The sequence below is a fragment of the Eucyclogobius newberryi genome, unplaced genomic scaffold (genome assembly GCF_026437365.1).
Source record: "Eucyclogobius newberryi isolate DKJ021-1_F unplaced genomic scaffold, fEucNew1.0.hap1 SCAF_68, whole genome shotgun sequence".
In the NCBI taxonomy this organism is placed as follows: Eukaryota; Metazoa; Chordata; class Actinopteri; order Gobiiformes; family Gobiidae; genus Eucyclogobius; species Eucyclogobius newberryi.
This window is the reverse complement of record NW_027316367.1, coordinates 181673-287444: the sequence shown is the minus strand read 5'-3', so window position 1 is coordinate 287444 and position 105772 is coordinate 181673. Positions and strand designations below refer to the sequence as shown.

General features: G+C 45.5%; 28 non-coding genes across 28 annotated transcripts; all 28 read left to right on the top strand.

The window, feature by feature from the left end:
• The first annotated feature begins 29691 nt into the window (after window positions 1-29691).
• trnam-cau (transfer RNA methionine (anticodon CAU)) lies at window positions 29692-29764 on the top strand. Its single transcript has one exon. It is a non-coding gene; the product is annotated as a tRNA-Met (tRNA).
• Window positions 29765-31415: 1651 nt separating this feature from the next.
• trnam-cau (transfer RNA methionine (anticodon CAU)) lies at window positions 31416-31488 on the top strand. Its single transcript has one exon. It is a non-coding gene; the product is annotated as a tRNA-Met (tRNA).
• A 3376-nt stretch (window positions 31489-34864) lies between these two features.
• Window positions 34865-34937, top strand: trnam-cau (transfer RNA methionine (anticodon CAU)). The gene has a single exon. It is a non-coding gene; the product is annotated as a tRNA-Met (tRNA).
• Window positions 34938-36590: 1653 nt separating this feature from the next.
• Window positions 36591-36663, top strand: trnam-cau (transfer RNA methionine (anticodon CAU)). Its single transcript has one exon. It is a non-coding gene; the product is annotated as a tRNA-Met (tRNA).
• Window positions 36664-38317: 1654 nt separating this feature from the next.
• On the top strand, window positions 38318-38390 carry trnam-cau (transfer RNA methionine (anticodon CAU)). Its single transcript has one exon. It is a non-coding gene; the product is annotated as a tRNA-Met (tRNA).
• A 1652-nt stretch (window positions 38391-40042) lies between these two features.
• On the top strand, window positions 40043-40115 carry trnam-cau (transfer RNA methionine (anticodon CAU)). The gene has a single exon. It is a non-coding gene; the product is annotated as a tRNA-Met (tRNA).
• A 1652-nt stretch (window positions 40116-41767) lies between these two features.
• Window positions 41768-41840, top strand: trnam-cau (transfer RNA methionine (anticodon CAU)). The gene has a single exon. It is a non-coding gene; the product is annotated as a tRNA-Met (tRNA).
• A 1653-nt stretch (window positions 41841-43493) lies between these two features.
• Window positions 43494-43566, top strand: trnam-cau (transfer RNA methionine (anticodon CAU)). The gene has a single exon. It is a non-coding gene; the product is annotated as a tRNA-Met (tRNA).
• A 1653-nt stretch (window positions 43567-45219) lies between these two features.
• trnam-cau (transfer RNA methionine (anticodon CAU)) lies at window positions 45220-45292 on the top strand. Its single transcript has one exon. It is a non-coding gene; the product is annotated as a tRNA-Met (tRNA).
• Window positions 45293-46944: 1652 nt separating this feature from the next.
• trnam-cau (transfer RNA methionine (anticodon CAU)) lies at window positions 46945-47017 on the top strand. Its single transcript has one exon. It is a non-coding gene; the product is annotated as a tRNA-Met (tRNA).
• A 1652-nt stretch (window positions 47018-48669) lies between these two features.
• On the top strand, window positions 48670-48742 carry trnam-cau (transfer RNA methionine (anticodon CAU)). The gene has a single exon. It is a non-coding gene; the product is annotated as a tRNA-Met (tRNA).
• A 1653-nt stretch (window positions 48743-50395) lies between these two features.
• trnam-cau (transfer RNA methionine (anticodon CAU)) lies at window positions 50396-50468 on the top strand. The gene has a single exon. It is a non-coding gene; the product is annotated as a tRNA-Met (tRNA).
• Window positions 50469-52120: 1652 nt separating this feature from the next.
• Window positions 52121-52194, top strand: trnam-cau (transfer RNA methionine (anticodon CAU)). Its single transcript has one exon. It is a non-coding gene; the product is annotated as a tRNA-Met (tRNA).
• A 1652-nt stretch (window positions 52195-53846) lies between these two features.
• trnam-cau (transfer RNA methionine (anticodon CAU)) lies at window positions 53847-53919 on the top strand. The gene has a single exon. It is a non-coding gene; the product is annotated as a tRNA-Met (tRNA).
• A 1652-nt stretch (window positions 53920-55571) lies between these two features.
• On the top strand, window positions 55572-55644 carry trnam-cau (transfer RNA methionine (anticodon CAU)). Its single transcript has one exon. It is a non-coding gene; the product is annotated as a tRNA-Met (tRNA).
• A 1651-nt stretch (window positions 55645-57295) lies between these two features.
• trnam-cau (transfer RNA methionine (anticodon CAU)) lies at window positions 57296-57368 on the top strand. Its single transcript has one exon. It is a non-coding gene; the product is annotated as a tRNA-Met (tRNA).
• Window positions 57369-59020: 1652 nt separating this feature from the next.
• Window positions 59021-59093, top strand: trnam-cau (transfer RNA methionine (anticodon CAU)). Its single transcript has one exon. It is a non-coding gene; the product is annotated as a tRNA-Met (tRNA).
• A 3375-nt stretch (window positions 59094-62468) lies between these two features.
• trnam-cau (transfer RNA methionine (anticodon CAU)) lies at window positions 62469-62541 on the top strand. Its single transcript has one exon. It is a non-coding gene; the product is annotated as a tRNA-Met (tRNA).
• Window positions 62542-67643: 5102 nt separating this feature from the next.
• Window positions 67644-67716, top strand: trnai-aau (transfer RNA isoleucine (anticodon AAU)). Its single transcript has one exon. It is a non-coding gene; the product is annotated as a tRNA-Ile (tRNA).
• Window positions 67717-69170: 1454 nt separating this feature from the next.
• Window positions 69171-69243, top strand: trnam-cau (transfer RNA methionine (anticodon CAU)). Its single transcript has one exon. It is a non-coding gene; the product is annotated as a tRNA-Met (tRNA).
• A 4901-nt stretch (window positions 69244-74144) lies between these two features.
• Window positions 74145-74217, top strand: trnam-cau (transfer RNA methionine (anticodon CAU)). The gene has a single exon. It is a non-coding gene; the product is annotated as a tRNA-Met (tRNA).
• Window positions 74218-75671: 1454 nt separating this feature from the next.
• Window positions 75672-75744, top strand: trnam-cau (transfer RNA methionine (anticodon CAU)). Its single transcript has one exon. It is a non-coding gene; the product is annotated as a tRNA-Met (tRNA).
• A 1454-nt stretch (window positions 75745-77198) lies between these two features.
• trnam-cau (transfer RNA methionine (anticodon CAU)) lies at window positions 77199-77271 on the top strand. The gene has a single exon. It is a non-coding gene; the product is annotated as a tRNA-Met (tRNA).
• Window positions 77272-78922: 1651 nt separating this feature from the next.
• trnam-cau (transfer RNA methionine (anticodon CAU)) lies at window positions 78923-78995 on the top strand. The gene has a single exon. It is a non-coding gene; the product is annotated as a tRNA-Met (tRNA).
• A 1458-nt stretch (window positions 78996-80453) lies between these two features.
• On the top strand, window positions 80454-80526 carry trnam-cau (transfer RNA methionine (anticodon CAU)). Its single transcript has one exon. It is a non-coding gene; the product is annotated as a tRNA-Met (tRNA).
• A 2838-nt stretch (window positions 80527-83364) lies between these two features.
• On the top strand, window positions 83365-83437 carry trnam-cau (transfer RNA methionine (anticodon CAU)). The gene has a single exon. It is a non-coding gene; the product is annotated as a tRNA-Met (tRNA).
• Window positions 83438-87683: 4246 nt separating this feature from the next.
• On the top strand, window positions 87684-87756 carry trnam-cau (transfer RNA methionine (anticodon CAU)). Its single transcript has one exon. It is a non-coding gene; the product is annotated as a tRNA-Met (tRNA).
• Window positions 87757-94914: 7158 nt separating this feature from the next.
• On the top strand, window positions 94915-94987 carry trnam-cau (transfer RNA methionine (anticodon CAU)). The gene has a single exon. It is a non-coding gene; the product is annotated as a tRNA-Met (tRNA).
• The last annotated feature ends 10785 nt before the right edge of the window (window positions 94988-105772 follow it).

Sequence of the window (105772 nt, the reverse complement as noted above, 5' to 3'; positions counted from 1 at the left end):
ATCATAGTATAGCACCATATGCCCCTGAGGGACTTAGAGTAAAAACCGAAATAGTACACTATACCTGAAAAGACTCTGTCATTTTTCGGCAATAGTACACTATACCAGAGCGACTCTGTCGTTTTTCGGCAATAGTACACTATATACCGTTGGACTTAGTCGTTTTTTGGGCTCGTGGGAATAAGCGTTCAGCTCAAAATTCCCGGGCTAAATCACGCTGCTCCCGAGAAATTCTTACGCTGCTCTCACGCGGAATGTGCAAAATGGTAATGCTGGGAGGGAGGGGCGGGCGGTTTTTGAGAATGACGTTTTTCGCAATCGAAACAGGTACATTTCCTGGTTGTGCGGATACCGGGCAAGGAGCTCGTTTGACGGGCACACGAGAACCGCGATCGATGGGCCCCGTTCTGGTTTTATCCAGCTTCCAAGGCTCCTTCACAGCCGTAATGTCAAGTCATGGTTCGGAGGTGCGGAGGTGAGCGTCGGATCACGGAGCCTCTGAATGGAGCCCCGCGCTCCGCGCTCCACCGGGCTCTAAGCGCCGCTCAGACCCGGCATGAGAGGGTCTATTTTCGGCTTGATTTTACCAGACTCCCGGGCACTTCCAGAAGCTTCCTGTTTGCTCTGATTGCTCGGGGCAGAGCACGGTGTCACGCTGACCACGGGCTGTACGCGGAGGTGAGAGCTGGTTGTAAGGCGGATCACGGAGCCTCTGAATGTAGCCCCGCGCTCCGCGCTCCTCCGGGCTCTAAGTGCCGCTCAGACCCGGCATGAGAGGGTCTATTTTCGGCTTGATTTTACCAGACTCCCGGGCACTTCCAGAAGCTTCCTGTTTGCTCTGATTGCTCGGGGCAGAGCACGGTGTCACGCTGACCACGGGCTGTACGCGGAGGTGACCCGCTCCGTGATCTTAGCGCCGCCCAGACCCAGGGCCATCCACCCCGCATACGGCCAGACTTTGCCCGGCCAGGGAGCACCTTCTGCGGGTCGGAGGCTCCGGGTCGGAGCCCCTGGAGCCTGGAGCCCTCACCGGGCCCCGAACTCGGCTGCCGGAGGCAGTGCAGTGCCTCATGGATAAAAGGCACCCAGCCGTCCAACTCGCGTGAGGCGGAGCAGGGATCATCCGTGAATCAACCATGAAAATGGTACAAATCATGGTTCTATGTATACCAGACAAGGAGCTTGGTCTATTGGCACTCAAGACCCGCCATCGTAGGGCCCCGTTCTGGTTTTATCCAGCTTCGAAGGCTCCTGCGCACTGCGGGTTTGTTTACATTTTGCGGCTGTGGTTTGCTCCGGCTAACCTCACGCCGGACACGTTGGAAGCGAGGCCGAGACAGAGGTCCCACCAGGCGCGGGGCTTCAGTCTGACTGGCTTCCCCCGCGCCTGGCCCCTTGTCTCCGGAGATGGGACCGTCACTCACACCCGCACTGAAGGACGCGCGGCTTGAAGGATGATGGCTGCGCTTAGCCCCTGTGCCAGGGGCTCTGAGCCAGTCCCCTTCAGCCTCAACGCGTCCGGTGGGAACACAGTCCGGGTCCATTGTCACTCACCCCTGCGCAGAAGGACGCGCGGCTTGGAGGATGATGGCTGCGCTTAGCTCCTGGCACAGGGGCTCTGCACCAGTCCCCTTCAGCCTCAACGCGTCCGGTGGAACAACAGTCCAGGCCCTCTGTCACTCACCCCCGCACTGAAGGACGCGCGGCTTGAAGGATGATGGCTGTGCTTAGCCCCTGTGCCAGGGGCTCTGAGCCAGTCCCCTTCAGCCTCAACGCGTCCGGTGGGAACACAGTCCGGGTCCACTGTCACTCACCCCTGCGCAGAAGGACGCGCGACTTGGAGGATGATGGCTGCGCTTAGCCCCTGGCACAGGGGCTCTGCACCAGTCCCCTTCAGCCTCAACGCGTCCGGTGGAACAACAGTCCAGGCCCACTGTCACTCACCCCCGCACTGAAGGACGCGCGGCTTGGAGGATGATGGCTGCGCTTAGCCCCTGTGCCAGGGGCTCTGAGCCAGTCCCCTTCAGCCTCAACGCGTCCGGTGGGAACACAGTCCGGGTCCATTGTCACTCACCCCTGCGCAGAAGGACGCGCGGCTTGGAGGATGATGGCTGCGCTTAGCTCCTGGCACAGGGGCTCTGCACCAGTCCCCTTCAGCCTCAACGCGTCCGGTGGAACAACAGTCCAGGCCCTCTGTCACTCACCCCCGCACTGAAGGACGCGCGGCTTGAAGGATGATGGCTGTGCTTAGCCCCTGTGCCAGGGGCTCTGAGCCAGTCCCCTTCAGCCTCAACGCGTCCGGTGGGAACACAGTCCGGGTCCACTGTCACTCACCCCTGCGCAGAAGGACGCGCGACTTGGAGGATGATGGCTGCGCTTAGCCCCTGGCACAGGGGCTCTGCACCAGTCCCCTTCAGCCTCAACGCGTCCGGTGGAACAACAGTCCAGGCCCACTGTCACTCACCCCCGCACTGAAGGACGCGCGGCTTGGAGGATGATGGCTGCGCTTAGCCCCTGTGCCAGGGGCTCTGAGCCAGTCCCCTTCAGCCTCAACGCGTCCGGTGGGAACACAGTCCGGGTCCATTGTCACTCACCCCTGCGCAGAAGGACGCGCGGCTTGGAGGATGATGGCTGCGCTTAGCTCCTGGCACAGGGGCTCTGCACCAGTCCCCTTCAGCCTCAACGCGTCCGGTGGAACAACAGTCCAGGCCCTCTGTCACTCACCCCCGCACTGAAGGACGCGCGGCTTGAAGGATGATGGCTGTGCTTAGCCCCTGTGCCAGGGGCTCTGAGCCAGTCCCCTTCAGCCTCAACGCGTCCGGTGGGAACACAGTCCGGGTCCACTGTCACTCACCCCTGCGCAGAAGGACGCGCGACTTGGAGGATGATGGCTGCGCTTAGCCCCTGGCACAGGGGCTCTGCACCAGTCCCCTTCAGCCTCAACGCGTCCGGTGGAACAACAGTCCAGGCCCACTGTCACTCACCCCCGCACTGAAGGACGCGCGGCTTGGAGGATGATGGCTGCGCTTAGCCCCTGTGCCAGGGGCTCTGAGCCAGTCCCCTTCAGCCTCAACGCGTCCGGTGGGAACACAGTCCGGGTCCATTGTCACTCACCCCTGCGCAGAAGGACGCGCGGCTTGGAGGATGATGGCTGCGCTTAGCCCCTGGCACAGGGGCTCTGCACCAGTCCCCTTCAGCCTCAACGCGTCCGGTGGAACAACAGTCCAGGCCCTCTGTCACTCACCCCCGCACTGAAGGACGCGCGGCTTGAAGGATGATGGCTGTGCTTAGCCCCTGTGCCAGGGGCTCTGAGCCAGTCCCCTTCAGCCTCAACGCGTCCGGTGGGAACACAGTCCGGGTCCACTGTCACTCACCCCTGCGCAGAAGGACGCGCGGCTTGGAGGATGATGGCTGCGCTTAGCCCCTGGCACAGGGGCTCTGCACCAGTCCCCTTCAGCCTCAACGCGTCCGGTGGAACAACAGTCCAGGCCCACTGTCACTCACCCCCGCACTGAAGGACGCGCGGCTTGGAGGATGATGGCTGCGCTTAGCCCCTGTTACAGGGGCTCTGCGCCAGTCTCCTTCAGCCTCAACGCGTCCGACGGAACCACAGTCCGAGCCCATTGTCACTCACCCCCGCGCAGCAGGAGGCGCGGCTTGAAGGATGATGGCTGCGCTTAGCCCCTGGGCCCAAGGGCTCTGCGCCAGTCCCCTTCAGCCTCAACGTGTCCGATGGCTCTGCGCGGGGCGGGGGGCAGGGCCGGCGCATATTTTTGGTCCGACTCCGGTCCCTTCCTCGTCTCTGAGTTTGTCAAATGCAGCGCCTGTCCAGGGCTCACTTTGCTATCAACTGGCTGGTCACCGCCATCGTAGGGCCCCGTTCTGGTTTCATCCAGCTTCGAAGGCTCCTGCGCACTGCGGGGTTGTTGGCATTTGTGGTCCTGATTTGCGCTGGCTCACCCTTACGCTGGACACAGCGCCAGATGATATATTTGGTCCGACTCCGGTCCCTTCCTCGTCTCTGAGTTTGTCAAATGCAGCGCCTGTCCGGGGCTCACTTTGCTATCAACTGGCTGGTCACCGCCATCGTAGGGCCCCGTTCTGGTTTCATCCAGCTTCGAAGGCTCCTGCGCACTGCGGGGTTGTTGGCATTTGTGGTCCTGATTTGCGCTGGCTCACCCTTACGCTGGACACAGCGCCAGATGATATATTTGGTCCGACTCCGGTCCCTTCCTCGTCTCTGAGTTTGTCAAATGCAGCTCCTGTCCAGGGCTCACTTTGCTATCAACTGGCTGGTCACCGCCATCGTAGGGCCCCGTTCTGGTTTCATCCAGCTTCGAAGGCTCCTGCGCACTGCGGGGTTGTTGGCATTTGTGGTCCTGATTTGCGCTGGCTCACCCTTACGCTGGACACAGCGCCAGATGATATATTTGGTCCGACTCCGGTCCCTTCCTCGTCTCTGAGTTTGTCAAATGCAGCGCCTGTCCAGGGCTCACTTTGCTATCAACTGGCTGGTCACCGCCATCGTAGGGCCCCGTTCTGGTTTCATCCAGCTTCGAAGGCTCCTGCGCACTGCGGGGTTGTTGGCATTTGTGGTCCTGATTTGCGCTGGCTCACCCTCACGCTGGACACAGCGCCAGATGATATATTTGGTCCGACTCCGGTCCCTTCCTCGTCTCTGAGTTTGTCAAATGCAGCTCCTGTCCAGGGCTCACTTTGCTATCAACTGGCTGGTCACCGCCATCGTAGGGCCCCGTTCTGGTTTCATCCAGCTTCGAAGGCTCCTGCGCACTGCGGGGTTGTTGGCATTTGTGGTCCTGATTTGCGCTGGCTCACCCTTACGCTGGACACAGCGCCAGATGATATATTTGGTCCGACTCCGGTCCCTTCCTCGTCTCTGAGTTTGTCAAATGCAGCGCCTGTCCAGGGCTCACTTTGCTATCAACTGGCTGGTCACCGCCATCGTAGGGCCCCGTTCTGGTTTCATCCAGCTTCGAAGGCTCCTGCGCACTGCGGGGTTGTTGGCATTTGTGGTCCTGATTTGCGCTGGCTCACCCTCACGCTGGACACAGCGCCAGATGATATATTTGGTCCGACTCCGGTCCCTTCCTCGTCTCTGAGTTTGTCAAATGCAGCTCCTGTCCAGGGCTCACTTTGCTATCAACTGGCTGGTCACCGCCATCGTAGGGCCCCGTTCTGGTTTCATCCAGCTTCGAAGGCTCCTGCGCACTGCGGGGTTGTTGGCATTTGTGGTCCAGAGCCCCGGCTCTAAATTAAACCTGTTACCCTAGTAGGCCGGCCTCCGGGTCCCCCTCTCTTCTTCGGTTATGGAGTACATTGGGCGCGGGGGCAGCCAGTGGAGGGCAAGGGTCCTGCCTCCAAGTGTGGTGTAGGGGACAGGGGAGCCAGGGCCTTGGGGTCCTGGTGCTTTTTATCTTTTAAAGTGGCTCAGAGTACCAAGGGCACGGACTTCCAGGGGGCTGCACCAAGGGTGTGTAGCTCGTGTTGGGGTGCTTAAGTGTGGGTACCCGGGGACGAAAGGTGGGCCGGGGCCGGCGCGAGCCTCTGTGGTGAGTGCTGGGCCGTTCCCTTGGTACTCCAGTCGGAGTACCAAGGGCACGGACTTCCATGGTATAGTACCAAGGGCACGGACCTCCAGGGGGCTGAAACAAGGGTGTGTAGCCCGTGTGGGGGTGCTTAAGTGTGGGTCCCCGGGTTCGAAGGGAGGGCCTGGTCCCCGGTGGTCATCCCCGGAGTCCCAGAGCCTGCAACCCGGGGAAGAGTGGCCCGTCCCCAGACTGAGTTTGGGGGAATGCGGGGTGGCTCTGGAGGGGCTCCAGGGGTTCCAGGGGGTGCTCGGCGGAGGCCATGCCCAGCCAGAGTGGCCCTTCCCCGGGCAGAATCTGGGGAGAGTGGGGGGTGGCTCTGGAGGTGCTCCGGGGACTCCAGGGGTTCCAGGGGGTGCTCAGTGGGGGCAATGCCCAGCCAGAGTTGCCCTTCCCCGGGGTGGGTCTGGAGGAGTGGGGGGTGGCTCTGGAGGGGCTCCAGGGGTTCCAGGGGGTGCTCGGCGGAGGCCATGCCCAGCCAGAGTGGCCCTTCCCCGGGCATAGTCTGGGGAGAGTGGGGGGTGGCTCTGGAGGTGCTCCGGGGGCTCCAGGGGGTGCTCAGTGGAGGCCATGCCCAGCCAGAGTGTCCCTTCCCCGTGCAGAGTCTGGAGGAGTGGGGGGTGGCTCTGGAGGTGCTCCTGGGGCTCCAGGGGTTCCAGGGGGTGCTCGGTGGAGGCCATGCCCAGCCAGAGTGGCCCTTCCCCGGGCATAGTCTGGGGAGAGTGGGGGGTGGCTCTGGAGGTGCTCCGGGGGCTCCAGGGGGTGCTCAGTGGAGGCCATGCCCAGCCAGAGTGGCCCTTCCCCGGGCAGAGTCTGGAGGAGTGGGGGGTGGCTCTGGAGGTGCTCCGGGGGCTCCAGGGGGTGCTCGGCGGAGGCCATGCCCAGCCAGAGTGGCCCTTCCCCGGGCATAGTCTGGGGAGAGTGGGGGGTGGCTCTGGAGGTGCTCCGGGGGCTCCAGGGGGTGCTCAGTGGAGGCCATGCCCAGCCAGAGTGTCCCTTCCCCGGGCAGAGTCTGGAGGAGTGGGGGGTGGCTCTGGAGGTGCTCCGGGGGCTCCAGGGGTTCCAGGGGGTGCTCAGCGGAGGCCATGCCCAGCCAGAGTGGCCCTTCCCCGGGGTGAGTCTGGGGAGAGTGGGGGGTGGCTCTGGAGGTGCTCCGGGGGCTCCAGGGGGTGCTCAGCGGAGGCCATGCCCAGCCAGAGTGGCCCTTCCCCGGGCATAGTCTGGGGAGAGTGGGGGGTGGCTCTGGAGGTGCTCTGGGGGCTCCAGAGGGTGCTCAGTGGAGGCCATGCCCAGCCAGAGTGTCCCTTCCCCGGGCAGAGTCTGGAGGAGTGGGGGGTGGCTCTGGAGGTGCTCCGGGGGCTCCAGGGGTTCCAGGGGTTGCTCAGCGGAGGCCATGCCCAGCCAGAGTTGCCCTTCCCCGGGGTGAGTCTGGAGGAGTGGGGGGTGGCTCTGGAGGGGCTCCAGGGGTTCCAGGGGGGTGCTCGGCGGAGGCCATGCCCAGCCAGAGTGTCCCTTCCCCGGGCAGAGTCTGGAGGAGTGGGGGGTGGCTCTGGAGGTGCTCCGGGGGCTCCAGGGGTTCCAGGGGGTGCTCAGCGGAGGCCATGCCCAGCCAGAGTGGCCCTTCCCCGGGGTGAGTCTGGGGAGAGTGGGGGGTGGCTCTGGAGGTGCTCCGGGGGCTCCAGGGGGTGCTCAGCGGAGGCCATGCCCAGCCAGAGTGGCCCTTCCCCGGGCATAGTCTGGGGAGAGTGGGGGGTGGCTCTGGAGGTGCTCTGGGGGCTCCAGAGGGTGCTCAGTGGAGGCCATGCCCAGCCAGAGTGTCCCTTCCCCGGGCAGAGTCTGGAGGAGTGGGGGGTGGCTCTGGAGGTGCTCCGGGGGCTCCAGGGGGTGCTCGGCGGAGGCCATGCCCAGCCAGAGTGGCCCTTCCCCGGGCATAGTCTGGGGAGAGTGGGGGGTGGCTCTGGAGGTGCTCCGGGGGCTCCAGGGGGTGCTCAGTGGAGGCCATGCCCAGCCAGAGTGTCCCTTCCCCGGGCATAGTCTGGGGAGAGTGGGGGGTGGCTCTGGAGGTGCTCCGGGGGCTTCAGGGGGTGCTCAGTGGAGGCCATGCCCAGCCAGAGTGTCCCTTCCCCGGGCAGAGTCTGGAGGAGTGGGGGGTGGCTCTGGAGGTGCTCCGGGGGCTCCAGGGGGTGCTCGGCGGAGGCCATGCCCAGCCAGAGTGGCCCTTCCCCGGGCAGAGTCTGGAGGAGTGGGGGGTGGCTCTGGAGGTGCTCCGGGGGCTCCAGGGGTTCCAGGGGGTGCTCAGTGGGGGCCATGCCCAGCCAGAGTGGCCCTTCCCCGGGCAAAGTCTGGTCGTGTGCGGGGTGGATGATCCCTGCTCCGCCTCACGCGAGTTCGAGACCGGCTGGGTGCCCTTTTATCCATGAGGCACTGCACTGCCTCCGGCAGCCGAGTTCGGGGCCCGGTGAGGGCTCCAGGCTCCAGGGGCTCCGACCCGGAGCCTCCGACCCGCAGAAGGTGCTCCCTGGCCGGGCAAAGTCTGGCCGTGTGCGGGGTGGATGATCCCTGCTCCGCCTCACGCGAGTTCGAGACCGGCTGGGTGCCCTTTTATCCATGAGGCACTGCACTTCCTCCGGCAGCCGAGTTCGGGGCCCGGTGAGGGCTCCAGGCTCCAGGGGCTCCGACCCGGAGCCTCCGACCCGCAGAAGGTGCTCCCTGGCCGGGCAAAGTCTGGCCGTGTGCGGGGTGGATGATCCCTGCTCCGCCTCACGCGAGTTCGAGACCGGCTGGGTGCCCTTTTATCCATGAGGCACTGCACTGCCTCCGGCAGCCGAGTTCGGGGCCCGGTGAGGGCTCCAGGCTCCAGGGGCTCCGACCCGGAGCCTCCGACCCGCAGAAGGTGCTCCCTGGCCGGGCAAAGTCTGGCCGTGTGCGGGGTGGATGATCCCTGCTCCGCCTCACGCGAGTTCGAGACCGGCTGGGTGCCCTTTTATCCATGAGGCACTGCACTGCCTCCGGCAGCCGAGTTCGGGGCCCGGTGAGGGCTCCAGGCTCCAGGGGCTCCGACCCGGAGCCTCTGACCCGCAGAAGGTGCTCCCTGGCCGGGCAAAGTCTGGCCGTGTGCGGGGTGGATGATCCCTGCTCCGCCTCACGCGAGTTCGAGACCGGCTGGGTGCCCTTTTATCCATGAGGCACTGCACTGCCTCCGGCAGCCGAGTTCGGGGCCCGGTGAGGGCTCCAGGCTCCAGGGGCTCCGACCCGGAGCCTCCGACCCGCAGAAGGTGCTCCCTGGCCGGGCAAAGTCTGGCCGTGTGCGGGGTGGATGATCCCTGCTCCGCCTCACGCGAGTTCGAGACCGGCTGGGTGCCCTTTTATCCAAGAATCAACTGGAGTGTGGAGCTTCTACGGGCCTCCAGGGGCACTGCCGACCCAGAGCTGTGCCCCGGCTTCAGTTCTCTGTATCTCAGGAAGTTTTTTATTTATACATTTATTTCATCCATAATCTCTGGCGCCTAAAGGGTTATAATGTGAAAAAACACCAAAATGAGCAAAATGAAATAATCCCCCATCATCAGTGCACTGTTTGCCCCCAGAAAAGCACTCCCCTGGGGCCTGGAGGTGATCTGACCATCAGAGTATAGCACCATATGCCCCTGAGGGACTTAGAGTAAAAACCGAAATAGTACACTATACCTGAAAAGACTCTGTCATTTTTCGGCAATAGTACACTATACCCGAGCGACTCTGTCGTTTTTCCGGGCCGTAGTATGAAGTTGTGAGCAAATGGGGTGAAAATGGGTTAAAATGTGAAAAAACACCAAAATGAGCAAAATGAAATAATCCCCCATCATCAGTGCACTGTTTGCCCCCAGAAAAGCACTCCCCTGGGGCCTGGAGGTGATCTGACCATCATAGTATAGCACCATATGCCCCTGAGGGACTTAGAGTAAAAACCGAAATAGTACACTATACCTGAAAAGACTCTGTCATTTTTCGGCAATAGTACACTATACCAGAGCGACTCTGTCGTTTTTCGGCAATAGTACACTATATACCGTTGGACTTAGTCGTTTTTTGGGCTCGTGGGAATAAGCGTTCAGCTCAAAATTCCCGGGCTAAATCACGCTGCTCCCGAGAAATTCTTACGCTGCTCTCACGCGGAATGTGCAAAATGGTAATGCTGGGAGGGAGGGGCGGGCGGTTTTTGAGAATGACGTTTTTCGCAATCGAAACAGGTACATTTCCTGGTTGTGCGGATACCGGGCAAGGAGCTCGTTTGACGGGCACACGAGAACCGCGATCGATGGGCCCCGTTCTGGTTTTATCCAGCTTCCAAGGCTCCTTCACAGCCGTAATGTCAAGTCATGGTTCGGAGGTGCGGAGGTGAGCGTCGGATCACGGAGCCTCTGAATGGAGCCCCGCGCTCCGCGCTCCACCGGGCTCTAAGCGCCGCTCAGACCCGGCATGAGAGGGTCTATTTTCGGCTTGATTTTACCAGACTCCCGGGCACTTCCAGAAGCTTCCTGTTTGCTCTGATTGCTCGGGGCAGAGCACGGTGTCACGCTGACCACGGGCTGTACGCGGAGGTGAGAGCTGGTTGTAAGGCGGATCACGGAGCCTCTGAATGTAGCCCCGCGCTCCGCGCTCCTCCGGGCTCTAAGTGCCGCTCAGACCCGGCATGAGAGGGTCTATTTTCGGCTTGATTTTACCAGACTCCCGGGCACTTCCAGAAGCTTCCTGTTTGCTCTGATTGCTCGGGGCAGAGCACGGTGTCACGCTGACCACGGGCTGTACGCGGAGGTGACCCGCTCCGTGATCTTAGCGCCGCCCAGACCCAGGGCCATCCACCCCGCATACGGCCAGACTTTGCCCGGCCAGGGAGCACCTTCTGCGGGTCGGAGGCTCCGGGTCGGAGCCCCTGGAGCCTGGAGCCCTCACCGGGCCCCGAACTCGGCTGCCGGAGGCAGTGCAGTGCCTCATGGATAAAAGGCACCCAGCCGTCCAACTCGCGTGAGGCGGAGCAGGGATCATCCGTGAATCAACCATGAAAATGGTACAAATCATGGTTCTATGTATACCAGACAAGGAGCTTGGTCTATTGGCACTCAAGACCCGCCATCGTAGGGCCCCGTTCTGGTTTTATCCAGCTTCGAAGGCTCCTGCGCACTGCGGGTTTGTTTACATTTTGCGGCTGTGGTTTGCTCCGGCTAACCTCACGCCGGACACGTTGGAAGCGAGGCCGAGACAGAGGTCCCACCAGGCGCGGGGCTTCAGTCTGACTGGCTTCCCCCGCGCCTGGCCCCTTGTCTCCGGAGATGGGACCGTCACTCACACCCGCACTGAAGGACGCGCGGCTTGAAGGATGATGGCTGCGCTTAGCCCCTGTGCCAGGGGCTCTGAGCCAGTCCCCTTCAGCCTCAACGCGTCCGGTGGGAACACAGTCCGGGTCCATTGTCACTCACCCCTGCGCAGAAGGACGCGCGGCTTGGAGGATGATGGCTGCGCTTAGCTCCTGGCACAGGGGCTCTGCACCAGTCCCCTTCAGCCTCAACGCGTCCGGTGGAACAACAGTCCAGGCCCTCAGTCACTCACCCCCGCACTGAAGGACGCGCGGCTTGAAGGATGATGGCTGTGCTTAGCCCCTGTGCCAGGGGCTCTGAGCCAGTCCCCTTCAGCCTCAACGCGTCCGGTGGGAACACAGTCCGGGTCCACTGTCACTCACCCCTGCGCAGAAGGACGCGCGACTTGGAGGATGATGGCTGCGCTTAGCCCCCTGCACAGGGGCTCTGCACCAGTCCCCTTCAGCCTCAACGCGTCCGGTGGAACAACAGTCCAGGCCCACTGTCACTCACCCCCGCACTGAAGGACGCGCGGCTTGGAGGATGATGGCTGCGCTTAGCCCCTGTGCCAGGGGCTCTGAGCCAGTCCCCTTCAGCCTCAACGCGTCCGGTGGGAACACAGTCCGGGTCCATTGTCACTCACCCCTGCGCAGAAGGACGCGCGGCTTGGAGGATGATGGCTGCGCTTAGCTCCTGGCACAGGGGCTCTGCACCAGTCCCCTTCAGCCTCAACGCGTCCGGTGGAACAACAGTCCAGGCCCTCTGTCACTCACCCCCGCACTGAAGGACGCGCGGCTTGAAGGATGATGGCTGTGCTTAGCCCCTGTGCCAGGGGCTCTGAGCCAGTCCCCTTCAGCCTCAACGCGTCCGGTGGGAACACAGTCCGGGTCCACTGTCACTCACCCCTGCGCAGAAGGACGCGCGACTTGGAGGATGATGGCTGCGCTTAGCCCCTGGCACAGGGGCTCTGCATCAGTCCCCTTCAGCCTCAACGCGTCCGGTGGAACAACAGTCCAGGCCCTCTGTCACTCACCCCCGCACTGAAGGACGCGCGGCTTGAAGGATGATGGCTGTGCTTAGCCCCTGTGCCAGGGGCTCTGAGCCAGTCCCCTTCAGCCTCAACGCGTCCGGTGGGAACACAGTCCGGGTCCACTGTCACTCACCCCTGCGCAGAAGGACGCGCGGCTTGGAGGATGATGGCTGCGCTTAGCCCCTGGCACAGGGGCTCTGCACCAGTCCCCTTCAGCCTCAACGCGTCCGGTGGAACAACAGTCCAGGCCCACTGTCACTCACCCCCGCACTGAAGGACGCGCGGCTTGGAGGATGATGGCTGCGCTTAGCCCCTGTTACAGGGGCTCTGCGCCAGTCTCCTTCAGCCTCAACGCGTCCGACGGAACCACAGTCCGAGCCCATTGTCACTCACCCCCGCGCAGCAGGAGGCGCGGCTTGAAGGATGATGGCTGCGCTTAGCCCCTGGGCCCAAGGGCTCTGCGCCAGTCCCCTTCAGCCTCAACGTGTCCGATGGCTCTGCGCGGGGCGGGGGGCAGGGCCGGCGCATATTTTTGGTCCGACTCCGGTCCCTTCCTCGTCTCTGAGTTTGTCAAATGCAGCGCCTGTCCAGGGCTCACTTTGCTATCAACTGGCTGGTCACCGCCATCGTAGGGCCCCGTTCTGGTTTCATCCAGCTTCGAAGGCTCCTGCGCACTGCGGGGTTGTTGGCATTTGTGGTCCTGATTTGCGCTGGCTCACCCTTACGCTGGACACAGCGCCAGATGATATATTTGGTCCGACTCCGGTCCCTTCCTCGTCTCTGAGTTTGTCAAATGCAGCGCCTGTCCAGGGCTCACTTTGCTTTCAACTGGCTGGTCACAGCCATCGTAGGGCCCCGTTCTGGTTTCATCCAGCTTCGAAGGCTCCTGCGCACTGCGGGGTTGTTGGCATTTGTGGTCCTGATTTGCGCTGGCTCACCCTTACGCTGGACACAGCGCCAGATGATATATTTGGTCCGACTCCGGTCCCTTCCTCGTCTCTGAGTTTGTCAAATGCAGCTCCTGTCCAGGGCTCACTTTGCTATCAACTGGCTGGTCACCGCCATCGTAGGGCCCCGTTCTGGTTTCATCCAGCTTCGAAGGCTCCTGCGCACTGCGGGGTTGTTGGCATTTGTGGTCCTGATTTGCGCTGGCTCACCCTTACGCTGGACACAGCGCCAGATGATATATTTGGTCCGACTCCGGTCCCTTCCTCGTCTCTGAGTTTGTCAAATGCAGCGCCTGTCCAGGGCTCACTTTGCTATCAACTGGCTGGTCACCGCCATCGTAGGGCCCCGTTCTGGTTTCATCCAGCTTCGAAGGCTCCTGCGCACTGCGGGGTTGTTTGCATTTGTGGTCCTGATTTGCGCTGGCTCACCCTCACGCTGGACACAGCGCCAGATGATATATTTGGTCCGACTCCGGTCCCTTCCTCGTCTGTGAGTTTGTCAAATGCAGCTCCTGTCCAGGGCTCACTTTGCTATCAACTGGCTGGTCACCGCCATCGTAGGGCCCCGTTCTGGTTTCATCCAGCTTCGAAGGCTCCTGCGCACTGCGGGGTTGTTGGCATTTGTGGTCCTCATTTGCGCTGGCTCACCCTCACGCTGGACACAGCGCCAGATGATATATTTGGTCCGACTCCGGTCCCTTCCTCGTCTCTGAGTTTGTCAAATGCAGCTCCTGTCCAGGGCTCACTTTGCTATCAACTGGCTGGTCACCGCCATCGTAGGGCCCCGTTCTGGTTTCATCCAGCTTCGAAGGCTCCTGCGCACTGCGGGGTTGTTGGCATTTGTGGTCCAGAGCCCCGGCTCTAAATTAAACCTGTTACCCTAGTAGGCCGGCCTCCGGGTCCCCCTCTCTTCTTCGGTTATGGAGTACATTGGGCGCGGGGGCAGCCAGTGGAGGGCAAGGGCCCTGCCTCCAAGTGTGGTGTAGGGGACAGGGGAGCCAGGGCCTTGGGGTCCTGGTGCTTTTTATCTTTTAAAGTGGCTCAGAGTACCAAGGGCACGGACTTCCAGGGGGCTGCACCAAGGGTGTGTAGCTCGTGTTGGGGTGCTTAAGTGTGGGTACCCGGGGACGAAAGGTGGGCCGGGGCCGGCGCGAGCCTCTGTGGTGAGTGCTGGGCCGTTCCCTTGGTACTCCAGTCGGAGTACCAAGGGCACGGACTTCCATGGTATAGTACCAAGGGCACGGACCTCCAGGGGGCTGAAACAAGGGTGTGTAGCCCGTGTGGGGGTGCTTAAGTGTGGGTCCCCGGGTTCGAAGGGAGGGCCTGGTCCCCGGTGGTCATCCCCGGAGTCCCAGAGCCTGCAACCCGGGGAAGAGTGGCCCGTCCCCAGACTGAGTTTGGGGGAATGCGGGGTGGCTCTGGAGGGGCTCCAGGGGTTCCAGGGGGTGCTCGGCGGAGGCCATGCCCAGCCAGAGTGGCCCTTCCCCGGGCAGAATCTGGGGAGAGTGGGGGGTGGCTCTGGAGGTGCTCCGGGGGCTCCAGGGGTTCCAGGGGGTGCTCAGTGGGGGCCATGCCCAGCCAGAGTTGCCCTTCCCCGGGGTGAGTCTGGAGGAGTGGGGGGTGGCTCTGGAGGGGCTCCAGGGGTTCCAGGGGGTGCTCGGCGGAGGCCATGCCCAGCCAGAGTGGCCCTTCCCCGGGCATAGTCTGGGGAGAGTGGGGGGTGGCTCTGGAGGTGCTCCGGGGGCTCCAGGGGGTGCTCAGTGGAGGCCATGCCCAGCCAGAGTGTCCCTTCCCCGGGCAGAGTCTGGAGGAGTGGGGGGTGGCTCTGGAGGTGCTCCGGGGGCTCCAGGGGTTCCAGGGGGTGCTCAGCGGAGGCCATGCCCAGCCAGAGTGGCCCTTCCCCGGGGTGAGTCTGGGGAGAGTGGGGGGTGGCTCTGGAGGTGCTCCGGGGGCTCCAGGGGGTGCTCAGCGGAGGCCATGCCCAGCCAGAGTGGCCCTTCCCCGGGCATAGTCTGGGGAGAGTGGGGGGTGGCTCTGGAGGTGCTCTGGGGGCTCCAGAGGGTGCTCAGTGGAGGCCATGCCCAGCCAGAGTGTCCCTTCCCCGGGCAGAGTCTGGAGGAGTGGGGGGTGGCTCTGGAGGTGCTCCGGGGGCTCCAGGGGTTCCAGGGGGTGCTCAGCGGAGGCCATGCCCAGCCAGAGTTGCCCTTCCCCGGGGTGAGTCTGGAGGAGTGGGGGGTGGCTCTGGAGGGGCTCCAGGGGTTCCAGGGGGGTGCTCGGCGGAGGCCATGCCCAGCCAGAGTGTCCCTTCCCCGGGCAGAGTCTGGAGGAGTGGGGGGTGGCTCTGGAGGTGCTCCGGGGGCTCCAGGGGTTCCAGGGGGTGCTCAGCGGAGGCCATGCCCAGCCAGAGTGGCCCTTCCCCGGGGTGAGTCTGGGGAGAGTGGGGGGTGGCTCTGGAGGTGCTCCGGGGGCTCCAGGGGGTGCTCAGCGGAGGCCATGCCCAGCCAGAGTGGCCCTTCCCCGGGCATAGTCTGGGGAGAGTGGGGGGTGGCTCTGGAGGTGCTCTGGGGGCTCCAGAGGGTGCTCAGTGGAGGCCATGCCCAGCCAGAGTGTCCCTTCCCCGGGCAGAGTCTGGAGGAGTGGGGGGTGGCTCTGGAGGTGCTCCGGGGGCTCCAGGGGGTGCTCGGCGGAGGCCATGCCCAGCCAGAGTGGCCCTTCCCCGGGCATAGTCTGGGGAGAGTGGGGGGTGGCTCTGGAGGTGCTCCGGGGGCTCCAGGGGGTGCTCAGTGGAGGCCATGCCCAGCCAGAGTGTCCCTTCCCCGGGCATAGTCTGGGGAGAGTGGGGGGTGGCTCTGGAGGTGCTCCGGGGGCTTCAGGGGGTGCTCAGTGGAGGCCATGCCCAGCCAGAGTGTCCCTTCCCCGGGCAGAGTCTGGAGGAGTGGGGGGTGGCTCTGGAGGTGCTCCGGGGGCTCCAGGGGGTGCTCGGCGGAGGCCATGCCCAGCCAGAGTGGCCCTTCCCCGGGCAGAGTCTGGAGGAGTGGGGGGTGGCTCTGGAGGTGCTCCGGGAGCTCCAGGGGTTCCAGGGGGTGCTCAGTGGGGGCCATGCCCAGCCAGAGTGGCCCTTCCCCGGGCAAAGTCTGGTCGTGTGCGGGATGGATGATCCCTGCTCCGCCTCACGCGAGTTCGAGACCGGTTGGGTGCCCTTTTATCCATGAGGCACTGCACTGCCTCCGGCAGCCGAGTTCGGGGCCCGGTGAGGGCTCCAGGCTCCAGGGGCTCCGACCCGGAGCCTCCGACCCGCAGAAGGTGCTCCCTGGCCGGGCAAAGTCTGGCCGTGTGCGGGGTGGATGATCCCTGCTCCGCCTCACGCGAGTTCGAGACCGGCTGGGTGCCCTTTTATCCATGAGGCACTGCACTTCCTCCGGCAGCCGAGTTCGGGGCCCGGTGAGGGCTCCAGGCTCCAGGGGCTCCGACCCGGAGCCTCCGACCCGCAGAAGGTGCTCCCTGGCCGGGCAAAGTCTGGCCGTGTGCGGGGTGGATGATCCCTGCTCCGCCTCACGCGAGTTCGAGACCGGCTGGGTGCCCTTTTATCCATGAGGCACTGCACTGCCTCCGGCAGCCGAGTTCGGGGCCCGGTGAGGGCTCCAGGCTCCAGGGGCTCCGACCCGGAGCCTCCGACCCGCAGAAGGTGCTCCCTGGCCGGGCAAAGTCTGGCCGTGTGCGGGGTGGATGATCCCTGCTCCGCCTCACGCGAGTTCGAGACCGGCTGGGTGCCCTTTTATCCATGAGGCACTGCACTGCCTCCGGCAGCCGAGTTCGGGGCCCGGTGAGGGCTCCAGGCTCCAGGGGCTCCGACCCGGAGCCTCTGACCCGCAGAAGGTGCTCCCTGGCCGGGCAAAGTCTGGCCGTGTGCGGGGTGGATGATCCCTGCTCCGCCTCACGCGAGTTCGAGACCGGCTGGGTGCCCTTTTATCCATGAGGCACTGCACTGCCTCCGGCAGCCGAGTTCGGGGCCCGGTGAGGGCTCCAGGCTCCAGGGGCTCCGACCCGGAGCCTCCGACCCGCAGAAGGTGCTCCCTGGCCGGGCAAAGTCTGGCCGTGTGCGGGGTGGATGATCCCTGCTCCGCCTCACGCGAGTTCGAGACCGGCTGGGTGCCCTTTTATCCAAGAATCAACTGGAGTGTGGAGCTTCTACGGGCCTCCAGGGGCACTGCCGACCCAGAGCTGTGCCCCGGCTTCAGTTCTCTGTATCTCAGGAAGTTTTTTATTTATACATTTATTTCATCCATAATCTCTGGCGCCTAAAGGGTTATCAGTCCTTGGGGCTTGGGGCTAGGCTTGGCGTTTGTCAAATATTTATTTATTTTTGTCCACCTTTATTTACAAAAAATACAGAAGATGGCAGCAGATGATAAGGTATTGAAACCAAAAACTCTGTATTCTAACCCTTTAAGCGCCAAAGTCGCAGAAATGCAACTTTACCGTACAAGGAAATTAATGAAATAATAGTAGAAAATGAATCACTTCAGTCATTGGTCGGTTCGGTGCAACTTCCCTTTATTAGCCAGGTATGATCCAGGGCAGATCCGGTAAGGAAAAAAATGGCTGGAGGAAGTACACGTGGCATGCAATTTACAGCAGATTCTGACTCTGAAGGGTATTATCTCCCCGAGAGTGACGATGGATTTCCAAGTGGAGATGAAGGGACTTCGAAACAACGGACAGGTGCAAAGGACAGACGGAGGCGAGGAACCAGTGGAACCAGTGGCTGCAGTAAAACTTGCCCGGTGGATGAGAGCTGGGACATGCTGAGAGAGGTCGAGGTATTTGAGGCATGGATCAAACCTTTTGAAGACCCAGTTGGCTACACAGGAGAGATGGATCTGACGGATGCTAATCCATTTGATATTCTGTCACTCTTTCTGACCGATCAGTTTTGGACTTTCATTACTGATGAGACAAATAGATATGCACATCAGTGTATGGCACCTATGATTCTGAAGCCACATTCAAGATTTCTTGAGTGGTATGATGTATCAGTCACCGAAATGAAAGCTTTCTTCGCTTTGCATCTCTCCATGGGCCTTGTTGAGAAACCTGAAATCGAGGATTACTGGGGAACATTTTGGCTTACACAAACGCCTGGATTTGGAAATGTAATGTCAAGAAACAGATTTGAAATCATTCTTTCGTTCTTTCATTTTGTCAACAATAATGATTATGTGAGAACAGGCGAGCCCGGGCACGATAAACTGTTCAAAGTCCGCCCAATAATAGATTTGATTATTCCCAAATTTGCAGCAGTTTACAGTCCAATCAAGGAGCTTTCTTTAGATGAAATGACAATAGCTTTCAAGGGGAGATCTTCACTAAAATGTTACTCTCCGAATAAACCTGAAAAATATGGCTATAGAGTGTATGCCCTGAGTGAAAGCTGTTCAGGGTATGTTTTGCGCTGGTCAATGCACACTGGACAGTACAAAAATAATGCAAGCAACATCAGTGCAACACACGCAGTTGTCCGTGAGTTGGTTTCTCCCTTTACGGGCAAAGGACACGAGATTTACATGGACAGTTACTATACCTCGCCTGTAATTGCAAATGAATTAGCAGATTTGGAAACTGGACTGTGTGGGACGGTAAGGATTACCAGGTTGGGGATGCCAAAATGCCTTGGTAAAAGTGTCTTACAGCTGAAAAAAGGAGATGACCCAGTTTTTTGCAGAAAGGGAAAACTCCTGGCTTGTGCTTGGCACGATACTAAACGTCTCACCATGTTGTCCACAGTCCATGGAAATGATTGTGTTCAGAGGAGGATCCGATCCAAGACAGATGACACTGGCTTCCGTGACATCAAAAGACCTGTATGTGTCGACCAGTACAACGCCTACATGGGTGGAGTGGACACTGCTGACCAGAGGATGAAGACATACCTCTTTCCACACAGGTCCCGGAAATGGTATCATCGCATATTCAATGCCATTATAAGCATAAGTATTGTCAACTCACACATCATATACACCAAATCCACTCCAGGCCCACACAAACCTTTAAAGGTTTACATTCAGAAGATTATTGATGCATTACTGGCTGATCACTCCAAAAAACAAGAAAGGCGCTCAAGACCGGAGGGTGAAATGCCACAGAGACTCACAGAGCGTCATTGGCTTTGTCAAGCAGAGGGACGTCCAGACTGCGCCGTGTGCTCTGACCGCTCTCGTACCAAAGGCAGGCGGCAAACAAAGTACAGGTGCCGTCAGTGTGGCGTTGGCCTCTGTGCGGTTCCATGCAACGAGAGATACCATACGCTAAAAAACTTTAAATGCTGTCATTTGGATATGTAAAAGTGCAGGGTACCTTGACCCTGGATGGACATCTTTTCTGTGATGGCTCTCTCCTTTCTTCACTGCTTTCTCCACAACCTGCCTGGCACCAATGATGGATGTATAAGTTGGAAAAATAAAAAAAATGAAAAAAATACATAATAAATACCGTGTTTGTCATCATTTGGTCAGAACTTGTAATCAGGGCCCGAGTTTGAAGATGTGAGCAAAAGGGGTGAAAATGGGTTAAAATGTGAAAAAACACCAAAATGAGCAAAATGAAATAATCCCCCATCATCAGTGCACAGTTTGCCCCCAGAAAAGCACTCCCCTGGGGCCTGGAGGTGATCTGACCACCAGAATATAGTACCATATACCCCTGCTGGTCTTAGAAAAAAAAACGAGCTTCCAGCCAATAGTACACTATACCCGAGGGACTCTGTCGTTTTTCGGCAATAGTACACTATACCCGAGGGACTCTGTTGTTTTTCGGCAATAGTACACTATACCCGAGGGACTCTGTCGTTTTTCGGCAATAGTACACTATACCCGAGGGACTCTGTCGTTTTTCGGCAATAGTACACTATACCCGAGGGACTCTGTCGTTTTTCGGCAATAGTACACTATACCCGAGGGACTCTGTCGTTTTTCGGCAATAGTACACTATACCCGAGGGACTCTGTCGTTTTTCGGCAATAGTACACTATACCCGAGGGACTCTGTCGTTTTTCCGGGCCGTAGTATGAAGTTGTGAGCAAAAGGGGTGAAAATGGGTTAAAATGTGAAAAAACACCAAAATGAGCAAAATTAAATAATCCCCCATCATCAGTGCACTGTTTGCCCCCAGAAAAGCACTCCAATGGGGCCTGGAGGTGATCTGACCATCAGAGTATAGCACCATATGCCCCTGAGGGACTTAGAGTAAAAACCGAAATAGTACACTATGCCTGAAAAGACTCTGTCGTTTTTCTGCAATAGAACACTATACCCGAGGGACTCTGTCGTTTTTCCGGGCCGTAGTATGAAGTTGTGAGCAAAAGGGGTGAAAATGGGTTAAAATGTGAAAAAACACCAAAATGAGCAAAATGAAATAATCCCCCATCATCAGTGCACTGTTTGCCCCCAGAAAAGCACTCCCCTGGGGCCTGGAGGTGATCTGACCACCAGAATATAGTACCATATACCCCTGCTGGTCTTAGAAAAAAAAACGAGCTTCCAGCCAATAGTACACTATACCCGAGGGACTCTGTCGTTTTTCGGCAATAGTACACTATACCCGAGGGACTCTGTCGTTTTTCGGCAATAGTACACTATACCCGAGGGACTCTGTCGTTTTTCGGCAATAGTACACTATACCCGAGGAACTCTGTCGTTTTTCGGCAATAGTACACTATACCCGAGGGACTCTGTCGTTTTTCGGCAATAGTACACTATACCCGAGGGACTCTGTCGTTTTTCGGCAATAGTACACTATACCCGAGGGACTCTGTCGTTTTTCCGGGCCGTAGTATGAAGTTGTGAGCAAAAGGGGTGAAAATGGGTTAAAATGTGAAAAAACACCAAAATGAGCAAAATTAAATAATCCCCCATCATCAGTGCACTGTTTGCCCCCAGAAAAGCACTCCAATGGGGCCTGGAGGTGATCTGACCATCAGAGTATAGCACCATATGCCCCTGAGGGACTTAGAGTAAAAACCGAAATAGTACACTATGCCTGAAAAGACTCTGTCGTTTTTCTGCAATAGAACACTATACCCGAGGGACTCTGTCGTTTTTCCGGGCCGTAGTATGAAGTTGTGAGCAAAAGGGGTGAAAATGGGTTAGAATGTGAAAAAACACCAAAATGAGCAAAATGAAATAATCCCCCATCATCAGTGCACTGTTTGCCCCCAGAAAAGCACTCCCCTGGGGCCTGGAGGTGATCTGACCATCAGAGTATAGCACCATATGCCCCTGAGGGACTTAGAGTAAAAACCGAAATAGTACACTATACCTGAAAAGACTCTGTCATTTTTCGGCAATAGTACACTATACCAGAGCGACTCTGTCGTTTTTCGGCAATAGTACACTATATACCGTTGGACTTAGTCGTTTTTTGGGCTCGTGGGAATAAGCGTTCAGCTCAAAATTCCCGGGCTAAATCACGCTGCTCCCGAGAAATTCTTACGCTGCTCTCACGCGGAATGTGCAAAATGGTAATGCTGGGAGGGAGGGGCGGGCGGTTTTTGAGAATGACGTTTTTCGCAATCGAAACAGGTACATTTCCTGGTTGTGCGGATACCGGGCAAGGAGCTCGTTTGACGGGCACACGAGAACCGCGATCGATGGGCCCCGTTCTGGTTTTATCCAGCTTCCAAGGCTCCTTCACAGCCGTAATGTCAAGTCATGGTTCGGAGGTGCGGAGGTGAGCGTCGGATCACGGAGCCTCTGAATGGAGCCCCGCGCTCCGCGCTCCACCGGGCTCTAAGCGCCGCTCAGACCCGGCATGAGAGGGTCTATTTTCGGCTTGATTTTACCAGACTCCCGGGCACTTCCAGAAGCTTCCTGTTTGCTCTGATTGCTCGGGGCAGAGCACGGTGTCACGCTGACCACGGGCTGTACGCGGAGGTGAGAGCTGGTTGTAAGGCGGATCACGGAGCCTCTGAATGTAGCCCCGCGCTCCGCGCTCCTCCGGGCTCTAAGTGCCGCTCAGACCCGGCATGAGAGGGTCTATTTTCGGCTTGATTTTACCAGACTCCCGGGCACTTCCAGAAGCTTCCTGTTTGCTCTGATTGCTCGGGGCAGAGCACGGTGTCACGCTGACCACGGGCTGTACGCGGAGGTGACCCGCTCCGTGATCTTAGCGCCGCCCAGACCCAGGGCCATCCACCCCGCATACGGCCAGACTTTGCCCGGCCAGGGAGCACCTTCTGCGGGTCGGAGGCTCCGGGTCGGAGCCCCTGGAGCCTGGAGCCCTCACCGGGCCCCGAACTCGGCTGCCGGAGGCAGTGCAGTGCCTCATGGATAAAAGGCACCCAGCCGTCCAACTCGCGTGAGGCGGAGCAGGGATCATCCGTGAATCAACCATGAAAATTGTACAAATCATGGTTCTATGTATACCAGACAAGGAGCTTGGTCTATTGGCACTCAAGACCCGCCATCGTAGGGCCCCGTTCTGGTTTTATCCAGCTTCGAAGGCTCCTGCGCACTGCGGGTTTGTTTACATTTTGCGGCTGTGGTTTGCTCCGGCTAACCTCACGCCGGACACGTTGGAAGCGAGGCCGAGACAGAGGTCCCACCAGGCGCGGGGCTTCAGTCTGACTGGCTTCCCCCGCGCCTGGCCCCTTGTCTCCGGAGATGGGACCGTCACTCACACCCGCACTGAAGGACGCGCGGCTTGAAGGATGATGGCTGCGCTTAGCCCCTGTGCCAGGGGCTCTGAGCCAGTCCCCTTCAGCCTCAACGCGTCCGGTGGGAACACAGTCCGGGTCCATTGTCACTCACCCCTGTGCAGAAGGACGCGCGGCTTGGAGGATGATGGCTGCGCTTAGCTCCTGGCACAGGGGCTCTGCACCAGTCCCCTTCAGCCTCAACGCGTCCGGTGGAACAACAGTCCAGGCCCTCTGTCACTCACCCCCGCACTGAAGGACGCGCGGCTTGAAGGATGATGGCTGTGCTTAGCCCCTGTGCCAGGGGCTCTGAGCCAGTCCCCTTCAGCCTCAACGCGTCCGGTGGGAACACAGTCCGGGTCCACTGTCACTCACCCCTGCGCAGAAGGACGCGCGACTTGGAGGATGATGGCTGCGCTTAGCCCCTGGCACAGGGGCTCTGCACCAGTCCCCTTCAGCCTCAACGCGTCCGGTGGAACAACAGTCCAGGCCCACTGTCACTCACCCCCGCACTGAAGGACGCGCGGCTTGGAGGATGATGGCTGCGCTTAGCCCCTGTGCCAGGGGCTCTGAGCCAGTCCCCTTCAGCCTCAACGCGTCCGGTGGGAACACAGTCCGGGTCCATTGTCACTCACCCCTGCGCAGAAGGACGCGCGGCTTGGAGGATGATGGCTGCGCTTAGCTCCTGGCACAGGGGCTCTGCACCAGTCCCCTTCAGCCTCAACGCGTCCGGTGGAACAACAGTCCAGGCCCTCTGTCACTCACCCCCGCACTGAAGGACGCGCGGCTTGAAGGATGATGGCTGTGCTTAGCCCCTGTGCCAGGGGCTCTGAGCCAGTCCCCTTCAGCCTCAACGCGTCCGGTGGGAACACAGTCCGGGTCCACTGTCACTCACCCCTGCGCAGAAGGACGCGCGACTTGGAGGATGATGGCTGCGCTTAGCCCCTGGCACAGGGGCTCTGCACCAGTCCCCTTCAGCCTCAACGCGTCCGGTGGAACAACAGTCCAGGCCCACTGTCACTCACCCCCGCACTGAAGGACGCGCGGCTTGGAGGATGATGGCTGCGCTTAGCCCCTGTGCCAGGGGCTCTGAGCCAGTCCCCTTCAGCCTCAACGCGTCCGGTGGGAACACAGTCCGGGTCCATTGTCACTCACCCCTGCGCAGAAGGACGCGCGGCTTGGAGGATGATGGCTGCGCTTAGCTCCTGGCACAGGGGCTCTGCACCAGTCCCCTTCAGCCTCAACGCGTCCGGTGGAACAACAGTCCAGGCCCTCTGTCACTCACCCCCGCACTGAAGGACGCGCGGCTTGAAGGATGATGGCTGTGCTTAGCCCCTGTGCCAGGGGCTCTGAGCCAGTCCCCTTCAGCCTCAACGCGTCCGGTGGGAACACAGTCCGGGTCCACTGTCACTCACCCCTGCGCAGAAGGACGCGCGACTTGGAGGATGATGGCTGCGCTTAGCCCCTGGCACAGGGGCTCTGCACCAGTCCCCTTCAGCCTCAACGCGTCCGGTGGAACAACAGTCCAGGCCCACTGTCACTCACCCCCGCACTGAAGGACGCGCGGCTTGGAGGATGATGGCTGCGCTTAGCCCCTGTGCCAGGGGCTCTGAGCCAGTCCCCTTCAGCCTCAACGCGTCCGGTGGGAACACAGTCCGGGTCCATTGTCACTCACCCCTGCGCAGAAGGACGCGCGGCTTGGAGGATGATGGCTGCGCTTAGCCCCTGGCACAGGGGCTCTGCACCAGTCCCCTTCAGCCTCAACGCGTCCGGTGGAACAACAGTCCAGGCCCTCTGTCACTCACCCCCGCACTGAAGGACGCGCGGCTTGAAGGATGATGGCTGTGCTTAGCCCCTGTGCCAGGGGCTCTGAGCCAGTCCCCTTCAGCCTCAACGCGTCCGGTGGGAACACAGTCCGGGTCCACTGTCACTCACCCCTGCGCAGAAGGACGCGCGGCTTGGAGGATGATGGCTGCGCTTAGCCCCTGGCACAGGGGCTCTGCACCAGTCCCCTTCAGCCTCAACGCGTCCGGTGGAACAACAGTCCAGGCCCACTGTCACTCACCCCCGCACTGAAGGACGCGCGGCTTGGAGGATGATGGCTGCGCTTAGCCCCTGTTACAGGGGCTCTGCGCCAGTCTCCTTCAGCCTCAACGCGTCCGACGGAACCACAGTCCGAGCCCATTGTCACTCACCCCCGCGCAGCAGGAGGCGCGGCTTGAAGGATGATGGCTGCGCTTAGCCCCTGGGCCCAAGGGCTCTGCGCCAGTCCCCTTCAGCCTCAACGTGTCCGATGGCTCTGCGCGGGGCGGGGGGCAGGGCCGGCGCATATTTTTGGTCCGACTCCGGTCCCTTCCTCGTCTCTGAGTTTGTCAAATGCAGCGCCTGTCCAGGGCTCACTTTGCTATCAACTGGCTGGTCACCGCCATCGTAGGGCCCCGTTCTGGTTTCATCCAGCTTCGAAGGCTCCTGCGCACTGCGGGGTTGTTGGCATTTGTGGTCCTGATTTGCGCTGGCTCACCCTTACGCTGGACACAGCGCCAGATGATATATTTGGTCCGACTCCGGTCCCTTCCTCGTCTCTGAGTTTGTCAAATGCAGCGCCTGTCCAGGGCTCACTTTGCTATCAACTGGCTGGTCACCGCCATCGTAGGGCCCCGTTCTGGTTTCATCCAGCTTCGAAGGCTCCTGCGCACTGCGGGGTTGTTGGCATTTGTGGTCCTGATTTGCGCTGGCTCACCCTTACGCTGGACACAGCGCCAGATGATATATTTGGTCCGACTCCGGTCCCTTCCTCGTCTCTGAGTTTGTCAAATGCAGCTCCTGTCCAGGGCTCACTTTGCTATCAACTGGCTGGTCACCGCCATCGTAGGGCCCCGTTCTGGTTTCATCCAGCTTCGAAGGCTCCTGCGCACTGCGGGGTTGTTGGCATTTGTGGTCCTGATTTGCGCTGGCTCACCCTTACGCTGGACACAGCGCCAGATGATATATTTGGTCCGACTCCGGTCCCTTCCTCGTCTCTGAGTTTGTCAAATGCAGCGCCTGTCCAGGGCTCACTTTGCTATCAACTGGCTGGTCACCGCCATCGTAGGGCCCCGTTCTGGTTTCATCCAGCTTCGAAGGCTCCTGCGCACTGCGGGGTTGTTGGCATTTGTGGTCCTGATTTGCGCTGGCTCACCCTCACGCTGGACACAGCGCCAGATGATATATTTGGTCCGACTCCGGTCCCTTCCTCGTCTCTGAGTTTGTCAAATGCAGCTCCTGTCCAGGGCTCACTTTGCTATCAACTGGCTGGTCACCGCCATCGTAGGGCCCCGTTCTGGTTTCATCCAGCTTCGAAGGCTCCTGCGCACTGCGGGGTTGTTGGCATTTGTGGTCCTGATTTGCGCTGGCTCACCCTTACGCTGGACACAGCGCCAGATGATATATTTGGTCCGACTCCGGTCCCTTCCTCGTCTCTGAGTTTGTCAAATGCAGCGCCTGTCCAGGGCTCACTTTGCTATCAACTGGCTGGTCACCGCCATCGTAGGGCCCCGTTCTGGTTTCATCCAGCTTCGAAGGCTCCTGCGCACTGCGGGGTTGTTGGCATTTGTGGTCCTGATTTGCGCTGGCTCACCCTCACGCTGGACACAGCGCCAGATGATATATTTGGTCCGACTCCGGTCCCTTCCTCGTCTCTGAGTTTGTCAAATGCAGCTCCTGTCCAGGGCTCACTTTGCTATCAACTGGCTGGTCACCGCCATCGTAGGGCCCCGTTCTGGTTTCATCCAGCTTCGAAGGCTCCTGCGCACTGCGGGGTTGTTGGCATTTGTGGTCCAGAGCCCCGGCTCTAAATTAAACCTGTTACCCTAGTAGGCCGGCCTCCGGGTCCCCCTCTCTTCTTCGGTTATGGAGTACATTGGGCGCGGGGGCAGCCAGTGGAGGGCAAGGGCCCTGCCTCCAAGTGTGGTGTAGGGGACAGGGGAGCCAGGGCCTTGGGGTCCTGGTGCTTTTTATCTTTTAAAGTGGCTCAGAGTACCAAGGGCACGGACTTCCAGGGGGCTGCACCAAGGGTGTGTAGCTCGTGTTGGGGTGCTTAAGTGTGGGTACCCGGGGACGAAAGGTGGGCCGGGGCCGGCGCGAGCCTCTGTGGTGAGTGCTGGGCCGTTCCCTTGGTACTCCAGTCGGAGTACCAAGGGCACGGATTTCCAGGGGGTGCTCGGCGGAGGCCATGCCCAGCCAGAGTGGCCCTTCCCCGGGCAGAGTCTGGAGGAGTGGGGGGTGGCTCTGGAGGTGCTCCGGGGGCTCCAGGGGTTCCAGGGGGTGCTCAGTGGGGGCCATGCCCAGCCAGAGTGGCCCTTCCCCGGGCAAAGTCTGGTCGTGTGCGGGGTGGATGATCCCTGCTCCGCCTCACGCGAGTTCGAGACCGGCTGGGTGCCCTTTTATCCATGAGGCACTGCACTGCCTCCGGCAGCCGAGTTCGGGGCCCGGTGAGGGCTCCAGGCTCCAGGGGCTCCGACCCGGAGCCTCCGACCCGCAGAAGGTGCTCCCTGGCCGGGCAAAGTCTGGCCGTGTGCGGGGTGGATGATCCCTGCTCCGCCTCACGCGAGTTCGAGACCGGCTGGGTGCCCTTTTATCCATGAGGCACTGCACTTCCTCCGGCAGCCGAGTTCGGGGCCCGGTGAGGGCTCCAGGCTCCAGGGGCTCCGACCCGGAGCCTCCGACCCGCAGAAGGTGCTCCCTGGCCGGGCAAAGTCTGGCCGTGTGCGGGGTGGATGATCCCTGCTCCGCCTCACGCGAGTTCGAGACCAGCTGGGTGCCCTTTTATCCATGAGGCACTGCACTGCCTCCGGCAGCCGAGTTCGGGGCCCGGTGAGGGCTCCAGGCTCCAGGGGCTCCGACCCGGAGCCTCCGACCCGCAGAAGGTGCTCCCTGGCCGGGCAAAGTCTGGCCGTGTGCGGGGTGGATGATCCCTGCTCCGCCTCACGCGAGTTCGAGACCGGCTGGGTGCCCTTTTATCCATGAGGCACTGCACTGCCTCCGGCAGCCGAGTTCGGGGCCCGGTGAGGGCTCCAGGCTCCAGGGGCTCCGACCCGGAGCCTCTGACCCGCAGAAGGTGCTCCCTGGCCGGGCAAAGTCTGGCCGTGTGCGGGGTGGATGATCCCTGCTCCGCCTCACGCGAGTTCGAGACCGGCTGGGTGCCCTTTTATCCATGAGGCACTGCACTGCCTCCGGCAGCCGAGTTCGGGGCCCGGTGAGGGCTCCAGGCTCCAGGGGCTCCGACCCGGAGCCTCCGACCCGCAGAAGGTGCTCCCTGGCCGGGCAAAGTCTGGCCGTGTGCGGGGTGGATGATCCCTGCTCCGCCTCACGCGAGTTCGAGACCGGCTGGGTGCCCTTTTATCCAAGAATCAACTGGAGTGTGGAGCTTCTACGGGCCTCCAGGGGCACTGCCGACCCAGAGCTGTGCCCCGGCTTCAGTTCTCTGTATCTCAGGAAGTTTTTTATTTATACATTTATTTCATCCATAATCTCTGGCGCCTAAAGGGTTATACCCAGAAAAAAACTCCTGGCATATTCCTGCTTTAAAGCCGACAACTTTTTTATCTCACAAATATACAGACAAGGATCGTTTAGTTCAGGGGTACTTGCTCTAAGCAATGTTTGAAATTACAGTGAAAAATTACCTCTACGGAAACACAGGACGGAGAAAAGAGAGACGCCTATTCAAATAAAACTTGTCACAAGCTAACTTGTCACAAGCGAACTTGTCACAAGCTAACTTTGTATATGGTCTTGATTTAACTCAAAACCTCTTTAAACAAGTCGTAAACATGTGTCCAGAGTTTGTAGGGTTGAAATTGTGGGTAATGTCTGTACCATAATTGTTTGGTGTACTTTTTAATAGTAGAAAAAACAAAACAAGAGGAAGGAGGAAAAAGCATCTGGAAAGCCCTCTCAGTCAGTGGTTACCCTGCTTGGGCTCTTAGCAAAGTGAAGAGGACAAAAAAGTAGCAAAAAAGGAACCAAAGGAAACAGAACCAAGAAGAAGTGTTGTCTCTAACACTTATGTCTTGGGACTGTCTGGAAAACTGCAAAGAATCTTTAGACAACACGAACTTCCCGTCTTTTTTAAAGCAGACAACACTTTAAGACAAAAACTGGTCCACCCTAAGGACAAGATGCCGACACAAAAACAGAACAATCTAGTGTTTTCCATCCAATGCAGTGAAGAACGTTGTAAAGAGTGGTATATAGGTGAGACAAAACAGCCACTGCACAAGAGGCTTTATCAGCACAGAAAGCACGCAAATTCAGTACCACAGAGTGCTGTGCATCTTCATCTTAAAGCCACAAACCACTCTTTTAAGGACAGTGAGGAGAGAATTCTAAGCAGGGAGAAGAGATGGTTTGAAAGAGGAGATAAGGAAGCCATCTTTGTTAAAATGTGAAGCCCTCTTTTGATTGAAATGGAGCTTTAAGATACTTTAAGATCTTTAAGATTGCTTGTATGATTGGTCATGTATGATGGCGTTTTGAAGCCATGGGGCGGGGGAAGCCCTGGCCATTCCGATGCGAATCAGGGATGAGGGAGCGACAGTCAGTTTAAAGTAGGATTTTGATAGCCAATTACAGGGCTGTTAAGATACAAGGAAGAGCAGTTTCAAGTGAAACTGCAAACACCCTTTATCAGGAGGTTCCGCCCGGTGGGATTACTCAGAAAGGAATAGATGTTCCCAGACTCGATCCGCATATTGAGAATGACTCTTGGATGAGAGTGGAACGTCTTGTTTTTCTAAAAAACAGTGTCCAAATGACAACAAGTGAGTATTTTTTTTACAATTTTACAATAGATTTAAAATCCACAGGTGAAAGTAAAAAGACAACAACTCAGGTGTCACTGGTAGGATTACTCAGAAAGGAATAGATGTTCCCAGACTCGATCCCTATATTGAGAATGACTCTTGGATGAGAGTGGAACGTCTTGTTTTTCTAAAAAACAGTGTCCAAATGACAACAAATGAATATTTTTTTTTACAATTTTACAATAGATCTCAAATCCACAGGTTAAAGTAAAATCACAACAACTCAGGTGTCAATGCTGCTTGTGGCCTCGTTAGTGCAGTAGGCAGCGCGTCAGTCTCATAATCTGAAGGTCGTGAGTTCAGTCCTCACACGGGGCATTGTTTCTAGACACCAGTTTTCTCGTTTACCATGAAACGCCGAAAAAAGAAGCTTTAAAAACACAAACAGCTTTCACGCATCGACACATTTAAACCCAGAAAAAAACTCCTGGCATATTCCTGCTTTAAAGCCGACAACTTTTTTATCTCACAACTATACAGACAAGGATCGTTTAGTTCAGGGGTACTTGCTCTAAGCAATGTTTGAAATTACAGTGAAAAATTACCTCTACGGAAACACAGGACGGAGAAAAGAGAGACGCATGTTCAAATAAAACTTGTCACAAGCTAACTTGTCACAAGCGAACTTGTCACAAGCTAACTTTGTATATGGTCTTGATTTAACTCAAAACCTCTTTAAACAAGTCGTAAACATGTGTCCAGAGTTTGTAGGGTTGAAATTGTGGGTAATGTCTGTACCATAATTGTTTGGTGTACTTTTTAATAGTAGAAAAAACAAAACAAGAGGAAGGAGGAAAAAGCATCTGGAAAGCCCTCTCAGTCAGTGGTTACCCTGCTTGGGCTCTTAGCAAAGTGAAGAGGACAAAAAAGTAGCTAAAAAGGGACCAAAGGAAACAGAACCAAGAAGAAGTGTTGTCTCTAACACTTATGTCTTGGGACTGTCTGGAAAACTGCAAAGAATCTTTAGACAACACGAACTTCCCGTCTTTTTTAAAGCAGACAACACTTTAAGACAAAAACTGGTCCACCCTAAGGACAAGATGCCGACACAAAAACAGAACAATCTAGTGTTTTCCATCCAATGCAGTGAAGAACGTTGTAAAGAGTGGTATATAGGTGAGACAAAACAGCCACTGCACAAGAGGCTTTATCAGCACAGAAAGCACGCAAATTCAGTACCACAGAGTGCTGTGCATCTTCATCTTAAAGCCACAAACCACTCTTTTAAGGACAGTGAGGAGAGAATTCTAAGCAGGGAGAAGAGATGGTTTGAAAGAGGAGATAAGGAAGCCATCTTTGTTAAAATGTGAAGCCCTCTTTTGATTGAAATGGAGCTTTAAGATACTTTAAGATCTTTAAGATTGCTTGTATGATTGGTCGTGTATGATGGCGTTTTGAAGCCATGGGGCGGGGGAAGCCCTGGCCATTCCGATGCGAATCAGGGATGAGGGAGCGACAGTCAGTTTAAAGTAGGATTTTGATAGCCAATTACAGGGCTGTTAAGATACAAGGAAGAGCAGTTTCAAGTGAAACTGCAAACACCCTTTATCAGGAGGTTCCGCCCGGTGGGATTACTCAGAAAGGAATAGATGTTCCCAGACTCGATCCGCATATTGAGAATGACTCTTGGATGAGAGTGGAACGTCTTGTTTTTCTAAAAAACAGTGTCCAAATGACAACAAGTGAGTATTTTTTTTTACAATTTTACAATAGATTTAAAATCCACAGGTGAAAGTAAAAAGACAACAACTCAGGTGTCACTGGTAGGATTACTCAGAAAGGAATAGATGTTCCCAGACTCGATCCCTATATTGAGAATGACTCTTGGATGAGAGTGGAACGTCTTGTTTTTCTAAAAAACAGTGTCCAAATGACAACAAATGATTTTTTTTTTTACAATTTTACAATAGATCTCAAATCCACAGGTTAAAGTAAAATCACAACAACTCAGGTGTCAATGGTGCTTTTGGCCTCGTTAGCGCAGTAGGCAGCGCGTCAGTCTCATAATCTGAAGGCTGTGAGTTCAATTCTCACACGGGGCATTGTTACTGGACACCAGTTTTCTTGTTTACCATGAAATGCCGAAAAAAGAAGCTTTAAAAACACAAACAGCTTTCACGCATCGACACATTTAAACCCAGAAAAAAACTCCTGGCATATTCCTGCTTTAAAGCCGACAACTTTTTTATCTCACAAATATACAGACAAGGATCGTTTAGTTCAGGGGTACTTGCTCTAAGCAATGTTTGAAATTACAGTGAAAAATTACCTCTACGGAAACACAGGACGGAGAAAAGAGAGACGCCTATTCAAATAAAACTTGTCACAAGCTAACTTGTCACAAGCGAACTTGTCACAAGCTAACTTTGTATATGGTCTTGATTTAACTCAAAACCTCTTTAAACAAGTCGTAAACATGTGTCCAGAGTTTGTAGGGTTGAAATTGTGGGTAATGTCTGTACCATAATTGTTTGGTGTACTTTTTAATAGTAGAAAAAACAAAACAAGAGGAAGGAGGAAAAAGCATCTGGAAAGCCCTCTCAGTCAGTGGTTACCCTGCTTGGGCTCTTAGCAAAGTGAAGAGGACAAAAAAGTAGCAAAAAAGGAACCAAAGGAAACAGAACCAAGAAGAAGTGTTGTCTCTAACACTTATGTCTTGGGACTGTCTGGAAAACTGCAAAGAATCTTTAGACAACACGAACTTCCCGTCTTTTTTAAAGCAGACAACACTTTAAGACAAAAACTGGTCCACCCTAAGGACAAGATGCCGACAAAAAAAAAGAACAATCTAGTGTTTTCCATCCAATGCAGTGAAGAACGTTGTAAAGAGTGGTATATAGGTGAGACAAAACAGCCACTGCACAAGAGGCTTTATCAGCACAGAAAGCACGCAAATTCAGTACCACAGAGTGCTGTGCATCTTCATCTTAAAGCCACAAACCACTCTTTTAAGGACAGTGAGGAGAGAATTCTAAGCAGGGAGAAGAGATGGTTTGAAAGAGGAGATAAGGAAGCCATCTTTGTTAAAATGTGAAGCCCTCTTTTGATTGAAATGGAGCTTTAAGATACTTTAAGATCTTTAAGATTGCTTGTATGATTGGTCATGTATGATGGCGTTTTGAAGCCATGGGGCGGGGGAAGCCCTGGCCATTCCGATGCGAATCAGGGATGAGGGAGCGACAGTCAGTTTAAAGTAGGATTTTGATAGCCAATTACAGGGCTGTTAAGATACAAGGAAGAGCAGTTTCAAGTGAAACTGCAAACACCCTTTATCAGGAGGTTCCGCCCGGTGGGATTACTCAGAAAGGAATAGATGTTCCCAGACTCGATCCGCATATTGAGAATGACTCTTGGATGAGAGTGGAACGTCTTGTTTTTCTAAAAAACAGTGTCCAAATGACAACGAGTGAGTATTTTTTTTTACAATTTTACAATAGATTTAAAATCCACAGGTGAAAGTAAAAAGACAACAACTCAGGTGTCACTGGTAGGATTACTCAGAAAGGAATAGATGTTCCCAGACTCGATCCCTATATTGAGAATGACTCTTGGATGAGAGTGGAACGTCTTGTTTTTCTAAAAAACAGTGTCCAAATGACAACAAATGAATATTTTTTTTTACAATTTTACAATAGATCTCAAATCCACAGGTTAAAGTAAAATCACAACAACTCAGGTGTCAATGCTGCTTGTGGCCTCGTTAGTGCAGTAGGCGGCGCGTCAGTCTCATAATCTGAAGGTCGTGAGTTCAGTCCTCACACGGGGCATTGTTTCTAGACACCAGTTTTCTCGTTTACCATGAAACGCCGAAAAAAGAAGCTTTAAAAACACAAACAGCTTTCACGCATCGACACATTTAAACCCAGAAAAAAACTCCTGGCATATTCCTGCTTTAAAGCCGACAACTTTTTTATCTCACAACTATACAGACAAGGATCGTTTAGTTCAGGGGTACTTGCTCTAAGCAATGTTCAAATTACAGTGAAAAATTACCTCTACGGAAACACAGGACGGAGAAAAGAGAGACGCATGTTCAAATAAAACTTGTCACAAGCGAACTTGTCACAAGCGAACTTGTCACAAGCTAACTTTGTATATGGTCTTGATTTAACTCAAAACCTCTTTAAACAAGTCGTAAACATGTGTCCAGAGTTTGTAGGGTTTAAATTGTGGGTAATGTCTGTACCATAATTGTTTGGTGTACTTTTTAATAGTAGAAAAAACAAAACAAGAGGAAGGAGGAAAAAGCATCTGGAAAGCCCTCTCAGTCAGTGGTTACCCTGCTTGGGCTCTTAGCAAAGTGAAGAGGACAAAAAAGTAGCAAAAAAGGAACCAAAGGAAACAGAACCAAGAAGAAGTGTTGTCTCTAACACTTATGTCTTGGGACTGTCTGGAAAACTGCAAAGAATCTTTAGACAACCTGAACTTCCCGTCTTTTTTAAAGCAGACAACACTTTAAGACAAAAACTGGTCCACCCTAAGGACAAGATGCCGACACAAAAACAGAACAATCTAGTGTTTTCCATCCAATGCAGTGAAGAACGTTATAAAGAGTGGTATATAGGTGAGACAAAACAGCCACTGCACAAGAGGCTTTATCAGCACAGAAAGCACGCAAATTCAGTACCACAGAGTGCTGTGCATCTTCATCTTAAAGCCACAAACCACTCTTTTAAGGACAGTGAGGAGAGAATTCTAAGCAGGGAGAAGAGATGGTTTGAAAGAGGAGATAAGGAAGCCATCTTTGTTAAAATGTGAAGCCCTCTTTTGATTGAAATGGAGCTTTAAGATACTTTAAGATCTTTAAGATTGCTTGTATGATTGGTCGTGTATGATGGCGTTTTGAAGCCATGGGGCGGGGGAAGCCCTGGCCATTCTGATAAGAATCAGGGATGAGGGAGCGACAGTCAGTTTAAAGTAGGATTTTGATAGCCAATTACAGGGCTGTTAAGATACAGGGAAGAGCAGTTTCAAGTGAAACTGCAAACACCCTTTATCAGGAGGTTCCGCCCGGTGGGATTACTCAGAAAGGAATAGATGTTCCCAGACTCGATCCGCATATTGAGAATGACTCTTGGATGAGAGTGGAACGTCTTGTTTTTCTAAAAAACAGTGTCCAAATGACAACAAGTGAGTATTTTTTTTTACAATTTTACAATAGATTTAAAATCCACAGGTGAAAGTAAAAAGACAACAACTCAGGTGTCACTGGTAGGATTACTCAGAAAGGAATAGATGTTCCCAGACTCGATCCCTATATTGAGAATGACTCTTGGATGAGAGTGGAACGTCTTGTTTTTCTAAAAAACAGTGTCCAAATGACAACAAATTAATTTTTTTTTTTACAATTTTACAATAGATCTCAAATCCACAGGTTAAAGTAAAATCACCCTAACTCAGGTGTCAATGGTGCTTGTGGCCTCATTAGCGCAGTAGGCAGCGCGTCAGTCTCATAATCTGAAGGTCGTGAGTTCAATTCTCACACGGGGCATTATTTCTAGACACCAGTTTTCTCGTTTACCATGAAATGCCGAAAAAAGAAGCTTTAAAAACACAAACAGCTTTCACGCATCGACACATTTAAACCCAGAAAAAAACTCCTGGCATATTCCTGCTTTAAAGCCGACAACTTTTTTATCTCACAAATATACAGACAAGGATCGTTTAGTTCAGGGGTACTTGCTCTAAGCAATGTTTGAAATTACAGTGAAAAATTACCTCTACGGAAACACAGGACGGAGAAAAGAGAGACGCATGTTCAAATAAAACTTGTCACAAGCTAACTTGTCACAAGCGAACTTGTCACAAGCTAACTTTGTATATGGTCTTGATTTAACTCAAAACCTCTTTAAACAAGTCATAAACATGTGTCCAGAGTTTGTAGGGTTGAAATTGTGGGTAATGTCTGTACCATAATTGTTTGGTGTACTTTTTAATAGTAGAAAAAACAAAACAAGAGGAAGGGGGAGAAAGCATCTGGAAAGCCCTCTCAGTCAGTGGTTACCCTGCTTGGGCTCTTAGCAAAGTAAAGAGGACAAAAAAGTAGCAAAAAAGGGACCAAAGGAAACAGAACCAAGAAGAAGTGTTGTCTCTAACACTTATGTCTTGGGACTGTCTGGAAAACTGCAAAGAATCTTTAGACAACACGAACTTCCCGTCTTTTTTAAAGCAGACAACACTTTAAGACAAAAACTGGTCCACCCTAAGGACAAGATGCCGACACAAAAACAGAACAATCTAGTGTTTTCTATCCAATGCAGTGAAGAACGTTGTAAAGAGTGGTATATAGGTGAGACAAAACAGCCACTGCACAAGAGGCTTTATCAGCACAGAAAGCACGCAAATCCAGTACCACAGAGTGCTGTGCATCTTCATCTTAAAGCCACAAACCACTCTTTTAAGGACAGTGAGGAGAGAATTCTAAGCAGGGAGAAGAGATGGTTTGAAAGAGGAGATAAGGAAGCCATCTTTGTTAAAATGTGAAGCCCTCTTTTGATTGAAATGGAGCTTTAAGATACTTTAAGATCTTTAAGATTGCTTGTATGATTGGTCATGTATGATGGCGTTTTGAAGCCATGGGGCGGGGGAAGCCCTGGCCATTCTGATGCGAATCAGGGATGAGGGAGCGACAGTCAGTTTAAAGTAGGATTTTGATAGCCAATTACAGGGCTGTTAAGATACAAGGAAGAGCAGTTTCAAGTGAAACTGCAAACACCCTTTATCAGGAGGTTCCGCCCGGTGGGATTACTCAGAAAGGAATAGATGTTCCCAGACTCCATCCGCATATTGAGAATGACTCTTGGATGAGAGTGGAACGTCTTGTTTTTCTAAAAAACAGTGTCCAAATGACAACAAGTGAGTATTTTTTTTTTACAATTTTACAATAGATTTAAAATCCACAGGTGAAAGTAAAAAGACAACAACTCAGGTGTCACTGGTAGGATTACTCAGAAAGGAATAGATGTTCCCAGACTCGACCCCTATATTGAGAATGACTCTTGGATGAGAGTGGAACGTCTTGTTTTTCTAAAAAACAGTGTCCAAATGACAACAAATTAATTTGTTTTTTTACAATTTTACAATAGATCTCAAATCCACAGGTTAAAGTAAAATCACAATAACTCAGGTGTCAATGGTGCTTGTGGCCTCGTTAGCGCAGTAGGCAGCGCGTCAGTCTCATAATCTGAAGGTCGTGAGTTCAATTCTCACACGGGGCATTGTTTCTAGACACCAGTTTTCTCGTTTACAATGAAATGCCGAAAAAAGAAGCTTTAAAAACACAAACAGCTTTCACGCATCGACACATTTAAACCCAGAAAAAAACTCCTGGCATATTCCTGCTTTAAAGCCGACAACTTTTTTATCTCACAAATATACAGACAAGGATCGTTTAGTTCAGGGGTACTTGCTCTAAGCAATGTTTGAAATTACAGTGAAAAATTACCTCTACGGAAACACAGGACGGAGAAAAGAGAGACGCATGTTCAAATAAAACTTGTCACAAGCTAACTTGTCACAAGCGAACTTGTCACAAGCTAACTTTGTATATGGTCTTGATTTAACTCAAAACCTCTTTAAACAAGTCATAAACATGTGTCCAGAGTTTGTAGGGTTGAAATTGTGGGTAATGTCTGTACCATAATTGTTTGGTGTACTTTTTAATAGTAGAAAAAACAAAACAAGAGGAAGGGGGAGAAAGCATCTGGAAAGCCCTCTCAGTCAGTGGTTACCCTGCTTGGGCTCTTAGCAAAGTAAAGAGGACAAAAAAGTAGCAAAAAAGGGACCAAAGGAAACAGAACCAAGAAGAAGTGTTGTCTCTAACACTTATGTCTTGGGACTGTCTGGAAAACTGCAAAGAATCTTTAGACAACACGAACTTCCCGTCTTTTTTAAAGCAGACAACACTTTAAGACAAAAACTGGTCCACCCTAAGGACAAGATGCCGACACAAAAACAGAACAATCTAGTGTTTTCTATCCAATGCAGTGAAGAACGTTGTAAAGAGTGGTATATAGGTGAGACAAAACAGCCACTGCACAAGAGGCTTTATCAGCACAGAAAGCACGCAAATCCAGTACCACAGAGTGCTGTGCATCTTCATCTTAAAGCCACAAACCACTCTTTTAAGGACAGTGAGGAGAGAATTCTAAGCAGGGAGAAGAGATGGTTTGAAAGAGGAGATAAGGAAGCCATCTTTGTTAAAATGTGAAGCCCTCTTTTGATTGAAATGGAGCTTTAAGATACTTTAAGATCTTTAAGATTGCTTGTATGATTGGTCATGTATGATGGCGTTTTGAAGCCATGGGGCGGGGGAAGCCCTGGCCATTCTGATGCGAATCAGGGATGAGGGAGCGACAGTCAGTTTAAAGTAGGATTTTGATAGCCAATTACAGGGCTGTTAAGATACAAGGAAGAGCAGTTTCAAGTGAAACTGCAAACACCCTTTATCAGGAGGTTCCGCCCGGTGGGATTACTCAGAAAGGAATAGATGTTCCCAGACTCCATCCGCATATTGAGAATGACTCTTGGATGAGAGTGGAACGTCTTGTTTTTCTAAAAAACAGTGTCCAAATGACAACAAGTGAGTATTTTTTTTTTACAATTTTACAATAGATTTAAAATCCACAGGTGAAAGTAAAAAGACAACAACTCAGGTGTCACTGGTAGGATTACTCAGAAAGGAATAGATGTTCCCAGACTCGACCCCTATATTGAGAATGACTCTTGGATGAGAGTGGAACGTCTTGTTTTTCTAAAAAACAGTGTCCAAATGACAACAAATTAATTTTCTTTTTTTACAATTTTACAATAGATCTCAAATCCACAGGTTAAAGTAAAATCACAATAACTCAGGTGTCAATGTTGCTTGTGGCCTCGTTAGCGCAGTAGGCAGCGCGTCAGTCCCATAATCTGAAGGTCGTGAGTTCAATGCTCACACGGGGCATTGTTACTTGACACCAGTTTTCTCGTTTACCATGAAATGCTGAAAAAAGAAGCTTTAAAAACACAAACAGCTTTCACGCATCGACACATTTAAACCCAGAAAAAAACTCCTGGCATATTCCTGCTTTAAAGCCGACAACTTTTTTATCTCACAAATATACAGACAAGGATCGTTTAGTTCAGGGGTACTTGCTCTAAGCAATGTTTGAAATTACAATGAAAAATTACCTCTACGGAAACACAGGACGGAGAAAAGAGAGACGCATGTTCAAATAAAACTTGTCACAAGCTAACTTGTCACAAGCGAACTTGTCACAAGCTAACTTTGTATATGGTCTTGATTTAACTCAAAACCTCTTTAAACAAGTCGTAAACATGTGTCCAGAGTTTGTAGGGTTGAAATTGTGGGTAATGTCTGTACCATAATTGTTTGGTGTACTTTTTAATAGTAGAAAAAACAAAACAAGAGGAAGGAGGAGAAAGCATCTGGAAAGCCCTCTCAGTCAGTGGTTACCCTGCTTGGGCTCTTAGCAAAGTGAAGAGGACAAAAAAGTAGCAAAAAAGGGACCAAAGGAAACAGAACCAAGAAGAAGTGTTGTCTCTAACACTTATGTCTTGGGACTGTCTGGAAAACTGCAAAGAATCTTTAGACAACACGAACTTCCCGTCTTTTTTAAAGCAGACAACACTTTAAGACAAAAACTGGTCCACCCTAAGGACAAGATGCCGACACAAAAACAGAACAATCTAGTGTTTTCTATCCAATGCAGTGAAGAACGTTGTAAAGAGTGGTATATAGGTGAGACAAAACAGCCACTGCACAAGAGGCTTTATCAGCACAGACAGCACGCATATTCAGTACCACAGAGTGCTGTGCATCTTCATCTTAAAGCCACAAACCACTCTTTTAAGGACAGTGAGGAGAGAATTCTAAGCAGGGAGAAGAGATGGTTTGAAAGAGGAGATAAGGAAGCCATCTTTGTTAAAATGTGAAGCCCTCTTTTGATTGAAATGGAGCTTTAAGATACTTTAAGATCTTTAAGATTGCTTGTATGATTGGTCATGTATGATGGCGTTTTGAAGCCATGGGGCGGGGGAAGCCCTGGCCATTCCGATGCGAATCAGGGATGAGGGAGCGACAGTCAGTTTAAAGTAGGATTTTGATAGCCAATTACAGGGCTGTTAAGATACAAGGAAGAGCAGTTTTAAGTGAAACTGCAAACACCCTTTATCAGGAGGTTCCGCCCGGTGGGATTACTCAGAAAGGAATAGATGTTCCCAGACTCCATCCGCATATTGAGAATGACTCTTGGATGAGAGTGGAACGTCTTGTTTTTCTAAAAAACAGTGTCCAAATGACAACAAGTGAGTATTTTTTTTTACAATTTTACAATAGATTTAAAATCCACAGGTGAAAGTAAAAAGACAACAATTCAGGTGTCACTGGTAGGATTACTCAGAAAGGAATAGATGTTCCCAGACTCGATCCCTATATTGAGAATGACTCTTGGATGAGAGTGGAACGTCTTGTTTTTCTAAAAAACAGTGTCCAAATGACAACAAATGAATATTTTTTTTTACAATTTTACAATAGATCTCAAATCCACAGGTTAAAGTAAAATCACAACAACTCAGGTGTCAAACCTGCTTGTGGCCTCGTTAGCGCAGTAGGCAGCGCGTCAGTCTCATAATCTGAAGGTCGTGAGTTCAGTCCTCACACGGGGCATTGTTTCTGGACACCAGTTTTCTCGTTTACCATGAAACGCCGAAAAAAGAAGCTTTAAAAACACAAACAGCTTTCACGCATCGACACATTTAAACCCAGAAAAAAACTCCTGGCATATTCCTGCTTTAAAGCCGACAACTTTTTTATCTCACAAATATACAGACAAGGATCGTTTAGTTCAGGGGTACTTGCTCTAAGCAATGTTTGAAATTACAGTGAAAAATTACCTCTACGGAAACACAGGACGGAGAAAAGAGAGACGCATGTTCAAATAAAACTTGTCACAAGCTAACTTGTCACAAGCGAACTTGTCACAAGCTAACTTTGTATATGGTCTTGATTTAACTCAAAACCTCTTTAAACAAGTCGTAAACATGTGTCCAGAGTTTGTAGGGTTGAAATTGTGGGTAATGTCTGTACCATAATTGTTTGGTGTACTTTTTAATAGTAGAAAAAACAAAACAAGAGGAAGGAGGAAAAAGCATCTGGAAAGCCCTCTCAGTCAGTGGTTACCCTGCTTGGGCTCTTAGCAAAGTGAAGAGGACAAAAAAGTAGCTAAAAAGGGACCAAAGGAAACAGAACCAAGAAGAAGTGTTGTCTCTAACACTTATGTCTTGGGACTGTCTGGAAAACTGCAAAGAATCTTTAGACAACACGAACTTCCCGTCTTTTTTAAAGCAGACAACACTTTAAGACAAAAACTGGTCCACCCTAAGGACAAGATGCCGACACAAAAACAGAACAATCTAGTGTTTTCTATACAATGCAGTGAAGAACGTTGTAAAGAGTGGTATATAGGTGAGACAAAACAGCCACTGCACAAGAGGCTTTATCAGCACAGACAGCACGCATATTCAGTACCACAGAGTGCTGTGCATCTTCATCTTAAAGCCACAAACCACTCTTTTAAGGACAGTGAGGAGAGAATTCTAAGCAGGGAGAAGAGATGGTTTGAAAGAGGAGATAAGGAAGCCATCTTTGTTAAAATGTGAAGCCCTCTTTTGATTGAAATGGAGCTTTAAGATACTTTAAGATCTTTAAGATTGCTTGTATGATTGGTCATGTATGATGGCGTTTTGAAGCCATGGGGCGGGGGAAGCCCTGGCCATTCCGATGCGAATCAGGGATGAGGGAGCGACAGTCAGTTTAAAGTAGGATTTTGATAGCCAATTACAGGGCTGTTAAGATACAAGGAAGAGCAGTTTTAAGTGAAACTGCAAACACCCTTTATCAGGAGGTTCCGCCCGGTGGGATTACTCAGAAAGGAATAGATGTTCCCAGACTCCATCCGCATATTGAGAATGACTCTTGGATGAGAGTGGAACGTCTTGTTTTTCTAAAAAACAGTGTCCAAATGACAACAAGTGAGTATTTTTTTTTACAATTTTACAATAGATTTAAAATCCACAGGTGAAAGTAAAAAGACAACAATTCAGGTGTCACTGGTAGGATTACTCAGAAAGGAATAGATGTTCCCAGACTCGATCCCTATATTGAGAATGACTCTTGGATGAGAGTGGAACGTCTTGTTTTTCTAAAAAACAGTGTCCAAATGACAACAAATGAATATTTTTTTTCACAATTTTACAATAGATCTCAAATCCACAGGTTAAAGTAAAATCACAACAACTCAGGTGTCAAAGCTGCTTGTGGCCTCGTTAGCGCAGTAGGCAGCGCGTCAGTCTCATAATCTGAAGGTCGTGAGTTCAGTCCTCACACGGGGCATTGTTTCTAGACACCAGTTTTCTCGTTTACCATGAAACGCCGAAAAAAGAAGCTTTAAAAACACAAACAGCTTTCACGCATCGACACATTTAAACCCAGAAAAAAACTCCTGGCATATTCCTGCTTTAAAGCCGACAACTTTTTTATCTCACAAATATACAGACAAGGATCGTTTAGTTCAGGGGTACTTGCTCTAAGCAATGTTTGAAATTACAGTGAAAAATTACCTCTACGGAAACACAGGACGGAGAAAAGAGAGACGCATGTTCAAATAAAACTTGTCACAAGCTAACTTGTCACAAGCGAACTTGTCACAAGCTAACTTTGTATATGGTCTTGATTTAACTCAAAACCTCTTTAAACAAGTCGTAAACATGTGTCCAGAGTTTGTAGGGTTGAAATTGTGGGTAATGTCTGTACCATAATTGTTTGGTGTAATTTTTAATAGTAGAAAAAACAAAACAAGAGGAAGGAGGAAAAAGCATCTGGAAAGCCCTCTCAGTCAGTGGTTACCCTGCTTGGGCTCTTAGCAAAGTGAAGAGGACAAAAAAGTAGCTAAAAAGGGACCAAAGGAAACAGAACCAAGAAGAAGTGTTGTCTCTAACACTTATGTCTTGGGACTGTCTGGAAAACTGCAAAGAATCTTTAGACAACACGAACTTCCCGTCTTTTTTAAAGCAGACAACACTTTAAGACAAAAACTGGTCCACCCTAAGGACAAGATGCCGACACAAAAACAGAACAATCTAGTGTTTTCTATCCAATGCAGTGAAGAACGTTGTAAAGAGTGGTATATAGGTGAGACAAAACAGCCACTGCACAAGAGGCTTTATCAGCACAGAAAGCACGCAAATCCAGTACCACAGAGTGCTGTGCATCTTCATCTTAAAGCCACAAACCACTCTTTTAAGGACAGTGAGGAGAGAATTCTAAGCAGGGAGAAGAGATGGTTTGAAAGAGGAGATAAGGAAGCCATCTTTGTTAAAATGTGAAGCCCTCTTTTGATTGAAATGGAGCTTTAAGATACTTTAAGATCTTTAAGATTGCTTGTATGATTGGTCATGTATGATGGCGTTTTGAAGCCATGGGGCGGGGGAAGCCCTGGCCATTCTGATGCGAATCAGGGATGAGGGAGCGACAGTCAGTTTAAAGTAGGATTTTGATAGCCAATTACAGGGCTGTTAAGATACAAGGAAGAGCAGTTTCAAGTGAAACTGCAAACACCCTTTATCAGGAGGTTCCACCCGGTGGGATTACTCAGAAAGGAATAGATGTTCCCAGACTCCATCCGCATATTGAGAATGACTCTTGGATGAGAGTGGAACGTCTTGTTTTTCTAAAAAACAGTGTCCAAATGACAACAAGTGAGTATTTTTTTTTTACAATTTTACAATAGATTTAAAATCCACAGGTGAAAGTAAAAAGACAACAACTCAGGTGTCACTGGTAGGATTACTCAGAAAGGAATAGATGTTCCCAGACTCAATCCCTATATTGAGAGTGACTCTTGGATGAGAGTGGAACGTCTTGTTTTTCTAAAAAACAGTGTCCAAATGACAACAAATGAATATTTTTTTTTACAATTTTACAATAGATCTCAAATCCACAGGTTAAAGTAAAATCACAATAACTCAGGTGTCAATGCTGCTTGTGGCCTCGTTAGCGCAGTAGGCAGCGCGTCAGTCTCATAATCTGAAGGTCGTGAGTTCAATGCTCACACGGGGCATTGTTACTTGACACCAGTTTTCTCGTTTACCATGAAATGCCGAAAAAAGAAGCTTTAAAAACACAAACAGCTTTCACGCATCGACACATTTAAACCCAGAAAAAAACTCCTGGCATATTCCTGCTTTAAAGCCGACAACTTTTTTATCTCACAAATATACAGACAAGGATCGTTTAGTTCAGGGGTACTTGCTCTAAGCAATGTTTGAAATTACAGTGAAAAATTACCTCTACGGAAACACAGGACGGAGAAAAGAGAGACACATGTTCAAATAAAACTTGTCACAAGCTAACTTGTCACAAGCGAACTTGTCACAAGCTAACTTTGTATATGGTCTTGATTTAACTCAAAACCTCTTTAAACAAGTCGTAAACATGTGTCCAGAGTTTGTAGGGTTGAAATTGTGGGTAATGTCTGTACCATAATTGTTTGGTGTACTTTTTAATAGTAGAAAAAACAAAACAAGAGGAAGGAGGAGAAAGCATCTGGAAAGCCCTCTCAGTCAGTGGTTACCCTGCTTGGGCTCTTAGCAAAGTGAAGAGGACAAAAAAGTAGCAAAAAAGGGACCAAAGGAAACAGAACCAAGAATAAGTGTTGTCTCTAACACTTATGTCTTGGGACTGTCTGGAAAACTGCAAAGAATCTTTAGACAACACGAACTTCCCGTCTTTTTTAAAGCAGACAACACTTTAAGACAAAAACTGGTCCACCCTAAGGACAAGATGCCGACACAAAAACAGAACAATCTAGTGTTTTCTATCCAATGCAGTGAAGAACGTTGTAAAGAGTGGTATATAGGTGAGACAAAACAGCCACTGCACAAGAGGCTTTATCAGCACAGAAAGCACGCATATTCAGTACCACAGAGTGCTGTGCATCTTCATCTTAAAGCCACAAACCACTCTTTTAAGGACAGTGAGGAGAGAATTCTAAGCAGGGAGAAGAGATGGTTTGAAAGAGGAGATAAGGAAGCCATCTTTGTTAAAATGTGAAGCCCTCTTTTGATTGAAATGGAGCTTTAAGATACTTTAAGATCTTTAAGATTGCTTGTATGATTGGTCATGTATGATGGCGTTTTGAAGCCATGGGGCGGGGGAAGCCCTGGCCATTCCGATGCGAATCAGGGATGAGGGAGCGACAGTCAGTTTAAAGTAGGATTTTGATAGCCAATTACAGGGCTGTTAAGATACAAGGAAGAGCAGTTTCAAGTGAAACTGCAAACACCCTTTATCAGGAGGTTCCACCCGGTGGGATTACTCAGAAAGGAATAGATGTTCCCAGACTCCATCCGCATATTGAGAATGACTCTTGGATGAGAGTGGAACGTCTTGTTTTTCTAAAAAACAGTGTCCAAATGACAACAAGTGAGTATTTTTTTTTTACAATTTTACAATAGATTTAAAATCCACAGGTGAAAGTAAAAAGACAACAACTCAGGTGTCACTGGTAGGATTACTCAGAAAGGAATAGATGTTCCCAGACTCGATCCCTATATTGAGAATGACTCTTGGATGAGAGTGGAACGTCTTGTTTTTCTAAAAAACAGTGTCCAAATGACAACAAATGAATATTTTTTTTTACAATTTTACAATAGATCTCAAATCCACAGGTTAAAGTAAAATCACAATAACTCAGGTGTCAATGCTGCTTGTGGCCTCGTTAGCGCAGTAGGCAGCGCGTCAGTCTCATAATCTGAAGGTCGTGAGTTCAATGCTCACACGGGGCATTGTTACTTGACACCAGTTTTCTCGTTTACCATGAAATGCCGAAAAAAGAAGCTTTAAAAACACAAACAGCTTTCACGCATCGACACATTTAAACCCAGAAAAAAACTCCTGGCATATTCCTGCTTTAAAGCCGACAACTTTTTTATCTCACAAATATACAGACAAGGATCGTTTAGTTCAGGGGTACTTGCTCTAAGCAATGTTTGAAATTACAGTGAAAAATTACCTCTACGGAAACACAGGACGGAGAAAAGAGAGACGCATGTTCAAATAAAACTTGTCACAAGCTAACTTGTCACAAGCGAACTTGTCACAAGCTAACTTTGTATATGGTCTTGATTTAACTCAAAACCTCTTTAAACAAGTCGTAAACATGTGTCCAGAGTTTGTAGGGTTGAAATTGTGGGTAATGTCTGTACCATAATTGTTTGGTGTACTTTTTAATAGTAGAAAAAACAAAACAAGAGGAAGGAGGAGAAAGCATCTGGAAAGCCCTCTCAGTCAGTGGTTACCCTGCTTGGGCTCTTAGCAAAGTGAAGAGGACAAAAAAGTAGCAAAAAAGGGACCAAAGGAAACAGAACCAAGAAGAAGTGTTGTCTCTAACACTTATGTCTTGGGACTGTCTGGAAAACTGCAAAGAATCTTTAGACAACACGAACTTCCCGTCTTTTTTAAAGCAGACAACACTTTAAGACAAAAACTGGTCCACCCTAAGGACAAGATGCCGACACAAAAACAGAACAATCTAGTGTTTTCTATCCAATGCAGTGAAGAACGTTGTAAAGAGTGGTATATAGGTGAGACAAAACAGCCACTGCACAAGAGGCTTTATCAGCACAGACAGCACGCATATTCAGTACCACAGAGTGCTGTGCATCTTCATCTTAAAGCCACAAACCACTCTTTTAAGGACAGTGAGGAGAGAATTCTAAGCAGGGAGAAGAGATGGTTTGAAAGAGGAGATAAGGAAGCCATCTTTGTTAAAATGTGAAGCCCTCTTTTGATTGAAATGGAGCTTTAAGATACTTTAAGATCTTTAAGATTGCTTGTATGATTGGTCATGTATGATGGCGTTTTGAAGCCATGGGGCGGGGGAAGCCCTGGCCATTCCGATGCGAATCAGGGATGAGGGAGCGACAGTCAGTTTAAAGTAGGATTTTGATAGCCAATTACAGGGCTGTTAAGATACAAGGAAGAGCAGTTTTAAGTGAAACTGCAAACACCCTTTATCAGGAGGTTCCGCCCGGTGGGATTACTCAGAAAGGAATAGATGTTCCCAGACTCCATCCGCATATTGAGAATGACTCTTGGATGAGAGTGGAACGTCTTGTTTTTCTAAAAAACAGTGTCCAAATGACAACAAGTGAGTATTTTTTTTTACAATTTTACAATAGATTTAAAATCCACAGGTGAAAGTAAAAAGACAACAATTCAGGTGTCACTGGTAGGATTACTCAGAAAGGAATAGATGTTCCCAGACTCGATCCCTATATTGAGAATGACTCTTGGATGAGAGTGGAACGTCTTGTTTTTCTAAAAAACAGTGTCCAAATGACAACAAATGAATATTTTTTTTTACAATTTTACAATAGATCTCAAATCCACAGGTTAAAGTAAAATCACAACAACTCAGGTGTCAAACCTGCTTGTGGCCTCGTTAGCGCAGTAGGCAGCGCGTCAGTCTCATAATCTGAAGGTCGTGAGTTCAGTCCTCACACGGGGCATTGTTTCTAGATACCAGTTTTCTCGTTTACCATGAAACGCCGAAAAAAGAAGCTTTAAAAACACAAACAGCTTTCACGCATCGACACATTTAAACCCAGAAAAAAACTCCTGGCATATTCCTGCTTTAAAGCCGACAACTTTTTTATCTCACAAATATACAGACAAGGATCGTTTAGTTCAGGGGTACTTGCTCTAAGCAATGTTTGAAATTACAGTGAAAAATTACCTCTACGGAAACACAGGACGGAGAAAAGAGAGACGCATGTTCAAATAAAACTTGTCACAAGCTAACTTGTCACAAGCGAACTTGTCACAAGCTAACTTTGTATATGGTCTTGATTTAACTCAAAACCTCTTTAAACAAGTCGTAAACATGTGTCCAGAGTTTGTAGGGTTGAAATTGTGGGTAATGTCTGTACCATAATTGTTTGGTGTACTTTTTAATAGTAGAAAAAACAAAACAAGAGGAAGGAGGAAAAAGCATCTGGAAAGCCCTCTCAGTCAGTGGTTACCCTGCTTGGGCTCTTAGCAAAGTGAAGAGGACAAAAAAGTAGCTAAAAAGGGACCAAAGGAAACAGAACCAAGAAGAAGTGTTGTCTCTAACACTTATGTCTTGGGACTGTCTGGAAAACTGCAAAGAATCTTTAGACAACACGAACTTCCCGTCTTTTTTAAAGCAGACAACACTTTAAGACAAAAACTGGTCCACCCTAAGGACAAGATGCCGACACAAAAACAGAACAATCTAGTGTTTTCTATACAATGCAGTGAAGAACGTTGTAAAGAGTGGTATATAGGTGAGACAAAACAGCCACTGCACAAGAGGCTTTATCAGCACAGACAGCACGCATATTCAGTACCACAGAGTGCTGTGCATCTTCATCTTAAAGCCACAAACCACTCTTTTAAGGACAGTGAGGAGAGAATTCTAAGCAGGGAGAAGAGATGGTTTGAAAGAGGAGATAAGGAAGCCATCTTTGTTAAAATGTGAAGCCCTCTTTTGATTGAAATGGAGCTTTAAGATACTTTAAGATCTTTAAGATTGCTTGTATGATTGGTCATGTATGATGGCGTTTTGAAGCCATGGGGCGGGGGAAGCCCTGGCCATTCCGATGCGAATCAGGGATGAGGGAGCGACAGTCAGTTTAAAGTAGGATTTTGATAGCCAATTACAGGGCTGTTAAGATACAAGGAAGAGCAGTTTTAAGTGAAACTGCAAACACCCTTTATCAGGAGGTTCCGCCCGGTGGGATTACTCAGAAAGGAATAGATGTTCCCAGACTCCATCCGCATATTGAGAATGACTCTTGGATGAGAGTGGAACGTCTTGTTTTTCTAAAAAACAGTGTCCAAATGACAACAAGTGAGTATTTTTTTTTACAATTTTACAATAGATTTAAAATCCACAGGTGAAAGTAAAAAGACAACAATTCAGGTGTCACTGGTAGGATTACTCAGAAAGGAATAGATGTTCCCAGACTCGATCCCTATATTGAGAATGACTCTTGGATGAGAGTGGAACGTCTTGTTTTTCTAAAAAACAGTGTCCAAATGACAACAAATGAATATTTTTTTTCACAATTTTACAATAGATCTCAAATCCACAGGTTAAAGTAAAATCACAACAACTCAGGTGTCAAAGCTGCTTGTGGCCTCGTTAGCGCAGTAGGCAGCGCGTCAGTCTCATAATCTGAAGGTCGTGAGTTCAGTCCTCACACGGGGCATTGTTTCTAGACACCAGTTTTCTCGTTTACCATGAAACGCCGAAAAAAGAAGCTTTAAAAACACAAACAGCTTTCACGCATCGACACATTTAAACCCAGAAAAAAACTCCTGGCATATTCCTGCTTTAAAGCCGACAACTTTTTTATCTCACAAATATACAGACAAGGATCGTTTAGTTCAGGGGTACTTGCTCTAAGCAATGTTTGAAATTACAGTGAAAAATTACCTCTACGGAAACACAGGACGGAGAAAAGAGAGACGCATGTTCAAATAAAACTTGTCACAAGCTAACTTGTCACAAGCGAACTTGTCACAAGCTAACTTTGTATATGGTCTTGATTTAACTCAAAACCTCTTTAAACAAGTCGTAAACATGTGTCCAGAGTTTGTAGGGTTGAAATTGTGGGTAATGTCTGTACCATAATTGTTTGGTGTAATTTTTAATAGTAGAAAAAACAAAACAAGAGGAAGGAGGAAAAAGCATCTGGAAAGCCCTCTCAGTCAGTGGTTACCCTGCTTGGGCTCTTAGCAAAGTGAAGAGGACAAAAAAGTAGCTAAAAAGGGACCAAAGGAAACAGAACCAAGAAGAAGTGTTGTCTCTAACACTTATGTCTTGGGACTGTCTGGAAAACTGCAAAGAATCTTTAGACAACACGAACTTCCCGTCTTTTTTAAAGCAGACAACACTTTAAGACAAAAACTGGTCCACCCTAAGGACAAGATGCCGACACAAAAACAGAACAATCTAGTGTTTTCTATCCAATGCAGTGAAGAACGTTGTAAAGAGTGGTATATAGGTGAGACAAAACAGCCACTGCACAAGAGGCTTTATCAGCACAGAAAGCACGCAAATCCAGTACCACAGAGTGCTGTGCATCTTCATCTTAAAGCCACAAACCACTCTTTTAAGGACAGTGAGGAGAGAATTCTAAGCAGGGAGAAGAGATGGTTTGAAAGAGGAGATAAGGAAGCCATCTTTGTTAAAATGTGAAGCCCTCTTTTGATTGAAATGGAGCTTTAAGATACTTTAAGATCTTTAAGATTGCTTGTATGATTGGTCATGTATGATGGCGTTTTGAAGCCATGGGGCGGGGGAAGCCCTGGCCATTCTGATGCGAATCAGGGATGAGGGAGCGACAGTCAGTTTAAAGTAGGATTTTGATAGCCAATTACAGGGCTGTTAAGATACAAGGAAGAGCAGTTTCAAGTGAAACTGCAAACACCCTTTATCAGGAGGTTCCACCCGGTGGGATTACTCAGAAAGGAATAGATGTTCCCAGACTCCATCCGCATATTGAGAATGACTCTTGGATGAGAGTGGAACGTCTTGTTTTTCTAAAAAACAGTGTCCAAATGACAACAAGTGAGTATTTTTTTTTTACAATTTTACAATAGATTTAAAATCCACAGGTGAAAGTAAAAAGACAACAACTCAGGTGTCACTGGTAGGATTACTCAGAAAGGAATAGATGTTCCCAGACTCGATCCCTATATTGAGAATGACTCTTGGATGAGAGTGGAACGTCTTGTTTTTCTAAAAAACAGTGTCCAAATGACAACAAATGAATATTTTTTTTTACAATTTTACAATAGATCTCAAATCCACAGGTTAAAGTAAAATCACAATAACTCAGGTGTCAATGCTGCTTGTGGCCTCGTTAGCGCAGTAGGCAGCGCGTCAGTCTCATAATCTGAAGGTCGTGAGTTCAATGCTCACACGGGGCATTGTTACTTGACACCAGTTTTCTCGTTTACCATGAAATGCCGAAAAAAGAAGCTTTAAAAACACAAACAGCTTTCACGCATCGACACATTTAAACCCAGAAAAAAACTCCTGGCATATTCCTGCTTTAAAGCCGACAACTTTTTTATCTCACAAATATACAGACAAGGATCGTTTAGTTCAGGGGTACTTGCTCTAAGCAATGTTTGAAATTACAGTGAAAAATTACCTCTACGGAAACACAGGACGGAGAAAAGAGAGACACATGTTCAAATAAAACTTGTCACAAGCTAACTTGTCACAAGCGAACTTGTCACAAGCTAACTTTGTATATGGTCTTGATTTAACTCAAAACCTCTTTAAACAAGTCGTAAACATGTGTCCAGAGTTTGTAGGGTTGAAATTGTGGGTAATGTCTGTACCATAATTGTTTGGTGTACTTTTTAATAGTAGAAAAAACAAAACAAGAGGAAGGAGGAGAAAGCATCTGGAAAGCCCTCTCAGTCAGTGGTTACCCTGCTTGGGCTCTTAGCAAAGTGAAGAGGACAAAAAAGTAGCAAAAAAGGGACCAAAGGAAACAGAACCAAGAATAAGTGTTGTCTCTAACACTTATGTCTTGGGACTGTCTGGAAAACTGCAAAGAATCTTTAGACAACACGAACTTCCCGTCTTTTTTAAAGCAGACAACACTTTAAGACAAAAACTGGTCCACCCTAAGGACAAGATGCCGACACAAAAACAGAACAATCTAGTGTTTTCTATCCAATGCAGTGAAGAACGTTGTAAAGAGTGGTATATAGGTGAGACAAAACAGCCACTGCACAAGAGGCTTTATCAGCACAGAAAGCACGCATATTCAGTACCACAGAGTGCTGTGCATCTTCATCTTAAAGCCACAAACCACTCTTTTAAGGACAGTGAGGAGAGAATTCTAAGCAGGGAGAAGAGATGGTTTGAAAGAGGAGATAAGGAAGCCATCTTTGTTAAAATGTGAAGCCCTCTTTTGATTGAAATGGAGCTTTAAGATACTTTAAGATCTTTAAGATTGCTTGTATGATTGGTCATGTATGATGGCGTTTTGAAGCCATGGGGCGGGGGAAGCCCTGGCCATTCCGATGCGAATCAGGGATGAGGGAGCGACAGTCAGTTTAAAGTAGGATTTTGATAGCCAATTACAGGGCTGTTAAGATACAAGGAAGAGCAGTTTCAAGTGAAACTGCAAACACCCTTTATCAGGAGGTTCCACCCGGTGGGATTACTCAGAAAGGAATAGATGTTCCCAGACTCCATCCGCATATTGAGAATGACTCTTGGATGAGAGTGGAACGTCTTGTTTTTCTAAAAAACAGTGTCCAAATGACAACAAGTGAGTATTTTTTTTTTACAATTTTACAATAGATTTAAAATCCACAGGTGAAAGTAAAAAGACAACAACTCAGGTGTCACTGGTAGGATTACTCAGAAAGGAATAGATGTTCCCAGACTCGATCCCTATATTGAGAATGACTCTTGGATGAGAGTGGAACGTCTTGTTTTTCTAAAAAACAGTGTCCAAATGACAACAAATGAATATTTTTTTTTACAATTTTACAATAGATCTCAAATCCACAGGTTAAAGTAAAATCACAATAACTCAGGTGTCAATGCTGCTTGTGGCCTCGTTAGCGCAGTAGGCAGCGCGTCAGTCTCATAATCTGAAGGTCGTGAGTTCAATGCTCACACGGGTCATTGTTACTTGACACCAGTTTTCTCGTTTACCATGAAATGCCGAAAAAAGAAGCTTTAAAAACACAAACAGCTTTCACGCATCGACACATTTAAACCCAGAAAAAAACTCCTGGCATATTCCTGCTTTAAAGCCGACAACTTTTTTATCTCACAAATATACAGACAAGGATCGTTTAGTTCAGGGGTACTTGCTCTAAGCAATGTTTGAAATTACAGTGAAAAATTACCTCTACGGAAACACAGGACGGAGAAAAGAGAGACGCATGTTCAAATAAAACTTGTCACAAGCTAACTTGTCACAAGCGAACTTGTCACAAGCTAACTTTGTATATGGTCTTGATTTAACTCAAAACCTCTTTAAACAAGTCGTAAACATGTGTCCAGAGTTTGTAGGGTTGAAATTGTGGGTAATGTCTGTACCATAATTGTTTGGTGTACTTTTTAATAGTAGAAAAAACAAAACAAGAGGAAGGAGGAGAAAGCATCTGGAAAGCCCTCTCAGTCAGTGGTTACCCTGCTTGGGCTCTTAGCAAAGTGAAGAGGACAAAAAAGTAGCAAAAAAGGGACCAAAGGAAACAGAACCAAGAAGAAGTGTTGTCTCTAACACTTATGTCTTGGGACTGTCTGGAAAACTGCAAAGAATCTTTAGACAACACGAACTTCCCGTCTTTTTTAAAGCAGACAACACTTTAAGACAAAAACTGGTCCACCCTAAGGACAAGATGCCGACACAAAAACAGAACAATCTAGTGTTTTCTATCCAATGCAGTGAAGAACGTTGTAAAGAGTGGTATATAGGTGAGACAAAACAGCCACTGCACAAGAGGCTTTATCAGCACAGAAAGCACGCATATTCAGTACCACAGAGTGCTGTGCATCTTCATCTTAAAGCCACAAACCACTCTTTTAAGGACAGTGAGGAGAGAATTCTAAGCAGGGAGAAGAGATGGTTTGAAAGAGGAGATAAGGAAGCCATCTTTGTTAAAATGTGAAGCCCTCTTTTGATTGAAATGGAGCTTTAAGATACTTTAAGATCTTTAAGATTGCTTGTATGATTGGTCATGTATGATGGCGTTTTGAAGCCATGGGGCGGGGGAAGCCCTGGCCATTCCGATGCGAATCAGGGATGAGGGAGCGACAGTCAGTTTAAAGTAGGATTTTGATAGCCAATTACAGGGCTGTTAAGATACAAGGAAGAGCAGTTTCAAGTGAAACTGCAAACACCCTTTATCAGGAGGTTCCGCCCGGTGGGATTACTCAGAAAGGAATAGATGTTCCCAGACTCGATCCGCATATTGAGAATGACTCTTGGATGAGAGTGGAACGTCTTGTTTTTCTAAAAAACAGTGTCCAAATGACAACAAGTGAGTATTTTTTTTTACAATTTTACAATAGATTTAAAATCCACAGGTGAAAGTAAAAAGACAACAATTCAGGTGTCACTGGTAGGATTACTCAGAAAGGAATAGATGTTCCCAGACTCGATCCCTATATTGAGAATGACTCTTGGATGAGAGTGGAACGTCTTGTTTTTCTAAAAAACAGTGTCCAAATGACAACAAATGAATATTTTTTTTTACAATTTTACAATAGATCTCAAATCCACAGGTTAAAGTAAAATCACAACAACTCAGGTGTCAATGCTGCTTGTGGCCTCGTTAGCGCAGTAGGCAGCGCGTCAGTCTCATAATCTGAAGGTCGTGAGTTCAGTCCTCACACGGGGCATTGTTTCTAGACACCAGTTTTCTCGTTTACCATGTAACGCCGAAAAAAGAAGCTTTAAAAACACAAACAGCTTTCGCGCATCGACACATTTAAACCCAGAAAAAAACTCCTGGCATATTCCTGCTTTAAAGCCGACAACTTTTTTATCTCACAAATATACAGACAAGGATCGTTTAGTTCAGGGGTACTTGCTCTAAGCAATGTTTGAAATTACAGTGAAAAATTACCTCTACGGAAACACAGGACGGAGAAAAGAGAGACGCATGTTCAAATAAAACTTGTCACAAGCTAACTTGTCACAAGCGAACTTGTCACAAGCTAACTTTGTATATGGTCTTGATTTAACTCAAAACCTCTTTAAACAAGTCGTAAACATGTGTCCAGAGTTTGTAGGGTTGAAATTGTGGGTAATGTCTGTACCATAATTGTTTGGTGTACTTTTTAATAGTAGAAAAAACAAAACAAGAGGAAGGAGGAAAAAGCATCTGGAAAGCCCTCTCAGTCAGTGGTTACCCTGCTTGGGCTCTTAGCAAAGTGAAGAGGACAAAAAAGTAGCTAAAAAGGGACCAAAGGAAACAGAACCAAGAAGAAGTGTTGTCTCTAACACTTATGTCTTGGGACTGTCTGGAAAACTGCAAAGAATCTTTAGACAACACGAACTTCCCGTCTTTTTTAAAGCAGACAACACTTTAAGACAAAAACTGGTCCACCCTAAGGACAAGATGCCGACACAAAAACAGAACAATCTAGTGTTTTCCATCCAATGCAGTGAAGAACGTTGTAAAGAGTGGTATATAGGTGAGACAAAACAGCCACTGCACAAGAGGCTTTATCAGCACAGAAAGCACGCAAATTCAGTACCACAGAGTGCTGTGCATCTTCATCTTAAAGCCACAAACCACTCTTTTAAGGACAGTGAGGAGAGAATTCTAAGCAGGGAGAAGAGATGGTTTGAAAGAGGAGATAAGGAAGCCATCTTTGTTAAAATGTGAAGCCCTCTTTTGATTGAAATGGAGCTTTAAGATACTTTAAGATCTTTAAGATTGCTTGTATGATTGGTCGTGTATGATGGCGTTTTGAAGCCATGGGGCGGGGGAAGCCCTGGCCATTCCAATGCGAATCAGGGATGAGGGAGCGACAGTCAGTTTAAAGTAGGATTTTGATAGCCAATTACAGGGCTGTTAAGATACAAGGAAGAGCAGTTTCAAGTGAAACTGCAAACACCCTTTATCAGGAGGTTCCGCCCGGTGGGATTACTCAGATTGGAATAGATGTTCCCAGACTCGATCCGCATATTGAGAATGACTCTTGGATGAGAGTGGAACGTCTTGTTTTTCTAAAAAACAGTGTCCAAATGACAACAAGTGAGTATTTTTTTTTACAATTTTACAATAGATTTAAAATCCACAGGTGAAAGTAAAAAGACAACAACTCAGGTGTCACTGGTAGGATTACTCAGAAAGGAATAGATGTTCCCAGACTCGATCCCTATATTGAGAATGACTCTTGGATGAGAGTGGAACGTCTTGTTTTTCTAAAAAACAGTGTCCAAATGACAACAAATGAATATTTTTTTTTACAATTTTACAATAGATCTCAAATCCACAGGTTAAAGTAAAATCACAACAACTCAGGTGTCGATGCTGCTTGTGGCCTCGGTAGCGCAGTAGGCAGCGCGTCAGTCTCATAATCTGAAGGTCGTGAGTTCAGTCCTCACACGGGGCATTGTTTCTAGACACCAGTTTTCTCGTTTACCATGAAACGCCGAAAAAAGAAGCTTTTAAAACACAAACAGCTTTCACGCATCGACACATTTAAACCCAGAAAAAAACTCCTGGCATATTCCTGCTTAAAAGCCGACAACTTTTTTATCTCACAAATATACAGACAAGGATCGTTTAGTTCAGGGGTACTTGCTCTAAGCAATGTTTGAAATTACAGTGAAAAATTACCTCTACGGAAACACAGGACGGAGAAAAGAGAGACGCCTATTCAAATAAAACTTGTCACAAGCTAACTTGTCACAAGCGAACTTGTCACAAGCTAACTTTGTATATGGTCTTGATTTAACTCAAAACCTCTTTAAACAAGTCGTAAACATGTGTCCAGAGTTTGTAGGGTTGAAATTGTGGGTAATGTCTGTACCATAATTGTTTGGTGTACTTTTTAATAGTAGAAAAAACAAAACAAGAGGAAGGAGGAAAAAGCATCTGGAAAGCCCTCTCAGTCAGTGGTTACCCTGCTTGGGCTCTTAGCAAAGTGAAGAGGACAAAAAAGTAGCTAAAAAGGGACCAAAGGAAACAGAACCAAGAAGAAGTGTTGTCTCTAACACTTATGTCTTGGGACTGTCTGGAAAACTGCAAAGAATCTTTAGACAACACGAACTTCCCGTCTTTTTTAAAGCAGACAACACTTTAAGACAAAAACTGGTCCACCCTAAGGACAAGATGCCGACACAAAAACAGAACAATCTAGTGTTTTCCATCCAATGCAGTGAAGAACGTTGTAAAGAGTGGTATATAGGTGAGACAAAACAGCCACTGCACAAGAGGCTTTATCAGCACAGAAAGCACGCAAATTCAGTACCACAGAGTGCTGTGCATCTTCATCTTAAAGCCACAAACCACTCTTTTAAGGACAGTGAGGAGAGAATTCTAAGCAGGGAGAAGAGATGGTTTGAAAGAGGAGATAAGGAAGCCATCTTTGTTAAAATGTGAAGCCCTCTTTTGATTGAAATGGAGCTTTAAGATACTTTAAGATCTTTAAGATTGCTTGTATGATTGGTCGTGTATGATGGCGTTTTGAAGCCATGGGGCGGGGGAAGCCCTGGCCATTCCGATGCGAATCAGGGATGAGGGAGCGACAGTCAGTTTAAAGTAGGATTTTGATAGCCAATTACAGGGCTGTTAAGATACAAGGAAGAGCAGTTTCAAGTGAAACTGCAAACATCCTTTATCAGGAGGTTCCGCCCGGTGGGATTACTCAGATTGGAATAGATGTTCCCAGACTCGATCCGCATATTGAGAATGACTCTTGGATGAGAGTGGAACGTCTTGTTTTTCTAAAAAACAGTGTCCAAATGACAACAAGTGAGTATTTTTTTTTACAATTTTACAATAGATTTAAAATCCACAGGTGAAAGTAAAAAGACAACAACTCAGGTGTCACTGGTAGGATTACTCAGAAAGGAATAGATGTTCCCAGACTCGATCCCTATATTGAGAATGACTCTTGGATGAGAGTGGAACGTCTTGTTTTTCTAAAAAACAGTGTCCAAATGACAACAAATGAATTTTTTTTTTACAATTTTACAATAGATCTCAAATCCACAGGTTAAAGTAAAATCACAACAACTCAGGTGTCAATGGTGCTTGTGGCCTCGTTAGCGCAGTAGGCAGCGCGTCAGTCTCATAATCTGAAGGTCGTGAGTTCAATTCTCATACGGGGCATTGTTACTGGACACCAGTTTTCTTGTTTACCATGAAATGCCGAAAAAAGAAGCTTTAAAAACACAAACAGCTTTCACGCATCGACACATTTAAACCCAGAAAAAAACTCCTGGCATATTCCTGCTTTAAAGCCGACAACTTTTTTATCTCACAAATATACAGACAAGGATCGTTTAGTTCAGGGGTACTTGCTCTAAGCAATGTTTGAAATTACAGTGAAAAATTACCTCTACGGAAACACAGGACGGAGAAAAGAGAGACGCATGTTCAAATAAAACTTGTCACAAGCTAACTTGTCACAAGCGAACTTGTCACAAGCTAACTTTGTATATGGTCTTGATTTAACTCAAAACCTCTTTAAACAAGTCGTAAACATGTGTCCAGAGTTTGTAGGGTTGAAATTGTGGGTAATGTCTGTACCATAATTGTTTGGTGTACTTTTTAATAGTAGAAAAAACAAAACAAGAGGAAGGAGGAGAAAGCATCTGGAAAGCCCTCTCAGTCAGTGGTTACCCTGCTTGGGCTCTTAGCAAAGTGAAGAGGACAAAAAAGTAGCAAAAAAGGGACCAAAGGAAACAGAACCAAGAAGAAGTGTTGTCTCTAACACTTATGTCTTGGGACTGTCTGGAAAACTGCAAAGAATCTTTAGACAACACGAACTTCCCGTCTTTTTTAAAGCAGACAACACTTTAAGACAAAAACTGGTCCACCCTAAGGACAAGATGCCGACACAAAAACAGAACAATCTAGTGTTTTCCATCCAATGCAGTGAAGAACGTTGTAAAGAGTGGTATATAGGTGAGACAAAACAGCCACTGCACAAGAGGCTTTATCAGCACAGAAAGCACGCAAATTCAGTACCACAGAGTGCTGTGCATCTTCATCTTAAAGCCACAAACCACTCTTTTAAGGACAGTGAGGAGAGAATTCTAAGCAGGGAGAAGAGATGGTTTGAAAGAGGAGATAAGGAAGCCATCTTTGTTAAAATGTGAAGCCCTCTTTTGATTGAAATGGAGCTTTAAGATACTTTAAGATCTTTAAGATTGCTTGTATGATTGGTCGTGTATGATGGCGTTTTGAAGCCATGGGGCGGGGGAAGCCCTGGCCATTCCGATGCGAATCAGGGATGAGGGAGCGACAGTCAGTTTAAAGTAGGATTTTGATAGCCAATTACAGGGCTGTTAAGATACAAGGAAGAGCAGTTTCAAGTGAAACTGCAAACACCCTTTATCAGGAGGTTCCGCCCGGTGGGATTACTCAGAAAGGAATAGATGTTCCCAGACTCAATCCGCATATTGAGAATGACTCTTGGATGAGAGTGGAACGTCTTGTTTTTCTAAAAAACAGTGTCCAAATGACAACAAGTGAGTATTTTTTTTTACAATTTTACAATAGATTTAAAATCCACAGGTGAAAGTAAAAAGACAACAACTCAGGTGTCACTGGTAGGATTACTCAGAAAGGAATAGATGTTCCCAGACTCGATCCCTATATTGAGAATGACTCTTGGATGAGAGTGGAACGTCTTGTTTTTCTAAAAAACAGTGTCCAAATGACAACAAATTAATTTTTTTTTTTACAATTTTACAATAGATCTCAAATCCACAGGTTAAAGTAAAATCACAATAACTCAGGTGTCAATGGTGCTTGTGGCCTCGTTAGCGCAGTAGGCAGCGCGTCAGTCTCATAATCTGAAGGTCGTGAGTTCAATCCTCACACGGGGCATTGTTTCTAGACACCAGTTTTCTCGTTTACCATGAAATGCCGAAAAAAGAAGCTTTAAAAACACAAACAGCTTTCACGCATCGACACATTTAAACCCAGAAAAAAACTCCTGGCATATTCCTGCTTTAAAGCCGACAACTTTTTTATCTCACAAATATACAGACAAGGATCGTTTAGTTCAGGGGTACTTGCTCTAAGCAATGTTTGAAATTACAGTGAAAAATTACCTCTACGGAAACACAGGACGGAGAAAAGAGAGACGCATGTTCAAATAAAACTTGTCACAAGCTAACTTGTCACAAGCGAACTTGTCACAAGCTAACTTTGTATATGGTCTTGATTTAACTCAAAACCTCTTTAAACAAGTCGTAAACATGTGTCCAGAGTTTGTAGGGTTGAAATTGTGGGTAATGTCTGTACCATAATTGTTTGGTGTACTTTTTAATAGTAGAAAAAACAAAACAAGAGGAAGGAGGAGAAAGCATCTGGAAAGCCCTCTCAGTCAGTGGTTACCCTGCTTGGGCTCTTAGCAAAGTGAAGAGGACAAAAAAGTAGCAAAAAAGGGACCAAAGGAAACAGAACCAAGAAGAAGTGTTGTCTCTAACACTTATGTCTTGGGACTGTCTGGAAAACTGCAAAGAATCTTTAGACAACACGAACTTCCCGTCTTTTTTAAAGCAGACAACACTTTAAGACAAAAACTGGTCCACCCTAAGGACAAGATGCCGACACAAAAACAGAACAATCTAGTGTTTTCCATCCAATGCAGTGAAGAACGTTGTAAAGAGTGGTATATAGGTGAGACAAAACAGCCACTGCACAAGAGGCTTTATCAGCACAGAAAGCACGCAAATTCAGTACCACAGAGTGCTGTGCATCTTCATCTTAAAGCCACAAACCACTCTTTTAAGGACAGCGAGGAGAGAATTCTAAGCAGGGAGAAGAGATGGTTTGAAAGAGGAGATAAGGAAGCCATCTTTGTTAAAATGTGAAGCCCTCTTTTGATTGAAATGGAGCTTTAAGATACTTTAAGATCTTTAAGATTGCTTGTATGATTGGTCGTGTATGATGGCGTTTTGAAGCCATGGGGCGGGGGAAGCCCTGGCCATTCCGATGCGAATCAGGGATGAGGGAGCGACAGTCAGTTTAAAGTAGGATTTTGATAGCCAATTACAGGGCTGTTAAGATACAAGGAAGAGCAGTTTCAAGTGAAACTGCAAACACCCTTTATCAGGAGGTTCCGCCCGGTGGGATTACTCAGAAAGGAATAGATGTTCCCAGACTCCATCCGCATATTGAGAATGACTCTTGGATGAGAGTGGAACGTCTTGTTTTTCTAAAAAACAGTGTCCAAATGACAACAAGTGAGTATTTTTTTTTACAATTTTACAATAGATTTAAAATCCACAGGTGAAAGTAAAAAGACAACAACTCAGGTGTCACTGGTAGGATTACTCAGAAAGGAATAGATGTTCCCAGACTCGATCCCTATATTGAGAACGACTCTTGGATGAGAGTGGAACGTCTTGTTTTTCAAAAAAACAGTGTCCAAATGACAACAAATTAATTTTTTTTTTTACAATTTTACAATAGATCTCAAATCCACAGGTTAAAGTAAAATCACAATAACTCAGGTGTTAATGGTGCTTGTGGCCTCGTTAGCGCAGTAGGCAGCGCGTCAGTCTAATAATCTGAAGGTCGAGAGTTCAATCCTCACACAGGGCATTGTTTCTAGACACCAGTTTTCTCGTTTACCATGAAATGCCGAAAAAAGAAGCTTTAAAAACACAAACAGCTTTCACGCATCGACACATTTAAACCCAGAAAAAAACTCCTGGCATATTCCTGCTTTAAAGTCGACAACTTTTTTATCTCACAAATATACAGACAAGGATTGTTTAGTTCAGGGGTACTTGCTCTAAGCAATGTTTGAAATTACAGTGAAAAATTACCTCTACGGAAACACAGGACGGAGAAAAGAGAGACGCATGTTCAAATAAAACTTGTCACAAGCTAACTTGTCACAAGCGAACTTGTCACAAGCTAACTTTGTATATGGTCTTGATTTAACTCAAAACCTCTTTAAACAAGTCGTAAACATGTGTCCAGAGTTTGTAGGGTTGAAATTGTGGGTAATGTCTGTACCATAATTGTTTGGTGTACTTTTTAATAGTAGAAAAAACAAAACAAGAGGAAGGAGGAAAAAGCATCTGGAAAGCCCTCTCAGTCAGTGGTTACCCTGCTTGGGCTCTTAGCAAAGTGAAGAGGACAAAAAGTAGCTAAAAAGGGACCAAAGGAAACAGAACCAAGAAGAAGTGTTGTCTCTAACACTTATGTCTTGGGACTGTCTGGAAAACTGCAAAGAATCTTTAGACAACACGAACTTCCCGTCTTTTTTAAAGCAGACAACACTTTAAGACAAAAACTGGTCCACCCTAAGGACAAGATGCCGACACAAAACAGAACAATCTAGTGTTTTCTATCCAATGCAGTGAAGAACGTTGTAAAGAGTAGTATATAGGTGAGACAAAACAGCCACTGCACAAGAGGCTTTATCAGCACAGAAAGCACGCAAATTCAGTACCACAGAGTGCTGTGCATCTTCATCTTAAAACCACAAACCACTCTTTTAAGGACAGTGAGGAGAGAATTCTAAGCAGGGAGAAGAGATGGTTTGAAAGAGGAGATAAGGAAGCCATCTTTGTTAAAATGTGAAGCCCTCTTTTGATTGAAATGGAGCTTTAAGATACTTTAAGATCTTTAAGATTGCTTGTATGATTGGTCGTGTATGATGGCGTTTTGAAGCCATGGGGCGGGGGAAGCCCTGGCCATTCCGATGCGAATCAGGGATGAGGGAGCGACAGTCAGTTTAAAGTAGGATTTTGATAGCCAATTACAGGGCTGTTAAGATACAAGGAAGAGCAGTTTCAAGTGAAACTGCAAACACCCTTTATCAGGAGGTTCCGCCCGGTGGGATTACTCAGAAAGGAATAGATGTTCCCAGACTCAATCCGCATATTGAGAATGACTCTTGGATGAGAGTGGAACGTCTTGTTTTTCTAAAAAACAGTGTCCAAATGACAACAAGTGAGTATTTTTTTTTACAATTTTACAATAGATTTAAAATCCACAGGTGAAAGTAAAAAGACAACAACTCAGGTGTCACTGGTAGGATTACTCAGAAAGGAATAGATGTTCCCAGACTCGATCCCTATATTGAGAATGACTCTTGGATGAGAGTGGAACGTCTTGTTTTTCTAAAAAACAGTGTCCAAATGACAACAAATTAATTTTTTTTTTTACAATTTTACAATAGATCTCAAATCCACAGGTTAAAGTAAAATCACAATAACTCAAGTGTCAATGGTGCTTGTGGCCTCGTTAGCGCAGTAGGCAGCGCGTCAGTCTCATAATCTGAAGGTCGTGAGTTCAATCCTCACACTGGGCATTGTTTCTAGACACCAGTTTTCTCGTTTACCATGAAATGCCGAAAAAAGAAGCTTTAAAAACACAAACAGCTTTCACGCATCGACACATTTAAACCCAGAAAAAAACTCCTGGCATATTCCTGCTTTAAAGCCGACAACTTTTTTATCTCACAAATATACAGACAAGGATCGTTTAGTTCAGGGGTACTTGCTCTAAGCAATGTTTGAAATTACAGTGAAAAATTACCTCTACGGAAACACAGGACGGAGAAAAGAGAGACGCATGTTCAAATAAAACTTGTCACAAGCTAACTTGTCACAAGCGAACTTGTCACAAGCTAACTTTGTATATGGTCTTGATTTAACTCAAAACCTCTTTAAACAAGTCGTAAACATGTGTCCAGAGTTTGTAGGGTTGAAATTGTGGGTAATGTCTGTACCATAATTGTTTGGTGTACTTTTTAATAGTAGAAAAAACAAAACAAGAGGAAGGAGGAGAAAGCATCTGGAAAGCCCTCTCAGTCAGTGGTTACCCTGCTTGGGCTCTTAGCAAAGTGAAGAGGACAAAAAAGTAGCAAAAAAGGGACCAAAGGAAACAGAACCAAGAAGAAGTGTTGTCTCTAACACTTATGTCTTGGGACTGTCTGGAAAACTGCAAAGAATCTTTAGACAACACGAACTTCCCGTCTTTTTTAAAGCAGACAACACTTTAAGACAAAAACTGGTCCACCCTAAGGACAAGATGCCGACACAAAAACAGAACAATCTAGTGTTTTCCATCCAATGCAGTGAAGAACGTTGTAAAGAGTGGTATATAGGTGAGACAAAACAGCCACTGCACAAGAGGCTTTATCAGCACAGAAAGCACGCAAATTCAGTACCACAGAGTGCTGTGCATCTTCATCTTAAAGCCACAAACCACTCTTTTAAGGACAGCGAGGAGAGAATTCTAAGCAGGGAGAAGAGATGGTTTGAAAGAGGAGATAAGGAAGCCATCTTTGTTAAAATGTGAAGCCCTCTTTTGATTGAAATGGAGCTTTAAGATACTTTAAGATCTTTAAGATTGCTTGTATGATTGGTCGTGTATGATGGCGTTTTGAAGCCATGGGGCGGGGGAAGCCCTGGCCATTCCGATGCGAATCAGGGATGAGGGAGCGACAGTCAGTTTAAAGTAGGATTTTGATAGCCAATTACAGGGCTGTTAAGATACAAGGAAGAGCAGTTTCAAGTGAAACTGCAAACACCCTTTATCAGGAGGTTCCGCCCGGTGGGATTACTCAGAAAGGAATAGATGTTCCCAGACTCAATCCGCATATTGAGAATGACTCTTGGATGAGAGTGGAACGTCTTGTTTTTCTAAAAAACAGTGTCCAAATGACAACAAGTGAGTATTTTTTTTTACAATTTTACAATAGATTTAAAATCCACAGGTGAAAGTAAAAAGACAACAACTCAGGTGTCACTGGTAGGATTACTCAGAAAGGAATAGATGTTCCCAGACTCGATCCCTATATTGAGAACGACTCTTGGATGAGAGTGGAACGTCTTGTTTTTTTAAAAAACAGTGTCCAAATGACAACAAATTAATTTTTTTTTTTACAATTTTACAATAGATCTCAAATCCACAGGTTAAAGTAAAATCACAATAACTCAGGTGTTAATGGTGCTTGTGGCCTCGTTAGCGCAGTAGGCAGCGCGTCAGTCTAATAATCTGAAGGTCGAGAGTTCAATCCTCACACAGGGCATTGTTACTGGACACCAGTTTTCTCGTTTACCATGAAATGCCGAAAAAAGAAGCTTTAAAAACACAAACAGCTTTCACGCATCGACACATTTAAACCCAGAAAAAAACTCCTGGCATATTCCTGCTTTAAAGCCGACAACTTTTTTATCTCACAAATATACAGACAAGGATCGTTTAGTTCAGGGGTACTTGCTCTAAGCAATGTTTGAAATTACAGTGAAAAATTACCTCTACGGAAACACAGGACGGAGAAAAGAGAGACGCATGTTCAAATAAAACTTGTCACAAGCTAACTTGTCACAAGCGAACTTGTCACAAGCTAACTTTGTATATGGTCTTGATTTAACTCAAAACCTCTTTAAACAAGTCGTAAACATGTGTCCAGAGTTTGTAGGGTTGAAATTGTGGGTAATGTCTGTACCATAATTGTTTGGTGTACTTTTTAATAGTAGAAAAAACAAAACAAGAGGAAGGAGGAGAAAGCATCTGGAAAGCCCTCTCAGTCAGTGGTTACCCTGCTTGGGCTCTTAGCAAAGTGAAGAGGACAAAAAAGTAGCAAAAAATAAACCAAAGGAAACAGAACCAAGAAGAAGTGTTGTCTCTAACACTTATGTCTTGGGACTGTCTGGAAAACTGCAAAGAATCTTTAGACAACACGAACTTCCCGTCTTTTTTAAAGCAGACAACACTTTAAGACAAAAACTGGTCCACCCTAAGGACAAGATGCCGACACAAAAACAGAACAATCTAGTGTTTTCTATCCAATGCAGTGAAGAACGTTGTAAAGAGTGGTATATAGGTGAGACAAAACAGCCACTGCACAAGAGGCTTTATCAGCACAGAAAGCACGCAAATCCAGTACCACAGAGTGCTGTGCATCTTCATCTTAAAGCCACAAACCACTCTTTTAAGGACAGTGAGGAGAGAATTCTAAGCAGGGAGAAGAGATGGTTTGAAAGAGGAGATAAGGAAGCCATCTTTGTTAAAATGTGAAGCCCTCTTTTGATTGAAATGGAGCTTTAAGATACTTTAAGATCTTTAAGATTGCTTGTATGATTGGTCATGTATGATGGCGTTTTGAAGCCATGGGGCGGGGGAAGCCCTGGCCATTCTGATGCGAATCAGGGATGAGGGAGCGACAGTCAGTTTAAAGTAGGATTTTGATAGCCAATTACAGGGCTGTTAAGATACAAGGAAGAGCAGTTTCAAGTGAAACTGCAAACACCCTTTATCAGGAGGTTCCGCCCGGTGGGATTACTCAGAAAGGAATAGATGTTCCCAGACTCAATCCGCATATTGAGAATGACTCTTGGATGAGAGTGGAACGTCTTGTTTTTCTAAAAAACAGTGTCCAAATGACAACAAGTGAGTATTTTTTTTTACAATTTTACAATAGATTTAAAATCCACAGGTGAAAGTAAAAAGACAACAACTCAGGTGTCACTGGTAGGATTACTCAGAAAGGAATAGATGTTCCCAGACTCGATCCCTATATTGAGAATGACTCTTGGATGAGAGTGGAACGTCTTGTTTTTCTAAAAAACAGTGTCCAAATGACAACAAATTAATTTTTTTTTTTACAATTTTACAATAGATCTCAAATCCACAGGTTAAAGTAAAATCACAATAACTCAGGTGTCAATGGTGCTTGTGGCCTCGTTAGCGCAGTAGGCAGCGCGTCAGTCCAATAATTTGAAGGTCGTGAGTTCAATGCTCACACGGGGCATTGTTACTTGACACCAGTTTTCTCGTTTACCATGAAATGCCGAAAAAAGAAGCTTTAAAAACACAAACAGCTTTCACGCATCGACACATTTAAACCCAGAAAAAAACTCCTGGCATATTCCTGCTTTAAAGCCGACAACTTTTTTATCTCACAAATATACAGACAAGGATCGTTTAGTTCAGGGGTACTTGCTCTAAGCAATGTTTGAAATTACAGTGAAAAATTACCTCTACGGAAACACAGGACGGAGAAAAGAGAGACGCATGTTCAAATAAAACTTGTCACAAGCTAACTTGTCACAAGCGAACTTGTCACAAGCTAACTTTGTATATGGTCTTGATTTAACTCAAAACCTCTTTAAACAAGTCGTAAACATGTGTCCAGAGTTTGTAGGGTTGAAATTGTGGGTAATGTCTGTACCATAATTGTTTGGTGTACTTTTTAATAGTAGAAAAAACAAAACAAGAGGAAGGAGGAGAAAGCATCTGGAAAGCCCTCTCAGTCAGTGGTTACCCTGCTTGGGCTCTTAGCAAAGTGAAGAGGACAAAAAAGTAGCAAAAAAGGGACCAAAGGAAACAGAACCAAGAAGAAGTGTTGTCTCTAACACTTATGTCTTGGGACGGTCTGGAAAACTGCAAAGAATCTTTAGACAACACGAACTTCCCGTCTTTTTTAAAGCAGACAACACTTTAAGACAAAAACTGGTCCACCCTAAGGACAAGATGCCGACACAAAAACAGAACAATCTAGTGTTTTCCATCCAATGCAGTGAAGAACGTTGTAAAGAGTGGTATATAGGTGAGACAAAACAGCCACTGCACAAGAGGCTTTATCAGCACAGAAAGCACGCAAATTCAGTACCACAGAGTGCTGTGCATCTTCATCTTAAAGCCACAAACCACTCTTTTAAGGACAGTGAGGAGAGAATTCTAAGCAGGGAGAAGAGATGGTTTGAAAGAGGAGATAAGGAAGCCATCTTTGTTAAAATGTGAAGCCCTCTTTTGATTGAAATGGAGCTTTAAGATACTTTAAGATCTTTAAGATTGCTTGTATGATTGGTCGTGTATGATGGCGTTTTGAAGCCATGGGGCGGGGGAAGCCCTGGCCATTCCGATGCGAATCAGGGATGAGGGAGCGACAGTCAGTTTAAAGTAGGATTTTGATAGCCAATTACAGGGCTGTTAAGATACAAGGAAGAGCAGTTTCAAGTGAAACTGCAAACACCCTTTATCAGGAGGTTCCGCCCGGTGGGATTACTCAGAAAGGAATAGATGTTCCCAGACTCAATCCGCATATTGAGAATGACTCTTGGATGAGAGTGGAACGTCTTGTTTTTCTAAAAAACAGTGTCCAAATGACAACAAGTGAGTATTTTTTTTTACAATTTTACAATAGATTTAAAATCCACAGGTGAAAGTAAAAAGACAACAACTCAGGTGTCACTGGTAGGATTACTCAGAAAGGAATAGATGTTCCCAGACTCGATCCCTATATTGAGAATGACTCTTGGATGAGAGTGGAACGTCTTGTTTTTCTAAAAAACAGTGTCCAAATGACAACAAATTAATTTTTTTTTTTACAATTTTACAATAGATCTCAAATCCACAGGTTAAAGTAAAATCACAATAACTCAGGTGTCAATGGTGCTTGTGGCCTCGTTAGCGCAGTAGGCAGCGCGTCAGTCTAATAATCTGAAGGTCGTGAGTTCAATCCTCACACAGGGCATTGTTTCTAGACACCAGTTTTCTCGTTTACCATGAAATGCCGAAAAAAGAAGCTTTAAAAACACAAACAGCTTTCACGCATCGACACATTTAAACCCAGAAAAAAACTCCTGGCATATTCCTGCTTTAAAGCCGACAACTTTTTTATCTCACAAATATACAGACAAGGATCGTTTAGTTCAGGGGTACTTGCTCTAAGCAATGTTTGAAATTACAGTGAAAAATTACCTCTACGGAAACACAGGACGGAGAAAAGAGAGACGCATGTTCAAATAAAACTTGTCACAAGCTAACTTGTCACAAGCGAACTTGTCACAAGCTAACTTTGTATATGGTCTTGATTTAACTCAAAACCTCTTTAAACAAGTCGTAAACATGTGTCCAGAGTTTGTAGGGTTGAAATTGTGGGTAATGTCTGTACCATAATTGTTTGGTGTACTTTTTAATAGTAGAAAAAACAAAACAAGAGGAAGGAGGAAAAAGCATCTGGAAAGCCCTCTCAGTCAGTGGTTACCCTGCTTGGGCTCTTAGCAAAGTGAAGAGGACAAAAAGTAGCTAAAAAGGGACCAAAGGAAACAGAACCAAGAAGAAGTGTTGTCTCTAACACTTATGTCTTGGGACTGTCTGGAAAACTGCAAAGAATCTTTAGACAACACGAACTTCCCGTCTTTTTTTAAAGCAGACAACACTTTAAGACAAAAACTGGTCCACCCTAAGGACAAGATGCCGACACAAAAACAGAACAATCTAGTGTTTTCTATCCAATGCAGTGAAGAACGTTGTAAAGAGTGGTATATAGGTGAGACAAAACAGCCACTGCACAAGAGGCTTTATCAGCACAGAAAGCACGCAAATTCAGTACCACAGAGTGCTGTGCATCTTCATCTTAAAGCCACAAACCACTCTTTTAAGGACAGTGAGGAGAGAATTCTAAGCAGGGAGAAGAGATGGTTTGAAAGAGGAGATAAGGAAGCCATCTTTGTTAAAATGTGAAGCCCTCTTTTGATTGAAATGGAGCTTTAAGATACTTTAAGATCTTTAAGATTGCTTGTATGATTAGTCGTGTATGATAGCGTTTTTAAGCCATGGGGCGGGGGAAGCCCTGGCCATTCTGATAAGAATCAGGGATGAGGGAGCGACAGTCAGTTTAAAGTAGGATTTTGATAGCCAATTACAGGGCTGTTAAGATACAGGGAAGAGCAGTTTCAAGTGAAACTGCAAACACCCTTTATCAGGAGGTTCCGCCCGGTGGGATTACTCAGAAAGGAATAGATGTTCCCAGACTCCATCCGCATATTGAGAATGACTCTTGGATGAGACTGGAACGTCTTGTTTTTCTAAAAAACAGTGTCCAAATGACAACAAGTGAGTATTTTTTTTTACAATTTTACAATAGATTTAAAATCCACAGGTGAAAGTAAAAAGACAACAACTCAGGTGTCATTAGTGCTTGTGGCCTCGTTAGCGCAGTAGGCAGCGCGTCAGTCTCATAATCTGAAGGTCGTGAGTTCAATCCTCACACGGGGCATTGATTCTAGACACCAGTTTTCTCGTTTACCATGAAACGCCGAAAAAAGAAGCTTTAAAAACACAAACAGCTTTCACGCATCGACACATTTAAACCCAGAAAAAAACTCCTGGCATATTCCTGCTTTAAAGCCGACAACTTTTTTATCTCACAAATATACAGACAAGGATCGTTTAGTTCAGGGGTACTTGCTCTAAGCAATGTTTGAAATTACAGTGAAAAATTACCTCTACGGAAACACAGGACGGAGAAAAGAGAGACGCATGTTCAAATAAAACTTGTCACAAGCGAACTTGTCACAAGCGAACTTGTCACAAGCTAACTTTGTATATGGTCTTGATTTAACTCAAAACCTCTTTAAACAAGTCGTAAACATGTGTCCAGAGTTTGTAGGGTTGAAATTGTGGGTAATGTCTGTACCATAATTGTTTGGTGTACTTTTTAATAGTAGAAAAAACAAAACAAGAGGAAGGAGGAGAAAGCATCTGGAAAGCCCTCTCAGTCAGTGGTTACCCTGCTTGGGCTCTTAGCAAAGTGAAGAGGACAAAAAAGTAGCAAAAAAGGGACCAAAGGAAACAGAACCAAGAAGAAGTGTTGTCTCTAACACTTATGTCTTGGGACTGTCTGGAAAACTGCAAAGAATCTTTAGACAACACGAACTTCCCGTCTTTTTTAAAGCAGACAACACTTTAAGACAAAAACTGGTCCACCCTAAGGACAAGATGCAGACACAAAAACAGAACAATCTAGTGTTTTCTATCCAATGCAGTGAAGAACGTTGTAAAGAGTGGTATATAGGTGAGACAAAACAGCCACTGCACAAGAGGCTTTATCAGCACAGAAAGCACGCAAATTCAGTACCACAGAGTGCTGTGCATCTTCATCTTAAAGCCACAAACCACTCTTTTAAGGACAGTGAGGAGAGAATTCTAAGCAGGGAGAAGAGATGGTTTGAAAGAGGAGATAAGGAAGCCATCTTTGTTAAAATGTGAAGCCCTCTTTTGATTGAAATGGAGCTTTAAGATACTTTAAGATCTTTAAGATTGCTTGTATGATTGGTCATGTATGATGGCGTTTTGAAGCCATGGGGCGGGGGAAGCCCTGGCCATTCCGATGCGAATCAGGGATGAGGGAGCGACAGTCAGTTTAAAGTAGGATTTTGATAGCCAATTACAGGGCTGTTAAGATACAAGGAAGAGCAGTTTCAAGTGAAACTGCAAACACCCTTTATCAGGAGGTTCCGCCCGGTGGGATTACTCAGAAAGGAATAGATGTTCCCAGACTCAATCCGCATATTGAGAATGACTCTTGGATGAGAGTGGAACGTCTTGTTTTTCTAAAAAACAGTGTCCAAATGACAACAAGTGAGTATTTTTTTTTACAATTTTACAATAGATTTAAAATCCACAGGTGAAAGTAAAAAGACAACAACTCAGGTGTCACTGGTAGGATTACTCAGAAAGGAATAGATGTTCCCAGACTCGATCCCTATATTGAGAATGACTCTTGGATGAGAGTGGAACGTCTTGTTTTTCTAAAAAACAGTGTCCAAATGACAACAAATGAATTTTCTTTTTTACAATTTTACAATAGATCTCAAATCCACAGGTTAAAGTAAAATCACAATAACTCAGGTGTCAATGGTGCTTGTGGCCTCGTTAGCGCAGTAGGCAGAGCGTCAGTCTCATAATCTAAAGGTCGTGAGTTCAATCCTCACACGGGGCATTGTTACTAGACACCAGTTTTCTCGTTTACCATGAAATGCTGAAAAAAGAAGCTTTAAAAACACAAACAGCTTTCACGCATCGACACATTTAAACCCGGAAAAAAACTCATGGCATATTCCTGCTTTAAAGCCGACAACTTTTTTATCTCACAAATATACAGACAAGGATCGTTTAGTTCAGGGGTACTTGCTCTAAGCAATGTTTGAAATTACAGTGAAAAATTACCTCTACGGAAACACAGGACGGAGAAAAGAGAGACGCATGTTCAAATAAAACTTGTCACAAGCTAACTTGTCACAAGCGAACTTGTCACAAGCTAACTTTGTATATGGTCTTGATTTAACTCAAAACCTCTTTAAACAAGTCGTAAACATGTGTCCAGAGTTTGTAGGGTTGAAATTGTGGGTAATGTCTGTACCATAATTGTTTGGTGTACTTTTTAATAGTAGAAAAAACAAAACAAGAGGAAGGAGGAGAAAGCATCTGGAAAGCCCTCTCAGTCAGTGGTTACCCTGCTTGGGCTCTTAGCAAAGTGAAGAGGACAAAAAAGTAGCAAAAAAGGGACCAAAGGAAACAGAACCAAGAAGAAGTGTTGTCTCTAACACTTATGTCTTGGGACTGTCTGGAAAACTGCAAAGAATCTTTAGACAACACGAACTTCCCGTCTTTTTTAAAGCAGACAACACTTTAAGACAAAAACTGGTCCACCCTAAGGACAAGATGCCGACACAAAAACAGAACAATCTAGTGTTTTCTATCCAATGCAGTGAATAACGTTGTAAAGAGTGGTATATAGGTGAGACAAAACAGCCACTGCACAAGAGGCTTTATCAGCACAGAAAGCACGCAAATCCAGTACCACAGAGTGCTGTGCATCTTCATCTTAAAGCCACAAACCACTCTTTTAAGGACAGTGAGGAGAGAATTCTAAGCAGGGAGAAGAGATGGTTTGAAAGAGGAGATAAGGAAGCCATCTTTGTTAAAATGTGAAGCCCTCTTTTGATTGAAATGGAGCTTTAAGATACTTTAAGATCTTTAAGATTGCTTGTATGATTGGTCATGTATGATGGCGTTTTGAAGCCATGGGGCGGGGGAAGCCCTGGCCATTCTGATGCGAATCAGGGATGAGGGAGCGACAGTCAGTTTAAAGTAGGATTTTGATAGCCAATTACAGGGCTGTTAAGATACAAGGAAGAGCAGTTTCAAGTGAAACTGCAAACACCCTTTATCAGGAGGTTCCGCCCGGTGGGATTACTCAGAAAGGAATAGATGTTCCCAGACTCGATCCGCATATTGAGAATGACTCTTGGATGAGAGTGGAACGTCTTGTTTTTCTAAAAAACAGTGTCCAAATGACAAGTGAGTATTTTTTTTTACAATTTTACAATAGATTTAAAATCCACAGGTGAAAGTAAAAAGACAACAACTCAGGTATTATTGGTGCTTGTGGCCTCGTTAGCGCAGTAGGCAGAGCGTCAGTCTCATAATCTGAAGGTCGTGAGTTCAGTCCTCACACGGGGCATTGTTTCTAGACAACAGTTTTCTCGTTTACCATGAAACGCCGAAAAAAGAAGCTTTAAAAACACAAACAGCTTTCACGCATCGACACATTTAAACCCAGAAAAAAACTCCTGGCATATTCCTGCTTTAAAGCCGACAACTTTTTTATCTCACAAATATACAGACAAGGATCGTTTAGTTCAGGGGTACTTGCTCAAAGCAATGTTTGAAATTACAGTGAAAAATTACCTCTACGGAAACACAGGACGGAGAAAAGAGAGACGCATGTTCAAATAAAACTTGTCACAAGCTAACTTGTCACAAGCGAACTTGTCACAAGCTAACTTTGTATATGGTCTTGATTTAACTCAAAACCTCTTTAAACAAGTCGTAAACATGTGTCCAGAGTTTGTAGGGTTGAAATTGTGGGTAATGTCTGTACCATAATTGTTTGGTGTACTTTTTAATAGTAGAAAAAACAAAACAAGAGGAAGGAGGAAAAAGCATCTGGAAAGCCCTCTCAGTCAGTGGTTACCCTGCTTGGGCTCTTAGCAAAGTGAAGAGGACAAAAAAGTAGCTAAAAAGGGACCAAAGGAAACAGAACCAAGAAGAAGTGTTGTCTCTAACACTTATGTCTTGGGACTGTCTGGAAAACTGCAAAGAATCTTTAGACAACACGAACTTCCCGTCTTTTTTAAAGCAGACAACACTTTAAGACAAAAACTGGTCCACCCTAAGGACAAGATGCCGACACAAAAACAGAACAATCTAGTGTTTTCTATCCAATGCAGTGAAGAACGTTGTAAAGAGTAGTATATAGGTGAGACAAAACAGCCACTGCACAAGAGGCTCTATCAGCACAGAAAGCACGCAAATTCAGTACCACAGAGTGCTGTGCATCTTCATCTTAAAGCCACAAACCACTCTTTTAAGGACAGTGAGGAGAGAATTCTAAGCAGGGAGAAGAGATGGTTTGAAAGAGGAGATAAGGAAGCCATCTTTGTTAAAATGTGAAGCCCTCTTTTGATTGAAATGGAGCTTTAAGATACTTTAAGATCTTTAAGATTGCTTGTATGATTGGTCATGTATGATGGCGTTTTGAAGCCATGGGGCGGGGGAAGCCCTGGCCATTCCGATGCGAATCAGGGATGAGGGAGCGACAGTCAGTTTAAAGTAGGATTTTGATAGCCAATTACAGGGCTGTTAAGATACAAGGAAGAGCAGTTTCAAGTGAAACTGCAAACACCCTTTATCAGGAGGTTCCGCCCGGTGGGATTACTCAGAAAGGAATAGATGTTCCCAGACTCGATCCCTATATTGAGAATGACTCTTGGATGGGAGTGGAACGTCTTGTTTTTCTAAAAAACAGTGTCCAAATGACAACAAGTGAGTATTTTTTTTTACAATTTTACAATAGATTTAAAATCCACAGGTGAAAGTAAAAAGACAACAACTCAGGTGTCACTGGTAGGATTACTCAGAAAGGAATAGATGTTCCCAGACTCGATCCCTATATTGAGAATGACTCTTGGATGAGAGTGGAACGTCTTGTTTTTCTAAAAAACAGTGTCCAAATGACAACAAATTATTATTTTTTTTTACAATTTTACAATAGATCTCAAATCCACAGGTTAAAGTAAAATCACAATAACTCAGGTGTCAATGGTGCTTGTGGCCTCGTTAGCGCAGTAGGCAGCGCGTCAGTCTCATAATCTGAAGGTCGTGAGTTCAATCCTCACACAGGGCTTTGTTTCTAGACACCAGTTTTCTCGTTTACCATGAAATGCCGAAAAAAGAAGCTTTAAAAACACAAACAGCTTTCACGCATCGACACATTTAAACCCAGAAAAAAACTCCTGGCATATTCCTGCTTTAAAGCCGACAACTTTTTTATCTCACAAATATACAGACAAGGATCGTTTAGTTCAGGGGTACTTGCTCTAAGCAATGTTTGAAATTACAGTGAAAAATTACCTCTACGGAAACACAGGACGGAGAAAAGAGAGACGCATGTTCAAATAAAACTTGTCACAAGCTAACTTGTCACAAGCGAACTTGTCACAAGCTAACTTTGTATATGGTCTTGATTTAACTCAAAACCTCTTTAAACAAGTCGTAAACATGTGTCCAGAGTTTGTAGGGTTGAAATTGTGGTTAATGTCTGTACCATAATTGTTTGGTGTACTTTTTAATAGTAGAAAAAACAAAACAAGAGGAAGGAGGAGAAAGCATCTGGAAAGCCCTCTCAGTCAGTGGTTACCCTGCTTGGGCTCTTAGCAAAGTGAAGAGGACAAAAAAGTAGCAAAAACGGGACCAAAGGAAACAGAACCAAGAAGAAGTGTTGTCTCTAACACTTATGTCTTGGGACTGTCTGGAAAACTGCAAAGAATCTTTAGACAACACGAACTTCCCGTCTTTTTTAAAGCAGACAACACTTTAAGACAAAAACTGGTCCACCCTAAGGACAAGATGCCGACACAAAAACAGAACAATCTAGTGTTTTCCATCCAATGCAGTGAAGAACGTTGTAAAGAGTGGTATATAGGTGAGACAAAACAGCCACTGCACAAGAGGCTTTATCAGCACAGAAAGCACGCAAATTCAGTACCACAGAGTGCTGTGCATCTTCATCTTAAAGCCACAAACCACTCTTTTAAGGACAGTGAGGAGAGAATTCTAAGCAGGGAGAAGAGATGGTTTGAAAGAGGAGATAAGGAAGCCATCTTTGTTAAAATGTGAAGCCCTCTTTTGATTGAAATGGAGCTTTAAGATACTTTAAGATCTTTAAGATTGCTTGTATGATTGGTCATGTATGATGGCGTTTTGAAGCCATGGGGCGGGGGAAGCCCTGGCCATTCCGATGCGAATCAGGGATGAGGGAGCGACAGTCAGTTTAAAGTAGGATTTTGATAGCCAATTACAGGGCTGTTAAGATACAAGGAAGAGCAGTTTCAAGTGAAACTGCAAACACCCTTTATCAGGAGGTTCCGCCCGGTGGGATTACTCAGAAAGGAATAGATGTTCCCAGACTCGATCCCTATATTGAGAATGACTCTTGGATGGGAGTGGAACGTCTTGTTTTTCTAAAAAACAGTGTCCAAATGACAACAAATGAATATTTTTTTTTACAATTTTACAATAGATCTCAAATCCACAGGTTAAAGTAAAATCACAACAACTCAGGTGTCAATGCTGCTTGTGGCCTCGTTAGCGCAGTAGGCAGCGCGTCGGTCTCATAATCTGAAGGTCGTGAGTTCAGTCCTCACACGGGGCATTGTTTCTAGACAGCAGTTTTCTCGTTTACCATGAAACGCCGAAAAAAGAAGCTTTAAAAACACAAACAGCTTTCACGCATCGACACATTTAAACCCAGAAAAAAACTCCTGGCATATTCCTGCTTTAAAGCCGACAACTTTTTTATCTCACAAATATACAGACAAGGATCGTTTAGTTCAGGGGTACTTGCTCTAAGCAATGTTTGAAATTACAGTGAAAAATTACCTCTACGGAAACACAGGACGGAGAAAAGAGAGACGCATGTTCAAATAAAACTTGTCACAAGCTAACTTGTCACAAGCGAACTTGTCACAAGCTAACTTTGTATATGGTCTTGATTTAACTCAAAACCTCTTTAAACAAGTCGTAAACATGTGTCCAGAGTTTGTAGGGTTGAAATTGTGGGTAATGTCTGTACCATAATTGTTTGGTGTACTTTTTAATAGTAGAAAAAACAAAACAAGAGGAAGGAGGAAAAAGCATCTGGAAAGCCCTCTCAGTCAGTGGTTACCCTGCTTGGGCTCTTAGCAAAGTGAAGAGGACAAAAAAGTAGCTAAAAAGGGACCAAAGGAAACAGAACCAAGAAGAAGTGTTGTCTCTAACACTTATGTCTTGGGACTGTCTGGAAAACTGCAAAGAATCTTTAGACAACACGAACTTCCCGTCTTTTTTAAAGCAGACAACACTTTAAGACAAAAACTGGTCCACCCTAAGGACAAGATGCCGACACAAAAACAGAACAATCTAGTGTTTTCTATCCAATGCAGTGAAGAACGTTGTAAAGAGTAGTATATAGGTGAGACAAAACAGCCACTGCACAAGAGGCTCTATCAGCACAGAAAGCACGCAAATTCAGTACCACAGAGTGCTGTGCATCTTCATCTTAAAGCCACAAACCACTCTTTTAAGGACAGTGAGGAGAGAATTCTAAGCAGGGAGAAGAGATGGTTTGAAAGAGGAGATAAGGAAGCCATCTTTGTTAAAATGTGAAGCCCTCTTTTGATTGAAATGGAGCTTTAAGATACTTTAAGATCTTTAAGATTGCTTGTATGATTGGTCATGTATGATGGCGTTTTGAAGCCATGGGGCGGGGGAAGCCCTGGCCATTCCGATGCGAATCAGGGATGAGGGAGCGACAGTCAGTTTAAAGTAGGATTTTGATAGCCAATTACAGGGCTGTTAAGATACAAGGAAGAGCAGTTTCAAGTGAAACTGCAAACACCCTTTATCAGGAGGTTCCGCCCGGTGGGATTACTCAGAAAGGAATAGATGTTCCCAGACTCGATCCCTATATTGAGAATGACTCTTGGATGGGAGTGGAACGTCTTGTTTTTCTAAAAAACAGTGTCCAAATGACAACAAATGAATATTTTTTTTTACAATTTTACAATAGATCTCAAATCCACAGGTTAAAGTAAAATCACAACAATTCAGGTGTCAATGCAGCTTGTGGCCTCGTTAGCGCAGTAGGCAGCGCGTCAGTCTCATAATCTGAAGGTCGTGAGTTCAATCCTCACACGGGGCATTGTTTCTAGACACCAGTTTTCTCGTTTACCATGAAACGCCGAAAAAAGAAGCTTTAAAAACACAAACAGCTTTCACGCATCGACACATTTAAACCCAGAAAAAAACTCCTGGCATATTCCTGCTTTAAAGCCGACAACTTTTTTATCTCACAAATATACAGACAAGGATCGTTTAGTTCAGGGGTACTTGCTCAAAGCAATGTTTGAAATTACAGTGAAAAATTACCTCTACGGAAACACAGGACGGAGAAAAGAGAGACGCATGTTCAAATAAAACTTGTCACAAGCGAACTTGTCACAAGCGAACTTGTCACAAGCTAACTTTGTATATGGTCTTGATTTAACTCAAAACCTCTTTAAACAAGTCGTAAACATTTGTCCAGAGTTTGTAGGGTTGAAATTGTGGGTAATGTCTGTACCATAATTGTTTGGTAGACTTTTTAATAGTAGAAAAAACAAAACAAAAGGAAGGAGGAAAAAGCATCTGGAAAGCCCTCTCAGTCAGTGGTTACCCTGCTTGGGCTCTTAGCAAAGTGAAGAGGCAAAAAAGTAGCAAAAGAGGAACCAAAGGAAACAGAACCAAGAAGAAGTGTTGTCTCTAACACTTATGTCTTGGGACGGTCTGGAAAACTGCAAAGAATCTTTAGACAACACGAACTTCCCGTCTTTTTTAAAGCAGACAACACTTTAAGACAAAAACTGGTCCACCCTAAGGACAAGATGCCGACACAAAAACAGAACAATCTAGTGTTTTCCATCCAATGCAGTGAAGAACGTTGTAAAGAGTGGTATATAGGTGAGACAAAACAGCCACTGCACAAGAGGCTTTATCAGCACAGAAAGCACGCAAATTCAGTACCACAGAGTGCTGTGCATCTTCATCTTAAAGCCACAAACCACTCTTTTAAGGACAGTGAGGAGAGAATTCTAAGAAGGGAGAAGAGATGGTTTGAAAGAGGAGATAAGGAAGCCATCTTTGTTAAAATGTGAAGCCCTCTTTTGATTGAAATGGAGCTTTAAGATACTTTAAGATCTTTAAGATTGCTTGTATGATTGGTCGTGTATGATGGCGTTTTGAAGCCATGGGGCGGGGGAAGCCCTGGCCATTCTGATAAGAATCAGGGATGAGGGAGCGACAGTCAGTTTAAAGTAGGATTTTGATAGCCAATTACAGGGCTGTTAAGATACAGGGAAGAGCAGTTTCAAGTGAAACTGCAAACACCCTTTATCAGGAGGTTCCGCCCGGTGGGATTACTCAGAAAGGAATAGATGTTCCCAGACTCCATCCGCATATTGAGAATGACTCTTGGATGAGAGTGGAACGTCTTGTTTTTCTAAAAAACAGTGTCCAAATGACAACAAGTGAGTTTTTTTTTTTACAATTTTACAATAGATTTAAAATCCACAGGTGAAAGTAAAAAGACAACAACTCAGGTGTCACTGGTAGGATTACTCAGAAAGGAATAGATGTTCCCAGACTCGATCCCTATATTGAGAATGACTCTTGGATGAGAGTGGAACGTCTTGTTTTTCTAAAAAACAGTGTCCAAATGACAACAAATGAATTTTTTTTTTTACAATTTTACAATAGATCTCAAATCCACAGGTTAAAGTAAAATCACAACAACTCAGGTGTCAATAGTGCTTGTGGCCTCGTTAGCGCAGTAGGCAGCGCGTCAGTCTCATAATCTGAAGGTCGTGAGTTCAATTCTCACACGGGGCATTGATTCTAGACACCAGTTTTCTCGTTTACCATGAAACGCCGAAAAAAGAAGCTTTAAAAACACAAACAGCTTTCACGCATCGACACATTTAAACCCAGAAAAAAACTCCTGGCATTTTCCTGCTTTAAAGCCGACAACTTTTTTATCTCACAAATATACAGACAAGGATCGTTTAGTTCAGGGGTACTTGCTCTAAGCAATGTTTGAAATTACAGTGAAAAATTACCTCTACGGAAACACAGGACGGAGAAAAGAGAGACGCATGTTCAAATAAAACTTGTCACAAGCGAACTTGTCACAAGCGAACTTGTCACAAGCTAACTTTGTATATGGTCTTGATTTAACTCAAAACCTCTTTAAACAAGTCGTAAACATGTGTCCAGAGTTTGTAGGGTTGAAATTGTGGGTAATGTCTGTACCATAATTGTTTGGTGTACTTTTTAATAGTAGAAAAAACAAAACAAGAGGAAGGAGGAAAAAGCATCTGGAAAGCCCTCTCAGTCAGTGGTTACCCTGCTTGGGCTCTTAGCAAAGTGAAGAGGACAAAAAAGTAGCAAAAAAGGAACCAAAGGAAACAGAACCAAGAAGAAGTGTTGTCTCTAACACTTATGTCTTGGGACTGTCTGGAAAACTGCAAAGAATCTTAGACAACACGAACTTCCCGTCTTTTTTAAAGCAGACAACACTTTAAGACAAAAACTGGTCCACCCTAAGGACAAGATGCCGACACAAAAACAGAACAATCTAGTGTTTTCCATCCAATGCAGTGAAGAACGTTGTAAAGAGTGGTATATAGGTGAGACAAAACAGCCACTGCACAAGAGAAGAGGCTTTATCAGCACAGAAAGCACGCAAATTCAGTACCACAGAGTGCTGTGCATCTTCATCTTAAAGCCACAAACCACTCTTTTAAGGACAGTGAGGAGAGAATTCTAAGAAGGGAGAAGAGATGGTTTGAAAGAGGAGATAAGGAAGCCATCTTTGTTAAAATGTGAAGCCCTCTTTTGATTGAAATGGAGCTTTAAGATACTTTAAGATCTTTAAGATTGCTTGTATGATTGGTCGTGTATGATGGCGTTTTGAAGCCATGGGGCGGGGGAAGCCCTGGCCATTCTGATGTGAATCAGGGATGAGGGAGCGACAGTCAGTTTACAGTAGGATTTTGATAGCCAATTACAGGGCTGTTAAGATACAGGGAAGAGCAGTTTCAAGTGAAACTGCAAACACCCTTTATCAGGAGGTTCTGCCCGGTGGGATTACTCAGAAAGGAATAGATGTTCCCAGACTCCATCCGCATATTGAGAATGACTCTTGGATGAGAGTGGAACGTCTTGTTTTTCTAAAAAACAGTGTCCAAATGACAACAAATGAATATTTTTTTTTACAATTTTACAATAGATCTCAAATCCACAGGTTAAAGTAAAATCACAACAACTCAGGTATCAATGGTGCTTGTGGCCTCGTTAGCGCAGTAGGCAGCGCGTCAGTCTCATAATCTGAAGGTCGTGAGTTCAATCCTCACACGGGGCATTGTTTCTAGACACCAGTTTTCTCCTTTACCATGAAACGCCGAAAAAAGAAGCTTTAAAAACACAAACAGCTTTCACGCATCGACACATTTAAACCCAGAAAAAAAACTCCTGGCATATTCCTGCTTTAACCCTTCGGGGTCGACGCCCGCGCCGGCGCGTGTGAAAACATGGTCGGCTTTAGGACCCTGTAGCATGAAAACCAAGCAACGTAGACGGCTGCCGTTGACGTCATACGGAAGTGGAGACCCGTAGCAACATCTGAGTTTTTGTTTTTTTCGAATCCACCAGATAAAACCAAAGTTATGAACGTTTCAATTCCATTAAAAATTTGCGGAAAAATATGCGCTCTTTTCTGCGCGCGTTACATTTCTTATAATAACTTTGTCGTCTTTTGTGATAAAACGAAACGGAAAAAAACGTTAGCTTGTGCTAACCCGGATGTTCAGGACGCACAGGAGGAACGTAAACATTAGTCACATGACAATTAGTCAAAGTGGAAGAACGATTGAGAGGAAATATGCTGTTTTTGAGTAGTTTTGGAGAGTTTTAGTATTTCAAGTATTTCATTGTCAGTAATATAGTTGTGGAGCAAAATGAGGGGCAAACTTCATGTTGATCAAGTTTAGACCTGGTTTAGACCTGCTTTAGTCCTGGTTTAGTCCTGGGTTAGTCCTGGTTTAGACCTGGTTTAGTTCTAGTTTAGTTCTAGTTTAGACCTGGTTTAGTCCTGGTTTAGACCTGGTTTAGTCCTGGTTTAGACCTGGTTTAGACCTGGTATAGTCCTGGTTTAGTCCTGGTTTAGACCTGGTTTAGACCTGGTATAGTCCTGGTTTAGTCCTGGTTTAGACCTGGTTTAGACCTGGTTTAGACCTGGTATAGTCCTGGTTTAGTCCTGGTTTAGACCTGGATTAGTCCTGGTTTAGACCTGGTTTAGACCTGGTTTAGTCCTGGTTTAGACCTGGTTTAGACCTGGTTTAGTCCTGGTTTAGTCCTGGTTTAGACCTGGTTTAGACCTGGTTTGGAGTTCCTTCTGAACATCACTCACATGGAAGTGCAAGGCCTGTGATGTGGCTCTCTGTGTCATTTTGGACTGAAACTGTTTTGAGAAGTAGCACAAATAGAAAAACGCCTGAGGATTTACCTACTTTTTATTGTAAATAGTGGTTTATTGCTTGTATATATCACAAGAATACTTGTATATGTTCATATTTGCACCTTGTGGTTCAGTTTGAACCTTTTTAAATGCTTGGTTGAGCATGTTTGAGGGTTTTACAATGAAAAAAACATAATTTTTCTAGACGGACTTTGTGTTTTCTGTGTGTGTTTAGGTCCAGTATGTTGAAATAGTATGTCAAAGTGAAAAACTAACTAACTGATCATATAGGTGAGGTTGTGCTGAAAAAAAAGATACCCAACATTGGTCTGGTAAACATTTCTTAATGTAGTGTATCAGGGCAAAATTGAAGGTACCCAAAAACGGCCAAAAACGCTCCGGACCCCGAAGGGTTAAAGCCGACAACTTTTTTATCTCACAAATATACAGACAAGGATTGTTTAGTTCAGGGGTACTTGCTCTAAGCAATGTTTGAAATTACAGTGAAAAATTACCTCTACGGAAACACAGGACGGAGAAAAGAGAGACGCATGTTCAAATAAAACTTGTCACAAGCTAACTTGTCACAAGCAAACTTGTCACAAGCTAACTTTGTATATGGTCTTGATTTAACTCAAAACCTCTTTAAACAAGTCGTAAACATGTGTCCAGAGTTTGTAGGGTTGAAATTGTGGGTAATGTCTGTACCATAATTGTTTGGTGTACTTTTTAATAGTAGAAAAAACAAAACAAGAGGAAGGAGGAGAAAGCATCTGGAAAGCCCTCTCAGTCAGTGGTTACCCTGCTTGGGCTCTTAGCAAAGTGAAGAGGACAAAAAAGTAGCACAAAAGGGACCAAAGGAAACAGAACCAAGAAGAAGTGAAGTCTCTAACACTTATGTCTTGGGACTGTCTGGAAAACTGCAAAGAATCTTTAGACAATAAGAACTTCTCGTCTTTTTAAAGCAGACAACACTTTAAGAGAAAAACTGGTCCACCCTAAGGACAAGATGCCGACACAAAAACAGAACAATCTAGTGTTTTCTATCCAATGCAGTGAAGAACGTTGTAAAGAGTGGTATATAGGTGAGACAAAACAGCCACTGCACAAGAGGCTTTATCAGCACAGAAAGCACGCAAATTTAGTACCACAGAGTGCTGTGCATCTTCATCTTAAAGCCACAAACCACTCTTTTAAGGACAGTGAGGAGAGAATTCTAAGCAGGGAGAAGAGATGGTTTGAAAGAGGGGATAAGGAAGCCATCTTTGTTAAAAATGTGAAGCCCTCTTTTGATTGAAATGGAGCTTTAAGATACTTTAAGATCTTTAAGATTGCTTGTATGATTGGTCGTGTATGATGGCGTTTTGAAGCCATGGGGCGGGAGAAGCCCTGGCCATTCTGATGTGAATCAGGGATGAGGGAGCGACAGTCAGTTTACAGTAGGATTTTGATAGCCAATTACAGGGCTGTTAAGATACAAGGAAGAGCAGTTTCAAGTGAAACTGCAAACACCCTTTATCAGGAGGTTCCGCCCGGTGGGATTACTCAGAAAGGAATAGATGTTCCCAGACTCGATCCGCATATTGAGAATGACTCTTGGATGAGAGTGGAACGTCTTGTTTTTCTAAAAAACAGTGTCCAAATGACAACAAGTGAGTTTTTTTTTTTTACAATTTTACAATAGATTTAAAATCCACAGGTGAAATAAAAAATACAACAACTCAGGTGTCAATTGTGCTTATGGCCTTGTTAGCGCAGTAGGCAGCGCGTCAGTCTCATAATCTGAGGGTGTTGAGTTCAATTCTCACACGGGGCATTGTTTCTAGACACCAGTTTTATCGTTTACCATGAAACGCCGAAAAAAGAAGCTTTAAAAACACAAACAGCTTTCACGCATCGACACATTTAAACCCAGAAAAAAACTCCTGGCATATTCCTGCTTTAAAGCCGACAACTTTTTTATCTCACAAATATACAGACAAGGATCGTTTAGTTCAGGGGTACTTGCTCAAAGCAATGTTTGAAATTACAGTGAAAAATTACTTCTACGGAAACACAGGACGGAGAAAAGAGAGACGCATGTTCAAATAAAACTTGTCACAAGCTAATTTGTCACAAGCGAACTTGTCACAAGCTAACTTTGTATATGGTCTTGATTTAACTCAAAACCTCTTTAAACAAGTCGTAAACATGTGTCCAGAGTTTGTCGGGTTGAAATTGTGGGTAATGTCTGTACCATAATTGTTTGGTGTACTTTTTAATAGTAGAAAAAACAAAACAAGAGGAAGGAGGAAAATGCATCTGGAAAGCCCTCTCAGTCAGTGGTTACCCTGCTTGGGCTCTTAGCAAAGTGAAGTGGACAAAAAAGTAGCAAAAAAAGGACCAAAGGAAACAGAACCAAGAAGAAGTGTTGTCTCTAACACTTATGTCTTGGGACTGTCTGGAAAACTGCAAAGAATCTTTAGACAACACGAACTTCCCGTCTTTTTTAAAGCAGACAACACTTTAAGACAAAAACTGGTCCACCCTAAGGACAAGATGCCGACACAAAAACAGAACAATCTAGTGTTTTCTATCCAATGCAGTGAAGAACGTTGTAAAGGGTGTCGGTGTAATCCCTCATTCGTCCAGGCGTGTTCCATAGTAGAAAAAGCTTCAGTTGTAGTCATCTGGACTCAGTTTGAAAAAGTAGACGTTTCGACTCTCATCCAAGAGTCACTGTCAATAACAGAATTTAGATCGAGAACTCCGATATTAATACTGTTCTGTGGTAAGACCCGCCCATTGGGAGGAGCCTTCCTGAAGTAGAAAGAGTTGTTTGTTTCAACAGAAACTCTCCCCTTTTGTATCTACCGAGCTAGCCTATTCAGAATCTTAATGGGCTATTAGAATCCTCTTTGTCTTTGTGAGACCCTGGCTCAACCACCCTGAGTACCTGATTAGCATCTAAATTCCCTGGTCCTCTACCTTTCCAGGGGTTCAGTAACCAATTATAAATAACAGGAAGATTAAACCTTAGCCCTCCATTTCTGTTTAAAGAAGGTCTTTCTTTTTTAACAGAAATAGCTTCCTTGACTCCTCTTTCAAACCATCTTTTCTCCCTGCTTAAAACCTTCACCTCACCGTCTTCAAACGAGTGATTAGAGGCTTCAAGGTGGAGATGCACGGCACTCTGTGGTCCTGAACTTGTATTTCTTCTGTGCTGATAGAGCCTCTTGTGTAGAGGCTGTTTGGGCTCACCTATGTAACGTTCTTTACAGCTTTCTTCACTGCATTGGATCGAATAAACTACATTGCTCTGTTTTTGAGTCGCCAACTTGTCCTTAGGGTGAACCAGTTTTTGTCTTAAAGTGTTTCCTGGTTTAAAATAAACAGGGACTTCGTGTTGTCTAAAAATTCTCTGCAGTTTTTCCGACAGGCCAGACACATAAGGGATAGAAACACCCTTCCTTCTCTGTTCCGTTTCCCTTTTGTCCTGCTTCTTGGTTCTCTTCACTCTGTTGAGAGCCCAAGCGGGGTAACCACAGGCTGAGAGGGCATTACGCCAATGGGCGGGTCTTACCACAGAACAGTATTAATATCGGAGTTCTCGATCTAAATTCTCTTGGATGAGAGTCGAAACGTCTACTTTTTCAAACTGAGTCCAGATGACTACAACTGAAGTTGTAAAGAGTGGTATATAGGTGAGACAAAACAGCCACTGCACAAGAGGCTCTATCAGCACAGAAAGCACGCAAATTCAGTACCACAGAGTGCTGTGCATCTTCATCTTAAAGCCACAAACCACTCTTTTAAGGACAGTGAGGAGAGAATTCTAAGCAGGGAGAAGAGATGGTTTGAAAGAGGAGATAAGGAAGCCATCTTTGTTAAAATGTGAAGCCCTCTTTTGATTGAAATGGAGCTTTAAGATACTTTAAGATTTTTAAGATTGCTTGTATGATTGGTCGTGTATGATGGCGTTTTGAAGCCATGGGGCGGGAGAAGCCCTGGCCATTCTGATGTGAATCAGGGATGAGGGAGCGACAGTCAGTTTACAGTAGGATTTTGATAGCCAATTACAGGGCTGTTAAGATACAAGGAAGAGCAGTTTCAAGTGAAACTGCAAACACCCTTTATCAGGAGGTTCCGCCCGGTGGGATTACTCAGAAAGGAATAGATGTTCCCAGACTCGATCCGCATATTGAGAATGACTCTTGGATGAGAGTGGAACGTCTTGTTTTTCTAAAAAACAGTGTCCAAATGACAACAAGTGAGTTTTTTTTTTTACAATTTTACAATAGATTTAAAATCCACAGGTGAAAGTAAAAAGACAACAACTCAGGTATTAATGGTGCTTGTGGCCTCGTTAGCGCAGTAGGCAGAGTGTCAGTCTCATAATCTAAAGGTCGTGAGTTCAATCCTCACACGGGGCTCTGTTTCTAGACGCCAGTTTTCTCGTTTACCATGAAACGCCGAAAGAAGAAGCTTTAAAAACACAAACAGCTTTCACGCATCGACACATTTAAACCCAGAAAAAAACTTCTGGCATATTCCTGCTTTAAAGCCGACAACTTTTTTGTCTCACAAATATACAGACAAGGATCGTTTAGTTCAGGGGTACTTGCTCTAAGCAATGTTTGAAATTACAGTGAAAAATTACTTCTACGGAAACACAGGACGGAGAAAAGAGAGACGCATGTTCAAATAAAACTTGTCACAAGCTAACTTGTCACAAGCAAACTTGTCACAAGCTAACTTTGTATATGGTCTTGATTTAACTCAAAACCTCTTTAAACAAGTCATAAACATGTGTCCAGAGTTTGTAGGGTTGAAATTGTGGGTAATGTCTGTACCATAATTGTTTGGTGTACTTTTTAATAGTAGAAAAAACAAAACAAGAGGAAGGAGGAAAAAGCATCTGGAAAGCCCTCTCAGTCAGTGGTTACCCTGCTTGGGCTCTTAGCAAAGTGAAGAGGACAAAAAAGTAGCAAAAAAGGGACCAAAGGAAACAGAACCAAGAAGAAGTGTTGTCTCTAACACTTATGTCTTGGGACTGTCTGGAAAACTGCAAAGAATCTTTAGACAACACGAACTTCCCGTCTTTTTTTAAATCAGACAACACTTTACGACAAAAACTGGTCCACCCTAAGGACAAGATGCCGACACAAAAACAGAACAATCTAGTGTTTTCCATCCAATGCAGTGAAGAACGTTGTAAAGAGTGGTATATAGGTGAGACAAAACAGCCACTGCACAAGAGGCTTTATCAGCACAGAAAGCACGCAAATTCAGTACCACAGAGTGCTGTGCATCTTCATCTTAAAGCCACAAACCACTCTTTTAAGGACAGTGAGGAGAGAATTCTAAGCAGGGAGAAGAGATGGTTTGAAAGAGGAGATAAGGAAGCCATCTTTGTTAAAATGTGAAGCCCTCTTTTGATTGAAATGGAGCTTTAAGATACTTTAAGATCTTTAAGATTGCTTGTATGATTGGTCATGTATGATGGCGTTTTGAAGCCATGGGGCGGGGGAAGCCCTGGCCATTCTGATGCGAATCAGGGATGAGGGAGCGACAGTCAGTTTAAAGTAGGATTTTGATAGCCAATTACTGGGCTGTTAAGATACAAGGAAGAGCAGTTTCAAGTGAAATTGCAAACACCCTTTATCAGGAGGTTCCGCCCGGTGGGATTACTCAGAAAGGAATAGATGTTCCCAGACTCCATCCGCATATTGAGAATGACTCTTGGATGAGAGTGGAACGTCTTGTTTTTCTAAAAAACAGTGTCCAAATGACAAGTGAGTATTTTTTTTTACAATTTTACAATAGATTTAACATCCACAGGTGAAAGTAAAAAGACAACAACTCAGGTGTCACTGGTAGGATTACTCAGAAAGGAATAGATGTTCCCAGACTCGATCCCTATATTGAGAATGACTCTTGGATGAGAGTGGAACGTCTTGTTTTTCTAAAAAACAGTGTCCAAATGACAACAAATGAATATTTTTTTTTACAATTTTACAATAGATCTCAAATCCACAGGTTAAAGTAAAATCACAACAACTCAGGTATCAACTGTGCTTGTGGCCTCGTTAGCGCAGTAGGCAGCGCGTCAGTCTCATAATCTGAAGGTCGTGAGTTCAATCCTCACACGGGGCATTGTTTCTAGACACCAGTTTTCTCCTTTACCATGAAACGCCGAAAAAAGAAGCTTTAAAAACACAAACAGCTTTCACGCATCGACACATTTAAACCCAGAAAAAAAAACTCCTGGCATATTCCTGCTTTAACCCTTCGGGGTCGACGCCCGCGCCGGCGCGTGTGAAAACATGGTCGGCTTTAGGACCCTGTAGCATGAAAACCAAGCAACGTAGACGGCTGCCGTTGACGTCATACGGAAGTGGAGACCCGTAGCAACATCTGAGTTTTTGTTTTTTTCGAATCCACCAGATAAAACCAAAGTTATGAACGTTTCAATTCCATTAAAAATTTGCGGAAAAATATGCGCTCTTTTCTGCGCGCGTTACATTTCTTATAATAACTTTGTCGTCTTTTGTGATAAAACGAAACGGAAAAAAACGTTAGCTTGTGCTAACCCGGATGTTCAGGACGCACAGGAGGAACGTAAACATTAGTCACATGACAATTAGTCAAAGTGGAAGAACGATTGAGAGGAAATATGCTGTTTTTGAGTAGTTTTGGAGAGTTTTAGTATTTCAAGTATTTCATTGTCAGTAATATAGTTGTGGAGCAAAATGAGGGGCAAACTTCATGTTGATCAAGTTTAGACCTGGTTTAGACCTGCTTTAGTCCTGGTTTAGTCCTGGGTTAGTCCTGGTTTAGACCTGGTTTAGACCTGGTTTAGTTCTAGTTTAGACCTGGTTTAGTCCTGGTTTAGACCTGGTTTAGTCCTGGTTTAGACCTGGTTTAGACCTGGTTTAGACCTGGTATAGTCCTGGTTTAGTCCTGGTTTAGACCTGGTTTAGACCTGGTATAGTCCTGGTTTAGTCCTGGTTTAGACCTGGTTTAGACCTGGTATAGTCCTGGTTTAGTCCTGGTTTAGACCTGGATTAGTCCTGGTTTAGACCTGGTTTAGACCTGGTTTAGTCCTGGTTTAGACCTGGTTTAGACCTGGTTTAGTCCTGGTTTAGTCCTGGTTTAGACCTGGTTTAGACCTGGTTTGGAGTTCCTTCTGAACATCACTCACATGGAAGTGCAAGGCCTGTGATGTGGCTCTCTGTGTCATTTTGGACTGAAACTGTTTTGAGAAGTAGCACAAATAGAAAAACGCCTGAGGATTTACCTACTTTTTATTGTAAATAGTGGTTTATTGCTTGTATATATCACAAGAATACTTGTATATGTTCATATTTGCACCTTGTGGTTCAGTTTGAACCTTTTTAAATGCTTGGTTGAGCATGTTTGAGGGTTTTACAATGAAAAAAACATAATTTTTCTAGACGGACTTTGTGTTTTCTGTGTGTGTTTAGGTCCAGTATGTTGAAATAGTATGTCAAAGTGAAAAACTAACTAACTGATCATATAGGTGAGGTTGTGCTGAAAAAAAAGATACCCAACATTGGTCTGGTAAACATTTCTTAATGTAGTGTATCAGGGCAAAATTGAAGGTACCCAAAAACGGCCAAAAACGCTCCGGACCCCGAAGGGTTAAAGCCGACAACTTTTTTTATCTCACAAATATACAGACAAGGATTGTTTAGTTCAGGGGTACTTGCTCTAAGCAATGTTTGAAATTACAGTGAAAAATTACCTCTACGGAAACACAGGACGGAGAAAAGAGAGACGCATGTTCAAATAAAACTTGTCACAAGCTAACTTGTCACAAGCAAACTTGTCACAAGCTAACTTTGTATATGGTCTTGATTTAACTCAAAACCTCTTTAAACAAGTCGTAAACATGTGTCCAGAGTTTGTAGGGTTGAAATTGTGGGTAATGTCTGTACCATAATTGTTTGGTGTACTTTTTAATAGTAGAAAAAACAAAACAAGAGGAAGGAGGAAAAAGCATCTGGAAAGCCCTCTCAGTCAGGGGTTACCCTGCTTGGGCTCTTAGCAAAGTGAAGAGGACAAAAAAGTAGCACAAAAGGGACCAAAGGAAACAGAACCAAGAAGAAGTGAAGTCTCTAACACTTATGTCTTGGGACTGTCTGGAAAACTGCAAAGAATCTTTAGACAATAAGAACTTCTCGTCTTTTTAAAGCAGACAACACTTTAAGAGAAAAACTGGTCCACCCTAAGGACAAGATGCCGACACAAAAACAGAACAATCTAGTGTTTTCTATCCAATGCAGTGAAGAACGTTGTAAAGAGTGGTATATAGGTGAGACAAAACAGCCACTGCACAAGAGGCTTTATCAGCACAGAAAGCACGCAAATTTAGTACCACAGAGTGCTGTGCATCTTCATCTTAAAGCCACAAACCACTCTTTTAAGGACAGTGAGGAGAGAATTCTAAGCAGGGAGAAGAGATGGTTTGAAAGAGGGGATAAGGAAGCCATCTTTGTTAAAAATGTGAAGCCCTCTTTTGATTGAAATGGAGCTTTAAGATACTTTAAGATCTTTAAGATTGCTTGTATGATTGGTCGTGTATGATGGCGTTTTGAAGCCATGGGGCGGGAGAAGCCCTGGCCATTCTGATGTGAATCAGGGATGAGGGAGCGACAGTCAGTTTACAGTAGGATTTTGATAGCCAATTACAGGGCTGTTAAGATACAAGGAAGAGCAGTTTCAAGTGAAACTGCAAACACCCTTTATCAGGAGGTTCCGCCCGGTGGGATTACTCAGAAAGGAATAGATGTTCCCAGACTCGATCCGCATATTGAGAATGACTCTTGGATGAGAGTGGAACGTCTTGTTTTTCTAAAAAACAGTGTTCAAATGACAACAAGTGAGTTTTTTTTTTTACAATTTTACAATAGATTTAAAATCCACAGGTGAAAGAAAAAATACAACAACTCAGGTGTCAATTGTGCTTATGGCCTTGTTAGCGCAGTAGGCAGCGCGTCAGTCTCATTATCTGAGGGTCTTGAGTTCAATCCTCACACGGGGCATTGTTTCTAGACAACAGTTTTATCGCTTACCATGAAACGCCGAAAAAAGAAGCTTTAAAAACACAAACAGCTTTCACGCATCGACACATTTAAACCCAGAAAAAAACTCCTGGCATATTCCTGCTTTAAAGCCGACAACTTTTTTATCTCACAAATATACAGACAAGGATCGTTTAGTTCAGGGGTACTTGCTCAAAGCAATGTTTGAAATTACAGTGAAAAATTACTTCTACGGAAACACAGGACGGAGAAAAGAGAGACGCATGTTCAAATAAAACTTGTCACAAGCTAATTTGTCACAAGCGAACTTGTCACAAGCTAACTTTGTATATGGTCTTGATTTAACTCAAAACCTCTTTAAACAAGTCGTAAACATGTGTCCAGAGTTTGTCGGGTTGAAATTGTGGGTAATGTCTGTACCATAATTGTTTGGTGTACTTTTTAATAGTAGAAAAAACAAAACAAGAGGAAGGAGGAAAATGCATCTGGAAAGCCCTCTCAGTCAGTGGTTACCCTGCTTGGGCTCTTAGCAAAGTGAAGTGGACAAAAAAGTAGCAAAGAAAGGACCAAAGGAAACAGAACCAAGAAGAAGTGTTGTCTCTAACACTTATGTCTTGGGACTGTCTGGAAAACTGCAAAGAATCTTTAGACAACACGAACTTCCCGTCTTTTTTAAAGCAGACAACACTTTAAGACAAAAACTGGTCCACCCTAAGGACAAGATGCCGACACAAAAACAGAACAATCTAGTGTTTTCTATCCAATGCAGTGAAGAACGTTGTAAAGGGTGTCGGTGTAATCCCTCATTCGTCCAGGCGTGTTCCATAGTAGAAAAAGCTTCAGTTGTAGTCATCTGGACTCAGTTTGAAAAAGTAGACGTTTCGACTCTCATCCAAGAGTCACTGTCAATAACAGAATTTAGATCGAGAACTCCGATATTAATACTGTTCTGTGGTAAGACCCGCCCATTGGGAGGAGCCTTCCTAAAGTAGAAAGAGTTGTTTGTTTCAACAGAAACTCTCCCCTTTTGTATCTACCGAGCTAGCCTATTCAGAATCTTAATGGGCTATTAGAATCCTCTTTGTCTTTGTGAGACCCTGGCTCAACCACCCTGAGTACCTGATTAGCATCTAAATTCCCTGGTCCTCTACCTTTCCAGGGGTTCAGTAACCAATTATAAATAACAGGAAGATTAAACCTTAGCCCTCCATTTCTGTTTAAAGAAGGTCTTTCTTTTTTAACAGAAATAGCTTCCTTGACTCCTCTTTCAAACCATCTTTTCTCCCTGCTTAAAACCTTCACCTCACCGTCTTCAAACGAGTGATTAGAGGCTTCAAGGTGGAGATGCACGGCACTCTGTGGTCCTGAACTTGTATTTCTTCTGTGCTGATAGAGCCTCTTGTGTAGAGGCTGTTTGGTCTCACCTATGTAACGTTCTTTACAGCTTTCTTCACTGCATTGGATCGAATAAACTACATTGCTCTGTTTTTGAGTCGCCAACTTGTCCTTAGGGTGAACCAGTTTTTGTCTTAAAGTGTTTCCTGGTTTAAAATAAACAGGGACTTCGTGTTGTCTAAAAATTCTCTGCAGTTTTTCCGACAGGCCAGACACATAAGGGATAGAAACACCCTTCCTTCTCTGTTCCGTTTCCCTTTTGTCCTGCTTCTTGGTTCTCTTCACTCTGTTGAGAGCCCAAGCGGGGTAACCACAGGCTGAGAGGGCATTACGCCAATGGGCGGGTCTTACCACAGAACAGTATTAATATCGGAGTTCTCGATCTAAATTCTCTTGGATGAGAGTCGAAACGTCTACTTTTTCAAACTGAGTCCAGATGACTACAACTGAAGTTGTAAAGAGTGGTATATAGGTGAGACAAAACAGCCACTGCACAAGAGGCTCTATCAGCACAGAAAGCACGCAAATTCAGTACCACAGAGTGCTGTGCATCTTCATCTTAAAGCCACAAACCACTCTTTTAAGGACAGTGAGGAGAGAATTCTAAGCAGGGAGAAGAGATGGTTTGAAAGAGGAGATAAGGAAGCCATCTTTGTTAAAATGTGAAGCCCTCTTTTGATTGAAATGGAGCTTTAAGATACTTTAAGATTTTTAAGATTGCTTGTATGATTGGTCGTGTATGATGGCGTTTTGAAGCCATGGGGCGGGAGAAGCCCTGGCCATTCTGATGTGAATCAGGGATGAGGGAGCGACAGTCAGTTTACAGTAGGATTTTGATAGCCAATTACAGGGCTGTTAAGATACAAGGAAGAGCAGTTTCAAGTGAAACTGCAAACACCCTTTATCAGGAGGTTCCGCCCGGTGGGATTACTCAGAAAGGAATAGATGTTCCCAGACTCGATCCGCATATTGAGAATGACTCTTGGATGAGAGTGGAACGTCTTGTTTTTCTAAAAAACAGTGTCCAAATGACAACAAGTGAGTATTTTTTTTTACAATTTTACAATAGATTTAAAATCCACAGGTGAAAGTAAAAAGACAACAACTCAGGTATTATTGGTCCTTGTGGCCTCGTTAGCGCAGTAGGCAGAGCGTCAGTCTCATAATCTAAAGGTCGTGAGTTCAATCCTCACACGGGGCTCTGTTTCTAGACGCCAGTTTTCTCGTTTACCATGAAACGCCGAAAGAAGAAGCTTTAAAAACACAAACAGCTTTCACGCATCGACACATTTAAACCCAGAAAAAAACTTCTGGCATATTCCTGCTTTAAAGCCGACAACTTTTTTGTCTCACAAATATACAGACAAGGATCGTTTAGTTCAGGGGTACTTGCTCTAAGCAATGTTTGAAATTACAGTGAAAAATTACTTCTACGGAAACACAGGACGGAGAAAAGAGAGACGCATGTTCAAATAAAACTTGTCACAAGCTAACTTGTCACAAGCAAACTTGTCACAAGCTAACTTTGTATATGGTCTTGATTTAACTCAAAACCTCTTTAAACAAGTCATAAACATGTGTCCAGAGTTTGTAGGGTTGAAATTGTGGGTAATGTCTGTACCATAATTGTTTGGTGTACTTTTTAATAGTAGAAAAAACAAAACAAGAGGAAGGAGGAAAAAGCATCTGGAAAGCCCTCTCAGTCAGTGGTTACCCTGCTTGGGCTCTTAGCAAAGTGAAGAGGACAAAAAAGTAGCAAAAAAGGGACCAAAGGAAACAGAACCAAGAAGAAGTGTTGTCTCTAACACTTATGTCTTGGGACTGTCTGGAAAACTGCAAAGAATCTTTAGACAACACGAACTTCCCGTCTTTTTTTAAATCAGACAACACTTTACGACAAAAACTGGTCCACCCTAAGGACAAGATGCCGACACAAAAACAGAACAATCTAGTGTTTTCCATCCAATGCAGTGAAGAACGTTGTAAAGAGTGGTATATAGGTGAGACAAAACAGCCACTGCACAAGAGGCTTTATCAGCACAGAAAGCACGCAAATTCAGTACCACAGAGTGCTGTGCATCTTCATCTTAAAGCCACAAACCACTCTTTTAAGGACAGTGAGGAGAGAATTCTAAGCAGGGAGAAGAGATGGTTTGAAAGAGGAGATAAGGAAGCCATCTTTGTTAAAATGTGAAGCCCTCTTTTGATTGAAATGGAGCTTTAAGATACTTTAAGATCTTTAAGATTGCTTGTATGATTGGTCATGTATGATGGCGTTTTGAAGCCATGGGGCGGGGGAAGCCCTGGCCATTCTGATGCGAATCAGGGATGAGGGAGCGACAGTCAGTTTAAAGTAGGATTTTGATAGCCAATTACTGGGCTGTTAAGATACAAGGAAGAGCAGTTTCAAGTGAAATTGCAAACACCCTTTATCAGGAGGTTCCGCCCGGTGGGATTACTCAGAAAGGAATAGATGTTCCCAGACTCCATCCGCATATTGAGAATGACTCTTGGATGAGAGTGGAACGTCTTGTTTTTCTAAAAAACAGTGTCCAAATGACAAGTGAGTATTTTTTTTTACAATTTTACAATAGATTTAACATCCACAGGTGAAAGTAAAAAGACAACAACTCAGGTGTCACTGGTAGGATTACTCAGAAAGGAATAGATGTTCCCAGACTCGATCCCTATATTGAGAATGACTCTTGGATGAGAGTGGAACGTCTTGTTTTTCTAAAAAACAGTGTCCAAATGACAACAAATGAATATTTTTTTTTACAATTTTACAATAGATCTCAAATCCACAGGTTAAAGTAAAATCACAACAACTCAGGTATCAACTGTGCTTGTGGCCTCGTTAGCGCAGTAGGCAGCGCGTCAGTCTCATAATCTGAAGGTCGTGAGTTCAATCCTCACACGGGGCATTGTTTCTAGACACCAGTTTTCTCCTTTACCATGAAACGCCGAAAAAAGAAGCTTTAAAAACACAAACAGCTTTCACGCATCGACACATTTAAACCCAGAAAAAAAAACTCCTGGCATATTCCTGCTTTAACCCTTCGGGGTCGACGCCCGCGCCGGCGCGTGTGAAAACATGGTCGGCTTTAGGACCCTGTAGCATGAAAACCAAGCAACGTAGACGGCTGCCGTTGACGTCATACGGAAGTGGAGACCCGTAGCAACATCTGAGTTTTTGTTTTTTTCGAATCCACCAGATAAAACCAAAGTTATGAACGTTTCAATTCCATTAAAAATTTGCGGAAAAATATGCGCTCTTTTCTGCGCGCGTTACATTTCTTATAATAACTTTGTCGTCTTTTGTGATAAAACGAAACGGAAAAAAACGTTAGCTTGTGCTAACCCGGATGTTCAGGACGCACAGGAGGAACGTAAACATTAGTCACATGACAATTAGTCAAAGTGGAAGAACGATTGAGAGGAAATATGCTGTTTTTGAGTAGTTTTGGAGAGTTTTAGTATTTCAAGTATTTCATTGTCAGTAATATAGTTGTGGAGCAAAATGAGGGGCAAACTTCATGTTGATCAAGTTTAGACCTGGTTTAGACCTGCTTTAGTCCTGGTTTAGTCCTGGGTTAGTCCTGGTTTAGACCTGGTTTAGACCTGGTTTAGTTCTAGTTTAGACCTGGTTTAGTCCTGGTTTAGACCTGGTTTAGTCCTGGTTTAGACCTGGTTTAGACCTGGTTTAGACCTGGTATAGTCCTGGTTTAGTCCTGGTTTAGACCTGGTTTAGACCTGGTATAGTCCTGGTTTAGTCCTGGTTTAGACCTGGTTTAGACCTGGTATAGTCCTGGTTTAGTCCTGGTTTAGACCTGGATTAGTCCTGGTTTAGACCTGGTTTAGACCTGGTTTAGTCCTGGTTTAGACCTGGTTTAGACCTGGTTTAGTCCTGGTTTAGTCCTGGTTTAGACCTGGTTTAGACCTGGTTTGGAGTTCCTTCTGAACATCACTCACATGGAAGTGCAAGGCCTGTGATGTGGCTCTCTGTGTCATTTTGGACTGAAACTGTTTTGAGAAGTAGCACAAATAGAAAAACGCCTGAGGATTTACCTACTTTTTATTGTAAATAGTGGTTTATTGCTTGTATATATCACAAGAATACTTGTATATGTTCATATTTGCACCTTGTGGTTCAGTTTGAACCTTTTTAAATGCTTGGTTGAGCATGTTTGAGGGTTTTACAATGAAAAAAACATAATTTTTCTAGACGGACTTTGTGTTTTCTGTGTGTGTTTAGGTCCAGTATGTTGAAATAGTATGTCAAAGTGAAAAACTAACTAACTGATCATATAGGTGAGGTTGTGCTGAAAAAAAAGATACCCAACATTGGTCTGGTAAACATTTCTTAATGTAGTGTATCAGGGCAAAATTGAAGGTACCCAAAAACGGCCAAAAACGCTCCGGACCCCGAAGGGTTAAAGCCGACAACTTTTTTTATCTCACAAATATACAGACAAGGATTGTTTAGTTCAGGGGTACTTGCTCTAAGCAATGTTTGAAATTACAGTGAAAAATTACCTCTACGGAAACACAGGACGGAGAAAAGAGAGACGCATGTTCAAATAAAACTTGTCACAAGCTAACTTGTCACAAGCAAACTTGTCACAAGCTAACTTTGTATATGGTCTTGATTTAACTCAAAACCTCTTTAAACAAGTCGTAAACATGTGTCCAGAGTTTGTAGGGTTGAAATTGTGGGTAATGTCTGTACCATAATTGTTTGGTGTACTTTTTAATAGTAGAAAAAACAAAACAAGAGGAAGGAGGAAAAAGCATCTGGAAAGCCCTCTCAGTCAGGGGTTACCCTGCTTGGGCTCTTAGCAAAGTGAAGAGGACAAAAAAGTAGCACAAAAGGGACCAAAGGAAACAGAACCAAGAAGAAGTGAAGTCTCTAACACTTATGTCTTGGGACTGTCTGGAAAACTGCAAAGAATCTTTAGACAATAAGAACTTCTCGTCTTTTTAAAGCAGACAACACTTTAAGAGAAAAACTGGTCCACCCTAAGGACAAGATGCCGACACAAAAACAGAACAATCTAGTGTTTTCTATCCAATGCAGTGAAGAACGTTGTAAAGAGTGGTATATAGGTGAGACAAAACAGCCACTGCACAAGAGGCTTTATCAGCACAGAAAGCACGCAAATTTAGTACCACAGAGTGCTGTGCATCTTCATCTTAAAGCCACAAACCACTCTTTTAAGGACAGTGAGGAGAGAATTCTAAGCAGGGAGAAGAGATGGTTTGAAAGAGGGGATAAGGAAGCCATCTTTGTTAAAAATGTGAAGCCCTCTTTTGATTGAAATGGAGCTTTAAGATACTTTAAGATCTTTAAGATTGCTTGTATGATTGGTCGTGTATGATGGCGTTTTGAAGCCATGGGGCGGGAGAAGCCCTGGCCATTCTGATGTGAATCAGGGATGAGGGAGCGACAGTCAGTTTACAGTAGGATTTTGATAGCCAATTACAGGGCTGTTAAGATACAAGGAAGAGCAGTTTCAAGTGAAACTGCAAACACCCTTTATCAGGAGGTTCCGCCCGGTGGGATTACTCAGAAAGGAATAGATGTTCCCAGACTCGATCCGCATATTGAGAATGACTCTTGGATGAGAGTGGAACGTCTTGTTTTTCTAAAAAACAGTGTTCAAATGACAACAAGTGAGTTTTTTTTTTTACAATTTTACAATAGATTTAAAATCCACAGGTGAAAGAAAAAATACAACAACTCAGGTGTCAATTGTGCTTATGGCCTTGTTAGCGCAGTAGGCAGCGCGTCAGTCTCATTATCTGAGGGTCTTGAGTTCAATCCTCACACGGGGCATTGTTTCTAGACAACAGTTTTATCGCTTACCATGAAACGCCGAAAAAAGAAGCTTTAAAAACACAAACAGCTTTCACGCATCGACACATTTAAACCCAGAAAAAAACTCCTGGCATATTCCTGCTTTAAAGCCGACAACTTTTTTATCTCACAAATATACAGACAAGGATCGTTTAGTTCAGGGGTACTTGCTCAAAGCAATGTTTGAAATTACAGTGAAAAATTACTTCTACGGAAACACAGGACGGAGAAAAGAGAGACGCATGTTCAAATAAAACTTGTCACAAGCTAATTTGTCACAAGCGAACTTGTCACAAGCTAACTTTGTATATGGTCTTGATTTAACTCAAAACCTCTTTAAACAAGTCGTAAACATGTGTCCAGAGTTTGTCGGGTTGAAATTGTGGGTAATGTCTGTACCATAATTGTTTGGTGTACTTTTTAATAGTAGAAAAAACAAAACAAGAGGAAGGAGGAAAATGCATCTGGAAAGCCCTCTCAGTCAGTGGTTACCCTGCTTGGGCTCTTAGCAAAGTGAAGTGGACAAAAAAGTAGCAAAGAAAGGACCAAAGGAAACAGAACCAAGAAGAAGTGTTGTCTCTAACACTTATGTCTTGGGACTGTCTGGAAAACTGCAAAGAATCTTTAGACAACACGAACTTCCCGTCTTTTTTAAAGCAGACAACACTTTAAGACAAAAACTGGTCCACCCTAAGGACAAGATGCCGACACAAAAACAGAACAATCTAGTGTTTTCTATCCAATGCAGTGAAGAACGTTGTAAAGGGTGTCGGTGTAATCCCTCATTCGTCCAGGCGTGTTCCATAGTAGAAAAAGCTTCAGTTGTAGTCATCTGGACTCAGTTTGAAAAAGTAGACGTTTCGACTCTCATCCAAGAGTCACTGTCAATAACAGAATTTAGATCGAGAACTCCGATATTAATACTGTTCTGTGGTAAGACCCGCCCATTGGGAGGAGCCTTCCTAAAGTAGAAAGAGTTGTTTGTTTCAACAGAAACTCTCCCCTTTTGTATCTACCGAGCTAGCCTATTCAGAATCTTAATGGGCTATTAGAATCCTCTTTGTCTTTGTGAGACCCTGGCTCAACCACCCTGAGTACCTGATTAGCATCTAAATTCCCTGGTCCTCTACCTTTCCAGGGGTTCAGTAACCAATTATAAATAACAGGAAGATTAAACCTTAGCCCTCCATTTCTGTTTAAAGAAGGTCTTTCTTTTTTAACAGAAATAGCTTCCTTGACTCCTCTTTCAAACCATCTTTTCTCCCTGCTTAAAACCTTCACCTCACCGTCTTCAAACGAGTGATTAGAGGCTTCAAGGTGGAGATGCACGGCACTCTGTGGTCCTGAACTTGTATTTCTTCTGTGCTGATAGAGCCTCTTGTGTAGAGGCTGTTTGGTCTCACCTATGTAACGTTCTTTACAGCTTTCTTCACTGCATTGGATCGAATAAACTACATTGCTCTGTTTTTGAGTCGCCAACTTGTCCTTAGGGTGAACCAGTTTTTGTCTTAAAGTGTTTCCTGGTTTAAAATAAACAGGGACTTCGTGTTGTCTAAAAATTCTCTGCAGTTTTTCCGACAGGCCAGACACATAAGGGATAGAAACACCCTTCCTTCTCTGTTCCGTTTCCCTTTTGTCCTGCTTCTTGGTTCTCTTCACTCTGTTGAGAGCCCAAGCGGGGTAACCACAGGCTGAGAGGGCATTACGCCAATGGGCGGGTCTTACCACAGAACAGTATTAATATCGGAGTTCTCGATCTAAATTCTCTTGGATGAGAGTCGAAACGTCTACTTTTTCAAACTGAGTCCAGATGACTACAACTGAAGTTGTAAAGAGTGGTATATAGGTGAGACAAAACAGCCACTGCACAAGAGGCTCTATCAGCACAGAAAGCACGCAAATTCAGTACCACAGAGTGCTGTGCATCTTCATCTTAAAGCCACAAACCACTCTTTTAAGGACAGTGAGGAGAGAATTCTAAGCAGGGAGAAGAGATAGTTTGAAAGAGGAGATAAGGAAGCCATCTTTGTTAAAATGTGAAGCCCTCTTTTGATTGAAATGGAGCTTTAAGATACTTTAAGATTTTTAAGATTGCTTGTATGATTGGTCGTGTATGATGGCGTTTTGAAGCCATGGGGCGGGAGAAGCCCTGGCCATTCTGATGTGAATCAGGGATGAGGGAGCGACAGTCAGTTTACAGTAGGATTTTGATAGCCAATTACAGGGCTGTTAAGATACAAGGAAGAGCAGTTTCAAGTGAAACTGCAAACACCCTTTATCAGGAGGTTCCGCCCGGTGGGATTACTCAGAAAGGAATAGATGTTCCCAGACTCGATCCGCATATTGAGAATGACTCTTGGATGAGAGTGGAACGTCTTGTTTTTCTAAAAAACAGTGTCCAAATGACAACAAGTGAGTTTTTTTTTTTACAATTTTACAATAGATTTAAAATCCACAGGTGAAAGTAATAAGACAACAACTCAGGTATTATTGGTCCTTGTGGCCTCGTTAGCGCAGTAGGCAGAGCGTCAGTCTCATAATCTAAAGGTCGTGAGTTCAATCCTCACACGGGGCTCTGTTTCTAGACGCCAGTTTTCTCGTTTACCATGAAACGCCGAAAGAAGAAGCTTTAAAAACACAAACAGCTTTCACGCATCGACACATTTAAACCCAGAAAAAAACTTCTGGCATATTCCTGCTTTAAAGCCGACAACTTTTTTGTCTCACAAATATACAGACAAGGATCGTTTAGTTTCAGGGGTACTTGCTCAAACTAATGTTTGAAATTACAGTGAAAAATTACTTCTACGGAAACACAGGACGGAGAAAAGAGAGACGCATGTTCAAATAAAACTTGTCACAAGCTAACTTGTCACAAGCAAACTTGTCACAAGCTAACTTTGTATATGGTCTTGATTTAACTCAAAACCTCTTTAAACAAGTCATAAACATGTGTCCAGAGTTTGTAGGGTTGAAATTGTGGGTAATGTCTGTACCATAATTGTTTGGTGTACTTTTTAATAGTAGAAAAAACAAAACAAGAGGAAGGAGGAAAAAGCATCTGGAAAGCCCTCTCAGTCAGTGGTTACCCTGCTTGGGCTCTTAGCAAAGTGAAGAGGACAAAAAAGTAGCACAAAAGGGACCAAAGGAAACAGAACCAAGAAGAAGTGAAGTCTCTAACACTTATGTCTTGGGACTGTCTGGAAAACTGCAAAGAATCTTTAGACAATAAGAACTTCTCGTCTTTTTAAAGCAGACAACACTTTAAGACAAAAACTGGTCCACCCTAAGGACAAGATGCCGACACAAAAACAGAACAATCTAGTGTTTTCTATCCAATGCAGTGAAGAACGTTGTAAAGGGTGTCGGTGTAATCCCTCATTCGTCCAGGCGTGTTCCATAGTAGAAAAAGCTTCAGTTGTAGTCATCTGGACTCAGTTTGAAAAAGTAGACGTTTCGACTCTCATCCAAGAGTCATTGTCAATAACAGAATTTAGATCGAGAACTCCGATATTAATACTGTTCTGTGGTAAGACCCGCCCATTGGGAGGAGCCTTCCTGAAGTAGAAAGAGTTGTTTGTTTCAACAGAAACTCTCCCCTTTTGTATCTACCGAGCTAGCCTATTCAGAATCTTAATGGGCTATTAGAATCCTCTTTGTCTTTGTGAGACCCTGGCTCAACCACCCTGAGTACCTGATTAGCATCTAAATTCCCTGGTCCTCTACCTTTCCAGGGGTTCAGTAACCAATTATAAATAACAGGAAGATTAAACCTTAGCCCTCCATTTCTGTTTAAAGAAGGTCTTTCTTTTTTAACAGAAATAGCTTCCTTGACTCCTCTTTCAAACCATCTTTTCTCCCTGCTTAAAACCTTCACCTCACCGTCTTCAAACGAGTGATTAGAGGCTTCAAGGTGGAGATGCACGGCACTCTGTGGTCCTGAACTTGTATTTCTTCTGTGCTGATAGAGCCTCTTGTGTAGAGGCTGTTTGGGCTCACCTATGTAACGTTCTTTACAGCTTTCTTCACTGCATTGGATCGAATAAACTACATTGCTCTGTTTTTGAGTCCCCAACTTGTCCTTAGGGTGAACCAGTTTTTGTCTTAAAGTGTTTCCTGGTTTAAAATAAACAGGGACTTCGTGTTGTCTAAAAATTCTCTGCAGTTTTTCCGACAGGCCAGACACATAAGGGATAGAAACACCCTTCCTTCTCTGTTCCGTTTCCCTTTTGTCCTGCTTCTTGGTTCTCTTCACTCTGTTGAGAGCCCAAGCGGGGTAACCACAGGCTGAGAGGGCATTACGCCAATGGGCGGGTCTTACCACAGAACAGTATTAATATCGGAGTTCTCGATCTAAATTCTCTTGGATGAGAGTCGAAACGTCTACTTTTTCAAACTGAGTCCAGATGACTACAACTGAAGTTGTAAAGAGTGGTATATAGGTGAGACAAAACAGCCACTGCACAAGAGGCTCTATCAGCACAGAAAGCACGCAAATTCAGTACCACAGAGTGCTGTGCATCTTCATCTTAAAGCCACAAACCACTCTTTTAAGGACAGTGAGGAGAGAATTCTAAGCAGGGAGAAGAGATGGTTTGAAAGAGGAGATAAGGAAGCCATCTTTGTTAAAATGTGAAGCCCTCTTTTGATTGAAATGGAGCTTTAAGATACTTTAAGATTTTTAAGATTGCTTGTATGATTGGTCGTGTATGATGGCGTTTTGAAGCCATGGGGCGGGAGAAGCCCTGGCCATTCTGATGTGAATCAGGGATGAGGGAGCGACAGTCAGTTTACAGTAGGATTTTGATAGCCAATTACAGGGCTGTTAAGATACAAGGAAGAGCAGTTTCAAGTGAAACTGCAAACACCCTTTATCAGGAGGTTCCGCCCGGTGGGATTACTCAGAAAGGAATAGATGTTCCCAGACTCGATCCGCATATTGAGAATGACTCTTGGATGAGAGTGGAACGTCTTGTTTTTCTAAAAAACAGTGTCCAAATGACAACAAGTGAGTTTTTTTTTTTACAATTTTACAATAGATTTAAAATCCACAGGTGAAAGTAAAAAGACAACAACTCAGGTATTAATGGTGCTTGTGGCCTCGTTAGCGCAGTAGGCAGAGCGTCAGTCTCATAATCTAAAGGTCGTGAGTTCAATCCTCACACGGGGCTCTTTTTCTAGACGCCAGTTTTCTCGTTTACCATGAAACGCCGAAAGAAGAAGCTTTAAAAACACAAACAGCTTTCACGCATCGACACATTTAAACCCAGAAAAAAACTTCTGGCATATTCCTGCTTTAAAGCCGACAACTTTTTTGTCTCACAAATATACAGACAAGGATCGTTTAGTTCAGGGGTACTTGCTCTAAGCAATGTTTGAAATTACAGTGAAAAATTACTTCTACGGAAACACAGGACGGAGAAAAGAGAGACGCATGTTCAAATAAAACTTGTCACAAGCTAACTTGTCACAAGCAAACTTGTCACAAGCTAACTTTGTATATGGTCTTGATTTAACTCAAAACCTCTTTAAACAAGTCATAAACATGTGTCCAGAGTTTGTAGGGTTGAAATTGTGGGTAATGTCTGTACCATAATTGTTTGGTGTACTTTTTAATAGTAGAAAAAACAAAACAAGAGGAAGGAGGAAAAAGCATCTGGAAAGCCCTCTCAGTCAGTGGTTACCCTGCTTGGGCTCTTAGCAAAGTGAAGAGGACAAAAAAGTAGCAAAAAAGGGACCAAAGGAAACAGAACCAAGAAGAAGTGTTGTCTCTAACACTTATGTCTTGGGACTGTCTGGAAAACTGCAAAGAATCTTTAGACAACACAAACTTCCCGTCTTTTTTTAAATCAGACAACACTTTAAGACAAAAACTGGTCCACCCTAAGGACAAGATGCCGACACAAAAACAGAACAATCTAGTGTTTTCCATCCAATGCAGTGAAGAACGTTGTAAAGAGTGGTATATAGGTGAGACAAAACAGCCACTGCACAAGAGGCTTTATCAGCACAGAAAGCATGCAAATTCAGTACCACAGAGTGCTGTGCATCTTCATCTTAAAGCCACAAACCACTCTTTTAAGGACAGTGAGGAGAGAATTCTAAGCAGGGAGAAGAGATGGTTTGAAAGAGGAGATAAGGAAGCCATCTTTGTTAAAATGTGAAGCCCTCTTTTGATTGAAATGGAGCTTTAAGATACTTTAAGATTTTTAAGATTGCTTGTATGATTGGTCGTGTATGATGGCGTTTTGAAGCCATGGGGCGGGAGAAGCCCTGGCCATTCTGATGTGAATCAGGGATGAGGGAGCGACAGTCAGTTTACAGTAGGATTTTGATAGCCAATTACAGGGCTGTCAAGATACAAGGAAGAGCAGTTTCAAGTGAAATTGCAAACACCCTTTATCAGGAGGTTCCGCCCGGTGGGATTACTCAGAAAGGAATAGATGTTCCCAGACTCCATCCGCATATTGAGAATGACTCTTGGATGAGAGTGGAACGTCTTGTTTTTCTAAAAAACAGTGTCCAAATGACAAGTGAGTATTTTTTTTTACAATTTTACAATAGATTTAAAATCCACAGGTGAAAGTAAAAAGACAACAACTCAGGTGTCACTGGTAGGATTACTCAGAAAGGAATAGATGTTCCCAGACTCGATCCCTATATTGAGAATGACTCTTGGATGAGAGTGGAACGTCTTGTTTTTCTAAAAAAAGTGTCCAAATGACAACAAGTGAGTTTTTTTGTTTACAATTTTACAATAGATTTAAAATCCACAGGTGAAAGTAAAAAGAATACAACTCAGGTGTTAATGGTGCTAGTGGCCTCGTTAGCGCAGTAGGCAGAGCGTCAGTCTCATAATCTAAAGGTCGTGAGTTCAATCCTCACACGGGGCTCTGTTTCTAGATGCCAGTTTTCTCGTTTACCATGAAACGCCGAAAGAAGAAGCTTTAAAAACACATACAGCTTTCACGCATCGACACATTTAAGCCCAGAAAAAAACTCCTGGCATATTCCTGTTTTAAAGCCGACATCTTTTTTATCTCACAAATATACAGACAAGGATCGTTTAGTTTCAGGGGTACTTGCTCAAACTAATGTTTGAAATTACAGTGAAAAATTACTTCTACGGAAACACAGGACGGAGAAAAGAGAGACGCATGTTCAAATAAAACTTGTCACAAGCTAACTTGTCACAAGCAAACTTGTCACAAGCTAACTTTGTATATGGTCTTGATTTAACTCAAAACCTCTTTAAACAAGTCATAAACATGTGTCCAGAGTTTGTAGGGTTGAAATTGTGGGTAATGTCTGTACCATAATTGTTTGGTGTACTTTTTAATAGTAGAAAAAACAAAACAAGAGGAAGGAGGAAAAAGCATCTGGAAAGCCCTCTCAGTCAGTGGTTACCCTGCTTGGGCTCTTAGCAAAGTGAAGAGGACAAAAAAGTAGCAAAAAAAGGACCAAAGGAAACAGAACCAAGAAGAAGTGTTGTCTCTAACACTTATGTCTTGGGACTGTCTGGAAAACTGCAAAGAATCTTTAGACAACACGAACTTCCCGTCTTTTTTTAAATCAGACAACACTTTAAGACAAAAACTGGTCCACCCTAAGGACAAGATGCCGACACAAAAACAGAACAATCTAGTGTTTTCCATCCAATGCAGTGAAGAACGTTGTAAAGAGTGGTATATAGGTGAGACAAAACAGCCACTGCACAAGAGGCTTTATCAGCACAGAAAGCACGCAAATTCAGTACCACAGAGTGCTGTGCATCTTCATCTTAAAGCCACAAACCACTCTTTTAAGGACAGTGAGGAGAGAATTCTAAGCAGGGAGAAGAGATGGTTTGAAA